At 35.5% G+C, this 144,179-nt stretch overlaps 2 protein-coding genes and 1 long non-coding RNA gene across 3 annotated transcripts; 2 read left to right on the forward strand and 1 right to left on the reverse strand.

Moving 5' to 3' along the window:
• The first annotated feature begins 26,694 nt into the window (after positions 1-26,694).
• Positions 26,695-28,642, forward strand: LOC126670714 (uncharacterized). Its single transcript, XR_007638780.2, has 2 exons — positions 26,695-27,518; positions 28,286-28,642. It is a non-coding gene; the product is annotated as an uncharacterized LOC126670714 (long non-coding RNA).
• Positions 28,643-29,572: 930 nt separating this feature from the next.
• On the reverse strand, positions 29,573-32,968 carry LOC126668453 (uncharacterized). Its single transcript, XM_056104655.1, has one exon. The coding sequence runs from the start codon at positions 32,966-32,968 to the stop codon at positions 29,573-29,575; it is 3,396 nt and encodes a 1,131-aa protein (XP_055960630.1).
• Positions 32,969-44,179: 11,211 nt separating this feature from the next.
• LOC130015107 (uncharacterized) lies at positions 44,180-85,292 on the forward strand (the record flags this gene model as incomplete). Its single annotated transcript, XM_056104656.1, has 7 exons — positions 44,180-44,261; positions 45,705-45,756; positions 81,938-82,487; positions 82,689-82,989; positions 83,242-83,528; positions 83,601-83,984; positions 84,186-85,292. Coding segments are annotated over exons 1-7 (2,763 nt in total), but the record flags the coding sequence as incomplete, so codon positions are not given.
• Between the last annotated feature and the right edge of the window lie 58,887 nt (positions 85,293-144,179).

Here is a 144,179-nt window from a genome sequence, read left to right on the forward strand (position 1 = left end):
AAACGTTTATGAACGTTTTGAAATAATTCCAAGCGTTTCACCTTTTTAGCAAATTAAGCAAAATGTTCACAAACATTCCGAAATAAATCCAAGCGTTTCACCGTTTTAGTAATTTAAGCCAAACGTTTACAAATGTTACAAAACAAATCGAAGCAATTCACCTTTTTAGTAACTTAAGCCAAACTTTTACAAACGTTACGAAACAAATCCAAACGTTTCACCTTTTTGGCGATTTAAGCAAAACCTTTACAAACGTTACGAAACAAATCTAAACGTTTCGCCTTTTTGACAATTTAACCAAACATTTACAAAAGTTACAAAACAAATCCAAGCATTTCACCTTGTAAACGTTACGAAACAAATCCAAACATTTCACCTTGTTTTCGATTTAAGCCAAACGGTTACAAACGGTACGAAACTAATCCAAATGTTTCACCTTTTTAGCAAATTAAGCCAAACGTTTATAAACGCTACGAAACAAATCCAAACATTTCGCCTTTTTAGCAAATTAAGCCAAATGTTTACAAACATTACGAAACAAATCCAAGCATTTCTTCTTTTTAGCAATTTAAGCCAAACGTTTACGAAGGTTACGAAACAAATAAAAGCATTTCGCCTTTTTAGTAATTTAAGCCAAACGTTTACGAAGGTTACAAAACAAATCCAAACGTTTCACCTTTTTAGCAAATTAAGCCAAACAATTACAAACGTACGAAACAAATCCAAACGTTTCCCCTTTTTAGCGATTTAAGACAAACGTTACAAACGTTACGAAAAAAATCAAAGCATTTCACCTTTTTAGCGATTTAAGGCAAACGTTTACATACGTTACAAAACAAATCCAAATTTTCCGCATTTTTAGCAATTTCAGCCAAACGTTTACAAACGTTACGAAACAAATTCAAATGTTTCATCTTTTTAGCAATATAAGCTAAACGTTTACAAACGTTACGAAACAAAACTTAACGTTTAAAACGTCACGAAACAAATCCAAACATTTCACATTTTTAGCGATTTAAGCCAAACCTTTACAAAGTTACGAAACAAAACCAAGCGTTTCACCTTTTTAGCAATTTAAGCCAAACGTTTTCAAAAGTTACGAACAAATGCAGGCCTTGAACCTTCTTAGTAATTTAAGGCAAACGTTTACAAACGTTCCGAAACAAATCCAAGTGTTTCACCTTTTTAGTAATTTAAGCAAAACATTTACAAACGTTACGAAAAAAATCCAAGCATTTCACCCTTTTAGCAATTTAAGTCAAACATTTACAAACGTTACGAAACAAATCCAAACGTTTCACCTTTTTAGCAATTTAAGTCGAACGTTTACAAACGTTACGAAACGAAACCAAACATTTCACGTTTTTAGCAATTTAAACCAAACGTTTACAAACGTTACGAAACAAATCCAAACGTTTCCCCATTTTAGCTATTTAAGCCAAACGTTTAAAATGTTACGAAACAAATCCAAACATTTCACCTTTTTAGCGATATATGCAAAAACGTTTACAAACGTTATGAAACAAATCCAAACGTTTCACATTTTTATCGATTACAAATATTACGAAACAAATCCAAACATTTCACCTTTTTAGCGATATAAGCCAAAAGTTTACAAACATTTCGAAATAAATCCAAATGTTTCACCTTTTTAGCGATTTAAGCCAAACGTTTACAAAGGTTATGAAACAAATCCAAACGTTTCACCTTTTTAGCGATTTAAGCCAAACGTTTAGAAACGTTACGAAAAAAATCCAAACGTTTCACTTTTTTAGCGATATAAGCCAAATATTTACAAACTTTGCGAAACAAATCCTAACATTTTCCCTTGTTAACAATTTAAGCAAAACGTTTTATAACCTTATGAAACAAATTCAATTGTTTCCTCTTTTTAGCGATATAAGCAAAACGTTTAAAAACGTTACGAAACAAAACCAAACGTTTAAAACATTACAGAAAAAATCCAAACGTTTCACATTTTTAGTGATTTAAGCAAAACCTTTACAAACGTTCCGAAATAAAACCAAGTGTTTCACCTTTTTTGCAATTTAAGATAAACGTTTACAAACGTTACGAAATAAATCTAAGCGTTACACCTTTTTAGCAATTTAAGCCAAACGTTGACAAACGTACCAAAACAAATCCAAGTGTTTCACCGTATTAGTAATTTAATCCAAACATTTACAAACGTTACAAAACAAATCAAAGCGCTTCACCTTTTTAGCAACTTAAGCCAAACGTTTACAAAAATTACGAAACAAATGCAAACGTTTGACCTTTTCAGCGATTTAAGCCAAACGTTTACAAACATTATGAAACAAAACCAAATGTTTCCCTTTTTTAGCAATATAAGCCAAACATTTACTAACTTTACGAAACAAATCCAAATGTTTCCCTATTTTAGCGATTGAAGCTAAAAGTTCAAAACGTTATGAAACAAATCCAAACTTTTCACCTTTTTAGCGATTTATGCCAAACGTTTACAAACGTTGCTAAACAAAATCCAACGTTTCATATTTTCATCGATCGAAACGTTTACAAAAGTTACGAAACAAATCCAAACGTTTCACCTTTTTGTCGATTTAAGCCAAAAGTTTACAAAGGTTTGAAAACAAATCCAAAAGTTTCACCGTTTTAGCGATTTAAGCCAAACGTTTACAAACGATACGAAACAAATCCAAACATTTCATCTTTTTAGCGATTTAAGCGGAAAGTTTACAAACGTTACGAAACGAATCCAAACATTTCACCTTTTTAGCGATATTAGCCAAACGTTACGAAACAAGTTCAAACGTTTACCCATTTTAGCGATTTCAGCCAAACATTTAAAACATTACGGAACAAATCCAAACGTTTCACCTTTTTAGCGATTTATGCCAAACGTTTACAAACGTTACAAAACAAATCCAAACGTTTTCACCTTTTTATCGATTAAAGCCAAATGTTTAAAACGTTACGAAACAAATCCAAACGTTTCACCTTTTTAGCGATATAAGCAAAACATTTATAAATGCTACGAAACAAATCCAAACGTTTTACCTTTCTAGCAATTTAAGCCAAACGTTTACAAACGTTGCAAAACAAATCCAAGTGTTTCTCCTTTTTAGCAATATAAGCCAAACGTTTACAAACGTTACGAAACAAATCAAAGCATTTCACCTTTTTAGCAGTTTAAGCTAAACGTTTAAAAAGGTTACAAAACAAATCCAAACGTTTCACCATTTTAGCAATTTAAGCCAAAAAATTACAAACGATACAAAACAAATCAAAACGTTTTCCCGTTTTAGCGATTTAAGCCAAACGTTTACAAACGTTACGAAATAAATCCAAGTGTTTCACCTTTTTAGCGATTGAAGCAAAACATTTACAAACGTTCCGAAACAAATCAAAATATTTTGCCTTTTTAGCGATTTAAGCCAAACGTTTACAAACGTTACGAAACAAATCCAAACGTTTCACCCTTTTAACGATATAAGCCAAACATTTACAAATGTTACGAAATAAAACTTAACGTTTAAGTCGTCACGAAACAAATCCAAAAATTTCATATTTTGTAGCGATTTAAGCCAAACCATTACAAACGTTCCGAAATAAAACCAAGCGTTTCACCTTTTAGCAATTTAAGCCAAACGTTTACAAACGTTACGAACAAATCCAAGCATTTCACATTTTTAGAAATTTAAGCCAAACACATACAAACGTTCCTAAACAAATCCAAGCGTTTCACCTTTTTAGTAATTTACGCGAAACGTTTAAAAATGTTACGGAAAAAATCCAAGCATTTCACCTTTTTAGCAATTTAAATAAAACATTTACAAACGTTACGAAACAAATCCAAATGTTTCACCATTTTAGCAATTTAAGCCGAACGCTTACAAACGTTACGAAACAAAACCAAACATTTCACGTTTTTAGCAATTTAAACCAAACGTTTACAAACGTTACGAAACAAATCCAAACGTTTCCCCATTTTAGCGATTTAAGCCAAACGTTTTGTTACGAAACAAATCCAAACATTTCACCTTTTTAGCGATTTATGCCAAACGTTTACAAACGTTACGAAACAAATCCAAATGATTAACCTTTTTAGCGATTGAAGCCAACCGTTTACAAACATTACGAAACAAATCCAAACGTTACACCTTTTTAGCGAAATAAGCCAAACGTTTAGAAACGTTTCGAAATAAATCCAAACGTTTCACCGTTTTAGCTATTTCAGCCAAACATTTACAAAGTTTATGAAACAAATCCAAACATTTCTCCTTTTTAGCGATTTAAGCCAAATGTTTAGAAACGTTACGAAACAAATCGAAACTTTTCACCTTTTAAGCGATATAAGCCAAACGTTTACAAACGTTGCAAAACAAATCCTAACATTTTGCCTTTTTTGCAATTTAAGACAAACGTTTTAAAACCTTACGAAACAAATTCAAACATTTCGCCTTTTTAGCGATTTAAGCCAAACGTTTACAGACGTTATGAAACAAAACCAAACGTTTAAAACATTACAAAACAAATCCAAACGCTACGAAATAAAACCAAGTGTTTCACCTTTTTAGCAATTTAAGACAAACGTTTACGAACGTTACGAAACAAATCCAAGCGTTTCATCTTTTTTATCAATTTAAGCAAAACGTTCACGAACGTTACGAAATAAATCCAAGCGTTTCACCTTTTTAGCAATTTAAGCAAAACGTTCACAAACATTCCGAAACAAATCCAAGCGTTTCACCGTTTTAGTAATTTAAGCCAAACGTTTACAAATGTTACAAAACAAATCAAAGCAATTCACCTTTTTAGCAACTTAAGCCAAACTTTTACAAACGTTACGAAACAAATCCAAACGTTTCACCTTTTTGGCGATTTAAGCCAAACGTTTACAAACGTTACGAAACAAATCCAAACGTTTCGCCTTTTTAGCGATATAAGCCAAACGTTTACAAACGTTACAAAACAAATCTAAACGTTTCGCCTTTTGAACGATTTAAGCCAAACGTTTACAAACGTTACGAAACAAATCCACACGTTTCTCCTTTTTAGCAATTTAAGCCAAACGTTTACAAACAACAAAACCAAACGTTTAAAACGTAAAGAAACAAATCAAAACGTTTCACATTTTTAGCGATTCCAGTTAAACCTTTACAAACGTTTCGAAACAAAACAAAACGTTTCACGTTTTTAGCAATTTAAGCCAAACGTTTACTAACGTTACGAAACAAATCCAAGCGTTTAACCTTTTTAGCAATTTAAGCCAAACGTTTACAAACGTTCCGAAACAAATCCAAGCGTTTCACCTTTTTAGTAATTTAAGCCAAACGTTTACAAACATTACGAAACAAATCCAAGAGTTTCACCTTTTTAGCAATTTAAGCGAAACGTTTACAAACGATACGAAACAAATCTAAACGTTTCACCTTATTGGCGATTTAAGCTGAATTACTAATGTTACGAATCAAAACCAAACATTTCCCGTTTTTAGCGATTTATGCAAAACGTTTACAAACGCTACGAAACAAATCCAAATATTTCACATTTTTAGCGATCGAAGCCAAACGTTTACAAACGTTACGAGACAAATCCAAATGTTTCATGTTTTTAACATTTTAAGCGAAATGTTCACAAACGTTTCAAAACAAATCCAAACGTTTCACCTTTTTAACGATTTAGGCCAAACGTTTATAAAGGTTATGAAACAAATCCACACGTTTCACCTTTTTAGCGATTTAAGCCAAACGTCTACAAAAGGTACAAAAAAAATCCAAATGTTTAACCTTTTTCGCGATTTAAGCGGAACATTTACAAACGTTATGAAACAATACAAAATGTTTCACCTTTTAAGCGATTTTAGCCAAACGTTATGAAACAAAACCAAACGTTTCGCCTTTTTAGCGATTTTAGCCAAGCATTTAAAACGTTCGGAAACAAATCCAAACATTTCACCTTTTTAGCGATTTAAGCCCAACGTTTACAAACGTCTCGAAACAAATCCAAACATTTCGCATTTTTAGCAATTTAAGCGAAACGTTTACAAACGTTTAGAAACAAAACCAAGTGTTTCACCTTTTTAGCAATTTAAGCCAAACATTTACCAACGCAACGAAACAAATCCAGGTGTTTCACATTTTTAGCAATATAAGCCAAACGTTTACAAGCATTACAAAACTAATCCAAGCGTTTCACCTTGTAAACGTTACGAAACAAATCCAAACGTTTCACTTTATTAGCGATTTAAGCCAAACGTTTATAAACGCCACGAAACAAATCCATATTTTTTACCTTTTTAGCAATATAAGACAAACGTATACAAACGCTACGAAACAAATCAAAGCGTTTTACCTTTCTATCAAGTTAAGCCAAACGTTTACAGACGTTCTGAAACAAATCCAAGTGTTTCACCGTATTTGTAATTTATGCCAAATGTTTACAAACGTTTGACAACAAATCCAAGCGTTTCACCTTTTTAGCGACTTAAGCCAAACGTCAGCAAACGTTACGAAACAAAGCCAAATGTTTCGCCTTTTTAGCGATTTAAGTCAAACGTTTAGAAACGATACGAAACAAATCCAAACGTTTCACCTTTTTAGCGATTTAAGCCAAACGTTTACAAACGTTGCGAAACAAATCCAAACATTTCACCTTTTAGCGAATTAAGCCAAATTTTTAAAAACGTTACGAAACAAATCCAAACGTTTCGCCTTTTTAGCGATATAAGCCAAACGTTTACAAAAGTTAAGAAACAAATCCAAACATTTTGCCTTTTGAGCGATTTAAGCCAAACATTTGCGAACGTTACGAAACAAATCCAAACGTTTCATCGTTTTAGTGATTTAAGCCGAACGTCTACTAACGTTACGAAACAAAACCAAACGTTTAAAACGTTACGAAACAAATCCAAATATTTCACATTTTTAGCAAATTAAGCCAAACCTTTACAAACGTTTCGAGACAAAACCAAGTGTTTCCACTTTATAGCAATTTAAGCCAAATGTTTACAAACGTTACGAAACAAATCCAAGGGTTTCACCTTTTTATCAATTTAAGACAAACATTTATAAACGCCATGAAACAAATCCAACGTTTTCACCTTTTTTACCAATTTAAACAAAACGTTTACAAACGTTACGAAACAAATCAAAGTGTTTCACTTTTTTTACAATTTAAGCCAAATGTTTACAAAGGATACGAAACAAATTCAAATGTTTCACCTTTTTAGAGATTTAAGGCAAACGTTTACAAACGATAGGAAACAAATCCAAACGTTTCACCTTTTTGGCGATTTAAGCCAAACGTTTACAAACGATACAAAACAAATACAAACGTTTCACCTTTTTAGCTATTTAAGCCAAACGTTTACAAACGCTACGAAACAAATCCAAACGTTTCGCATTTTTAGCGATATAAGCCAAACGTTTTGCCTTTTGAGCGATTTAAAAGATAGTAAAAGATGTATCGGACTCAACTACGTTAAGAAACAGCAAATATGATAGACAAGGTACAAGTTGAAAAAGATTGATTAATAAGGAACGAAGAGAGAAGTAAGAAACGACGATAAGCAGTTAAGGAATAAAGGAGACAACGTCAGATGATAACAAAGATTAAAAGCCGTAGATTGTGATTACAAAGGAAAATACTCATAGAAGTATGAATAAAGTAAGTACGTCATTAAGGGTTGAGTCGACACGTCATGACTAATCACGTATAAGAGAGACGAGTAGCGACCCGATGACGACTAAGAATGGAATAGTGGATTTGGAGAGTATTAAGTAAGGATTAATGACAACCAATAAAGGAAATCCTGATCAGGATAATGACGCAAGGACTTCAATATCGGAAATACATCTGAAGCCACGCTATTCTGAAAATGACAACCAAAAAGACAAAAGTAACAGTAAGAGGATTCTCAATGACATAATAGTAATCAGCAACAAGTATGAAGTTATAGCTGTGTATGGAAAGCTAAGAGTTTAAATAAAAGAAAAAGCTGCGACCAAAACGTATTAATGGGCGTCAAGAAAAGCATAAGGACCATTTTAAAATCCCAACAAATTTTATGAAAATTCGAGGACGAATTTTTATAAGGGGGGAAGAATGTAATTATCTAATTGGACCACGTTTCCAGTTTGGACTCGTCAGAGTGGCGAAATCGGAAAGATTTCTGATAAAAGTAAAGTAAATAAATTTTAAGTAGGTCGGTTTCGGGAAATTAATTATGCGGAAATTACGGTTACATTGCAATTCTAAAGTTAGAATTGGAATTAAAAGGAAAAGTGTATAGAATAGCCCAAAAATAAAGTGCATGGACTAAAGTGGTAATTTAGCCACTTTGTATCGAAAATGGAAATTTCAGATTTTGACGGGAAAGTATTAATATCGAGTTGCGTATTATTTATTGGATATAAATAATACGTATAAGTTATAATTAAAGTGTTAATTGATTTAGTTATGGACTAAATCGTACAAATGAAAAGTTTAAAAGATAAATGATAACAAGCAAAAAGAACAAGGAACAAAGTGAGCTTTTAATCTTAATATATATAGTTTTGAAATTGAATTAGAAGAGAAGAGAAGAAGAATCGAGAGAAATTGAGAAACCTTCGAGCGATACCGTTGTTTCGCCGCCGTTTCGCCGTTCGACGTCCGATTCGAGCGATTTTCGCGGCGATCTCTTCGGAATTGAAAGCTCTATCCTCTCCGGGCATCAAATCGAGGTAAGAGGTCGATATATGGTGCGAAAACAGTATGTTTTGGGGCTTTTTTGAGTTAGGATTTCGTTTGGATTGAATTTGACGTTTTTGAAGTTATTTTCGCGTTTTAATGAAAACGGAGGAACGGGTTTTGGGTAGGGAAGTGTTTAGCACGTCAGGAAGGTGGCGAAACCCCGGAAATCGACTTCCGGGAGGCTGTGTACGTGGTGCACGAACGTGCACCTTACATGGTGCACGAATGTGCACCAGAGGTGCACGACCGTGCACGAGGTGAGGTGCACGAACGTGCACTTGGTTGCACGATCGTGAACCCACAAAAATGCACGCCCGTGCACCCCGACTCACCCCTATGTGTATGCAAAACGTATTTGACCTAGGTATTTGACGTTTTGAGTAATTTGACTCTAAAAGACGGATTACAGACTTTGAGAATCAAAAGTCTCGAGCTAAGCTCGGCGTTTTTGATAGACAACGATAACGTAAAATGCTAAGAACGTTATACGATTCTCAAGTATGAGAAGCGGTATTCTCTAAGGCATCGACGGATTACAGACTTTGAGAATCAAAAGTCTCGAGCTAAGCTCGGCGTTTTTGATAGACAACGATAACGTAAAATGCTAAGAACGTTATACGATTCTCAAGTATGAGAAGCGGTATTCTCTAAGGCGTCGATATGACTAAAGTTATCGAATACGTAAATAAGAATAAAAACGAAACTAAACCCTAAAACGTAGAAGTATTATACGTGTAAAGGTACGAGTTTCACGTCTAACTATTAAATGATTTATCAGACGTGTCTGCGAGTAGTGGGGTCAGTAGACGTGGACAAGCGAGGGCATACTATCAGATCGACCACATCATTACTTGGATAGCGGTCACTGTGAGTTGCACTTTACTTTCGTGTATTATACATATTAAAGTTATTTTTATATAGATATGTATATTGTTTATACGCATCGCATGATATATGATTTGATTAAAAGTTATATGTTTCTATTAAGTTTATATACGAGAGTTAGTATGCGATCCGAAGAAACTAGCTACATATTGGGTGTCAATAGGCTGTGTGATCACCAGTATTGAGTCAGTCTAGTGTGTTTGCATTTGAGAAATGATTTGATATACACACGTATGATATGATACGACATGATATGAACATGAATTTCGAAGTCGGATAATGAATTCGATACAAGCAAGAACTAGGTTACGGTGTAACCTGAGCCCCGTATCTAGTGAGTTGAACTCACACTTTTGGATTAGGAGATGAGTTGCGATCGACGAGGTAGAGTGTGAACACTCCCGGGTCGGACTATCTGTATCAGTATGATTTGACTATTCGAAAGTTGTGTCGCATGCTAGAATATTAGTTTCGTACGGATCAAATACCTGTTTATATGTTTTACTTTTATAGTATTGTTTCCTTGAAATGTGATGCTATATTTTTATAATAATATCGTTAGTAAATGCAAACTCACTCAGTATTTTCCCAAATACTGACCCCTCACCTTTGATATTTTCAGGTGCTTAGTGTGTGGACTTAGCTAGAAGCCAATTTTGAAGTCCAGAAGTCAGCTGTTATAGTTTCTGACTTCTGTGAATGTTGCAGTAGTGGTCCCGCGTTGACAGAGTCGTAGCCTAGACAACAGTACATTTTGATTCTACATATTAGTTGATGTCTTGTTTATACGTTTTAATAGGCTATGTGTTTTATGTTTTATTCACGACCCCAGATGCCGGTTATATGTTGTGTTTCACTAACTGATGTATATAGTACCGCAAGGCCAGTTCGTACAGGGTACGGTAACTAGAGCCCGCGAGGTTAATATAACAGTTAGTGTAAATATTTGTGTATATATGTTATGTATATTTGCTTCTGTTGTGTTGTGTTATTTGTTTATTATTTGCGAAAAATTAATAGTGAATTGAGGCTTGCTACGGGTTCCGGAGCTATTACTCCCGTTCCCTAGCGCCGGTCACGGCCCTGAGATTGGATCGTGACAATGTTGGTATCGGAGTAGTTGGTCCAGTTACCAGTACAAGTTTATTTTAATGTCGTTTGAGAGCAGTTGGTCCAGTTACTAATGCCAGTGAATATCTGTTTGAGGTTGAATACTTTGTCAGTAAGTAAACCTAGGAACTACGACATCAAATGAGTCGGACCTTAGTTGTCTGCATTTGTTTGATATGTGTATTAGTAATACGTGGTACAACGCGCGTGAATTAGGGCTATTAAGTTAGTAAGTAAGTGATTAGTATCTACGTATACGAACTACTGAGACAACTAAGTGCTTACTACTTGCGCTTGAATTGTTAAATGGTTATCTGCTTGCGAACTCCGTGCGGCTGGATTAAATGCTAAATGTATACAGCACCTTATAAGTTGATATTGGAATTGCGTGTGGAAATGGGCTCAGATGGTCGCTTATGTTTGAAATTGTTTCTGTTCAACATGTCTGGGCAGAACGGAGCTCAATCACATGCTGCTGAAACACAGGAGGAAGCGCATCCTATATTTCAAAACAGGTTTCATAACAAAATAGGCGAACCATCTGGGGTCCATCAGAATGGATTCCACACAAATCTTAGGAGATCGCCAGAAACTTATCAGAATGGTTATATGTCTGTGTCAGAGGTTGGCAGTTCTTCTAGAAATAGAGGTAGAGTACACTCGCCAGAAATAGAATATAGCGAAGAAGATGAGGAGGAACCGGAGGAAGATCCGGAAGAAGATCCTGAAGCAGATCCGGAAGAAGATCCGCAGGAGGATCCTGAGAAGGATCCAGAGGAGGACCTAGCAGAGAACCCAGAAGAGGAATTAGAAGAAGAGTTAGAAGAAGAGGATCCTCAAGAGGAAGAGTACGAAGAAGAGGAACTGTTAGAAGAATCAGACGTTGAAGAATACAGAAGTGAGCATTTCTGGTCTAGGGTGCAGAGATACCGCGATTTGAGAGAAGACGCAGAAATAGCAAATGGTCAAACACAGATAGCTTTAAACAAAGTTAGGAGACAGATGCGCTCCTTCTCTCGAGGAATGTTAACAGTAGGGTTGTATTCTGCTGATTTTCTGCGAATGGTTGAGGGAGTCCCTGATCTGAATGAGGGTAATAGATCCAAGCGTTTCACCTTTTTAGCACTTTAAGCCAAATGTTTACAAACGTTTTAAAACAAATCCAAGTGTTTCACCTTTCTAGCAATTTAAGCCAAACGTTTACAAACGTTCTGAAACAAATCGAAGCGTTTCACCTTTTAAGCACTTTAAGCCAAACTTTTACAAACGTCACAGAACAAATCCAAGCGTTTCACCTTTTATGCAATTTAAGCTAAACGTTTACAAACGTTACTAAACAAATCCAAGTGTTTCACCTTTTTAGCAATTTAAGCCAAACATTTACAAATGTTACGAAAAAATTCCATGGGTTTCACCTTTTTAGTAATTTAAGCCAAACGTTTACAAACGTTACGAAACAAATCCAAACGTTTCACCTTTTTAGCGATTGAAACCAAACGTTTACATACGTTACGAAACAAATCAAAACGTTTAATCTTTTTCGCTATTTAAGCCAAATGTTTACAAACGTTACTAAACAAATCCAAATGTTTCACCTTTTTAGCGAATTAAGCCAAATGTTTACAAACATACAAAACAAATCCAAACGTTTCACCTTTTTAGTGATTTAAGCCAAACATTTACAAACGTTATGAAAAAAATCCAAACGTTTCGCCTTTTTAGCGATTTAAGCCAAACGTTTACAAAGGTTATGAAACAAATCCAAATGTTTCACCTTTTTAGCAATTTAAGACAAACGTTTAGAAACGCTATGAAAAATATCCAAATGTTTCCCCTTTTTAGTAATTTACGCCAAACGTTTACAAACGTTACGAAACAAATCCAAGAGTTTTACCATTTTAACAATTTAAGCCAAACGTTTACAAACATTACGAAACAAATCAAAGAGTTTCCCCTTTTTAATAATTTAAGCCAAACGTTTACAAACATTACAAAACAAATCCAAGCGTTTCACCTTTTTAGAAATTTAAGCCAAACATTTACAAACATCACGAAACAAATCTGAACGTTTCACCTTTTTAGCTATTTAAGCCAAACATGTACAAACGTTACGAAACAAATCCAAACGTTTCACCTTTTTAGCGATTTAAACCAAATGTTTACAAATGTTACAAAATAAATCGAAATGTTTCACCTTTTTAGCGATTTAACCCAAACGTTTACAAATCTAAACGTTTCGCCTTTTTAGCAATTTAAGCCAAACGTTACGAAACAGATCCAAATGTTATCCTTTTTACGATTTAAGCCAAGCGTTTACAAACGTTACAAAACAAAACCAAACGTTTACAACGTTACAAAACAAATCCTAAGGGTTCACATTATTAGCGATTTAAGCCAAACGTTTACAAACATTACAAAACAAAACCAAACGTTTAAAACGTTACAAAATAAATCCAAACGTTTCACATTTTTAGCGATTTAAGCAAAACCTATACAAACGTTACGAAACAAAACCAAGCGTTTCTTCTTTTTAGCAATCTAAGCCAAACATTTATAAACGTTCTGAAACAAATTCAAGTGTTTCAACTTTTTACCAATTTAAGCCAAACGTTTAAAACATTCCGAAACAAATCCAAGCGTTTCACCTTTTTAGCAATTTAAGCCAAACGTTTACAAACGTTACGAAAACAAATCTAAGCGTTTCCCCATTTTAGCGATTTAAGCCAATCGTTTAAAACATTACGAAACAAATCCAAACGTTTCACATTTTTAGCGAGTTATGCCAAACGTCTACAAACTTTACTAAAAGAATCCAAAAATTTCCCCCTTTTAGCGATTTAAGCCAAAAGTTTATAAACGTTACGAAACAAATCCAAATGTTTCAACTTTTTAGCAATTTAAGCCAAACATTTACAAAAGTTACAAAACAAATCCAAATATTTCCCCTTTTTAAGATTTAAGCCAAACGTTTACAAATGTTACGAAACAAAACCAAACGTTTAAAACGTTACGAAACAAATCCAAATGTTTCACCTTTTTAGCGATTAAAGCCAAACGTGTACAAAACGTTACGAAATAAAACCAAACGTATAAAACGTTAGGAAACAAATCCAAACGTTTCACATTTTTAGCGATTTAAACCAAACCTTTACAAATGTTATGAAACAAAACCAACCGTTTAACCTTATTATCAATTTAAGCAAAACGTTTGCAAACGTTACGGAATAAATCCAAGCGTTTCACCTTTTTAGCAATTTAAGCCAAACGTTTACAAACTTTCCGAAATAAATCCAAGTGTTTCACCTTTTTAGTAATTTAGGCCAAACGTTTACAAACGTTACGAAACAAATCTAAGCGTTTCACCTTTTTAGCAATTTAAGCAAAAAGTTTACAAACGTTAGGAAACAAATCCAAACGTTTTACGTTTTTAGCGATTTAAGCCGAACATTTTCAAACGTTACGAAACAAATCCAAACGTTTCACCTTTTTACCGATTTAAGCCGAACATTTAAAAACGTTACGAAACAAAAACAAATGTTTCCCCTTTTTAGCAATTTAAGCCAAACGTTTAAAACGTTACGAAACAAATTCAATTGTTTCCCCATTTTAGTGATTTAAAACAAACGTTTAAAACGTTACGAAACAAATCCAAACATTTCCCCTTTTAAGCGACTTAAGCCAAACATTTACAAACATTACGAAACAAATCCAAACTTTTCACCTTTTTAGTGATTGAAGTCGAACATTTACGAAGGTTACGAAACAAATCCAAACGTTTCACCTTTTTAGCGATTGAAGCCAAACGGTTAAAAACGTTACGAAACAAATCCAAGCGTTTAACATTCTTAGCAATTTATGCCAAACGTTTACAAACGTTACGAATCAAAAACCAAGCGTTTCACCTTTTAAGCAATTTAGGCCAAACGTTTACAAACTTATCGAAACAAATCCAAGAGTTTCACCTTTTTAGTAGTTTAAGCAAAACGTTTACAAACGTTACGAAACAAATCCAAGCGTTCCACCATTATAGCAATTTAAGCCAAACGTTTACAAACGTTGTGCAACAATTCCAAACGTTTCACCTTTAAAGCGATTTAAGCCAAACGTTTACTAACGGTACGAAACAAATCCAAACATTTCACCTTTTTAGCAATTGAAGTCAAACGTTTACAAACGTTACAAAAATTATCCAAACGTTTTACCTTTTTAGCCATTTAAGCCAAACGTTTACAAACGTTACGAAACAAATCCAAACGTTTCCCCTTATTGGAAATTTAAGCCAAACGTTTACAAACGATATGAAACCAATCCAAACGTTTCACCTTTTTGGCGATTTAAGCCAAACGTTTACAAACGTTACGAAACAAATCCAAATATTTCACCTTTTTAGCGATTTAAGCCAAACATTTACAAACGTTACGAAACAAATCCAAATGCTTCACATTTTTAGAGATTTAAGGCAAACATTTACAAAAGTTACGAAACAAATCCAAGCGTTTCACCTTTTTAGCAATTTAAGCCAAACTTTCACAAACATTGCGAAACAAATCAAAGCGTTTCACCTTTTTAGAAATTTAAGCCAAAAGTTTAAAAACGTTACGAAACAAATCCAAACGATTCACCTTTTTAGTTATTTAAGCCAAACATTTGCAAATGTTACGAAACAAAACAAAACGTTTCACCTTTTTAGCGATTTTGGCCAAACGTTTACAAACGTTACGAAAAAAATTCAATCGTTTCCCAAGTTTAGCGATTTAAGCCAAACGTTTATAACGTTACGAAACAAAACCAAAAGTTTCACCTTTTTAGCGATTGAAGCCAAACGTTTAGAAACGTTACGAAACAAATCCAAACGTTCCACCTTTTTAGCGATTGAAGCCAAACGTTTACAAATGTTACGAAACAACTCCAAACGTTTACAAATGTTATGAAACAAAACCAAGCGTTTCACCTTATAGAAATTTAAGCGAAACTTTTACAAACGTACCAAGCAAATCCAAGCGTTTCCACCTTTTTAGCAATTTAAGACAAACGTTTACAAACGTTACGAATCAAATCCAAACGTTTCACATTTTTAGCGATTTAATCCACACGTTTACAAATGTTACGAAACAAATCCAAGTGTTTCACCTTTTTAGCCATTTAAACCAAACGTTTACAAACGCTAGGAAACAAATCCAAGCGTTTCACCTTTTTAGTAATTTAAGCCAAACGTTTACAAAAGTTACGAAACAAATCAAACGTTTCACCTTTTTAGCGATTTAAGCCAAACGTTTACAGACAGTACGAAACAAATCGAAACGTTTCACTCTTTTAGCGATTTATGCCAAACATTTAGAAACGCTACAAAACAAATTCAAATGTTTCACCTTTTTAGCAATTTAAGCCTAACGTTTACAAATGTTACGAACAAATCCAAGTGTTTCACCTTTTTAGCAATTTAAGACAAACATATACAAACGTTACGAAATGAATGAAAGCGTTTCACCTTTTTAGCAATTTAAGCAAAACGTTACGAAACAAATCCAAACGTTTCGCCTTTTTAGCGACTTAAGCCAAACGTTTACAAACGTTGTGAAACAATTCCAAACGTTTCCCCTTTTTAGCTATTTAAGCCAAACGTGTAAAAACGTTACGAAACAAATCCAAACGTTTCCCGTTTTTTGCAATTTAAGCCAAACGTTTACAAACGTTACGAAACAAAACCAAACGTTTAAAACATTACCAAAGAAATCCAAATGTTTCACATTTTTAGCGATTTAAGCCAAACGTTTACAATTATAACAAAACAAAACCAAACGGTTCACCTTTTTAGCAATTTAATCCAAACGTTTACAAATGTTACAAAACAAATCCAAGCATTTCAAATTTTTAGCAATTTAAGACAAACATTTACAAACGTTACAAATCAAAAACCAAGTGTTTCACCTTTTAAGCAATTTAAGCCAAACATTTACAAATGTATCGAAACAATTCCAAGAGTTTCACCTTTTTAGTAATTTAAGCCAAACGTTTACAAACGTTACGAAACAAATCCAAGCGTTTCACCTATATAGCAATTTAAGCCAAACGTTTACAAACATTACGAAACAATTCCAAACATTTCACCTATTAAGCGATATAAGCGAAACGTTTACAAACGGTACGAAACAAATCCAAACGATTCACCTTTATAGCGATTGAAACCAAACGTTTACAAACGTTGGGAAACAAATCCAAACGTTTCACCTTTTTTAGTGATTTTAGCTAAACGTTTACAAACGTTATGACAAAAATTCAATCGTTTCACCATTTAGCGATGTAAGCCAAATGTTTAGAAAGGTTGCGAAACAAATCCAAACGTTTCCCCTTTTTAGCGATTGAAGCCAAACGTTTAGAAACGTTACGAAACAAATCCAAACGTTTCGCCTTTTTAGCGATTGAAGCCAAACGTTTAGAAACGTTACGAAACAAATTGAAACGTTTCACCTTTTTTGCGATTGAAGCCCAACGCTTACAAATGTTACGAAACACATCCAAACGTTTCACATTTTTAGCAATTTAAGCTAAACGTTTACAAATGTTATGAAACAAAACCAAGCATTCCACCTTTTTAGCAATTTAAGCGAAACGCTCACAAACGTTACGAAACAAATCCAAGCGTTCCCACTTTTTTAGCAATTTAAGACAAACGTTTACAAACGTTACAAAACAAATCTAAACGTTTCACATTTTTAGCGATTTAATCCAAATGTTTACAAATGTTACGAAACAAATCCAAGTGTTTCACCTTTTTAGCAATTTAAGCCAAAAGTTTACAAACGCTACGAAACAAATAAAACGTTTCCCCTTTTTAGTGATTCAAGCCAAACGTTTATAGACGGTACGAAACAAATCCAAATGTTTCACCTTTTTAGCGATTTATTCCAAACATTTAGAAATGCTACGAAATAAATCCAAATGTTTCACCTTTTTATTAATTTAAGACTAACGTTTACAAATGTTACGAAACAAATCCAAGCGTTTCTCCTTTTTATCAATTTAAGCCAAACGTATACAAAGGTTACAAAATAAACGAAAGAGTTTCTCCTTTTTAGGAATTTAACCAAACATTTACAAACGTTACGAAACAAATCCACATATTTCACCTTTTTAGCGATTTAAGCCAAACGTTTACAAACGTATGAAACAAATCCAAACGTTTCCCCTTTTTAGCGATTTAAGCCAAACGTTTACAAAGGCTACGAAACAAATCCAAATTTTTCTCCTTTTTGGCAATTTAAGTCAAATGTTTACAGACGTTGCAAAACAAATCCAAGCTTTTCACCTTTTTATCAATTTAAGCCAAATGTTTACAAACGTTACAAAACAAATCCAAGTGTTTCTCCTTTTTAACAATTTAGGGCAAATGTATACAAACTTTACGAAACAAATCCAAATGTTTCACCTTTTTAGCAATTTAAGCTAAAAGTTTAAAAACATTACGAAACATATCCAACCGGTTCACCTTTTTAGCGATTTAAGCTAAATATTTACAAACGTTATAAAACAAATCCAAATGTTTCACCTTTTTAGCAATATAAGCCAAACGTTTACAAACATTACGAAACAAATCCAAACGTTTCCCCTTTTTACCATTTTAAGCCAAACGTTTACAAACGTTACGAAACAAAACGAAACGTTTAAAACGTTACGAAACAAATCCAAACGTTTCACATTTTTAGCGATTTAATCCAAACGTTTACAAATGTTACGAAACAAATCCAAGCGTTTCACCTTTTTAACAATTTAAGCCAAACAATTACAAACAATACGAAGCAAATCCAGGCGTTTCACGTTTTTTGCAATTAAAGCCAAGCGTTTACAAACGTTACAAAACAAATTCAAATGTTTCACCTTTTTAGCGATTTTAGCCAAACATTTACAAACGGTACGAAACAAATCCAAACATTTGACTTGTTTTAGCAATTTAAGCCAAACGTTTAGAAACGCTACGAAACAAATCCAAACGTTTCATCTTTTAGCAATTTAGGCTTAACATTTACAAACGTTACGAAATAAATCCAAGCGTTTCTCCTTTTTAGCAATTTATGCAAAACGTATACAAACGTTACGAAATAAATGAAAGCGTTTAACCTTTTTAGCAATTTAAGCCAAACGTTTACAAACGCTACGAAAAAAATCCAAACGATTCACCTTTTTAGTTATTGAAGCCAGATGTTTACAAACGTTACGAAACAAATCCAAACGTTTCGGAAAAAATCCAAACGTCTAGAATGTTACGAAGAAAATTTAAACGTTTCTCCTTTTTAAAGAATTAAGCCAAACACTTACAAACGTTACGAAACAAAGCCAAACGTCTACAAACGTTATGAAACAAATACAAGCATTTCACCTTTATAGGAATTTAAGCCAAATGTTTACAAACATTACGAAACAAAACCAAACGTTTGACCTTTTTAGCCATTTATGCCAAATGTTAACAAAGGTTACGAAATAAATCAAAGAGTTTCACCTTTTTAGTAATTTAAGCCAAACGTTTACAAACATTATGGAAAAAACAAAACTTTTCACATTTTTAGCGATTTAAGCCAAACGTTTACAAACGTTACGAAACAAATCCAAACGTTTCACCTTTTTAGCGATTGAATCCAAATATTTACAAACGTTACGAAACAAATCCAAACGTTTAGCCTTTATAGCGATTTAAGCCACACGTAAAGGTTACGAAACAAATTTAAACGTTTCACCTATTTAGCGATTTAAGCCAAACGTTTACAAACGTTACGAAATAAATACAAACGGTTCACATTTTTAGCGATTTAAGCCGAACGTTTACAAACGTTACGAAACAAAACCAAACGTTTAAAACGTTACGAAACAAATCCAAACGTTTCCCCATTTTAGCGATTTAAGCCAAACATTTAAAATGTTACAAAAAAAATCCAAACGCTTCACCTTTTTAGCGATTTATGCCAAACTTTTACAAACGTTACGAAACAAATCTAAACGTTTCACCTTTTTAGCGATTGAAGCCAAACGTTTACAAACGTTTCGAAAGAAATCCAAACGTTTTAGCAATTTAAGAAAAATGTTTACAAACGTTACAAAACAAATCCAAACGTTTCCCCTTTTTTGCGATATAAGCCAAACGTTTACAAAGGTTACGAAACAAATCAAAATGTGTAACCTTTTTTGGCAATTTAAGCCAAACGTTTACAAACGATACGAAACAAGTCCAAACGTTTCCCCTTTTTTGCGATGTAAACCAAACATTTACAAACGTTGCGAAACAAATCAAAATGTGTAACCTTTTTTGGCAATTTAAGCCAAACGTTTACAAACGATACGAAACAAGTCCAAACATTTCCCCTTTTTTGCGATGTAAACCAAACATTTACAAACGTTGCGAAACAAATACAAACTTTTTACATTTTTGGCGATTTAAGCCGACTGTTTACAAACATTACGAAACAAAACCAAACGTTTAAAACGTTACGAAACAAATCCAAACATTTCACCTTTTTAGCAATTTCAACCAAACATTTACAAACATTAAGAAACAAATCCAATTGTTTCACTTTTTCAGCAATATAAGCCAAAACGTTTAAGTACGAAATGAAATTTCAAACGTTTCACCTTTATTAGCGATTTAAGCCAAACGTTTATAAACGTTATTAAATAAATCTAAACGTTTCACCTTTTTAGCGATTTAAGCCAAACATTTACAAACGCTACGAAACAAATCCCAACGTTTTGCCTTTTTAGCAATTTAAGCAAAACGTTTACAAACGTTACAAAACAAATCTACACGTTTCACCTTTTTTGCGATTTAAGCCAAACATTTACGAACATTACGAAACAAAATCAAACGTTTAAAACGTTACGAAACAAATCCAAACGTTTCACATTTTTAGCGATTTAAGCCAAACCCATACAAGCGTTACAAAACAAAATCAAGTGTTTCACCTTTTTAGCAATTTAAGCCAATCGTTTACAAATGTTACGAAACAAATTCCAGCGTTTCACCTTTTTAGTAATTTAAGACAAACGTTTACAAACGTTCTGACACAAATTCAAGCGTTTGAACTTTTTAGTAATTTAAGCCAATCATTGACAAACGTTACGAAACATATCCAAGCGTTTCACCTTTTTAGCAATTTAAGCCAAACGTTTACAAACGTTACGAAACAAATCGAAACGTATAACCTTTTTAGCTATTTAAGTCGAACGTTTACAAACGTTACAAAACACAACCAAACATTTCACCTTTTTAGCAATATAAGCCAAACGTTTACAAACGTTACAAAAAAAATCCAAACGTTTCCCCATTTTAGCGATTTAAGCCAAACATTTAAAGCGTTACGAAACAAATCCAAACTTTTCACCTTTTTAACCATATATGCCAAAGTCTTACAAACGTTACGAAACAAATCCAAATGCTTCACCTTTTTAGCGATTGAAGCCAAACATTTACTAACGTTACGAAACAAATCCAAACATTTCACCTTTTTAGCGATTGATGCCAAACTTTTACCAAAGTTACAAAACAAGTTCAAACGTTTCCCCTTATTAGCAATTTAAGCCAAACGTTTACAAACGTTACGAAAGAAATCCAAACGTTTCACCTTTTTAGCGATTTAAGCCAAACGTTTACAAAGGTTATGAAATAAATCCAAATGTTTAACATATTAAGCCATTTTAGCCAAATGTTAACAAACGCTACGAAACAAATCAAAGAGTTTTTCACCTTTTTACAAATGATACGAAACAAATCCAAGCATTTCACCTTTTTAGCAATTTAATGCAAACGTTTATAAACGTTACGAAACAAATCCAAGCGTTTCACATTTTTTGCGATTGCAGCCAAACGTTTACAAACGTAATGAAACAAATCCAAACGTTTCTCCTTTTTAGAAATATAAGCCAAATGTTTACAAATGTTACGAAACAAATCCAAATGTTTCACCTTTTTAGCAATGTAAGCCAGACGTTTACAAACGTTGCAAAACAAATCCAAACGTTTCACCTTTTTAGCAATTTAAGCCAAACATTTACAAACGTTACGAAACAAATCCAAACGTTTCACCTTTTTAGCGATTTAAGTCAAACATTTACAAACGTTACGAAACGTCTTTTTTTGCAATTTAAGCCAAATGTTTACAAACGTTACAAAACAAATCCAAACGTTTCGCCTTTTTAGCAATATAAGCCAAACGTTTACAAACGATACGAAACAAGTCCAAACGTTTCCCCTTTTAAGCGATTTAAACCAAACTTTTACAAACGATTTGAAACAAGTCCAAACGTTTCACCTTTTTAGCGATCTAACCCAAAAGTTTACAAACGTTACGAATCAAATACAAACGTTTATCATTTTTAGCGATTTAAGCCGAACGCTTACAAACGCTACGAAACAAAACCAAACGTTTAAAACGTTACGAAACAAATCCAAACGTTTCACCTTTTTAGCAATTTAAGCCAAACATTTACAAACGTTAAGAAACATATCCAAGCGTTTCACCTTTTCAGTAATTTAAGCCAAACGTTTACAAACGTTACGAAATTTCAAACGTTTCGCGTTTTTAGCAATTTAAGCCAAACATTTACAAACGTTTCTAAACAAATCCAAACGTTTCACCTTTTGAGCGATTTAAGCCAAACGTTTACAAATTTTACGAAACAATTGAAAACGTTTAAAACGATACGAAACAAATCCAAACGTTTCACATTTTTAGCGGTTTAAATCAAAACTTTACAAGTATTACGAAACAAAACCAAGCGTTTTACCTTTTTAATTATTTAAGACAAATGTTTAATAATGTTCCGATACAAATTCAATCGTTTCAACTTTTTAGTAATTTAAACCAAACGTTTACAAACGTTACGAAACAAATTCAAGCGTTTCACCTTTTTAGCAATTTATGCCAAACGTTTACAAACATTAAGAAATAAATCCAAACGTTTTACCTTTTTAGCGATTTAAGCCGAACGTTTACAAACATTACGAAACCAAACCAAACATTTCACCTTTTTTTGTAATATAAGCCAAATATTTACAAACTTTACGAAACAAATCCAAACGTTTCGCCATTTTAGCCATTTAAGCCTAACCTTTAAAACGTTCTGAAACAAATCTAAAAATTTCACCTTTTTAGCAATTTATGCCATATGTTTACAAACTTACGAAACAAATCCAAACGTTTCCCCTTTTTAGCGATTGAAGCCAAACGTTTACAAACGTTATGAAACAATTCAAATGTTTCACCTTTTTAGCGATTGAAGCCAAACTTTTACAAACGTTACAAAAAAATCCAAACGTTTCACCTTTTTAGCGATTTAAGCAAAACGTTTACAAACGATACGAAACAAATCCAAACGTTTCAACTTTTTAGCGATTTAAGCCAAACGTTTACAAAGGTTATGAAATAAATCCAAATGTTTCACCTTTTAAGAAATTTTAGCCAGATGTTAACAAACGCTACGAAACAAGTCCAAGAGTTTCACCTTTTTAGCAATTTAAGCCAAATGTTTGCAAATGATATGGAACAAATCCAAGCGTTTCACCTTTTTAGCAATTTAAGCCAAATGTTTACAAATGATATGGAACAAATCCAAGCGTTTCACCTTTTTAGCAGCCAAACATTTATAAACGTTACAAACAAATCTAAGCGTTTCACCTTTTTAGCGATTTAAGTTAAATGTTTACAAACGTGATGAAACAAATCCAAACGTTTCACCTTTTTAGCAAAATTAAGCGAAACGTTTACAAACGTTACGAAACAAATCCAAACGTTTTCCCTTTTTAGCGATTTAAGCTAAAAATTTACAAACGTTACAAAATAAATCCAAACGTTTCACCTTTATAGCGATTTAAGCCAAACATTTACAAACGTTTCGAAACAAATCCAATTGTTTCATCTTTTTAGCGATTTAAGCAAAATGTTAACAAAATATTACGAAACAAATCCAGACGTTTCGTCTTTTTAGCAATTTAAGCCAAACATTTACAAACGCTACCAACAAATCTAAACGTTTCCCCTTTTTAGCAATTTAAGCCAAACGTTTACAAATGATACGAAACAAGTCCAAACGTTTCACGTTTTTAGAGATTTAAGCCAAACTTTTACAAACGTTACGAAACAAATACAAACGTATTACATTTTTAGCGATTTAAGCCGAACGTTTACAAACGTTACCAAAACAAAACCAAACGTTTAAAACGTTACGAAACAAATCCAAACATTTCACCTTTTCAGCAATTTAAGCCAAACGTTTAAATACGAAACGAAATTTCAAACGTTTCACCTTTTTAGCGATTTAAGCCAAACGTTTATAAACATTATGAAATAAATCTAAACGTTTCACCTTTTTAGCGATTTAAGCCAAACGTTTACAAACGTTACGAAACAAATCATAACGTTTCGCCTTTTTAGCAATTTAAGCAAAACGTTTACAAACATTTCACCTTTTTTGCTATTTAAGCCAAACATTTACAAACGTTACAAAACAAAACGTTTAAAACGTTACGAAACAAATCCAAACATTTCATCTTTTTAGCGATTTGAGCCAAATGTTTACAAAATATTACGAAACAAATCCAAACGTTTCGCTTTTTTAGCAATTTAAGCCAAACGTTTACAAACGATGCGAAACAAGTCCAAACGTTTCCCCATTTTAGCGATTTAAACCAAACATTTACAAACGTTATGAAACAAATACAAATGTTTCACATTTTTAGCGATTTAAGCCGAACGTTTACAAATGTTACAAAACAAAACCAAGCGTTTAAATATTACGAAACAAATCCAAATATTTCACCTTTTTAGCAAGTTAAGCCAAACATTTACAAACGTTAAGAAACAAATCCAAGTGTTTCACCTTTTCAGCAATTTAAGCCAAACGTTTACAAACATTACGAAATTTCAAACATTTCACTTTTTTAGCGATATGAGCCAAACGTTTACAAACATTACGAAATAAATCTAAACTTTTCACCTTTTTAGCGATTTAAGACAAACATTTACAAACGTTACGAAACAAACCCAAACGTTTCGCCTTTTTAGCAATTTAAGCCAAACGTTTACAAACGTTTTGAAACAAATCCAAACGTTTCACCTTTTTAGCGAATTAAGCCAAACGTTTACTAGTGTTACGAAACAAAAGAAAACTATAAAAATGTTACGAAACAAATCCAAACGTTGAAGATTTTTTAGCGATTAAAGCCAAACCCTTACAAGCGTTTCGATACAAAACCAAGCGTTTCACCTTTTTAGCAATTTAAGCCAGACGTTTACCAAAGTTACGAAACAAATTCAAGAGTTTCATCTTTTTAGCAGTTTAAGCCAAACCTTTACAAACGTTCCGAAACAAATTCAAACATTTCAACTTTTTAGTAATTTAAGCCAAACGTTTACAAACGTTACGAAACAAATCCAAGCGTTTCCCCCTTTTAGCAATTTATGCCTAACGTTTACAAACGTTAAGAAACAAATCCAAACGTTTCACCTTTTTTAGCGATTTAAACCGAACGTTTACAAACATTACGAAACAAAACAAAACATTTCACCTTTTTAGCAGCATAGGCCAAACGTTTATAAACGTTACGAAACGAATCCAAATGTTTCCCCATTTTAGCAATTTAAGCCAACCATTTAAAACGTAACGAAACAAATCCAAACGTTTCACCTTTTTTGCGATTTATGCTAAACGTTTACAAACGTTACGAAACAAATCCAAACGTTTCACCTTTTAAGCGATTGAAGCCAAACGTTTACAAACGTTACGAAACAAATCCAAACGTTTCACCTTTTTAGCAATTGAAGCCAAACTTTTAAAAACGTTACGAAACTGTTACTGGCGTTTTGCGTTTGTAACAACAAGCGTGTGAAATGCGGGCGTGCCAGGAAGCGGATTCCAAAATGTAACTTAACTTCTTAAACGAGCGATTGGGGTTTGGTTAACCTTATAACAAGTACTCCAATCAAGTAATGCTAAAACAAAGAATCCAATTGTAAATGTGTTTACTAATTGAATGAAATGAAAATACAAGTGTTTGAGTAGAAATTGCAAAAGTTCAATCGTAAAGTTCTTTACTGATTGAAGAAAACTGAGAATGCTAAGTGTTGAGTGTTTTTGCCTTTGGGCTGGTTTTTGTTGGATTTGATCGGGGGCTGCAAATTGGCTGCTCTTCTCTTATTTATAGCTTTTTCCTTTGAAAACTACTGCTTCATGTTTCAACTGCACACGTTCTTCCCCACTTTCAAAAACTGTCAATCGTGTTTTGTTTCTGCTGCACGTGCTTTTTAACTTCTTTTCTTCTGGAATGGACTTCTTGGGCTTATGGGCCATTTAAATTAATATTTAATGGCCATCTCAAATTTGGGCTTAATCTTCTGCAACTGGGCTTGGACTTTTTGAATTAGCTTCTGAGTAGTCAACCTCTAGAAATCGACCTTTAGAAATCAACTTCTGAAGTCAACCTCTAGAAATTAACCTTTAGAAACCAACCTTTAGAAATCAACTTCTGTCAACATTAGTCAACCTCTAGAAATCAACCTTTAGAAACCAACCTTTAGAAATCAACTTCTGAAGTCAACCTCTAGAAATTAACCTTTAGAAACCAACCTTTAGAAATCAACATCTGAAGTCAAAATTAGTCAACTTCTAGAGACCAACCTTTGGAAATCAACATCTGAAGTCACAACTATTCACAGTACTCTTTTTATCTTTTGAAAAAGAATATGGGCTTTTATGGCCTTTTGGCCATATTTTTAATTTTGGTGCAAACAATGCCCCCTATATAATTGGCTTTTGAGAAATAAAGCCATTTATATATATTCTTTTAGCCAAAATTAATTTAATATTCCATTATGATGAGTCTAAAATTTAAAAAATTTGAAAATTCACAGCATGTATTTTTAGCCGTTAAAATTTCAAAAATTCAAATCTCTCTGAGAACTCCAAGGAATAGTAAATTTTACATGACATAAGTTTTTTTATTTTAGGCCTCCAAAAAGCCCAAGTGCTTTAGTCTTTTTCTCCTCTAACCACACAAACTCTTAGCACCAAACCCTATAACCCCAACAGCTAAAATTAATTTACCTCCATTGACAAACAAAAAGCTATACTCAAAATAAGCAAAGGAGGCGACCAAAATCCGGCCACCACTACGGCGGCAGCCTCCAGCTCGCCGGCGTCAGCAGCTCCTGCGGATTCCACGCTCAGCAGCAATTTCATTTTCTGCTCATAAACAGCTGCTTGCTCCACCAACCGACAGATCCGGCCAGTTCAGCCGCTGCCGTCGTACCCGGCGACCCAGCACCGCGTCTCCTCCAGCAGCTCACCATCGCCCAGCTCCTTTTCTCCTCCGCTGGTCACTGGCTGTTTCTCCGTGCCCAGCTGCTTTGTTCCTCCGTGGGTTGCTCCTCAAGTTCGCTCAGCCCCGCGAACGTCGCCTGCAGCTCGCTAACATCCGGCCAGCAGATTCTGTCGCTGCTTATTCAGCCAGTAGATCCTCCGTCTAGCTCGTCACCAGCGTCTCCCTCAGCAACAGTGCCGTCTGCTTTTACCTCGTCAGCAGCAGCGGCTTTCAGAGACAATTGCAGCAGCTGGTATTCTTTTCTCCTCGCCGGCGGTGGCAGCAACAGCTCTTCCCATCTCTTTAACGGCAGCAACAGCTCCTACCCCTCAGAAACACCACGGCGGCAGCTCCATATGTGGAAGCGGCTAGAAATTTGAATTCTCATAATTTTCAGCAACTACAAGTTCAACGATGCACTTCCATGCATTCAAGACAATTTCTTCGAACAAATCGTGTTCTGCAGGTATATCTCTGTTTCGTTTGATGTTTTTCAATATTAAATATGATTCAGAAATATCATGTTTAATTCTCAAGAAATCTTAGCTTGTGTCTCATTGTGAATAGAAGTGCTAAAACTCCATGTTTTATTTGCCAATGTCTTATTTGTTTGAAACTGAAATCATGAACTGCCGAAATTAAATACCAGTCTCAGTGTCTTTGAAAATATTGAATAGACGGTTCTTCTGTATCGGCAATACCAAAATTAAAATTTTTAATTTTCTTTCTTTGCGGCTTTCAGTCTTAGCCGCAAAACCACAATCCGACTCCACAAATTATAATAACAGAAAGTAAAATTTTATTTTTACTTGTTTCTATTATCATGTGTTATGTACTTGAGTGGTTTGGGTATGGAATATTTGGTGCACTGGCAAATTTCATTTTAGCGAATCATTATGTGCAATTTTGCTCAAATGGTTGAAATTTAAGAGATTATGTAAGATTTTTTGGATCATGTATCTCTATCAAATCGGCAAATTTTCTAAAGCCGTTTTAAAGTTAAACTTTCCAAATGATTTAATAATGGAATAGCTTATTTAGGCCATATTTGTGTTTTAGGCCTAAAGTTATTATTTCCATTTGAGCAAATAAAAAATATAAATTGGCTACGTAGTTGGATTATACGTTTTCATGTATCACCATTAAAAATTCCAACTGCACTATTTTTCTTAGCCAATCTAAATTTTAAAATTATGCACATAATTAACTAATGAAATAAATTTGGACTTACAGGATGAAGTAAATGGCATTGTTGACTCTAGAGATCATGTCTCTTCAAATTTCAGCCTTTACATGTCGCCATTCGAGAGAAACATCAGGACATGAATTTATAAGCCGTTTGTTCAGAGTTTGTGAAAGTGAAGTCCGTTTGCCGATAATAATGAGATAAGCTGAAGTGTAGCATCTCTTTTCAAATTTTCCTCCATCTCACTTGTCGCACACTGCTCAGAACTCCTCCACCAACTTTGATACTATTTAGCAGTATTTGTATATCGAACTAGTCAAGTAGTTGATAGTTGTAATAATTTAGTAACTTCAAAAGTTGTTGGATGATGTTCCTTCTATTTATCTCAGAGGATATTTTTCTCACACGGCCTTTTGGCCATTACTTGCTTATTGTGACACGTACACTTTCACATAATCACTTGTACATGCATTGCATTACAGAGACGCCATTCAGGTACTTTCTAAACTTCAAATGTCTTGGTGTGAAGATGGCTCTCCAGCCATTTATTTGCTTGTTGTGTTCCACACCAAGATTCACTTACAGGTACAGCCATGCATTGCATTTTCACTATGTGTTTATGTTCCTGGTATGAAGATGGCTTTTGCCATATACTTGTGTAGTGATGTGATGTCCATACCAGGACTTGTTTCACAAACAAATCACATATGTCACTTACAGCCATGCATTTGCATTACAGGGCCGTTTTTGTTTATTTTTGAATTTTGTTGAATTTTCTTTTTATCCCTTTAGCTTAGTTAGCCAAAGTTTAAGAAGTCTTAGCAGAATAGAGACCTTATAAACTGTTTATAGTAGGAGTTACCTTTGACAGTCAACTCTTGACATCAACTTCTAGAGGATCAACTGACCAGTCAACTTGAACTTCTAGGAATCAACTTTTAGAAGTCAACTCCTAGAACAAACTTCTGGAATTAATTTTTAGGAGTCCACTTTTAGAAGTCAGCTTCTAGAACTTCTAGGAATCAACTTTTAGGAGTCGACTTCTAGAACCAACTTCTGGAATTAATTTTCTATAGTCGATTAATTATAGCCTCACCAATTTAGCTAAAGTAGCCAAATTTAGAATTTTAATTATCAAAAATGGCTAAAAGCCATTACATTACATCTTGTGCCAAAATCCATAAGTTAATGAAAAAGTACAGATTTAGCCAAAATAGCCAAACTACTAAAAATCTGATAATACACTCGGCTAAAAAGCCACAATGTTCCGACTCATGTACTGATATTGCTACAACAAGTTACATAGTCTGCAGTACATGTATGGCTAAAAGCCATTAAGTCATTTCTAAGTTGTATTTCTCCCAGATGGTGGGAGTGTATTTCTTCAAGTACTTTCCATTAATAAATTTTCTATGAGGCTCACCCTCTAGACTTGATAGCCAGTACGCATTCCCCTTCATCACCTTGTGGACTAAGAATGGCCCTTCCCAATTAGTAGACCATTTCCCATATTCTCTATCTTTAGTACCAGGGGGTAAGATCAACTTCCATACTAGCTCATCTTCTTGAAATGTCTTAGGTCTAACTTTCTTGTTGTAGCTTCTGGAGACTTTCTTCTTCTGTATTATCATATTGTTTAAAGCCTGAAGTCTCCCTTCTTCTAGATTTTCTAACTCCATCATCATGGTTTCATTGTAATCTTCTGGAGTCAAATGATTCTGCTTAGCTACTCTCAATGACCTCACCACCACCTCCATGGGTAACACTGCATCATGACCATAGGTTAGCATAAATGGACTTACTCCAGTAGCATTTCGCCTAGAGGTGCGATATGCCCAGAGTGCTTCTGATAAAATCCGATGCCAATCCTTTGGATTTTCTTCCAACATTTTTTGAACTATGTTGATGATAATTTTATTAGAAGATTCAGCTTGGCCATTGGCCTGAGCATAATAAGGTGTAGAGGTCAATAATTTTATTCCATAATCAGTGGCAAATTCTTGCATCTCCTTACCAGTGAACATTGTGCCCTGGTCAGTAGTTACTGATTGTGGAATTCCAAATTGATGAATAATTTCCTCTTTAATAAATTTAATAACATCTTTTTGCTCTGTCTTTACCAATGGCTTAGCGACTACCCATTTGGTAAAGTAATCAGTAGCTACAATTATGAAACTGTGATTTTTAGAAGATGGAGGATATATTTTACCTATCAAATCTATGGCCCAACCTCTGAATGGCCATGGTTTGATGACAGACTTCAACTCAGCAGCTGGAAGTCTTTGTATGTTTCCATACCTTTGGCACGATTGACAACCCTTTGCAAAAGTCATGCAATCTTTTAGGATAGATGGCCAGAAGTAACCATGTCTTCGGATCAGCCATCTCATTTTCACTCCAGATTGATGTGCTCCACAAACTCCCTCATGAGTTTGTTTCATGACCTCTAGTGCCTCTGTAGTTCCAAGGCATCTTAGCAATAGGTTGTCGAATCCTCTTCTGTATAAAACATCTTCTATGAGCACGTAGTTAACAGCTCTCACTCTTACTTTATACATCATCTTCTTGCTAGGATTCTCCAGGTACTTTTTAATGTCTCTCCTCCAATCCATTACTAGTCGGTGAGTTAACTCCTCCGACAGACGTAGGCCAGATGCTAGCTGTGATAATTCATCGGCCTCCCAATTTTCCTCTCTAGGAACATGTACTAATTCAACCTCTTCAAAACTCTCTATTAACTGTATAGCAATAGCATAATAAGAAGTTAAAGAGTAACTCATACATTTATATTCGCCAGACACTTGTCTAATAACCAATTGAGAATCTCCAATTATTTTGACCTTTTTAGCACCTAGATCTAGGAGGATTTCTAATCCAATAATCAAAGCCTCATACTCAGATTGATTGTTTGTACATTCAAAGTCAAGATTAAAAGACAAGGAGGTCTTAGCTCCAGAAGGTGATACTATTATGATTCCAGCACCCGCAGACCTATCTGTACTAGACCCATCAAATTTAAGCATCCAAGGTCTATGTTCATTCATAAAAACCGGTAAGTCAAATTTACTTTCATCTCCTAGGTTTATACATGGATGGTCGGCTAGGAAATCTGCTAGAGCCTGACCTTTGACCGACTTCTGGGGATGATAAATCAAATGAAAGTCTGCCAAACTTAATAACCACTTTCCAATATTTCCTGATAAAACAGGTTTGTTTAGCATATATTTCATCAAGTCGGTTTGAGACACCACATAGACTCTATTATTAAGCAGATAGTGTCTTAACTTAGTGCAGGCAAAAAACAAAGCCAGACACAATTTCATGATAGGAGTGTATCTAACCTCTGTAGATGTCATCGAACGGCTCAAATAATAAATAGCCTGTTCATGTCCATCTTGGTTGCTCTGGGCTAGCAGACACCCAATTGAACCTTCCGCTGCTGAAATGTACAACCTCAGAGGTATACCCTTTTTGGGAGGCATCAATACAGGAGGCTTCATTAGATAATCTTTAATTTCATCAAAAGCCTCTTGATGGATGGTTTCCCATCTGAAGACATCCTCCTTTTTTAATTTCAACAGTTCTGAGAACACTTTTGTTTTTCCTGCAAGATTAGATATAAATCTCCTTAAGTAATTAACCTGCCCAAGAAACCTCTGAAGTTCTGTTTTATTTCTAGGCGGTTTAGCTTCTCGAATAGCTTTGGTTTTGTTTTGGTCCACTTCAATGCCTCTTTCATGGACCAAAAACCCCAAAAAATTTCCAGCTTTTACACCAAAGGCGCATTTCAGAGGATTGAGTTTTAAACAGTGAACTCTCATCCTCCTAAATGCTTCCTCTAGATTTTTCAAATGATCTTTCATTAGTTTTGATTTTACAACAACATCATCAATATAAACCTCCATAGTTTTACCTAAGAGGTCGTGGAAGATGGCATTCATAGCCCTCTGATATGTTGCACCAGCATTACGTAAACCAAACGGCATGACCACCCATTCAAATGTCCCAATAGATCCTGGACATCTAAATGCCGTTTTGGAGATGTCTTCTTTAGCCACCATAATCTGGTTATATCCAGCAAAACAATCCATAAAAGACAAAAGAGAATGATTAGCTGTAGCATCAATAAGGGTGTCAGCAATTGGCATGGCATAAATATCTTTAGGAGTTGCTTCATTTAAGTCCCTAAAGTCTATGCATATTCTAAGTTTTCCATTCTTTTTAACCACTGGAACAACATTTGCTAACCAATTACTATATTTAGCAGGCCTAATAAAGCCTGCTTTACACAATTTTTCAATTTCCTCTTTTACCTTTAATTCAACTTCTTTTGACACTCTTCTTGGAGGTTGGCGGTATGGCTGAAACTCGGGCTTAATAGGAAGCCGATGTTCTACCAATGTCCTGCTTAACCCCGGCATATCAGAATATTGCCATGCAAAGCAATCTTTGTATTCCTGCAAAAGTACAGTTAATTTTGTTTTTAAACCAACCTCTAGGTTTTTACTAACAAAAGTTACCTGAGGTTCCTCAGAGGTTCCAAGATTCACTTCTTCTAACTCCTCTCTAACATGGATGGCTTCATCATCTATCCAAGGAGGTGCTTGTTCTAGCTCCTCCAAGCCAATCTCATGATCTTCAGAAACTTCTTCTTCTTCATAAACCACTTCAGCATCTAGAACCTCTGCCAAATTGTTTTCCTCCATAATTCCTTCCATAATGTACTGCATACGTTCTTTTAAGATAGCAGATGCAGCTGCTGCAAACTCACTAGAGGTGAGCTTAATCATTAATTTCTTCAATGGTGATGGAGGAACACGGCTTGTTGTATGGAATAATAGCCGTTGATCCAAGTATCTCAGTTGCTTTTCTTTTGACCTCTTCATGCACATTCAGAGGTTTGTCTGATTTCTCTTTCTTCTGCCCTTTTTTACTTTTCCCAGTAAATTGGATGGGGCCAACACATGAGTCATAATAACGGGCTTCTACCATGTTGGTGGCAGTGGTAAATGGCTTTGTGTCTGCCCATACCACCTCCACCTCATTTCCCTTCCAAAAGAGCAGAAACTGGTGTAAGGATGAAGGAACGCACCAATTGGCATGAATCCAATCTCGTCCCAAAAGAGCTTGGTAGCTGGCTGATGAATTTACAACAAAGAACGCCGATAGGGAAGTTTTGCTCCCTACAGTTACCTCTACTGGGAGAACACCAATAGTTTTTGTGAGCTCTCCAGTAAAGGCAGACACACTAACCTCTGTAGAGATGAGATCTTCTGTAGTTTTTCCTAGAGGTTGTAGCATGTTGAATGGCATAATATTCACAGCAGAACCATTATCAATCAAGACTCTGGAGGTTGGTCTGCCATTGAAGTGAGCCTTTATGTACAAAGGCTTAATATGCTTGGTCATTGCCTCTGCAGGTTTGTCAAAAATCACCCTCTTTGGTCCACCATTTGCAGCTTCTTGTATGGTGACCTGGCTGCGACACTCATCTTTTGGAGGTTTGGATACCTCCTCTCTCTGAATTTCTTCTACTTCCTCAGAGTTGTCAGGACCTTTGAAATCACTTGGAAGAATCAAGGAGAAAGCATTACAAGTGAGGGGAATCTCAATTTCACCCACTCTGATGGATCTCTTCTTATCACCTTCTGTGTCTGATTCTGAGTCGCCTTTCTCTAGAGACCTCCTCTGAAATTTGCCGCTTTCCTTAACGGGTGGAGTATCATCAGTATCCTCTTTCAAGAGGTCGTTTAGTCTCATGCCCTCCTTTAGGATTTCCTCATCTACGAGATCATCCAACTCCATGTCGTCTTCTAGGAGATCATCTAAGTTCATGCCATCTCCTGCAAATTCTCCTTCAAGAAAAGCTTCCAACTCCATATCCGAAATTTCCTTCTTCGAAGGCACGTGGGAAGTTTTATTTTTCACTTCCACTGCCTCTGAAGATTTTTGGCTTCCAGATTGCTCTCTCTCAATTAAGATCTTCTTTGACCCCTTTTCCTCTACAACTTTTCTAGGATCTTCCAAGTGCCTGGACTGCCACTCGTTTCTTGCAGCAGCCCTCAACCTCTGGCGCCTCCTTTTCTGAGTTCTTGTTAGTGGAGGCGGAAACTTCTTGTGATAATTGGTATGCCACCTTGGACTAGGTGAGACCAATGGTGGCACCACGAATCTTTGTTCTTTTCTTCGGTTTTCAAAGGTAGAAGGAACCTCTGACTGTTTTTCTTTAAGTGCCAAATGAGCTTTTGGCTGTTCCTCCCTAGGTGCCAAAGGAGCTTTTGGCTGTTCCTCCCTCTTCCACACGAAAGATCGCCTCTCCGGGAAGGCATGCCTTTCTGGCCTCCTTTGATAGTAAGAGGCCCTGTTTTGTTTTTTCAAAAGAGGGCGGTTAGTAGAAACAAAATTATTAGAGTTTCTAGATACCTGCCTTCTTTCTCCTCTGTAATCCCGCTTTACCTCTGCTCTCCTTTCCCGTTCGAATTGCTCTCCCCTGACTCTTTGGTCATTTTGCTCCCTGATTCTGAGCTTTCTTTTTATATCTAATAACAACCTCAAGTCAAGTTCCGAGAGATCACTGGCATTCACAGACGCCACAGCCGGAAAAGGATCTTCATCTATTACCAGTGCCTCCTTTTTTTCTGGGAATTTTAAAACTCCCTTGGCAATCCTATCCTGTATAATATTTTTGAACCCCCAACATGAATTGGTTGAGTGGTTCCAGGAGTTGTGGAACTTACAATACTCTCTGCCTTTCAACTCATCTTTTGAAGGCATTTTATGATCCGGAGGCAAAGTAATGAACTTCTCCTTTAACAGAAAATCAAAAATTTCTTCTGTTTTTGAAACCTCAAAAGTATACAGAGGTTGGGCATTGGAATTCTGTTTCTTCCACCCATCAGGTGCTTTTTTGATCAACATAGGGCAGGTACATGAACCGGTGGCCGTGAGGTCGGCTACCGCGGTTTCATATGCTCCCACCTCCTGATAGTAAGTGCCCATTGCCACCTTCTTCTTGTGGCTTTCTTCTCTTAGGAGTTCTTCATATTCAGAGACTTTAGCAGCTAACTCATAGAAGTCCCTGAATTCCATCCCCTGGAACTTTTTCCGGAGCTCAATGTCCAAGCCCCTCTGAGCCATTTTTACATACTCAGTTTCTGGTAGAACAATTTTACACCTGCTCCTCATTCTTTTGAAGCGGTGTATATACATGTCGGCATCCTCTCCCGACCTTTGAGAAACTCTTGACAATTCTGCTATGCAAACCTCTGGCTCTGCACGGTAAAATTGAGTATGGAAAAGCCTCTCCATCTCCTGCCATGTGAGCACTGAGTTCCTGGGCAAAGTAGCATACCAAGTAAAGGCAGTACCTGTTAAAGAATTTGGAAATAATCTCAGCTTGAAATTTGCAATGTTATCTAGGTTGGCCAAGACCCCACATTGAATTGTGAATTTTGCCACATGTTCAATGGTGGAGTGGCCATCCTCTCCAGAGAATAAAGAGAAGTTAGGAATCTTATAGCCTCTAGGGTAAGGATTCTCCCTGTCAATGACATCTGGATAAGGCTTGTGAAATTGCGGTCGGTCAATCTGCCTTAGACCTGGACCATACAACTCCTGAATTGCTTCTCTTACAGCCTCCATGTCTAGTTGCCTTCCCAAAGGTTGGGGTGGCACCTGAGGCTGATTTCTCTCTTGGGGCATGTAATTGCCCCCCGTGCCCAGAGGTTGAGGAAAATTTTGATTAACCTCTAGGTCGTCCGAAGTCGGACAATTAGCACCTGCATTAAACGGCCTGGAATTCCGGCCAGTTTGATTATTAGTTTTAAAAGAATTAAAATACACAGGTTCATCTCTTTTGTGAGGAAGAACGTACCTTTCTTCAGAGGGCGGGTTTAAGATTGGCACATGACTAGTGCTCCCAATCTCCTGGATTCCTCCAGATGGCTGCCCCCCGTGTCCCTTAGGATCTTGTTTGGCCGTGTTAACAGCCTCTGGTACATCACCACCATGAGATGACACTTTGACAGCAACTATCAATTCTGCCAAATAGCGTTCCATTTCGAACAACTTCTTATCCATCACCTCATGTTTCTTGGTCAACTCGGCTTTTGCTTGGTTAAAGCTAGCCTGAGTCTGTTTCATGTCTAACATGGCTTTTGACAGCATGTCTAAAGCCTCTACCAATCTTGGCTCAGAATTTCGCCGAGTTGGTGTCTGTTGCTCTCCAAAGCCAGGAGGCACATCATCACTCGCCTCCCCTAAAGGCAAATTTTCTTTTTCAATGCTTCTGACCATGTGAGCCACATAGTCTCCATGTCCTACATTTGTAGTAGTAGGATCATCCACTGTATCCTGGGATACAATAACATCTTTTCCTTTTTCACTTCGAGTTCTAGCCATAACTCTTAGTGTCCCACTGGGCGTGCCAAAAATTGTTACTGGCGTTTTGCGTTTGTAACAACAAGCGTGTGAAATGCGGGCGTGCCAGGAAGCGGATTCCAAAATGTAACTTAACTTCTTAAACGAGCGATTGGGGTTTGGTTAACCTTATAACAAGTACTCCAATCAAGTAATGCTAAAACAAAGAATCCAATTGTAAATGTGTTTACTAATTGAATGAAATGAAAATACAAGTGTTTGAGTAGAAATTGCAAAAGTTCAATCGTAAAGTTCTTTACTGATTGAAGAAAACTGAGAATGCTAAGTGTTGAGTGTTTTTGCCTTTGGGCTGGTTTTTGTTGGATTTGATCGGGGGCTGCAAATTGGCTGCTCTTCTCTTATTTATAGCTTTTTCCTTTGAAAACTACTGCTTCATGTTTCAACTGCACACGTTCTTCCCCACTTTCAAAAACTGTCAATCGTGTTTTGTTTCTGCTGCACGTGCTTTTTAACTTCTTTTCTTCTGGAATGGACTTCTTGGGCTTATGGGCCATTTAAATTAATATTTAATGGCCATCTCAAATTTGGGCTTAATCTTCTGCAACTGGGCTTGGACTTTTTGAATTAGCTTCTGAGTAGTCAACCTCTAGAAATCGACCTTTAGAAATCAACTTCTGAAGTCAACCTCTAGAAATTAACCTTTAGAAACCAACCTTTAGAAATCAACTTCTGTCAACATTAGTCAACCTCTAGAAATCAACCTTTAGAAACCAACCTTTAGAAATCAACTTCTGAAGTCAACCTCTAGAAATTAACCTTTAGAAACCAACCTTTAGAAATCAACATCTGAAGTCAAAATTAGTCAACTTCTAGAGACCAACCTTTGGAAATCAACATCTGAAGTCACAACTATTCACAGTACTCTTTTTATCTTTTGAAAAAGAATATGGGCTTTTATGGCCTTTTGGCCATATTTTTAATTTTGGTGCAAACAGAAACAAATGCAAACGTTTTACCTTTTGAGCCATTTACGCCGAACGTTTAAAAATGCTACGAAACAAATCCAAACATTTCACCTTTTTAGCCATTTACTCCAAACGTTTAGAAAGGTTACGAAATAAATCCAAATGTTTCACCTTTTAAGCAATTTAAGCCAAACGTTTACAAATGTTACAAAACAAATCCAAGCGTTTCACCTTTTTTGCAATTTGAGCCAAACGTTTATAAACGTTACGAAACAAATAAAAGTGTTTCACCTTTTTAGCGATTTAAGCCAAACGTTTACAAACGTGATGAAAATGTAACACCCCGTATTTTTTCGGCTTGTTACGATGAGTTTTTCAATGTGTTTTGGGTTAATGTTTGGTGGTTTAGTTCCTTGGAACTTTGGTTTAGGTTGCACAATAGTTATTTCGATGTTTGGGCTTGTTTTGAGTGTGGTTCGGGCCGTGTGGATCGACCTTGGGCTTAAGGCCCAGAAAATCAATAATTTTGGAAGCAGGGGGTGTATCACGGGCGTGACAGGAGCATCACGGTCGTGATACACCATCACGGGCGCGATTCAGTCATCTCGGGCGCGACGCGGCACTGTAGGGTTCGCTGTTTTGTTATAAATAGCTCCTTAACTCGATTCTTTCAGCCCTTTTTCATCCTATCAGACCTAATGCGACCCTACACTCAGATAAACCCTATTTTTATCATTCCTTTATGATCCTTGATGGTTTTTAACAATTGATTGGTGATTGTTTATCCGTTTTGCGATTTCTACGCGTTTTGCTTGTGGTGTTCTTCGTTGGTGTGATTGTGACTCTTGTTGCTTCTGGTCCAGACCCTTACCTAGGTTTTAATACTTATATAATCTTGTTATTCTCCATTCTAAGGTAATTATTTCCATCTCTTATGTATTGGTGAATCGTTGTCTTGTGTTTTGCGTAGAATTGCATGATTTAGGGTGTTTTGGAGTTTGGAACTTTATGATTAATGGTCTGAGATTTATGATTTGAATATTATGTTTTAAATGGAGTTTAATATGATTATAATATGATGTATCATGATTGGAATTGGATTTGCATGATTTAAACAACGAATTGGCTAATTCTAGGTTTGTATGAAATTGATTCGTTTAGTGATTTGTTAAAGTGTTGAATCTGAGTTATTTGGGATATTATGTGGTTATACTACAATAGCTAATGATCTTATGAGTTAGGATCTTGAAGTGAGATTTGGGTTTGATCTATGTTGTAAAAATCTCTACGATTTGCGAAATTGACAATTTTACGAAAGTTAAACGCTACGATTGCAAATTGGTTTTCAAATGCTATACCTACTGATCTAATATTTTCTATATGATGTTTTGATGTTTTTAAATCAGTAGTAACATACTTTGGTTCATCGATTGTTGGTTTTGAATCGTTTGGTTAGTTTAGGCAATTTTCGGCAAATTGCCAAATTTGATTATTTGAGTCCTTTGCCTTAATATTGGTTTTGATCAAATTGTTAATGGATGTAAATACGTTTTATAAACTATTTTGGACATTTATAAAATGTTAGTTTTATCTTATGTTGTTTGGTAATCGATGGTTGAAATGGTATATAAGTTATGGTCAATTTTACAAAGGTGTTATGTATAAGTTAATATTTCAGATTTAAGTTTAAACCTTTAAAAGGTGTTTAAATCCAATTGATTTCATTTAAGGTGACATTTTTAAGTGATGTATACTTTGGGTGAAACTTGCCAAGTGTTGGCAAGCTATGTGGCTTATTGCTTTTAAGGTTGGCATTGTTAAGCTAGGGATTGAGTTCTTACTTTCAAATGACTTTGGTTTTATTTAAGGATTGGTTTTAAACTCTGGTTTTCACTTTGGCTTATGGTTGGGTCGGGTTAGACTTGGGTCGCCCGACTTGTTGTGTTGAGCTATACTGCAGTTAAGGCTAACACACTACTGTGGAAAACTCTTTGGTTTAAAAGAACTATTTAAGTTATGGAAAGGACTTCTGTTTTGCTTTTAAGGATAAGAACTCATCTAAGCTAACTTGCCTAAATTGTTTAAAGTGAATGATATGAATTCTTTGGTTTGTTTGGTACATGTATGTTTACCTTACTTGGGTTGTACTTTAGTTGTGTTCAAGATGCTAGTCCTATGTGGAGTTTAGTATTCTTAGAGTTAGGGATTGTTCGGATTTTGACTTATATATGTTTTAGACCCGTCCACTGCTCGTGCTTCGGAGTCTACGCAGGGTTAGCTGTTTGCCAAGTTTCACGTGGACAAGCAAGCAGTGAGTTTGTGCTTACTATTTACCGCTTTATTAAGTAAATCGTTATTTTAGTATTGAATATATATATTGTACGTATATTTCGAACTGTTTTTATATTATGGCTTCTAGTTGGAACATGCTACCTAATGGGCATCATTAGGACTGCGTGCGCACCGGTAATGATCTGGGAAAGGTAATTATGGTAATGTGGTAACTCGGTGTGAGCATAGCTCTCGGGACCAAGTAGAGTAACTCGGTGTAGCTCAGCTCTCGGGACTCTGGTATAAGTGTGGTCAGTGGTAACTCGGTGTAGCTCAGCTCTCGGGACCAGACCTGTTGGATTATGTTTATTATTTAGAATTGTGGATTAGGGTTCCAACTATTATTCGTAATATCGTATTTAAACGTTTTAAACGGTTTCAAAGGTTTTCCACTTAATAAATGTAGATAGTGGTATAAACTCATCTCAGTATATCTGACCCCGTTGTTTTCCCAATTTTCCCCAGGGTTATGATCTGAGAGAGTCTGGTGATCTCCGCATTTACTTTTCCTCGGAGGTTTCTTTTATTTTTAATAAAACTATAAACTGTTTTATTCTTAGACCGCAGTAGTAACTAGACGTCTTTATTATTATTATATTTTTGTCGGATTGGTTCGACTGGTTTTATTGCTTTGGCATGTTATATTATTTACATTGGTTGATGATAAACCTATTTTAGGCTCGGGATTGAATAAGCATGTTATATAAACTGTTGAATATTATAACTGTTAGTTTTAGGCTGAAGTCTCGGTTGCCCCCGAGCATTGGTTTTCTGCAGGTTTATGTGTTTATGTGATATATGGAAGGCTAGCTACGGGTTTCGGTACTACATCACCCATACCCTAGCGCCGGTTGCGATTCATGAAAATGGGTCGTGACAAACTTGGTATCAGAGCTTTGGTTTCAAACCAAGGCCATTTTGCATGTTATGTGTTTACTGCTTAAAGGCATGTTAAGTGCTGTTGTTGTGTCATAGGATCTACTGCGGAATTAGGATTCAAGTCTTGTCTTTAAAACGTCATCTTTTGGTTTTCAAAACTTTCTACCTTCACCTATAGGAATGTTGAGTGTCGGTCTTATGTGTTACTGATGCTTTACTTTGGAATGTTTATTGCTTATACATTGGGTGATTTGTTGGCTGTTGTACCATATATGAGATATACTTTCGGTGATGTTTTGTTGGTGTTGTACCTTATATGGTGTTTACTTCGGGTGATGCTTTGTTGGCTGTTGTGCCCTATATGATGTTTACCTTGGGTGATTAGTTGTTGGCTTTTACGCCTTTGGATGATTTTGATTATAATTTGATTGATTTCACCTTGTTGGTGAGTACAGTTTGGTTTGGTTGTGTTATTGAGTGCTAAATACGTTGGCACGTACTATGATACGTTAGGCGTTGGCCTTGTGTGGTTTCTAAAAGATTTCGTGTCAAATCTTTATGCATGTTTTGTGGGTTTATGCTGTTTGACCGCACGATGGTTTTATAGTTTTATTAAGAAAATTATTTTGATTTGGTTTTTATTTTGACACGAGGGCCGGATGAGCGGTCTGGTCTTAGTACATTGAAAAATGTGATTTTTGGTTACTTTGCAAGTAAAATGAGTTTCTCGTATCTTAGAATCTTACGTTAGACTTGGTGTTGACAAACGGTTGTTTTTAAAATAATATTATTTATGAGCTTTTCCCACCGTATTGAGAATTTAATATTTTTGGCTGTTATTTTACCATGTTGTGGTATGTCGACGTTTGAAGCGTCGTTTGGTCATATATTTGGTAATTATGTTTGGCTTGCTTAGGTGTTTACAAAATGATTGTTTGAGATCAAAGATTTTCTCACTTAAGATTTTGAGTTGATTTCGATACTTGGGTTGCTTGAGCTCTTATTTTGAAAAGGTTGAGATTGTTTTTTTTTAATTTCATTTAAAAGACTTTTTCCGGATTTATAAATATTTTGAATAAGTTTTAAAAATGGTGGTTTTGGGATTGACTTAGGTCACCCAAATTTGGGAGTTGAGCTTGGTAGTTGTAATGACTCGGCTAACTAGATGGTTTTATGGATTGAGATACTTTGGAAATTTTAAAGCAATTGTTTAATTGAGGAGATATTTTCGGATATTGATTTTGCTTTTAACCGTGGGGCTCAACTAAAATTTGGAAGTCTTCTGGTTGACTTTAAACTTCAAAATGAATTTTGATACGTACTTTTAAAAGATGATATATTATAGGTTTATTTTGTTACGGAGATTCGAAATTTATTGTATCATGTCTTGATTCGTCCTTTAAGTATGTTTGGGTTATTGTGCTTAATGGCGTGCTTGGGAGGTTTATGGTTTGTATACCTCACATGTTTGGTTGAACTATGTTAATTGTTTTTGTTTTATCTCTTCGTGCGGAGTAGCACGTGAGATGAATTATTTCACGTGGTCATGGTTGGCTTACCTTGGTGTATGGTTTTATTTTATGAGTAGGACCTTCATTTAGACCATGTATTGCTTTAGTTTCGGTTTTGGATTATGCTGGGTTTGGTGTGTTATTTTGTGGATTTGAGATTTTGGGGTTTCGATATGAGTAAGATGAAGAAAGTGTTTCTTTGGTGGTTTTTGATTATCTTGGACAAAGATGTTGGAAATTCTTATTCGAAGAGATAGATCGGTGTATTAATACACTGGCGTTTTTCATCCAGATTGGATGATGCGATGCGGGAACTGGTGGTTTGTTTTGTAGAAACGTAGGTGATATATTGTTTTTCCTTGAGTTAAGTTTAAGCTTAGTGAAAGTTTTTTTGTCGCATAAGAGATTTTATAGTAGTTATCGGTTTGAATTGTTATGTTAGTATCACATGATTTGGTAGATTGCAAGTAAGGATTGAGAAATGTTTTTGAGGTTATCGAGTGCACATCTCACAGAGTGAAAAGTCTAGCAAATGTTTTATTAATAAACTGATTTCAAATGAAACTTATTGAAAGTATTTGAAATGTTTTTATCACGTAATTGTGCCCAGACATATCATGAACATGCATTTTTGTATGTCACGAATAGGGGATTTCATTGAGCACTAAGTATGTTCACTAAATAATAAGAAAATAAGTAATTCGTACATGCATAATAGTACATGCATCACGTGCATTGAAATGGTTAGAGTTGGATGCAACTATTTGGGGATGAAAGGTGTCATCACCCTGGCGCACAATTATGTAAAATGGATTTCGGCAATAAAGAATTTTTGAGAAAAATGTTTTGAAACGAACTCGCGAGTCACTTTGGGATAAATATATTTATAAGGTTGGATTTCAAATGATTTTGAAACTGTTACTGAAGGGTAGCTAGACAAAATACTCTGTGATGATGGTGGTGAATTGAGGATGATTATGTTATGAGTGATTGGTTTGTTGTATAACAAATTTTGTACTTGGTAGGGAGTAAGAATGAATATAACATTGCACTCGAGTTATTATTATAATAAGTATGATAGGATTTTGAGGTCGGTTTGGAAGGCCTTTGTGTTAGCTTACGATTTATGAATTGAGGTTATTAGATTAAGGGATTTGGTTATGCTCGACGTGTGTGTTTACGCCGTGATTTTAAAGGAAGTTTGTTTTTACATATTCGTTTTTGTATAATGTTTTGGTATACTCGTATAAAAATATTGTGTGAAAAAAAAAAGATTTTCTTTACAAATATTTTCTATTTTGACAAAAGGATAAATTTTTATCAAGCATTGATTTAAAGAGAATAAAAATTTTGTTAGTTGAACTATTTTATATATTTGCAAACTTATATTGAAACTAAGGTGTAACTCCGGAATTCAAAATACGGATATTTTGAAAATGTTGATGTGTTCACAAATTGGAGGTTTTTCCAATAGTAAAAGTATTTTGATTTTAAATATAAAAGGAGTTATAAGATATTAAAATCTTTTAAAGAGAAGTGAGAAGTTGTAATATTTTGTGATTTGAACTATTTCCCTATAAGTTTGGTTTTGAGCATAACCAATGACCCGATTACGGCGAATGTGATCTAGGTGATCTCTTCTTAGCAAGGTTACAGTTATTTTTGGTGAAACAATTTTGAGAATTTTAGTTTGGTTCGGATTTATGAGTTAGTTGATTTGAGAATCGCGATGAGTAGGTTTCGACAACAAAGGTTGGTTGGTCAATACTGATTGTGAATTTTTGTTGTAAAAAAATTTGATTTCGCTTCATCTAATTGTTGAACCTTTTGTGTGCGGCATAAAAATTTGGTTTGTGTAAAAAAAAAAATTGTATGTATGTTGGTGTTAGTTACTTTGGGTAACTTCGGGCTGTATGTTTTCTTATTGTATGAGTGGAAGGATCTTTCTGAATTAGTCGGTTTGTATGTAACTTGGAGATTCGTTATCATAGGTTAAAATGATTTATTCTTTGGAATATCAGTATGTGAGTATGTGTTTATTGATTTGTTAAGGTTGATGGTCTTGTCGAGCTTAGTCCTTGTCGTGTGTACAACTCGAATTTCATGATGTTTTAAAGTTGGCTGATTTATATTGGCGAGAACCTTATCTAGTTAATTTTGGACTAGACCGTTCATTTAATATAACGAGTTATTTATATCTTTGATATGGGATAATAGGCGTAGAGATGTTAAGTAGGTGGCGAGGATTGCATGATGTTATTAATGGGGATTTCGAGGTTTTCATTTGAAGTGTTAGATTTTGGTATTGTAAGAATTGCGATTTGAGTTTCGGGCTTGTCCTTGCACCTTGTCAAGGTTGTCTTGATTGCTGTTAGAACTCGAACGAGTTTAGTAACCTTCCTTGTGAGCATGTTTAATGTTTATAGTTGAATAATCTTGGAGGTTTATATTTTGTTTAATCAAGTAATAGTTGGAGTATTGAACTGTTGAATTTATAATTTTGCGCATACGTGGTGTGGAAATTTGAGTTGTTGTTTTATGTAAGTGGTGATTTGAGTTATCATTCGAGGTACAACGTGTCGAGTTGTGGTTATGCAAGTGCGTAGGTTGATGAGTGGAGGAATGCCTATGGTTTGAGTTTTATTCGGTTATATAGTTGGGGAGTATACGTAGGGGACGAAGTCCATTATGTGGAATCGTTATCTTTCATTCCTTGAGGTACGTGGGGTTTAGCGCTGCTTCGAATGTTCGATGCTATTTTAGTACTTTGGATTTGTGTTATATGTTCTACTTTGGTTGCTTTGTGCGCGTATATTGTGTTTTGTGCTTTGTGTTAAAATCGAGGACGATTTTGTTTTTAAGTTGGAGAGAATGTAACACCCCGTATTTTTTCGGCTTGTTACGATGAGTTTTTCAATGTGTTTTGGGTTAATGTTTGGTGGTTTAGTTCCTTGGAACTTTGGTTTAGGTTGCACAATAGTTATTTCGATGTTTGGGCTTGTTTTGAGTGTGGTTCGGGCCGTGTGGATCGACCTGGGGCTTAAGGCCCAGAAAATCAATAATTTTGGAAGCAGGGGGTGTATCACGGGTGTGACAGGAGCATCACGGTCGTGATACACCATCACGGGCGCGATTCAGTCATCTCGGGCGCGACGCGGCACTGTAGGGTTCGCTGTTTTGTTATAAATAGCTCCTTAACTCGATTCTTTCAGCCCTTTTTCATCCTATCAGACCTAATGCGACCCTACACTCAGATAAACCCTATTTTTATCATTCCTTTATGATCCTTGATGGTTTTTAACAATTGATTGGTGATTGTTTATCCGTTTTGCGATTTCTACGCGTTTTGCTTGTGGTGTTCTTCGTTGGTGTGATTGTGACTCTTGTTGCTTCTGGTCCAGACCCTTACCTAGGTTTTAATACTTATATAATCTTGTTATTCTCCATTCTAAGGTAATTATTTCCATCTCTTATGTATTGGTGAATCGTTGTCTTGTGTTTTGCGTAGAATTGCATGATTTAGGGTGTTTTGGAGTTTGGAACTTTATGATTAATGGTCTGAGATTTATGATTTGAATATTATGTTTTAAATGGAGTTTAATATGATTATAATATGATGTATCATGATTGGAATTGGATTTGCATGATTTAAGCAACGAATTGGCTAATTCTAGGTTTGTATGAAATTGATTCGTTTAGTGATTTGTTAAAGTGTTGAATCTGAGTTATTTGGGATATTATGTGGTTATACTACAATAGCTAATGATCTTATGAGTTAGGATCTTGAAGTGAGATTTGGGTTTGATCTATGTTGTAAAAATCTCTACGATTTGCGAAATTGACAATTTTACGAAAGTTAAACGCTACGATTGCAAATTGGTTTTCAAATGCTATACCTACTGATCTAATATTTTCTATATGATGTTTTGATGTTTTTAAATCAGTAGTAACATACTTTGGTTCATCGATTGTTGGTTTTGAATCGTTTGGTTAGTTTAGGCAATTTTCGGCAAATTGCCAAATTTGATTATTTGAGTCCTTTGCCTTAATATTGGTTTTGATCAAATTGTTAATGGATGTAAATACGTTTTATAAACTATTTTGGACATTTATAAAATGTTAGTTTTATCTTATGTTGTTTGGTAATCGATGGTTGAAATGGTATATAAGTTATGGTCAATTTTACAAAGGTGTTATGTATAAGTTAATATTTCAGATTTAAGTTTAAATCTTTAAAAGGTGTTTAAATCCAATTGATTTCATTTAAGGTGACATTTTTAAGTGATGTATACTTTGGGTGAAACTTGCCAAGTGTTGGCAAGCTATGTGGCTTATTGCTTTTAAGGTTGGCATTGTTAAGCTAGGGATTGAGTTCTTACTTTCAAATGACTTTGGTTTTATTTAAGGATTGGTTTTAAACTCTGGTTTTCACTTTGGCTTATGGTTGGGTCGGGTTAGACTTGGGTCGCCCGACTTGTTGTGTTGAGCTATACTGCAGTTAAGGCTAACACACTACTGTGGAAAACTCTTTGGTTTAAAAGAACTATTTAAGTTATGGAAAGGACTTCTGTTTTGCTTTTAAGGATAAGAACTCATCTAAGCTAACTTGCCTAAATTGTTTAAAGTGAATGATATGAATTCTTTGGTTTGTTTGGTACATGTATGTTTACCTTACTTGGGTTGTACTTTAGTTGTGTTCAAGATGCTAGTCCTATGTGGAGTTTAGTATTCTTAGAGTTAGGGATTGTTCGGATTTTGACTTATATATGTTTTAGACCCGTCCACTGCTCGTGCTTCGGAGTCTACGCAGGGTTAGCTGTTTGCCAAGTTTCACGTGGACAAGCAAGCAGTGAGTTTGTGCTTACTATTTACCGCTTTATTAAGTAAATCGTTATTTTAGTATTGAATATATATATTGTACGTATATTTCGAACTGTTTTTATATTATGGCTTCTAGTTGGAACATGCTACCTAGTGGGCATCATTAGGACTGCGTGCGCACCGGTAATGATCTGGGAAAGGTAATTATGGTAATGTGGTAACTCGGTGTGAGCATAGCTCTCGGGACCAAGTAGAGTAACTCGGTGTAGCTCAGCTCTCGGGACTCTGGTATAAGTGTGGTCAGTGGTAACTCGGTGTAGCTCAGCTCTCGGGACCAGACCTGTTGGATTATGTTTATTATTTAGAATTGTGGATTAGGGTTCCAACTATTATTCGTAATATCGTATTTAAACGTTTTAAACGGTTTCAAAGGTTTTCCACTTAATAAATGTAGATAGTGGTATAAACTCATCTCAGTATATCTGACCCCGTTGTTTTCCCAATTTTCCCCAGGGTTATGATCTGAGAGAGTCTGGTGATCTCCGCATTTACTTTTCCTCGGAGGTTTCTTTTATTTTTAATAAAACTATAAACTGTTTTATTCTTAGACCGCAGTAGTAACTAGACGTCTTTATTATTATTATATTTTTGTCGGATTGGTTCGACTGGTTTTATTGCTTTGGCATGTTATATTATTTACATTGGTTGATGATAAACCTATTTTAGGCTCGGGATTGAATAAGCATGTTATATAAACTGTTGAATATTATAACTGTTAGTTTTAGGCTGAAGTCTCGGTTGCCCCCGAGCATTGGTTTTCTGCAGGTTTATGTGTTTATGTGATATATGGAAGGCTAGCTACGGGTTTCGGTACTACATCACCCATACCCTAGCGCCGGTTGCGATTCATGAAAATGGGTCGTGACAAACTTGGTATCAGAGCTTTGGTTTCAAACCAAGGCCATTTTGCATGTTATGTGTTTACTGCTTAAAGGCATGTTAAGTGCTGTTGTTGTGTCATAGGATCTACTGCGGAATTAGGATTCAAGTCTTGTCTTTAAAACGTCATCTTTTGGTTTTCAAAACTTTCTACCTTCACCTATAGGAATGTTGAGTGTCGGTCTTATGTGTTACTGATGCTTTACTTTGGAATGTTTATTGCTTATACATTGGGTGATTTGTTGGCTGTTGTACCATATATGAGATATACTTTCGGTGATGTTTTGTTGGTGTTGTACCTTATATGGTGTTTACTTCGGGTGATGCTTTGTTGGCTGTTGTGCCCTATATGATGTTTACCTTGGGTGATTAGTTGTTGGCTTTTACGCCTTTGGATGATTTTGATTATAATTTGATTGATTTCACCTTGTTGGTGAGTACAGTTTGGTTTGGTTGTGTTATTGAGTGCTAAATACGTTGGCACGTACTATGATACGTTAGGCGTTGGCCTTGTGTGGTTTCTAAAAGATTTCGTGTCAAATCTTTATGCATGTTTTGTGGGTTTATGCTGTTTGACCGCACGATGGTTTTATAGTTTTATTAAGAAAATTATTTTGATTTGGTTTTTATTTTGACACGAGGGCCGGATGAGCGGTCTGGTCTTAGTACATTGAAAAATGTGATTTTTGGTTACTTTGCAAGTAAAATGAGTTTCTCGTATCTTAGAATCTCACGTTAGACTTGGTGTTGACAAACGGTTGTTTTTAAAATAATATTATTTATGAGCTTTTCCCACCGTATTGAGAATTTAATATTTTTGGCTGTTATTTTACCATGTTGTGGTATGTCGACGTTTGAAGCGTCGTTTGGTCATATATTTGGTAATTATGTTTGGCTTGCTTAGGTGTTTACAAAATGATTGTTTGAGATCAAAGATTTTCTCACTTAAGATTTTGAGTTGATTTCGATACTTGGGTTGCTTGAGCTCTTATTTTGAAAAGGTTGAGATTGTTTTTTTTTAATTTCATTTAAAAGACTTTTTCCGGATTTATAAATATTTTGAATAAGTTTTAAAAATGGTGGTTTTGGGATTGACTTAGGTCACCCAAATTTGGGAGTTGAGCTTGGTAGTTGTAATGACTCGGCTAACTAGATGGTTTTATGGATTGAGATACTTTGGAAATTTTAAAGCAATTGTTTAATTGAGGAGATATTTTCGGATATTGATTTTGCTTTTAACCGTGGGGCTCAACTAAAATTTGGAAGTCTTCTGGTTGACTTTAAACTTCAAAATGAATTTTGATACGTACTTTTAAAAGATGATATATTATAGGTTTATTTTGTTACGGAGATTCGAAATTTATTGTATCATGTCTTGATTCGTCCTTTAAGTATGTTTGGGTTATTGTGCTTAATGGCGTGCTTGGGAGGTTTATGGTTTGTATACCTCACATGTTTGGTTGAACTATGTTAATTGTTTTTGTTTTATCTCTTCGTGCGGAGTAGCACGTGAGATGAATTATTTCACGTGGTCATGGTTGGCTTACCTTGGTGTATGGTTTTATTTTATGAGTAGGACCTTCATTTAGACCATGTATTGCTTTAGTTTCGGTTTTGGATTATGCTGGGTTTGGTGTGTTATTTTGTGGATTTGAGATTTTGGGGTTTCGATATGAGTAAGATGAAGAAAGTGTTTCTTTGGTGGTTTTTGATTATCTTGGACAAAGATGTTGGAAATTCTTATTCGAAGAGATAGATCGGTGTATTAATACACTGGCGTTTTTCATCCAGATTGGATGATGCGATGCGGGAACTGGTGGTTTGTTTTGTAGAAACGTAGGTGATATATTGTTTTTCCTTGAGTTAAGTTTAAGCTTAGTGAAAGTTTTTTTGTCGCATAAGAGATTTTATAGTAGTTATCGGTTTGAATTGTTATGTTAGTATCACATGATTTGGTAGATTGCAAGTAAGGATTGAGAAATGTTTTTGAGGTTATCGAGTGCACATCTCACAGAGTGAAAAGTCTAGCAAATGTTTTATTAATAAACTGATTTCAAATGAAACTTATTGAAAGTATTTGAAATGTTTTTATCACGTAATTGTGCCCAGACATATCATGAACATGCATTTTTGTATGTCACGAATAGGGGATTTCATTGAGCACTAAGTATGTTCACTAAATAATAAGAAAATAAGTAATTCGTACATGCATAATAGTACATGCATCACGTGCATTGAAATGGTTAGAGTTGGATGCAACTATTTGGGGATGAAAGGTGTCATCACCCTGGCGCACAATTATGTAAAATGGATTTCGGCAATAAAGAATTTTTGAGAAAAATGTTTTGAAACGAACTCGCGAGTCACTTTGGGATAAATATATTTATAAGGTTGGAATTCAAATGATTTTGAAACTGTTACTGAAGGGTAGCTAGACAAAATACTCTGTGATGATGGTGGTGAATTGAGGATGATTATGTTATGAGTGATTGGTTTGTTGTATAACAAATTTTGTACTTGGTAGGGAGTAAGAATGAATATAACATTGCACTCGAGTTATTATTATAATAAGTATGATAGGATTTTGAGGTCGGTTTGGAAGGCCTTTGTGTTAGCTTACGATTTATGAATTGAGGTTATTAGATTAAGGGATTTGGTTATGCTCGACGTGTGTGTTTACGCCGTGATTTTAAAGGAAGTTTGTTTTTACATATTCGTTTTTGTATAATGTTTTGGTATACTCGTATAAAAATATTGTGTGAAAAAAAAAAGATTTTCTTTACAAATATTTTCTATTTTGACAAAAGGATAAATTTTTATCAAGCATTGATTTAAAGAGAATAAAAATTTTGTTAGTTGAACTATTTTATATATTTGCAAACTTATATTGAAACTAAGGTGTAACTCCGGAATTCAAAATACGGATATTTTGAAAATGTTGATGTGTTCACAAATTGGAGGTTTTTCCAATAGTAAAAGTATTTTGATTTTAAATATAAAAGGAGTTATAAGATATTAAAATCTTTTAAAGAGAAGTGGGAAGTTGTAATGTTTTGTGATTTGAACTATTTCCCTATAAGTTTGGTTTTGAGCATAACCAATGACCCGATTACGGCGAATGTGATCTAGGTGATCTCTTCTTAGCAAGGTTACAGTTATTTTTGGTGAAACAATTTTGAGAATTTTAGTTTGGTTCGGATTTATGAGTTAGTTGATTTGAGAATCGCGATGAGTAGGTTTCGACAACAAAGGTTGGTTGGTCAATACTGATTGTGAATTTTTGTTGTAAAAAAATTTGATTTCGCTTCATCTAATTGTTGAACCTTTTGTGTGCGGCATAAAAATTTGGTTTGTGTAAAAAAAAAAATTGTATGTATGTTGGTGTTAGTTACTTTGGGTAACTTCGGGCTGTATGTTTTCTTATTGTATGAGTGGAAGGATCTTTCTGAATTAGTCGGTTTGTATGTAACTTGGAGATTCGTTATCATAGGTTAAAATGATTTATTCTTTGGAATATCAGTATGTGAGTATGTGTTTATTGATTTGTTAAGGTTGATGGTCTTGTCGAGCTTAGTCCTTGTCGTGTGTACAACTCGAATTTCATGATGTTTTAAAGTTGGCTGATTTATATTGGCGAGAACCTTATCTAGTTAATTTTGGACTAGACCGTTCATTTGATATAACGAGTTATTTATATCTTTGATATGGGATAATAGGCGTAGAGATGTTAAGTAGGTGGCGAGGATTGCATGATGTTATTAATGGGGATTTCGAGGTTTTCATTTGAAGTGTTAGATTTTGGTATTGTAAGAATTGCGATTTGAGTTTCGGGCTTGTCCTTGCACCTTGTCAAGGTTGTCTTGATTGCTGTTAGAACTCGAACGAGTTTAGTAACCTTCCTTGTGAGCATGTTTAATGTTTATAGTTGAATAATCTTGGAGGTTTATATTTTGTTTAATCAAGTAATAGTTGGAGTATTGAACTGTTGAATTTATAATTTTGCGCATACGTGGTGTGGAAATTTGAGTTGTTGTTTTATGTAAGTGGTGATTTGAGTTATCATTCGAGGTACAACGTGTCGAGTTGTGGTTATGCAAGTGCGTAGGTTGATGAGTGGAGGAATGCCTATGGTTTGAGTTTTATTCGGTTATATAGTTGGGGAGTATACGTAGGGGACGAAGTCCATTATGTGGAATCGTTATCTTTCATTCCTTGAGGTACGTGGGGTTTAGCGCTGCTTCGAATGTTCGATGCTATTTTAGTACTTTGGATTTGTGTTATATGTTCTACTTTGGTTGCTTTGTGCGCGTATATTGTGTTTTGTGCTTTGTGTTAAAATCGAGGACGATTTTGTTTTTAAGTTGGAGAGAATGTAACACCCCGTATTTTTTCGGCTTGTTACGATGAGTTTTTCAATGTGTTTTGGGTTAATGTTTGGTGGTTTAGTTCCTTGGAACTTTGGTTTAGGTTGCACAATAGTTATTTCGATGTTTGGGCTTGTTTTGAGTGTGGTTCGGGCCGTGTGGATCGACCTGGGGCTTAAGGCCCAGAAAATCAATAATTTTGGAAGCAGGGGGTGTATCACGGGCGTGACAGGAGCATCACGGTCGTGATACACCATCACGGGCGCGATTCAGTCATCTCGGGCGCGACGCGGCACTGTAGGGTTCGCTGTTTTGTTATAAATAGCTCCTTAACTCGATTCTTTCAGCCCTTTTTCATCCTATCAGACCTAATGCGACCCTACACTCAGATAAACCCTATTTTTATCATTCCTTTATGATCCTTGATGGTTTTTAACAATTGATTGGTGATTGTTTATCCGTTTTGCGATTTCTACGCGTTTTGCTTGTGGTGTTCTTCGTTGGTGTGATTGTGACTCTTGTTGCTTCTGGTCCAGACCCTTACCTAGGTTTTAATACTTATATAATCTTGTTATTCTCCATTCTAAGGTAATTATTTCCATCTCTTATGTATTGGTGAATCGTTGTCTTGTGTTTTGCGTAGAATTGCATGATTTAGGGTGTTTTGGAGTTTGGAACTTTATGATTAATGGTCTGAGATTTATGATTTGAATATTATGTTTTAAATGGAGTTTAATATGATTATAATATGATGTATCATGATTGGAATTGGATTTGCATGATTTAAACAACGAATTGGCTAATTCTAGGTTTGTATGAAATTGATTCGTTTAGTGATTTGTTAAAGTGTTGAATCTGAGTTATTTGGGATATTATGTGGTTATACTACAATAGCTAATGATCTTATGAGTTAGGATCTTGAAGTGAGATTTGGGTTTGATCTATGTTGTAAAAATCTCTACGATTTGCGAAATTGACAATTTTACGAAAGTTAAACGCTACGATTGCAAATTGGTTTTCAAATGCTATACCTACTGATCTAATATTTTCTATATGATGTTTTGATGTTTTTAAATCAGTAGTAACATACTTTGGTTCATCGATTGTTGGTTTTGAATCGTTTGGTTAGTTTAGGCAATTTTCGGCAAATTGCCAAATTTGATTATTTGAGTCCTTTGCCTTAATATTGGTTTTGATCAAATTGTTAATGGATGTAAATACGTTTTATAAACTATTTTGGACATTTATAAAATGTTAGTTTTATCTTATGTTGTTTGGTAATCGATGGTTGAAATGGTATATAAGTTATGGTCAATTTTACAAAGGTGTTATGTATAAGTTAATATTTCAGATTTAAGTTTAAACCTTTAAAAGGTGTTTAAATCCAATTGATTTCATTTAAGGTGACATTTTTAAGTGATGTATACTTTGGGTGAAACTTGCCAAGTGTTGGCAAGCTATGTGGCTTATTGCTTTTAAGGTTGGCATTGTTAAGCTAGGGATTGAGTTCTTACTTTCAAATGACTTTGGTTTTATTTAAGGATTGGTTTTAAACTCTGGTTTTCACTTTGGCTTATGGTTGGGTCGGGTTAGACTTGGGTCGCCCGACTTGTTGTGTTGAGCTATACTGCAGTTAAGGCTAACACACTACTGTGGAAAACTCTTTGGTTTAAAAGAACTATTTAAGTTATGGAAAGGACTTCTGTTTTGCTTTTAAGGATAAGAACTCATCTAAGCTAACTTGCCTAAATTGTTTAAAGTGAATGATATGAATTCTTTGGTTTGCTTGGTACATGTATGTTTACCTTACTTGGGTTGTACTTTAGTTGTGTTCAAGATGCTAGTCCTATGTGGAGTTTAGTATTCTTAGAGTTAGGGATTGTTCGGATTTTGACTTATATATGTTTTAGACCCGTCCACTGCTCGTGCTTCGGAGTCTACGCAGGGTTAGCTGTTTGCCAAGTTTCACGTGGACAAGCAAGCAGTGAGTTTGTGCTTACTATTTACCGCTTTATTAAGTAAATTGTTATTTTAGTATTGAATATATATATTGTACGTATATTTCGAACTGTTTTTATATTATGACTTCTAGTTGGAACATGCTACCTAATGGGCATCATTAGGACTGCGTGCGCACCGGTAATGATCTGGGAAAGGTAATTATGGTAATGTGGTAACTCGGTGTGAGCATAGCTCTCGGGACCAAGTAGAGTAACTCGGTGTAGCTCAGCTCTCGGGACTCTGGTATAAGTGTGGTCAGTGGTAACTCGGTGTAGCTCAGCTCTCGGGACCAGACCTGTTGGATTATGTTTATTATTTAGAATTGTGGATTAGGGTTCCAACTATTATTCGTAATATCGTATTTAAACGTTTTAAACGGTTTCAAAGGTTTTCCACTTAATAAATGTAGATAGTGGTATAAACTCATCTCAGTATATCTGACCCCGTTGTTTTCCCAATTTTCCCCAGGGTTATGATCTGAGAGAGTCTGGTGATCTCCGCATTTACTTTTCCTCGGAGGTTTCTTTTATTTTTAATAAAACTATAAACTGTTTTATTCTTAGACCGCAGTAGTAACTAGACGTCTTTATTATTATTATATTTTTGTCGGATTGGTTCGACTGGTTTTATTGCTTTGGCATGTTATATTATTTACATTGGTTGATGATAAACCTATTTTAGGCTCGGGATTGAATAAGCATGTTATATAAACTGTTGAATATTATAACTGTTAGTTTTAGGCTGAAGTCTCGGTTGCCCCCGAGCATTGGTTTTCTGCAGGTTTATGTGTTTATGTGATATATGGAAGGCTAGCTACGAGTTTCGGTACTACATCACCCATACCCTAGCGCCGGTTGCGATTCATGAAAATGGGTCGTGACAGAAAAACAACCAACTGTTTCACCTTTTTAGCGATTTAAGCCAAACGTTTACAAACGTTACAAAACAAATCCAAACGTTTCACCTTTTTAGCGATATAAGCCAAACGTTTACAAATGTTACCAAACAAATCCAAACGTTTCCCCTTTTTAGCGATTTAAGCAAAATATTTACAAACGTTACGAAACAAATCCAAATGTTTCACCTTTTTAGCGATTTAAGCCAAATCTTTACAATATGTTACGAAGCAAATCCAAAAGTTTCGCCTTTTTAGCAATTTAAACCAAACGTTTACAAACTTTACGAAATAAATCCAAGCGTTTCACCTTTTTATCAATTTAAACCAAACGTTTACAAATGTTACGAAACAAATCCAAAAATTTGACCTTTTTAGCAATTTAAGCCAAACGTTTACAAACGTTCCGAAACAAATCCATATGTTTCACCTTTTTAGCGATTTATGCCAAACGTTTACAAACGTTACGAAACAAATCCAAACGTTTCCCCTTTTTAGGGATTGAAGCCAAACGTTTACAAATGTTATGAAACAAATCCAAACGTTTCACCTTTTTAGCGATTGAAGTCAAACTTCCAAAAACGTTACGAAAATTTCAAGCGTTTCCCCTTTTATAGCAATTTAAGCCAAACGTTTAGAAACATTACGAAACAAATCCAAACGTTACGAAACAAAACCAAACATCTCACCTTTTTAGCAATTTAAGCCAAACGTTTTCAAACGTTACGAAACAAATACAAACGTTTCCCTATTTTACCGATTTAAGCCAAATGTTTAGAACGTTACAAAACAAATCCAAACGTTTCACCTTTTTAGCGATTTATGCCAAACGTTTACAAACGTTACGAAACAAATCCAAACGTTTTGCCTTTTTAGCGATTGAAGACAAACGTTTACAAATATTATGAAACAAATCCAAATGTTTCATATATTTAGCAATTTAAACCAAACGTTACGAAACAAAAACCAAGCATTTCACCTTTTTAGCAATTTAAGCAAAACGTCTACAAACGTAATGAAACAAATCCTAGCGTTTCACCTTTTCAGCAATTTAAGACAAACGTTTAGAAACGCTTCGAAACAAATCCAAGCGTTTCTCCTTTATAGCCATTTAAGACAAATGTTTAGAAACGCTGCGAGACAAATCCAAGCATTTTGCTTTTTTAGAAATTTAAACCAAACGTTTACAAACGTTCCGAATAAAATTCAATCGCTTTAACTTTTTAGTAATTTAAGCCAAACGTTCACAAAAATTACGAAACAAATCCAAGCGTTTCACCTTTTTAGAAATTTAAGCCAAACATTTGCAAACGCTGCGAAACAAATCCTAACGTTTCACCTTTTTAACGATTTAAGCTGAACGTTTACAAACGTTACGACACAAAACAAAACGTTTCTCCTTTTTAGCAATATATGTCAAACGTTTACAAACGCTACGAAACAAATGCAAACGTTTCCCCCTTTTAGAGATTTAAGCCAAACCTTTAAAAGTTTACGAAACAAATCCAAACATTTCACCTTTTTAGCGATTTATGCCAAGCGTTTACAAACGTTACGAAACAAATCCAAACGTTTCACCTTTTTAGCGATTGAAGCCAAACGTTTACAAACATTATGAAATAAATCCAAACGTTTCACCTTTTTAGTAATTGAAGCCAAACTTTTACAAACGTTACGAAACAAATCAAAATATTTCACCTTTTTAGCGATTTAAGCCAAACGTTTACAACGGTTATGAAGTAAATCCAAATGTTTCACCTTTTAAGCAATATAAGCCAACTGTTAACAAACGTTACGAAACAAATCCAAGTGTTTCACCTTTTTAGCAATTTAAGCAAAACGTTTACAAATATTACGAAACAAATCCAAGCGTTTCACCTTTTTAGCAATATAAGCCAGACATTTAAAAACGTTACGAAACAAATCCAAGCGTTTCACCTTTTTAGCGATTTAAGCCAAAAGTTTACAAACATGATGAAAAAAATCTAAACGTTTCACCTTTTTAGCAATTTAAGCCAAACATTTACATACGTTACGAAAAAAATCCAAACCTTTCAACTTTTTAGCGATTTAAGCCAAACATTTACAAACGCTACGAAACAAATCCAAATGTTTCACCTTTTTAGCGATTTAAGCCAAATGTTTACAAAAAGTTACGAATCAAATCCATACGTTTCACCTTTTTAGCAATTTAAGCCAAACGTTTACAAAGGTTATGAAACAAATCCAAATGTTTTACCTTCTTAGCAATTTAAGCCAAACGTTTACATACGTTATGAAACAAAGCCAAGTGTTTCCCCTTTTTAGCAATTTAAGCCAAACGTTTGCATACGTTCCGAAACAAATTCAAGCATTTCAACTTTTTAGTAATTTAAGCCAAACGTTTACAAACATTACGAAACAAATCCAAGCGTTTCACCTTTTTAGCAATTTAAGCCAAACGTTTAAAAATGTTACAAAACAAATCCAAACGTTTCACCTTTTTAGCGATTTAAGCTAAACGTTTACAAACGTTTCGAAACAAAACCGAACATTTCACCTTTTTAGCAATATACGTCAAAAGTTTACAAACTTTTCGAAACAAATGCAAACGATTCCCATTTTAGCGATTTAAGCAAAACGTTTAAAACATTACGAAACAAATCCAAACATTTCACCTTTTTAGCGATTTATGCCAAGCGTTTACAAACGTTACGAAACAAATCCAAATGTTTCACCTATTTAGCGATTGAAGCCAAACGTTTACAAACGTTACGAAATAAATCCAAACATTTCACCTTTTTAGCTATTGAAGCCAAATTTTTACAAACGTTACGAAACAAATCAAAACGTTTTACCTTTTTAGCGATTTAACTTAAACGTTTACAAAGGTTATGAAATAAATCCAAATGTTTCGCCTTTTAAGCAATTTAAGCCAAATATTTAAAAACGTTACGAAACAAATCTAAGCGTTTCACCTTATTAGCAATTTAAGCCAAACGTTTACAAACGTGATGAAACAAATATAAATGTTTCCCCTTTTTGGCAATTTAAGACAAACATTTACAAATGTTACGGAACAAATCCAAACGTTTCACCTTTTTAGCGATTTAAGCCAAACGTTTACAAACCTTACGAAACAAATCCAAATGTTTCACCTTTTTAACGATTTAAACAAAATGTTTATAAAATGTTACTAATCAAATCGAAAGATTCCATCTTTTTAGTAATTTAAGCCAAATGTTTACTATCGTTACGAAAAGAATCCAAACGTTTCACTTTTTTGCGATTTAAGCCAAACGTTTACAATCATTACGAAATAAAACCAAACGTTTAAAACATTAAGAAACAAATCCAAACGTTTTATATTTCTAGTAATCTAAGCCAAACCTTTAAACACGTTACAAAATAAAACCAAGCGTTTCACCTTTTTCGTTATTAAAGCCAAACGTTTACAAATGTTACGAAACAAATCCAAACGTTTCCCTTTTTTAGCAATTTAAGCCAAACATTTACAAATGTTACGAAACAAATACAAACGTTTACAAACGTTATGAAATAAATACAAGCGTTTACAAACGTTACAAAACTAAACAAAACATTTCACCTTTTTAACAATTTAAGCCAAACGTTCACAAACGTTATGAAACAAATCCAAATGTTTCCCTATTTTAGCTATTTAAGCCAAACGTTTAAAACGCTACAAAACAAATCTAAACGTTTCACCCTTTTAGCAATTTATGCCAAACGTTTACAAACGTTACGAAACATATCCAAATGTTTCACTTTTTTAGCGATTGAAGCCAAACGTTTACAAACTTTACGAAACAAATCCAAACGTTTCATATTTTTTGCAATTTAAGCCAAACGTTTACAAACGTTACAAAACAAAAACCAAGTGTTTCACCTTTTTAGCAAATTAAGCCAAACCTTTACAAACGTAACGAAACAAATCCTAGCGTTTCACCTTTTTAGAAATTTAAGCCAAACGTTTAGAAACATTACGAAACAAATCCAAGCGTTTAACCTTTTTAGAAATCTAATCCAAACGTTTTTAGCAATTTAAGCCAAACGTTTACAAACATTTCGAAAAAAATCCAAACGTTTCGCCTTTTTAGTGATTTAAGCCAAACATTTAAAAATGTTACAAAACAAATCCAAATGTTTAACCTTTTTAGAAAGGGTTAATTCCTAAAAAAATCACGAACTTTACACAAAGTTTCATTTTAATCATGAACTTTAAAAGTTGTCATTTAAAGGCACGAACTTTCATTTTGTTTCAAATCTATCGTCAAAGTAAAATCCGGTGTATTTTATCGAACCAAAAATTCCTAATCCTATATACTCTAACTAAAAGATAATAAGATTTAATGTCGATTTATAATTTGGGTCTTTCATTAATGGTTTATTGAAGAATTTAGTCAACAAAAATACATTGAAATGATAGATTTGAAACAAAATGAAAGTTCATGCCTTTAAATGGCAACTTTTAAAGGTCATGATTAAAATGAAACTTCGTGTAAAGTTCGTGATTTTTTTAGGAATTAACCCTTTTAGAAATTTAAGCCAAACGTTTACAAACGGTACGAAGAAAATCCAAAAGTTTCACCTTTTTAGCGATTAAGCAAAACGTTTACAAACGCTACGAAACAAATCCGTATGTTTCACCTTTTTAGCAATGTAAGCCAAACGTTTACAAACGTCACGAAACAAAAACCAAGTGTTTCACCTTTTTAGCAATTTTATCCAAACGTTTACAAATGTAACAAAACAAATCCTATCATTTTACGTTTTTAGCAATTTAAGCCAAACATTTAGAAACGTTACGAAACAAATCCAAGCGTTTCACCTATTTAGCAATTTAAGCCAAACGTTTACAAACGTTATGAAAAAAATCCAAACGCTTCTCCTTTTTAGCGATTTAAGCCAAAAGTTTCCAAAGGTTAGGAAACAAATCCAAACGTTTCACATTTTTAGCAATTTAAGCGAAACATTTACATACGTTATGAAGCAAATCCAAGAATTTCACCTTTTTTTGCAATTTAAGCTAAACGTTTACAAACGTTCCGAAACAAATTCAAGTGTTTCAACTTTTTAAAAATTTAAGCCAAACGTTTAAAAACGTTACGAAACGAATCCAAGCATTTCACCTTTTTAGCAATTTAAACAAAACATTTACAAACGTTACAAAATAAATCCAAACGTTTCACCTTTTTTGTAATATCCCGTAAAATTTTGAATTTATTTTGTTAATTTCCGACGTGGTTCCGGATGTGTTTTGAGGGGTATTTGAATTTTCGTATTTTAATTGTGGTTCGATTCATTTTTGGTTCGGTTTTTTAAAAAAAAAATAATAAAATGAAACTTGAACCATTCCCGTTCGAGAATTGAGATTCTCGAACAGGAATCTCATTTTAGGCCTGGTCGCGTTCGAGATCAGGCATTCCCGAACGGGAATCATGGCCTGAAAGGCCATTCCCGTTCGGGAAGCATATCAGCCATTGGACCCCTTCGCCCAGCCCACTTCGATCTCATTTACGACCTACTTCCACTTATTATTTTAAATCGGTTTCTTCATATAAAACCTAGATCACGCTGCAAGGTAGCCCTAGCCACTTTTCTTTCGTTCTTTCGCTGAGAAACGAAGCCGTAATCTTCTTTCAAAGTCGCTGTTCCGGTAAGCTTCATAATTCCTTTGATTTCCAGATTTTGTTTTGAAACGGCATTACGTAATTTGAGTCGTTCTCATTCGTTTCTAGGTCGAAATCAAAACCGTTTGATCTCAGACGTTCTAGACTCAATTCCCTACGTTTCCCTATCTCAGTTTTGCTGAACGGTACGCCGTCGATCTCGTTCTATTCAATCCCGTCTCATCGTTTCTGTTTGCTATGTTTCTGTTCATGCTTTGAAGGATTATTGCCTTTGGTTTCTGCCGAAATTTTTATCTGATTTGATATTGTTCTTGCTCATTATAAACTTATTGTGATCATTGAATTGATTAGATGATGTTAATGTGCTGATTTGGTTTGATAATATTGTTGGGTTGTTAAGTTATCATATTGAACTGTTGATTCTTGAGCTACGATTTATGAACTGGGTGTACTGTTATGTTGGAATGTATTCTTTGGGATTTTGGTTATCTTATTTGACTATACTCTTTTGTTTAATTGTCCTTGATTATTGATCTTAAATTCTAGTTATGATTGTTAATGAATTGATGGCTTTCATGGAAGTTTTCATGTTACTGGAATTGTTTGAATAAGGGTTTGATGAATTGGAGAAGGAGATGAGGTGGCGGATGTGTGTTGGCTAACTTGACTTGTGTTTGGGCATAAGGCTCTTTTAAGTCCATATATTGTTTGGATTAAATCATATTGATTCCTTAAAGTTTCACTTTACCTAATAAAATTGGATTTCGTTTTGATTTAAAACTCTTATGTTGTAGCGATAGCTATTTATAAATTTAGCTAATATAATTACTCGGGTAATTATATTTAATTGAGAATATTAATTTGGCATGTAATTGGCTAAATTATAATTTAGCCCCTGAACTTATTTTACCTTATTAAATGGATTTTTGACTAGTAACTTTATATTTGTTTTTTTTTATTATTATAAGCAAAAACAATTAATTTGATTATGGATATCAATTTGGCTAAAGTACAATTTAGTCCCTAAACTTTTATTAACTTAAAATGATTAAGTTTTGATTTGTAACGTGGGTTACTTAGAATTGAAGTTATTGAGTTCCGCTTTTAAAATGGATTTTATTTTTGTTAAATTGTCTTATGTATATAAACTCGGGTTTATATTTGATAAACGTTTTGAGCCGGATTAGACTTGGGTCATCCGACAAGTGAAGTTAGCTTGGCAGTTAGTGATAACTCGGCTAACCCACTATTTGGAAATTATTTATTATTTAAAGTTATTAAATAATATTTACAAATTGGTTTTTAAGCGAGAACTCAATAAACTTATATTAAATGGGCTTTATTACCTAATGGGTATGTTTGTGTGTTCTGGTTTGTTGATTTCCGACGTGCTAATTGTGCTAGTCCTATGTTGTGTCTAGTACTCTTTAGAGTTAGGATCTGTTTTTAATAATTATTTTATTTGTCTAGACCCGTCTATTGTTCGTGCTCCAGAGGCGAACCAGGATTAGTTGCTTGCCGGTTTTCACGCGGATTAGCAAGCAGTGAGTTTATATTTACTATTTACCGCTTTATTAAGTAAATTTTTATTTTAATATTAAATATATATACTGTACGTATATTTCGAACTGTTTTTATATTATGGCTCTTAGTTGGAACATGCTACCTAATGGGCATCATTAGGACTGCGTGCGCACCGGTATTGATCTGGGTAAGGTATATATGGAAATGTGGTAACTCGGTGTGAGCATAGCTCTCGGGACCAGGTAGAGTAACTCGGTGTAGCTCAGCTCTCGGGACTCTGGTATAAGTGTGGTCAGTGGTAACTCGGTGTAGCTCAGCTCTCGGGACCAGACCTATTGGATTATGATTATTATTTAGAATTGTGGATTAGGGTTCCAACTATTATCTGTAATATCGTTATTAAATGTTTTAAACGTTTTAAAGGTTTTCCACTTAATAAATGTAAATAGTGGTATGAACTCATCTCAGTATATCTGACCCTGTTGTTTTCGCAATTTTTCCCAGGGTTATGATCAGAGAGAGTCTGGTGATCTCCGCATTTACTTTTCCTCGGAGGTTCCATTTATTTTGATAAACTGTCAAACTATTTTATTCTTAGACCGCAGTAGTTGACTAGACGTCTTTACTATTATTACAGTTGTTTGTCGGATTGGTCTGACTAGTTATATTGCTCTGGCATGTTATGTAATTATTTCGGATTATTTATGATATGCCTATTTTTAGACTCAGAATTGAATAAGCATGTTATATTATTGTTGTATATTATATCTGCTAGATTAGGCTGAAGTCTCGGTTGCCCCCGAGCATTGGTTTTCTGCAGGTTTATGTGTTTATGTGTTAAATGAAAGGCTAGCTACGAGTTTCGGTACTACATTACCCATACCCTAGCGCCGGTCGCGATTCATGAAAATGGGTCGTGACAAACTTGGTATCAGAGCTTTGGTTTCAAACCAAGGCCAATTGCTTGCTATGTGTTTACTCTGTTAAGTATGGTTGTGTCTTAGGAACTACTGCGGATATAGGATTCTGTCATGTCTTTAAAACCGTCATCTTTTGATTTTAAAACATTCTGCCTACACCAATAGGATTGCGTCGAGTCAGTCATTGTATGTTGATTTGATGTTGTTAAATGTTAATTTTATTTCACTTGGGTGAACATTTATTGCTGTTGATTTCTTGGGAAATCCTATTTGTTGCTTGTTTTGTTCATACTTGGGTATGAAATATCCGTTATTTAAATTGTTGTCGTTCAATCTTAGGATATGGACAACGTTATTCGTACTCGTGCTGCGGCAGAGCAAGAAGCTGTGGCTGATGATGCGATTTCCATGGAAGTCGATCAGAACGTACCACCAGTTCAGGCTAATGCTGGACGTGGTCGAGGTGGAGGTGCTGGCAGAGGTAGAGGTGCTGGCAGAGGCAGAGGAGCTGGTGCTGGTAGAGGTGGAGCTAGAGGACGCGGTGCAGCAGGTGTTCAGGCACCGAATGTGCAGCAGGCACCAGAGGTGCAACAAGCACCAAATATGCAAGCGTTCGACTTCACTACTTTCTTGGCTGGCGTTGTCGAGATGCAGAACAATCAGGCTCTACTGCAGAATCAGTGTAATATACTGGGTCAGTTAGCGCAGCAACAGCAACCTCAGGTTGGTGCTGTAGCTGGTATTGGTGGACTTGCTGGTGTCGGTCATATTCCAACAGACAGAGAGTTGGTGATGACCTACCTGAAGTTGAATCCGACTTCTTTTGATAGTACTGGGGATGCTCTTGACTTTTTGGAGGAATTTGAGTACAACAGTCAGAGGATTCAAGCTTCTGATCGTCAATCAGTGATGCTTGTGGAGATGTCGCTGAAGGGTCCAGCTAAGGACTGGTATCGCGATAACATCAGACCAGTTATGGATACCTTATCTTGGGCTGATTTTGTGATCAGGTTCAGAGGTTACTATCTACCCTTCTCTGTTACTGAGAGTTTCAGAGAAAAGCTGCTAAATTTGAAGAAGGGGGATAGATCAGTGACAGACTACACTACTGAGTTTGTACGTTTGGGGCGGTTTGCTACAGATCTACAGGGTGATCAAGAGCGAGTGAACGACCGTTATGTTAGGGGTTTAGGCTCAGAGTTTCTTCCTTTACTGATAGGGACAAACATGGAGTTTGCCCGGTTAGTGGATAGTGCGCGACGGATGGAGAATTCGATGGTTCAGTTTGGGACGATCTCTGACCCTTTCCAGAATCAGAAGGGAAAGAGTGACGTTCCTAGTGGGGGGCAACAGTCCCCAGTGCAGCATGGTAGTGGAAACTACTACAGTGGCTCCTCTCAGGCCAATAAGGGGAGTCGCCGTACTCACAACAAAGGGAGGCATAGCGCTAGGAGTGCTCCGTACAGTAGTAGCAGTGGGAGCAACCGTGGTTCAGGACGCGGGTACAGTGGTGGGTCGAACATTCCGTTCTGCCAGAATTGCAGACGTAGGCATTATGGTCAGTGCCAATTAGCTCCTGGAGGTTGTTTCACTTGTGGCCAGCCGGGTCATTTCTCCAGGGAGTGTCCGACATCTGGACAACAGACGTCTAACTCCAGTGTGGCGCAGTCATCTTATCAGCAGCAGAGACCTGCGTTTACACAGTCTGTAGGGTACTCTCAACCTGCAGCATCTTTTGGTGGCCAGCGGGGCCGTGGTTCTGGTAGCAGAGGTTTTGGTGGCCGTGGTAACGGCGGTAGAGGTTCCAACGGTTATGGTACTGGACAGAGTTCGCAGCAGCAGCCGCAGGGTCAGGCCAGAGTGTTCGCACTTACTCCTCAGGATGCGCGTGCATCAAATGCTGTGGTGCAAGGTACCATTCCAATTTCTTTTATAGATGCTTTAGTGTTATTTGATGCGGGTGCAACCCATTCGTTTGTATCTACATGTTTTGCTGGGAAATTGGGTATGGCACCATCTGTTTTGAGTGAACCTCTAGCTGTGTCTACACCTATGTCTGAAGGTGTAGTAGTGGACGTCGTTTATCCTTCTTGTCATGTGGTTATACAGGGTAGAGAATTATGTGCTGATTTGATTGTACTTGACGTTCTTTCTTTTGATGTTATCTTGGGGATGGACTGGTTGTCACGCCATTATGCTTCTATTGACTGTCGAGGGAAGTCAGTCGAGTTCAGGATTCCAGGTGATCTACCTTTTTCCTTTCAGGGAGAAAAGGCAGAGACACCTAAGAATCTGATTTCTGCCATCAAGGCGAAGCGGATGTTAGGCAAGGGTTGCCAGGGTTTTCTTGCTGTGGTTCGTGATTTGGAGACTAGTAGTGGTGATATGCATAGTGTTCCGATAGTGAATGAGTTCACTGATGCGTTTCCAGAGGAATTGCCTGGATTACCACCTGATCGTGATATTGAGTTTTGCATTGATGTGGTTTCTGGTACAGCTCCGATTTCGATACCGCCGTATCGGATGGCTCCTGCAGAGCTGAAGGAGTTGAAGGACCAGTTACAAGAGTTGTTGGATAACGGGTTCATCAGACCGAGTACTTCTCCATGGGGTGCTCCAGTTCTGTTTGTGAAGAAGAAAGACGGTTCCTTTCGACTCTATATCGACTACAGACAGTTGAACAAGGTTACTGTCAAGAACAGATATCCTCTTCCTCGCATCGATGATTTGTTTGACCAGTTGCAGGGTGCGAAGTGTTTTTCCAAGATTGATTTGAGGTCTGGGTATCATCAGCTACGGATCCGTGATGCAGATGTGCCTAAGACTGCTTTTCGGACTCGTTATGGACATTTTTAGTTTCTGGTTATGTCCTTTGGTCTGACGAACGCACCAGCAGCGTTTATGGATATGATGAACAGAGTGTTCAAGCCGTTTTTGGATCAGTTTGTTATCGTATTCATTGATGACATTTTGATCTATTCTCGGAGTGAGGAGGAGCATGCTTATCATTTGAGGACTATACTACAGACGTTGCGTGAGCATCAGTTGTACGCTAAGTTCTCAAAATGTGAGTTCTGGTTGGATCAGGTTACCTTTCTAGGACACATGGTGTCGAAAGATGGGATCAAGGTTGATCCGAAGAAGATTGAGGCGGTCATGGATTGGCAAAGACCAAGGTCAGTTACCGAGATCAGAAGTTTTCTGGGTTTAGCTGGTTACTATCGTCGATTCGTGCAAGATTTCTCCAGAATATCTGCACCGTTGACTAAACTGACACAGAAGGGTGTTAAGTTTGAGTGGACTGACAAGTGCGAGGCGAGCTTTGAGAAGCTCAAGGAGATTTTGACTACAGCTCCGGTTTTGGCATTGCCTTCTGGCATTGACGGTTTCACAGTGTATTGTGATGCGTCTCGGATTGGTTTGGGTTGCGTTCTGATGCAACATGGACAGGTGATTGCCTATGCTTCCAGACAGTTGAAGAAGCATGAGGTGAATTACCCTACTCATGATTTAGAGTTGGCAGCTGTGGTTTTTGCGCTGAAAATCTGGAGGCATTATTTGTATGGTGCTACTTGTGAGATTTTCACTGATCATAAGAGTCTGAAGTATATCTTTGATCAGAGAGAATTGAACTTGAGACAGAGGAGGTGGTTAGAGTTGCTGAAAGACTACGACTGCACTATTCAGTACCATCCTGGTAAGGCTAATGTGGTAGCCGATGCGTTGAGTCGCAAGTCTTCAGGCAGTTTGGCTCATATTTCGGAGATTGGGCGTAGACCCATGGTGAGAGAGTGGCACAATTTGATAGCTTCGGGCTATGGTTTGCAGATTTCTCAGGCTGGATGTTTGTTAGCACAGCTACAAGTGCAACCTGTTTTGATTGATCGGATTAAAGCTTTACAAGCTGAGGATTCACAGTTGAAACGGATTATTGAGGAGGTTCAGCAGGATAGAAATCCTGAGTTTACATTTGTGGATGGTGTTCTGAGACATGGTTCGAGATTGTGTGTTCCGGATTCAGATGGTTTGAGGGACCAGATTCTGGAAGAAGCGCACAAGTCTGCTTATAGTGTTCATCCGGGTGCTACTAAGATGTACCATGATCTTAAGGGTACCTACTGGTGGAGTGGGATGAAGAAGGATGTCGCTGAGTATGTTTCTAAGTGCCTGACTTGCCAGCAGGTGAAGCTGGAACATCAGAGACCTTTTGGCTATCTGTAACCACTACCTATTCCAGAGTGGAAGTGGGAGCGGATTGCTATGGATTTTGTGGTTGGGTTACCACGTACTCGACAGGGATACGATTCCATCTGGGTGATAGTTGACCGTATGACCAAGTCAGCTCATTTCCTTCCGATAAAGGTTTCGTATACTGCTTCGAGGTTGGCTCAGTTGTACATCGACAGGATTGTCAGTTTGCATGGTGTACCGGTTTCTATTGTTTCAGACAGAGGTTCTGTGTTTACTTCGAGGTTCTGGAAAGCGTTACAGGAATCCTTGGGTTCTCGGTTGGATTTCAGTACAGCTTTTCATCCTCAGACTGACGGTCAGTCTGAGAGGACTATTCAGACGTTGGAGGATATGCTCAGGATGTGTGTTCTCGATTTTCAGGGTAGCTGGGATACTCATTTGCCGTTGATTGAGTTTTCTTATAACAACAGTTACCACGCGAGTATCGAGATGGCGCCATATGAGGCTTTGTACGGGCGCAAGTGTAGATCTCCTATCTGTTGGGAGGAGGTCGGAGAGCGTAAACTCTCGGGAGCGGAGATTATTCAGATTACCTCAGAGAAGGTACCGTTGATTAAGCGGAGGTTAGAGACTGCTTTTAGTCGGCATAAGAGTTATGCTGATCCGAAGAGGAAAGACATTGAGTTCCAGGTTGGTGATTTCGTATTTCTTCGGGTTTCGCCTATGAAAGGCGTGGTTCGTTTTGGTGTCAAGGGAAAGTTGGCACCGAGGTATATTGGTCCTTATGAGATTTCGGAGAGGATTGGAGCTGTGGCTTATCGTCTGGTTCTACCGCCAGACATGTCGTTAGTACATCCGGTGTTTCACGTTTCTATGTTGAGAAAGTGCGTTTCTGATCCTTCGCACGTGATTGTGCCTCAGAGTGTTGAGATTGACCAGGAGCTGTCCTATGAGGAACAGCCAGTTGAGATTGTTGATACGCAGGTGCGTAAATTGCGGAACAAGGAGATTCCGATGGTTAAGGTTCTCTGGCGCAATCATTCTGTAGAGGAGTGTACTTGGGAGACCGAGTCGGATATGCGAAATCGCTATCTTTTTCTTTTTCCGTGAGGTACGATATCTTGATTTCTGTGACTTTTTATAATTTTTACTGTGTTACGTGTTGTTCTGATGTGATTTACTTGTCGTGATAAATTCGAGGACGAATTTTTAATTAGTTGGGGAGAATGTAATATCCCGTAAAATTTTGAATTTATTTTGTTAATTTCCGACGTGGTTCCGGATGTGTTTTGAGGGGTATTTGAAGTTTCGTATTTTAATTGTGGTTCGATTCATTTTTGGTTCGGTTTTTTAAAAAAAAATAATAAAATGAAACTTGAACCATTCCCGTTCGAGAATTGAGATTCTCGAACGGGAATCTCATTTTAGGCCTGGTCTCGTTCGAGACCAGGCATTCCCGAACGGGAATCATGGCCTGAAAGGCCATTCCCGTTCGGGAAGCATATCAGCCATTGGACCCCTTCGCCCAGCCCACTTCGATCTCATTTACGACCTACTTCCACTCATTATTTTAAATCGGTTTCTTCATATAAAACCTAGATCACGCTGCAAGGTAGCCCTAGCCACTTTTCTTTCGTTCTTTCGCTGAGAAACGAAGCCGTAATCTTCTTTCAGAGTCGTTGTTCCGGTAAGCTTCATAATTCCTTTGATTTCCAGATTTTGTTTTGAAACGGCATTAAGTAATTTGAGTCGTTCTCATTCGTTTCTAGGTCGAAATCAAAACCGTTTGATCTCAGACGTTCTAGACTCAATTCCCTACGTTTCCCTATCTCAGTTTCGCTGAACGGTACGCCGTCGATCTCGTTCTATTCAATCCCGTCTCATCGTTTCTGTTTGCTATGTTTCTGTTCATGCTTTGAAGGATTATTGCCTTTGGTTTCTGCCGAAATTTTTATCTGATTTGATATTGTTCTTGCTCATTATAAACTTACTGTGATCATTGAATTGATTAGATGATGTTAATGTGTTGATTTGGTTTGATAATATTGTTGGGTTGTTAAGTTATCATATTGAACTGTTGATTCTTGAGCTACGATTTATGAACTGGGTGTACTGTTATGTTGGAATGTATTCTTTGGGATTTTGGTTATCTTATTTGACTATACTCTTTTGTTTAATTGTCCTTGATTATTGATCTTAAATTCTAGTTATGATTGTTAATGAATTGATGGCTTTCATGGAAGTTTTCATGTTACTGGAATTGTTTGAATAAGGGTTTGATGAATTGGAGAAGGAGATGAGGTGGCGGATGTGTGTTGGCTAACTTGACTTGTGTTTGGGCATAAGGCTCTTTTAAGTCCATATATTGTTTGGATTAAATCATATTGATTCCTTAAAGTTTCACTTTACCTAATAAAATTGGATTTCGTTTTGATTTAAAACTCTTATGTTGTAGCGATAGCTATTTATAAATTTAGCTAATATAATTACTCGGGTAATTATATTTAATTGAGAATATTAATTTGGCATGTAATTGGCTAAATTATAATTTAGCCCCTGAACTTATTTTACCTTATTAAATGGATTTTTGACTAGTAACTTTATATTTGTTTTTTTTATTATTATAAGCAAAAACAATTAATTTGATTATGGATATCAATTTGGCTAAAGTACAATTTAGTCCCTAAACTTTTATTAACTTAAAATGATTAAGTTTTGATTTGTAACTTGGGTTACTTAGAATTGAAGTTATTGAGTTCCGCTTTTAAAATGGATTTTATTTTTGTTAAATTGTCTTATGTATATAAACTCGGGTTTATATTTGATAAACGTTTTGAGCCGGATTAGACTTGGGTCATCCGACAAGTGAAGTTAGCTTGGCAGTTAGTGATAACTCGGCTAACCCACTATTTGGAAATTATTTATTATTTAAAGTTATTAAATAATATTTACAAATTGGTTTTTAAGCGAGAACTCAATAAACTTATATTAAATGGGCTTTATTACCTAATGGGTATGTTTGTGTGTTCTGGTTTGTTGATTTCCGACGTGCTAATTGTGCTAGTCCTATGTGGTGTCTAGTACTCTTTAGAGTTAGGATCTGTTTTTAATAATTATTTTATTTGTCTAGACCCGTCTATTGTTCGTGCTCCAGAGGCGAACCAGGATTAGTTGCTTGCCGGTTTTCACGCGGATTAGCAAGCAGTGAGTTTATATTTACTATTTACCGCTTTATTAAGTAAATTGTTATTTTAATATTAAATATATATACTGTACGTATATTTCGAACTGTTTTTATACTATGGCTCTTAGTTGGAACATGCTACCTAATGGGCATCATTAGGACTACGTGCGCACCGGTATTGATCTGGGTAAGGTATATATGGAAATGTGGTAACTCGGTGTGAGCATAGCTCTCGGGACCAGGTAGAGTAACTCGGTGTAGCTCAGCTCTCGGGACTCTGGTATAAGTGTGGTCAGTGGTAACTCGGCGTAGCTCAGCTCTCGGGACCAGACCTATTGGATTATGATTATTATTTAGAATTGTGGATTAGGGTTCCAACTATTATCTGTAATATCGTTATTAAATGTTTTAAACGTTTTAAAGGTTTTCCACTTAATAAATGTAAATAGTGGTATGAACTCATCTCAGTATATCTGACCCTGTTGTTTTCCCAATTTTTCCCAGGGTTATGATCAGAGAGAGTCTGGTGATCTCCGCATTTACTTTTCCTCGGAGGTTCCATTTATTTTGATAAACTGTCAAACTATTTTATTCTTAGACCGCAGTAGTTGACTAGACGTCTTTACTATTATTACAGTTGTTTGTCGGATTGGTCTGACTAGTTATATTGCTCTGGCATGTTATGTAATTATTTCGGATTATTTATGATATGCCTATTTTTAGACTCAGAATTGAATAAGCATGTTATATTATTGTTGTATATTATATCTGCTAGATTAGGCTGAAGTCTCGGTTGCCCCCGAGCATTGGTTTTCTGCAGGTTTATGTGTTTATGTGTTAAATGAAAGGCTAGCTACGGGTTTCGGTACTACATTACCCATACCCTAGCGCCGGTCGCGATTCATGAAAATGGGTCGTGACAAACTTGGTATCAGAGCTTTGGTTTCAAACCAAGGCCAATTGCTTGCTATGTGTTTACTCTGTTAAGTATGGTTGTGTCTTAGGAACTACTGCGGATATAGGATTCTGTCATGTCTTTAAAACCGTCATCTTTTGATTTTAAAACATTCTGCCTACACCAATAGGATTGCGTCGAGTCAGTCATTGTATGTTGATTTGATGTTGTTAAATGTTAATTTTATTTCACTTGGGTGAACATTTATTGCTGTTGATTTCTTGGGAAATCCTATTTGTTGCTTGTTTTGTTCATACTTGGGTATGAAATATCCGTTATTTAAATTTTTGTCGTTCAATCTTAGGATATGGACAACGTTATTCGTACTCGTGCTCGTGCTGCGGCAGAGCAAGAAGCTGTGGCTGATGATGCGATTTCTATGGAAGTCGATCAGAACGTACCACCAGTTCAGGCTAATGCTGGACGTGGTCGAGGTGGAGGTGCTGGCAGAGGTAGAGGTGCTGGTAGAGGCAGAGGAGTTGGTGCTGGTAGAGGTGGAGCTAGAGGACGCGGTGCAGCAGGTGTTCAGGCACCGAATGTGCAGCAGGCACCAGAGGTGCAACAAGCACCAAATATGCAAGCGTTCGACTTCACTACTTTCTTGGCTGGCGTTGTCGAGATGCAGAACAATCAGGCTCAACTGCAGAATCAGTGTAATATACTGGGTCAGTTAGCGCAGCAACAGCAACCTCAGGTTGGTGCTGTAGCTGGTATTGGTGGATTTGCTGGTGTCGGTCATATTCCAACAGATAGAGAGTTGGTGATGACCTACCTGAAGTTGAATCCGACTTCTTTTGATAGTACTGGGGATGCTCTTGACTTTTTGGAGGAATTTGAGTACAACAGTCAGAGGATTCAAGCTTCTGATCGTCAATCAGTGATGCTTGTGGAGATGTCGCTGAAGGGTCCAGCTAAGGACTGGTATCGCGATAACATCAGACCAGTTATGGATACCTTTTCTTGGGCTGATTTTGTGATCAGGTTCAGAGGTTACTATCTACCCTTCTCTGTTACTGAGAGTTTCAGAGAAAAGCTGCTAAATTTGAAGAAGGGGGATAGATCAGTGACAGACTACACTACTGAGTTTGTACGTTTGGGGCGGTTTGCTACAGATCTACAGGGTGATCAAGAGCGAGTGAACGACCGTTATGTTAGGGGTTTAGGCTCGGAGTTTCTTCCTTTGCTGATAGGGACAAACATGGAGTTTGCCCGGTTAGTGGATAGTGCGCGGCGGATGGAGAATTCGATGGTTCAGTTTGGGACGATCTCTGACCCTTTCCAGAATCAGAAGGGAAAGAGTGACGTTCCTAGTGGGGGGCAATAGGCCCCAGTGCAGCATGGTAGTGGAAACTACTACAGTGGCTCCTCTCAGGCCAATAAGGGGAGTCGCCGTACTCACAACAAAGGGAGGCATAGCGCTAGGAGTGCTCCGTACAGTAGTAGCAGTGGGAGCAACCGTGGTTCAGGACGCGGGTACAGTGGTGGGTCGAACATTCCGTTCTGCCAGAATTGCAGACGTAGGCATTATGGTCAGTGCCAGTTAGCTCCTGGAGGTTGTTTCACTTGTGGCCAGCCGGGTCATTTCTCCAGGGAGTGTCCGACATCTGGACAACAGACGTCTAACTCCAGTGTGGCGCAGTCATCTTATCAGCAGCAGAGACCTGCGTTTACACAGTCTGTAGGGTACTCTCAACCTGCAGCATCTTTTGGTGGCCAGCGGGGCCGTGGTTCTGGTAGCAGAGGTTTTGGTGGCCGTGGTAACGGCGGTAGAGGTTCCAACGGTTATGGTACTGGACAGAGTTCGCAGCAGCAGCTGCAGGGTCAGGCCAGAGTGTTCGCACTTACTCCTCAGGATGCGCGTGCATCAAATGCTGTGGTGCAAGGTACCATTCCGATTTCTTTTATAGATGCTTTAGTGTTATTTGATGCGGGTGCAACCCATTCGTTTGTATCTACATGTTTTGCTGGGAAATTGGGTATGGCACCATCTATTTTGAGTGAACCTCTAGCTGTGTCTACACCTATGTCTGAAGGTGTAGTAGTGGACGTCGTTTATCCTTCTTGTCCTGTGGTTATACATGGTAGAGAATTATGTGCTGATTTGATTGTACTTGACGTTCTTTCTTTTGATGTTATCTTGGGGATGGACTGGTTGTCACGCCATTATGCTTCTATTGACTGTCGAGGGAAGTCAGTCGAGTTCAGGATTCCAGGTGATCTACCTTTTTCCTTTCACGGAGAAAAGGCAGAGACACCTAAGAATCTGATTTCTGCCATCAAGGCGAAGCGGATGTTAGGCAAGGGTTGCCAGGGTTTTCTTGCTGTGGTTCGTGATTTGGAGACTAGTAGTGGTGATATGCATAGTGTTCAGATAGTGAATGAGTTCACTGATGTGTTTCCAGAGGAATTGCCTGGATTACCACCTGATCGTGATATTGAGTTTTGCATTGATGTGGTTTCTGGTACAGCTCCGATTTCGATACTGCCGTATCGGATGGCTCCTGCAGAGCTGAAGGAGTTGAAGGACCAGTTACAAGAGTTGTTGGATAACGGGTTCATCAGACCGAGTACTTCTCCATGGGGTGCTCCAGTTCTGTTTGTGAAGAAGAAAGACGGTTCCTTTCGACTCTGTATCGACTACAGACAGTTGAACAAGGTTACTGTCAAGAACAGATATCCTCTTCCTCGCATCGATGATTTGTTTGACCAGTTGCAGGGTGCGAAGTGTTTTTCCAAGATTGATTTGAGGTCTGGGTATCATCAGCTACGGATCCGTGATGCAGATGTGCCTAAGACTGCTTTTCGGACTCGTTATGGACATTTTGAGTTTCTGGTTATGTCCTTTGGTCTGACGAACGCACCAGCAGCGTTTATGGATATGATGAACAGAGTGTTCAAGCCGTTTTTGGATCAGTTTGTTATCGTATTCATTGATGACATTTTGATCTATTCTCGGAGTGAGGAGGAGCATGCTTATCATTTGAGGACTATACTACAGACGTTGCGTGAGCATCAGTTGTACGCTAAGTTCTCAAAATGTGAGTTCTGGTTGGATCAGGTTACCTTTCTAGGACACGTGGTGTCGAAAGATGGGATCAAGGTTGATCCGAAGAAGATTGAGGCGGTCATGGATTGGCAAAGGCCAAGGTCAGTTACCGAGATCAGAAGTTTTTCTGGGTTTAGCTGGTTACTATCGTCGATTCGTGCAAGATTTCTCCAGAATATCTGCACCGTTGACTAAACTGACACAGAAGGGTGTTAAGTTTGAGTGGACTGACAAGTGCGAGGCGAGCTTTGAGAAGCTCAAGGAGATTTTGACTACAGCTCCGGTTTTGGCATTACCTTCTGGCATTGACGGTTTCACAGTGTATTGTGATGCGTCTCGGATTGGTTTGGGTTGCGTTCTGATGCAACATGGACAGGTGATTGCCTATGCTTCCAGACAGTTGAAGAAGCATGAGGTGAATTACCCTACTCATGATTTAGAGTTGGCAGCTATGGTTTTTGCGCTGAAAATCTGGAGGCATTATTTGTATGGTGCTACTTGTGAGATTTTCACTGATCATAAGAGTCTGAAGTATATCTTTGATCAGAGAGAATTGAACTTGAGACAGAGGAGGTGGTTAGAGTTGCTGAAAGACTACGACTGCACTATTCAGTACCATCCTGGTAAGGCTAATGTGGTAGCCGATGCGTTGAGTCGCAAGTCTTCAGGCAGTTTGGCTCATATTTCGGAGATTGGGCGTAGACCCATGGTGAGAGAGTGGCACAGTTTGATAGCTTCGGGCTATGGTTTGCAGATTTCTCAGGCTGGATGTTTGTTAGCACAGCTACAAGTGCAACCTGTTTTGATTGATCGGATTAAAGCTTTACAAGCTGAGGATTCACAGTTGAAACGGATTATTGAGGAGGTTCAGCAGGATAGAAATCCTGAGTTTACATTTGTGGATGGTGTTCTGAGACATGGTTCGAGATTGTGTGTTCCGGATTCAGATGGTTTGAGGGACCAGATTCTGGAAGAAGCGCACAAGTCTGCTTATAGTGTTCATCCGGGTGCTACTAAGATGTACCATGATCTTAAGGGTACCTACTGGTGGAATGGGATGAAGAAGGATGTCGCTGAGTATGTTTCTAAGTGCCTGACTTGCCAGCAGGTGAAGCTGGAACATCAGAGACCTTTTGGCTATCTGCAACCACTACCTATTCCAGAGTGGAAGTGGGAGCGGATTGCTATGGATTTTGTGGTTGGGTTACCACGTACTCAACAGGGATACGATTCCATCTGGGTGATAGTTGACCGTATGACCAAGTCAGCTCATTTCCTTCCGATAAAGGTTTCGTATACTGCTTCGAGGTTGGCTCAGTTGTACATCGACAGGATTGTCAGTTTGCATGGTGTACCGGTTTCTATTGTTTCAGACAGAGGTTCTGTGTTTACTTCGAGGTTCTGGAAAGCGTTACAGGAATCCTTGGGTTCTCGGTTGGATTTCAGTACAGCTTTTCATCCTCAGACTGACGGTAAGTCTGAGAGGACTATTCAGACGTTGGAGGATATGCTCAGGATGTGTGTTCTCGATTTTCAGGGTAGCTGGGATACTCATTTGCCGTTGATTGAGTTTTCTTATAACAACAGTTACCACGCGAGTATCGAGATGGCGCCATATGAGGCTTTGTACAGGCGCAAGTGTAGATCTCCTATCTGTTGGGAGGAGGTCGGAGAGCGTAAACTCTCGGGAGCGGAGATTATTCAGATTACCTCAGAGAAGGTACCGTTGATTAAGCGGAGGTTAGAGACTGCTTTTAGTCGGCATAAGAGTTATGCTGATCCGAAGAGGAAAGACATTGAGTTCCAGGTTGGTGATTTCGTATTTCTTCGGGTTTCGCCTATGAAAGGCGTGGTTCGTTTTGGTGTCAAGGGAAAGTTGGCACCGAGGTATATTGGTCCTTATGAGATTTCGGAGAGGATTGGAGCTGTGGCTTATCGTCTGGTTCTACCGCCAGACATGTCGTTAGTACATCCGGTGTTTCACGTTTCTATGTTGAGAAAGTGCGTTTCTGATCCTTCGCACGTGATTGTGCCTCAGAGTGTTGAGATTGACCAGGAGCTGTCCTATGAGGAACAGCCAGTTGAGATTGTTGATACGCAGGTGCGTAAATTGCGGAACAAGGAGATTCCGATGGTTAAGGTTCTCTGGCGCAATCATTCTGTAGAGGAGTGTACTTGGGAGACCGAGTCGGATATGCGGAATCGCTATCCTTTTCTTTTTCCGTGAGGTACGATATCTTGATTTCTGTGACTTTTTATAATTTTTACTGTGTTACGTGTTGTTCTGATGTGATTTACTTGTCGTGATAAATTCGAGGACGAATTTTTAATTAGTTGGGGAGAATGTAATATCCCGTAAAATTTTGAATTTATTTTGTTAATTTCCGACGTGGATCCGGATGTGTTTTGAGGGGTATTTGACGTTTCGTATTTTAATTGTGGTTCGATTCATTTTTGGTTCGGTTTTTTAAAAAAAAAATAATAAAATGAAACTTGAACCATTCCCGTTCGAGAATTGAGATTCTCGAACGGGAATCTCATTTTAGGCCTGGTCTCGTTCGAGACCAGGCATTCCCGAACGGGAATCATGGCCTGAAAGGCCATTCCCGTTCGGGAAGCATATCAGCCATTGGACCCCTTCGCCCAGCCCACTTCGATCTCATTTACGACCTACTTCCACTCATTATTTTAAATCGGTTTCTTCATATAAAACCTAGATCACACTGCAAGGTAGCCCTAGCCACTTTTCTTTCGTTCTTTCGCTGAGAAACGAAGCCGTAATCTTCTTTCAAAGTCGCTGTTCCGGTAAGCTTCATAATTCCTTTGATTTCCAGATTTTGTTTTGAAACGGCATTACGTAATTTGAGTCGTTCTCATTCGTTTCTAGGTCGAAATCAAAACCGTTTGATCTCAGACGTTCTAGACTCAATTCCCTACGTTTCCCTATCTCAGTTTCGCTGAACGGTACGCCGTCGATCTCGTTCTATTCAATCCCGTCTCATCGTTTCTGTTTGCAATGTTTCTGTTCATGCTTTGAAGGATTATTGCCTTTGGTTTCTGCCGAAATTTTTATCTGATTTGATATTGTTCTTGCTCATTATAAACTTACTGTGATCATTGAATTGATTAGATGATGTTAATGTGTTGATTTGGTTTGATAATATTGTTGGGTTGTTAAGTTATCATATTGAACTGTTGATTCTTGAGCTACGATTTATGAACTGGGTGTACTGTTATGTTGAAATGTATTCTTTGGGATTTTGGTTATCTTATTTGACTATACTCTTTTGTTTAATTGTCCTTGATTATTGATCTTAAATTCTTGTTATGATTGTTAATGAATTGATGGCTTTCATGGAAGTTTTCATGTTACTGGAATTGTTTGAATAAGGGTTTGATGAATTGGAGAAGGAGATGAGGTGGCGGATGTGTGTTGGCTAACTTGACTTGTGTTTGGGCATAAGGCTCTTTTAAGTCCATATATTGTTTGGATTAAATCATATTGATTCCTTAAAGTTTCACTTTACCTAATAAAATTGGATTTCGTTTTGATTTAAAACTCTTATGTTGTAGCGATAGCTATTTATAAATTTAGCTAATATAATTACTCGGGTAATTATATTTAATTGAGAATATTAATTTGGCATGCAATTGGCTAAATTATAATTTAGCCCCTGAACTTATTTTACCTTATTAAATGGATTTTTGACTAGTAACTTTATATTTGGTTTTTTTTTATTATTATAAGCAAAAACAATTAATTTGATTATGGATATCAATTTGGCTAAAGTACAATTTAGTCCCTAAACTTTTATTAACTTAAAATGATTAAGTTTTGATTTGTAACTTGGGTTACTTAGAATTGAAGTTATTGAGTTCCGCTTTTAAAATGGATTTTATTTTTGTTAAATTGTCTTATGTATATAAACTCGGGTTTATATTTGATAAACGTTTTGAGCCGGATTAGACTTGGGTCATCCGACAAGTGAAGTTAGCTTGGCAGTTAGTGATAACTCGGCTAACCCACTATTTGGAAATTATTTATTATTTAAAGTTATTAAATAATATTTACAAATTGGTTTTTAAGCGAGAACTCAATAAACTTATATTAAATGGGCTTTATTACCTAATGGGTATGTTTGTGTGTTCTGGTTTGTTGATTTCCGACGTGCTAATTGTGCTAGTCCTATGTGGTGTATAGTACTCTTTAGAGTTAGGATCTGTTTTTAATAATTATTTTATTTGTCTAGACCCGTCTATTGTTCGTGCTCCAGAGGCGAACCAGGATTAGTTGCTTGCCGGTTTTCACGCGGATTAGCAAGCAGTGAGTTTATATTTACTATTTACCGCTTTATTAAGTAAATTGTTATTTTAATATTAAATATATATACTGTACGTATATTTCGAACTGTTTTTATATTATGGCTCTTAGTTGGAACATGCTACCTAATGGGCATCATTAGGACTGCGTGCGCACCGGTATTGATCTGGGTAAGGTATATATGGAAATATGGTAACTCGGTGTGAGCATAGCTCTCGAGACCAGGTAGAGTAACTCGGTGTAGCTCAGCTCTCGGGACTCTGGTATAAGTGTGGTCAGTGGTAACTCGGTGTAGCTCAGCTCTCGGGACCAGACCTATTGGATTATGATTATTATTTAGAATTGTGGATTAGGGTTCCAACTATTATCTGTAATATCGTTATTAAATGTTTTAAACGTTTTAAAGGTTTTCCACTTAATAAATGTAAATAGTGGTATGAACTCATCTCAGTATATCTGACCCCGTTGTTTTCCCAATTTTTCCCAGGGTTATGATCAGAGAGAGTCTGGTGATCTCCGCATTTACTTTTCCTCGGAGGTTCCATTTATTTTGATAAACTGTCAAACTATTTTATTCTTAGACCGCAGTAGTTGACTAGACGTCTTTACTATTATTACAGTTGTTTGTCGGATTGGTCTGACTAGTTATATTGCTCTGGCATGTTATGTAATTATTTCGGATTATTTATGATATGCCTATTTTTAGACTCAGAATTGAATAAGCATGTTATATTATTGTTGTATATTATATCTGCTAGATTAGGCTGAAGTCTCGGTTGCCCCCGAGCATTGGTTTTCTGCAGGTTTATGTGTTTATGTGTTAAATGAAAGGCTAGCTACGGGTTTCGGTACTACATTACCCATACCCTAGCGCCGGTCGCGATTCATGAAAATGGGTCGTGACAAACTTGGTATCAGAGCTTTGGTTTCAAACAAAGGCCAATTGCTTGCTATGTGTTTACTCTGTTAAGTATGGTTGTGTCTTAGGAACTACTGCGGATATAGGATTCTGTCATGTCTTTAAAACCGTCATCTTTTGATTTTAAAACATTCTGCCTACACCAATAGGATTGCGTCGAGTCAGTCATTGTATGTTGATTTGACGTTGTTAAATGTTAATTTTATTTCACTTGGGTGAACATTTATTGCTGTTGATTTCTTGGGAAATCCTATTTGTTGCTTGTTTTGTTCATACTTGGGTATGAAATATCCGTTATTTAAATTGTTGTCGTTCAATCTTAGGATATGGACAACGTTATTCGTACTCGTTCTCGTGCTGCGGCAGAGCAAGAAGCTGTGGCTAATGATGCGATTTCCATGGAAGTCGATCAGAACGTACCACCAGTTCAGGCTAATGCTGGACGTGGTCGAGGTGGAGGTGCTGGCAGAGGTAGAGGTGCTGGTAGAGGCAGAGGAGCTGGTGCTGGTAGAGGTGGAGCTAGAGGACGCGGTGCAGCAGGTGTTCAGGCACCGAATGTGCAGCAGGCACCAGAGGTGCAACAAGCACCAAATATGCAAGCGTTCGACTTCACTACTTTCTTGGCTGGCGTTGTCGAGATGCAGAACAATCAGGCTCTACTGCAGAATCAGTGTAATATACTGGGTCAGTTAGCGCAGCAACAGCAACCTCAGGTTGGTGCTGTAGCTGGTATTGGTGGACTTGCTGGTGTCGGTCATATTCCAACAGACAGAGAGTTGGTGATGACCTACCTGAAGTTGAATCCGACTTCTTTTGATAGTACTGGGGATGCTCTTGACTTTTTGGAGGAATTTGAGTACAACAGTCAGAGGATTCAAGCTTCTGATCGTCAATCAGTGATGCTTGTGGAGATGTCGCTGAAGGGTCCAGCTAAGGACTGGTATCGCGATAACATCAGACCAGTTATGGATACCTTGTCTTGGGCTGATTTTGTGATCAGGTTCAGAGGTTACTATCTACCCTTCTCTGTTACTGAGAGTTTCAGAGAAAAGCTGCTAAATTTGAAGAAGGGGGATAGATCAGTGACAGACTACACTACTGAGTTTGTACGTTTGGGGCGGTTTGCTACAGATCTACAGGGTGATCAAGAGCGAGTGAACGACCGTTATGTTAGGGGTTTAGGCTCGGAGTTTCTTCCTTTGCTGATAGGGACAAACATGGAGTTTGCCCGGTTAGTGGATAGTACGCGACGGATGGAGAATTCGATGGTTCAGTTTGGGACGATCTCTGACCCTTTCCAGAATCAGAAGGGAAAGAGTGACGTTCCTAGTGGGGGGCAACAGGCCCCAGTGCAGCATGGTAGTGGAAACTACTACAGTGGCTCCTCTCAGGCCAATAAGGGGAGTCGCCGTACTCACAACAAAGGGAGGCATAGCGCTAGGAGTGCTCCGTACAGTAGTAGCAGTGGGAGCAACCGTGGTTCAGGACGCGGGTACAGTGGTGGGTCGAACATTCCGTTCTGCCAGAATTGCAGACGTAGGCATTATGGTCAGTGCCAGTTAGCTCCTGGAGGTTGTTTCACTTGTGGCCAGCCGGATCATTTCTCCAGGGAGTGTCCGACATCTGGACAACAGACGTCTAACTCCAGTGTGGCGCAGTCATCTTATCAGCAGCAGAGACCTGCGTTTACACAGTCTGTAGGGTACTCTCAACCTGCAGCATCTTTTGGTGGCCAGCGGGGCCGTGGTTCTGGTAGCAGAGGTTTTGGTGGCCGTGGTAACGGCGGTAGAGGTTCCAACGGTTATGGTACTGGACAGAGTTCGCAGCAGCAGCCGCAGGGTCAAGCCAGAGTGTTCGCACTTACTCCTCAGGATGCGCGTGCATCAAATGCTGTGGTGCAAGGTACCATTCCGATTTCTTTTATAGATGCTTTAGTGTTATTTGATGCGGGTGCAACCCATTCGTTTGTATCTACATGTTTTGCTGGGAAATTGGGTATGGCACCATCTGTTTTGAGTGAACCTCTAGCTGTGTCTACACCTATGTCTGAAGGTGTAGTAGTGGACGTCGTTTATCCTTCTTGTCCTGTGGTTATACAGGGTAGAGAATTATGTGCTGATTTGATTGTACTTGACGTTCTTTCTTTTGATGTTATCTTGGGGATGGACTGGTTGTCACGCCATTATGCTTCTATTGACTGTCGAGGGAAGTCAGTCGAGTTCAGGATTCCAGGTGATCTACCTTTTTCCTTTCAGGGAGAAAAGGCAGAGACACCTAAGAATCTGATTTCTGCCATCAAGGCGACGCGGATGTTAGGCAAGGGTTGCCAGGGTTTTCTTGCTGTGGTTCGTGATTTGGAGACTAGTAGTGGTGATATGCATAGTGTTCCGATAGTGAATGAGTTCACTGATGTGTTTCCAGAGGAATTGCCTGGATTACCACCTGATCGTGATATTGAGTTTTGCATTGATGTGGTTTCTGGTACAGCTCCGATTTCGATACCGCCGTATCGGATGGCTCCTGCAGAGCTGAAGGAGTTGAAGGACCAGTTACAAGAGTTGTTGGATAACGGGTTCATCAGACCGAGTACTTCTCCATGGGGTGCTCCAGTTCTGTTTGTGAAGAAGAAAGACGGTTCCTTTCGACTCTGTATCGACTACAGACAGTTGAACAAGGTTATTGTCAAGAACAAATATCCTCTTCCTCGCATCGATGATTTGTTTGACCAGTTGCAGGGTGCGAAGTGTTTTTCCAAGATTGATTTGAGGTCTGGGTATCATCAGCTACGGATCCGTGATGCAGATGTGCCTAAGACTGCTTTTCGGACTCGTTATGGACATTTTGAGTTTCTGGTTATGTCCTTTGGTCTGACGAACGCACCAGTAGCGTTTATAGATATGATGAACAGAGTGTTCAAGCCTTTTTTGGATCAGTTTGTTATCGTATTCATTGATGACATTTTGATCTATTCTCGGAGTGAGGAGGAGCATGCTTATCATTTGAGGACTATACTACAGACGTTGCGTGAGCATCAGTTGTACGCTAAGTTCTCAAAATGTGAGTTCTGGTTGGATCAGGTTACCTTTCTAGGACACGTGGTGTCGAAAGATGGGATCAAGGTTGATCCGAATAAGATTGAGGCGGTCATGGATTGGCAAAGGCCAAGGTCAGTTACCGAGATCAGAAGTTTTCTGGGTTTAGCTGGTTACTATCGTCGATTCGTGCAAGATTTCTCCAGAATATCTGCACCGTTGACTAAACTGACACAGAAGGGTGTTAAGTTTGAGTGGACTGACAAGTGCGAGGCGAGCTTTGAGAAGCTCAAGGAGATTTTGACTACAGCTCCGGTTTTGGCATTGCCTTCTGGCATTGACGGTTTCACAGTGTATTGTGATGCGTCTCGGATTGGTTTGGGTTGCGTTCTGATGCAACATGGACAGGTGATTGCCTATGCTTCCAGACAGTTGAAGAAGCATGAGGTGAATTACCCTACTCATGATTTAGAGTTGGCAGCTGTGGTTTTTGCGCTGAAAATCTGGAGGCATTATTTGTATGGTGCTACTTGTGAGATTTTCACTGATCATAAGAGTCTGAAGTATATCTTTGATCAGAGAGAATTGAACTTGAGACAGAGGAGGTGGTTAGAGTTGCTGAAAGACTACGACTGCACTATTCAGTACCATCCTGGTAAGGCTAATGTGGTAGCCGATGCGTTGAGTCGCAAGTCTTCAGGCAGTTTGGCTCATATTTCGGAGATTGGGCGTAGACCCATGGTGAGAGAGTGGCACAGTTTGATAGCTTCGGGCTATGGTTTGCAGATTTCTCAGGCTGGATGTTTGTTAGCACAGCTACAAGTGCAACATGTTTTGATTGATCGGATTAAAGCTTTACAAGCTGAGGATTCACAGTTGAAACGGATTATTGAGGAGGTTCAGCAGGATAGAAATCCTGAGTTTACATTTGTGGATGGTGTTCTGAGACATGGTTCGAGATTGTGTGTTCCGGATTCAGATGGTTTGAGGGACCAGATTCTGGAAGAAGCGCACAAGTCTGCTTATAGTGTTCATCCGGGTGCTACTAAGATGTACCATGATCTTAAGGGTACCTACTGGCGGAGTGGGATGAAGAAGGATGTCGCTGAGTATGTTTCTAAGTGCCTGACTTGCCAGCAGGTGAAGCTGGAACATCAGAGACCTTTTGGCTATCTGCAACCACTACCTATTCCAGAGTGGAAGTGGGAGCGGATTGCTATGGATTTTGTGGTTGGGTTACCACGTACTCGACAGGGATACGATTCCATCTGGGTGATAGTTGACCGTATGACCAAGTCAGCTCATTTCCTTCCGATAAAGGTTTCGTATACTGCTTCGAGGTTGGCTCAGTTGTACATCGACAGGATTGTCAGTTTGCATGGTGTACCGGTTTCTATTGTTTCAGACAGAGGTTCTGTGTTTACTTCGAGGTTCTGGAAAGCGTTACAGGAATCCTTGGGTTCTCGGTTGGATTTCAGTACAGCTTTTCATCCTCAGACTGACGGTCAGTCTGAGAGGACTATTCAGACGTTGGAGGATATGCTCAGGATGTGTGTTCTCGATTTTCAGGATAGCTGGGATACTCATTTGCCGTTGATTGAGTTTTCTTATAACAACAGTTACCACGCGAGTATCGAGATGGCGCCATATGAGGCTTTGTACGGGCGCAAGTGTAGATCTCCTATCTGTTGGGAGGAGGTCGGAGAGCGTAAACTCTCGGGATCAGAGATTATTCAGATTACCTCAGAGAAGGTACCGTTGATTAAGCGGAGGTTAGAGACTGCTTTTAGTCGGCATAAGAGTTATGCTGATCCGAAGAGGAAAGACATTGAGTTCCAGGTTGGTGATTTCGTATTTCTTCGGGTTTCGCCTATGAAAGGCGTGGTTCGTTTTGGTGTCAAGGGAAAGTTGGCACCGAGGTATATTGGTCCTTATGAGATTTCGGAGAGGATTGGAGCTGTGGCTTATCGTCTGGTTCTACCGCCAGACATGTCGTTAGTACATCCGGTGTTTCACGTTTCTATGTTGAGAAAGTGCGTTTCTGATCCTTCGCACGTGATTGTGCCTCAGAGTGTTGAGATTGACCAGGAGCTGTCCTATGAGGAACAGCCAGTTGAGATTGTTGATACGCAGGTGCGTAAATTGCGGAACAAGGAGATTCCGATGGTTAAGGTTCTCTGGCGCAATCATTCTGTAGAGGAGTGTACTTGGGAGACCGAGTCGGATATGCGGAATCGCTATCCTTTTCTTTTTCCGTGAGGTACGATATCTTGATTTCTGTGAGTTTTTATAATTTTTACTGTGTTACGTGTTGTTCTGATGTGATTTACTTGTCGTGATAAATTCGAGGACGAATTTTTAATTAGTTGGGGAGAATGTAATATCCCGTAAAATTTTGAATTTATTTTGTTAATTTCCGACGTGGTTCCGGATGTGTTTTGAGGGGTATTTGAAGTTTCGTATTTTAATTGTGGTTCGATTCATTTTTGGTTCGGTTTTTTAAAAAAAAAATAATAAAATGAAACTTGAACCATTCCCGTTCGAGAATTGAGATTCTCGAACGGGAATCTCATTTTAGGCCTGGTCTCGTTCGAGACAAGGCATTCCCGAACGGGAATCATGGCCTGAAAGGCCATTCCCGTTCGGGAAGCATATCAGCCATTGGACCCCTTCGCCCAGCCCACTTCGATCTCATTTACGACCTACTTCCACTCATTATTTTAAATCGGTTTCTTCATATAAAACCTAGATCACGCTGCAAGGTAGCCCTAGCCACTTTTCTTTCGTTCTTTCGCTGAGAAACGAAGCCGTAATCTTCTTTCAAAGTCGTTGTTCCGGTAAGCTTCATAATTCCTTTGATTTCCAGATTTTGTTTTGAAACGGCATTACGTAATTTGAGTCGTTCTCATTCGTTTCTAGGTCGAAATCAAAACCGTTTGATCTCAGACGTTCTAGACTCAATTCCCTACGTTTCCCTATCTCAGTTTCGCTGAACGGTACGCCGTCGATCTCGTTCTATTCAATCCCGTCTCATCGTTTCTGTTTGCTATGTTTCTGTTCATGCTTTGAAGGATTATTGCCTTTGGTTTCTGCCGAAATTTTTATCTGATTTGATATTGTTCTTGCTCGTTATAAACTTACTGTGATCATTGAATTGATTAGATGATGTTAATGTGTTGATTTGGTTTGATAATATTGTTGGGTTGTTAAGTTATCATAATGAACTGTTGATTCTTGAGCTACGATTTATGAACTGGGTGTACTGTTATGTTGGAATGTATTCTTTGGGATTTTGGTTATCTTATTTGACTATACTCTTTTGTTTAATTGTCCTTGATTATTGATCTTAAATTCTAGTTATGATTGTTAATGAATTGATGGCTTTCATGGAAGTTTTCATGTTACTGGAATTGTTTGAATAAGGGTTTGATGAATTGGAGAAGGAGATGAGGTGGCGGATGTGTGTTGGCTAACTTGACTTGTGTTTGGGCATAAGGCTCTTTTAAGTCCTTATATTGTTTGGATTAAATCATATTGATTCCTTAAAGTTTCACTTTACCTAATAAAATTGGATTTCGTTTTGATTTAAAACTCTTATGTTGTAGCGATAGCTATTTATAAATTTAGCTAATATAATTACTCGGGTAATTATATTTAATTGAGAATATTAATTTGGCATGTAATTGGCTAAATTACAATTTAGCCCCTGAACTTATTTTACCTTATTAAATGGATTTTTGACTAGTAACTTTATATTTGTTTTTTTTTATTATTATAAGCAAAAACAATTAATTTGATTATGGATATCAATTTGGCTAAAGTACAATTTAGTCCCTAAACTTTTATTAACTTAAAATGATTAAGTTTTGATTTGTAACTTGGGTTACTTAGAATTGAAGTTATTGAGTTCCGCTTTTAAAATGGATTTTATTTTTGTTAAATTGTCTTATGTATATAAACTCGGGTTTATATTTGATAAACGTTTTGAGCCGGATTAGACTTGGGTCATCCGACAAGTGAAGTTAGCTTGGCAGTTTGTGATAACTCGGCTAACCCACTATTTGGAAATTATTTATTATTTAAAGTTATTAAATAATATTTACAAATTGGTTTTTAAGCGAGAACTCAATAAACTTATATTAAATGGGCTTTATTACCTAATGGGTATGTTTGTGTGTTCTGGTTTGTTGATTTCCGACGTGCTAATTGTGCTAGTCCTATGTGGTGTCTAGTACTCTTTAGAGTTAGGATCTGTTTTTAATAATTATTTTATTTGTCTAGACCCGTCTATTGTTCGTGCTCCAGAGGCGAACCAGGATTAATTGCTTGCCGGTTTTCACGCGGATTAGCAAGCAGTGAGTTTATATTTACTATTTACCGCTTTATTAAGTAAATTGTTATTTTAATATTAAATATATATACTGTACGTATATTTCGAACTGTTTTTATATTATGGCTCTTAGTTGGAACATGCTACCTAATGGGCATCATTAGGACTGCGTGCGCACCGGTATTGATCTGGGTAAGGTATATATGGAAATGTGGTAACTCGGTGTGAGCATAGCTCTCGGGACCAGGTAGAGTAACTCGGTGTAGCTCAGCTCTCGGGACTCTGGTATAAGTGTGGTCAGTGGTAACTCGGTGTAGCTCAGCTCTCGGGACCAGACCTATTGGATTATGATTATTATTTAGAATTGTGGATTAGGGTTCCAACTATTATCTGTAATATCGTTATTAAATGTTTTAAACGTTTTAAAGGTTTTCCACTTAATAAATGTAAATAGTGGTATGAACTCATCTCAGTATATCTGACCCCGTTGTTTTCCCAATTTTTCCCAGGGTTATGATCAGAGAGAGTCTGGTGATCTCCGCATTTACTTTTCCTCGGAGGTTCCATTTATTTTGATAAACTGTCAAACTATTTTATTCTTAGACCGCAGTAGTTGACTAGACGTCTTTACTATTATTACAGTTGTTTGTCGGATTGGTCTGACTAGTTATATTGCTCTGGCATGTTATGTAATTATTTCGGATTATTTATGATATGCCTATTTTTAGACTCAGAATTGAATAAGCATGTTATATTATTGTTGTATATTATATCTGCTAGATTAGGCTGAAGTCTCGGTTGCCCCCGAGCATTGGTTTTCTGCAGGTTTATGTGTTTATGTGTTAAATGAAAGGCTAGCTACGGGTTTCGGTACTACATTACCCATACCCTAGCGCCGGTCGCGATTCATGAAAATGGGTTGTGACATTTTTAGCGATTTAAGCCGAACGTTTACAAACATTACGAAACAAAATCAAACATTTCACCTTTTTAGCAATTTAAGCCGAACGTTTACAAACGTTATGAAACAAAACCAAATATTTCACCTTTTTAGCAATATAAGCCGAACGTTTACAAACGTTACGAAACAATTCCAAATGCTTCCCCATTTTAGCGATTTAAGCCAAACGTATAAAACGTTACGAAACAAATCCAAATGTTTCACCTTTTAAGCGATTTAAGCCAAACGTTTACAAACGTTACGAAACAAATCCAAACGTTTCACCTTTTTAGCGATTGAAGCCAAAATTTTACAAACGTTACGAAACAAATCCAAGCGTTTCACCTTTTTTTAGCAATTTAAGCTAAACGTTTACAAACGTTCTGAAACAAATTCAAGCGTTTCAACTTTTTATAAATTTAAGCCAAACGTTTAAAAACGTTACGACACAAATCCAAGCATTTCACCTTTTTAGCAATTTAAACCAAACATTCCAAACGTTTCACCTTTTTAGCAATTTAAGCCAAACGTTTACAAACGTTACGAAACAAATCCACACGTTTCCCCTTTTTAGCGATTTAATCCAACGTTTACAAACGTTACGAATCAAATCCAAACATTTCACCTTTTTGACTATTTAAGCCAAACGTTTACAAAGGTTATGAAATAAATCCAAATATTTCACCTTTTAAGCAATTTAAGCCAAATGTTGACAAACGTTATGAAACAAATCCAAGCGTTTCACCTTTTTGGCAAATTCAGCCAAATGTTTACAAATGCTACGAAAAAAATCCAAGCGTTTCACCTTTTTAGCAATTAAAGACAAATATTTAAAACCGATACGAAACAAATCCAAGCGTTTCACTTTTTTAGCGATTTAAGCCAAACATTTACAAACGTTACGAAACAAATCCTAACGTTTCCCCTATTCAGCGATTTAAGCCGAACGTTTACAAACGTTTCAAAACAAATCCAAATGTTTCACCTTTTTAGCGATTTAAGCCAAACATTTACAAACGTTATGAAACAAATCCAAATGTTTCACCTTTTTAGCGATTTAAGCCAAAATGTTATGAAACAAATCAAAACGTTTCGCCTTTTTTAGCAATTTAAGCAAAACGTTTACAAACGTTACGAAACAAATCCAAATGTTTCCCCTTTTTTGAGATTTAAGCCAAACATTTACAAACGTTACGAAACAAAACCAAACGTTTAAAACATTACGAAACAAATCCAAACATTTCACATTTTTAGAAATTTGAGTCAAACCTTTACAAACGTTACAAAATAAAAAAAAAACGTTTCATCTTTTTAGCAATAAAAGCCAAACTTTTACAAATGTTACGAAACAAATCCAAGCGTTTCACCTTTTTAGCAATATAAGCCAAACGTTTACAAACGTTCCGAAACAAATCCAAGCGTTTCACCTTTTCAGTAATTTAAGTCAAACGTTTACAAACGTTACGAAACAAATCCAAGCGTTTCACCTTTTTAGCAATTTAAGCCAAATGTTTACAAACGTTACGAAACAAATCCAAACGTTTACAAAAATTACAAATGAAACCAAACGTTTCACCTTTTTTGCAATTTAAGCCAAACGTTACGAAACAAATCCAAACGTTTCCCCATTTTAGCGATTTAAGCCAAACGTTTAAAACATTACAAAATAAATCCAAATGTTTCACCTTTTTAGCGATTTATGCCAAATGTTTACAAACATTACGAAAAAAATCGAAACGTTTCACCTTTTTAACGATTATAGCCAAACGTTTACAAACGTTACGAAACAAATCCAAACATTTCACCTTTCTAGCAATTGAAGCCAAAGTTTTACAAACATTACGAAACAAAACCAAATGTTTCACCTTTATTGCAAATTATGCCAAAGTTTTACAAACATTACGAAACAAATCCAAACGTTTCACCTTTTTAGCAATTTAAGCCAAACGTTTACAAACGTTATGAAAAAAATCCAAGCGTTTCACCTTTTTGGCAAATTAAGTCAAACGTTTACAAATGTTACAAAAAAAATCCAAGCGTTTCACCTTTTTAGCAATTAAAGACAAACATTTAAAAACGTTACGAAACAAATACAAGCTTTTCACTTTTTTAGCGATTTAAGCCAAACGTTTACAAACGTGACGAAACAAATCCAAACGTTTCGCCTTTTTAGCTATTTAAGCAAAACATTTAGAAACGTTACGAAACAAATCCAAACGTTTCCCTTTTTTTGCAATTTATGCCAAACATATACAAACGTTACAAAACAAATCCAAACATTTCACCTTTTTAGCGATTTAAGCAAAACATTTACAAACGTTATAAAACAAATCCAAATGTTTTACCTTTTTAGCGATTTAAGCCAAATGTTTACAAAATGTTATGAAACAAATCAAAACGTTTAGCCTTTTTTAGCAATTTAAGCAAAACGTTTACAAAAGTTATGAAACAAATCCAAATGTTTCACCTTTTTAGAGATTTAAGCCAAACGTTACAAATGTTAACAAACAAAACCAAACATTTAAAACATTACGAAACAAATCCAAACGTTTCACATTTTTAGCAATTTAAGCCAAACCTTTACAAACGTTACAAAATAAAGACAAGCGTTTCATCTTTTTAGCAATATAAGCCAAAATTTTACAAATGTTACGAAACAAATCCAAGCGTTTCACCTTTTTAGCAATTTAAGCCAAACGTTTACAAATGTTCCGAAATAAATCCAAGCGTTTCACCTTTTTAGTAATTTAAGTCAAACGTTACGAAACAAATCCAAGCGTTTCACCTTTTTAGCAATTTAAGCCAAACGTTTACAAACGTTACTAAACAAATCCAAACGTTTACAAAAGTTACTAAATGAAACCAAACGTTTCACCTTTTTTGCAATTTAAGCCAAACGTTACGAAACAAATCCAAAAGTTTCCTCATTTTAGCGATTTAAGCCAAACGTTTAAAACGTTACAAAACAAAGCCAAATGTTTCACCTTTTTAGCGATTTATGCCAAATGTTTTCAAACGTTACGAAACAATTCGAAACGTTTCACCTTTTTAGCGATTAAAGCCAAACGTTTACAAACGTTACGAAACAAATCCACACGTTTCACCTTTTTAGCGATTTAAGCCAAACGTTTACAAACGTTACCAAACAAATCCAAACATTTCACCTTTCTAGCAATTGAAGCCAAAGTTTTACAAACATTACGAAACAAAACCAAATGTTTCATCTTTATTGCAAATTATGCCAAACGTTTACAAACGTTACGAATTAAATCGAAACGTTTCAACTTTTTTGCGATTTAAGCCAAACGTTTACAAACGTTATGAAACAAATCCAAGCGTTTCACCTTTTTAGCAAATTAAGTCAAACATTTACAAATGTTACGAAAAAAATCCAAGCGTATCACCTTTTAAGCAATTAAAGACAAACATTTAAAAACGTTACGAAACATATACAAGCTTTTCACCTTTTTAGCGATTTAAGCCAAACGTTTACAAACGTGACGAAACATATCCAAACGTTTCATATTTTTAGCGATTTAAGCCAAACATTTACAAACATTACGAAACAAATCCAAATGTTTCCCCTTTTTAGTCATTTAAGCCAAACATTTACAACCGTTACAAAACAAATCCAAACATATCACCTTTTTCGCGATTTAAGCCAAACATTTACAAACTTTATGAAACAAATCCAAATGTTTCACCTTTTTAGAGATTTAAGCCAAACGTTACGAAACAAAGCCAAACGTTTAAAATGTTACGAAACAAATCCAAACGTTTCATATTTTTAGCAATTTAAGCCAAACCTTTACAAACGTTACAAAATAAAAACAAGTGTTTCATCTTTTTAGCAATTTAAGCCAAACGTTTACAAAGTTTCGAAACAAATCCAAGAGTTTCACCTTTTTAGCAATTTAAGCCAAATGTTTACAAACGTTCCGAAACAAATCCAAGTGTTTCACCTTTTCAATAATTTAAGTCAAACGTTTACAAACGTTACGAAACATATCCAAGCGTTTCACCTTTTTAGCAATTTAAGCCAAACGTTTACAAACGTTACGAAATAAATCCAAACGTTTACAAAAGTTACGAAATGAAACCAAACGTTTCACCTTTATAGCAATTTAAGCCAAACGTTACGAAACAAATCCAAACGTTTCCCCATTTTAGCGATTTAAGCCAAACGTTTAAAAGTTTACAAAACAAATTCAAATGTTTCACCTTTTTAGCAATTTATGCCAAACGTGTTCAAACGTTACGAAACAAATCCAAAACGTTTCATATTTTTAGCAATTTAAGCCAAACGTTTGCAAACGTTAGGAAACAAAAACCAAGAGTTTCACCTTTTTAGCAATTTAAGCCAAAGTTTTACAAACGTTAGGAAACAAATCCTAGTGTTTCACCTTTTTAGGATTTTAAGACCAAGATTAGAAACGTTACGAATCAAATCCTAGCGTTTCACCTTTTTAGCAATTTCAGGCAAACGTTTACAAATGCTACGAAATAAATCTAAATGTTTCACCGTTTTAGCAGTGTAAGCCAAACCTTTACAAAGGTTACGAAACAAATCAAAGCTTTTCACCTTTGTAGCAATCTAAGCTAAACGTTTACAAACGTTACGAAACAAATTTAAGCATTTCACCTTTTTAACAATTTAAGCCAAACATTTACAAACGTTACGAAAAAAATCCAAAAGTTTCGCCTTTTTAGCAATTTAAGCCAAACGTTTAAAAAGGTTATAAAACAAATCCAAATGTTTCCCCTTTTTAGAAATTTAAGCAAAGCGTTTACAAACATTACAATACAAATCCAAGCGTTTCACTTTTTTAGAAATTGAAGCCAAACATTTACAAATGTTACGAAACAAATCCAAGCGTTTCAACTTTTTAGCAATTTAAGCCAAACGGTTGCAAACATTACGAAACAAATCCAAGCGTTTCACTAATTTATTTATTTAAGCCAAATGTTTACAAACGTTACGAAACAAATCCAAGCGTTTCACCTTTTTAGCGATTTATGCCAAACGTTTACAAACGTTACGAAAGAAATCCAAACATTACGAAACAAATCCAAACGTTTTATATTTTTAGCAATTTAAGCCAAACGTTTACAAACGTTACGAAATAAAAACCAAGCATTTCACCTTTTTAGAAATCTAAGCCAAACATTTACAACCGTTAGGAAACAAATCCTAGTGTTTCACCGTTTTAGCAATTTAAGCCAAAGATTAGAAAGGTTACAAAACAAATCAAACCGTTTCACCTTTTTAGCAATTTCAGCTAAACGTTTACAAATGTTACGAAACAAATCCAAGCGTTTCACCTTTTTAGCAATTTAAGCCAAACGTTTACAAATGTTATGAAACAAATCCAAATGTTTCGCCGTTTTAGGGATTTAAGCCAAACGTTTAAAAAGGTAGCAATTTAACCAAAACCTTTACAAGGTTTACGAAACAAATCCAAGCGTTTCACCTTTTTAGGAATTTAAGCCAAACGGCTACAAACGTTATGAAAGAAATCCAAGCGTTTTCCTTTTTTAGCAATTTAAGCCAAACGGTTACAAACGTTGCGAAAGAAGTCCAAGCGTTTCCCCTTTTTATTTATCAAAGCCAAATGTTTACAAACGTTACGAAACAAATCCAAGCGTTTCACCTTTTTAGCGATTTATGCCAAACGTTTACAAACGTTACGAAACAAATCCAACCGTTTCACCTTTTTAGCGATTGACGCCAAACGTTTACAAACGTTACGAAACAAATCCAAACGTTTCACTTTTTTAGTGATTTACGCCAAACGTTTACAAACGTTACGAAACAAATCAAAGCGTTTCACCTTTTTAGCGATATAAGCCATACGTTTACAAACGTTACGAAACAAATCCAACCGTTTCATATTTTTAGCAATTTAAGCCAAACGTTTACAAATGTTACGAAACAAAAACCAAGCGTTTCACCTTTTTAGCAATTTAAGCCAAATATTTACAAACGTTAGGAAATTTATCCTAGCGTTTCACCTTTTTAGCAATTTAAGACAAAGATTAGAAACGTTACGAAAGAAATCTTTGCGTTTCACCTTTTTAGCAATTTCAGCCAAATGTTTACAAACGGTACGAAACAAATCCAAAGGTTTCACCTTTTTAGCTATTTAAGTCAAACGTTTACAAATGCTACTAAACAAATCCAAACGTTTCACCGTTTTAGCAATGTAAGCCAAACCTTTACAAAGAATACGAAACAAATCAAAGTGTTTCACCTTTTTAGCAATCTAAGCCAAACATTTACAAATGTTAGGAAACAAATCCTAGCGTTTCACCTTTTTAGCAATTTCAGCCAAACGTTTGCAAAAGGTACGAAACAAATCCAAACGTTTCCCCTTTTTAGCTATTTAAGCCAAACATTTACAAACGCTACGAAACAAATCCAAACGTTTCACCGTTTTAGCAATGTAAGCCAAACCTTTACAAAGAATATGAAACAAATCAAAGCGTTTCACCTTTTTAGCAATCTAATCTAAGCGTTTACAAACGTTACGAAACAAATCCAAGCGTTTCAACATAACCTTGGATTTGTTTCGTAACGTTTGTAAACGTTTGGATTAAATTGCCTAAAAGGTGAATCGCTATGATTGGTTTCGTTACGTTTGTTAACGTTTGGCTTAAATTGCTAAAAAAGGTGAAACATTTGGATTTTTTCATAACCTTTGTAAACGTTTGGCTTAGATTGCTTAAAAGGCAAAACATTTGGATTTTTTTCGTAACGTTTGTAAAAGTTTGGCTTAAATTACTATAAGGTGAACGCTTTGATTTGTTTCGTAATGTTTGTAAACGTTTGGCTTAAATTGCTAAAAAGGTGAAACACTTGGATTTGTTTCGTAACATTTGTAAATGTTTGGTATACATTGCGAAGAAGGTGAAACGTTCGGATTTCTTTCGTAAAGTTGTAAACATTTGGCTAATATTGCTAAAAAGGGGAAACGTTTGGATTTGTTTCATACTGTTTGTAAACGTTTGGCTTAAATCGCTAATAAGGTGAAATGTTTGGATTGTTTCGTAAGGTTTGTAAACGTTTATCTTAAATTTCTATAAAGGTGAAACACTTGGAATTCTTTCGTAATGTTTGTAAACGTTTGGCTTTAATTGCAAAAAGGTGAAACGTTTGGATTTGTTTTGTTACATTTGTAAACGTTTGGCTTAAATTGCTAAAAAGGTGAAACACTTCGTTTTTTATTTGTAACGTTTGTAAACGTTTGGCTTAGATAGCTAAAAATGTAAAATGTTTGGATTTCTTTCGTAACGTTTGTAGACGTTTGGCTTTAATCGCGAAAAGGGGAAACTATTGGATTTGTTTCGTAACATTTGTAAATGTTAGGCAGCAATCGCTAAAAAGGTGAAACGTTTGGATTTGTTTCGTAATATTTTAAATGTTTGGCTTAAATCGCTAAAATAGGAAAATGTTTTGATCTGTTTCGTAACGTTTGTAAACATTTGGCTTAAATTGCTAAAAAGGTAAAACGTTTGGTTTTGTTTCGTAACATTTGTAAACGTTTGGATTTGTTTCGTAACGTTTGTAAACGTTTGGCTTAAACTGCTAAAAAGGTGAAAAGCTTGGATTCGTTTCGTAACATTTGTAAACGTTTGGCTTAAATTACTAAAAATATGAAACTCTTGGATTTGTTTCGAAACATTTGTAAACGTTCGGCCTAAATTTCTAAGAAGGTGAAACGCTTAGATTTGTTTCGTAACGTTTGTTAACGTTTTACTTAAATTATTAAAAAGGCAAAACACTTGGTTTTGTTTCGTAACGTTTGTAAAGGTTTGGCTTAAATCGCTAAAATGTGAAATGTTTGGATTTGTTTTGTAACATTTTAAACGTTTGGTTTTGTTTCATAACGTTTTAAGCGTTTCGCTTAAATCGCTAAAACGGGAAACGTTTGGATTTGTTTCGTAGTGTTTGTAAATGTCTGGCTTAAATCGCTAAAAAGGTGAAACGTTTAAATTTGTTTTGACAAGTTTTTAAATGTTTGGCTTAAATCGCTAAAAAGGTGAAACGTTTGGATTTGTCGCGTAACGTTCGTAAATGTTTGGCTTAAATCGCCAAAAAGGTGAAACTTTTAGATTTGTTTCGTAACGTTTGTAAATGTTTGGCTTAAATCGCTAAAAAGGTGAAACGTTTGGATTTGTTTTGTAACGTTTGTAAACTTTTGGCTTAAATCGCTAAAAAGGTGAAACGTTTGGATTTGTTTCTTAACCTTTGTAAACGTTTGGATTTGTTTCGTAACCTTTGTAAACGTTTATAAACGTTACAAAACAAATCCTATCGTTTCACCTTTTAAGCGATTTAAGCCAAACGTTTACAAATGTGATGAAACAAATCCAAACATTTCACCTTTTTAGCAATTTAGGTCAAAAATTTACAAACGTTACGAAACAAATCCAAACATTTCACATTTTTAGCGATTTAAGCCAAAGATTTACAAACGTTACAAAAAACGCTTCACCTTTTTAGCGATTTAAGCAAACCATTTACAAATGTTACGAAATAAACCCAAATGTTTCACCTTTTTAGCGATTTAAGCCAAATATTTACAAAATGTTACAAAACAAATCCAAACGTTTCACCTTTTTAGCAATTTAAGCCAAACATTTACAAACGTTACGAAACAAATCCAAACGTTTCAGCTTTTTAGCAATTTAAGCCAAACGTTTACAAACGATACGAAACAAGTCCAAACATTTCACCTTTTTAGCGATTTAAGCCAAACGTTTACAAACGTTACGAAACAAATACAAATGTTTCACATTTTTAGCGATTTAAGCCGAACGTTCACAAATGTTACGAAACAAAACCAAACGTTTAAAACGTTATGAAACAAATCCAAACATTTCACCCTTTTAGCAATTTAAGCCAAACATTTACAAACATTTTTATCCTTTTTAGTAATTTAAGCCAAACGTTTACAAACGTTACGAAATTTCAAACGTTTCCCCTTTTTAGCGATTTAAGCCAAACGTTTACAAACATTACGAAATAAATCTAAAGTTTTCACCTTTTTAGCGATTTAAGCCAAACGTTTACAAACGTTACGAAACAAATCCAAACGTTTCGCCTTTTTAGCAATTTAAGCCAAACGTTTACAAACGTTTCGAAACAAATCCAAACGTTTCACCTTTTTAGCGACTTAAGCCAAACGTTTACAAACTTTACAAAACAAAAGAAAACGTTTAAAACGTTACGAAACAAATCCAAACGTTTAACATTTTTAACGATTTAAGCCAAACCCTTACAATCATTTCTACACAAAACCAAGCGTTTCGCCTTTTTAGCAATTTAAGCCAAACGTTTACAAACGTTACGAAACAAATCCAAGAGTTTCACCTTTTAGCAGTTTAAGCCAAACATTTACAAACGTTCCTAACCAAATTCAAGCGTTTCAAATTTTTAGTAATTTAAGCCAAACGGTTACAAACGTTACGAAAGAAATCCAAGCGTTTCCCTTTTTTAGCAATTTAAGCCAAACAGTTACAAACGTTGCGAAAGAAGTCCAAGCGTTTCCCCTTTTTATTTATCAAAGCTAAATGTTTACAAACGTTACGAAACAAATCCAAGCGTTTCACCTTTTTAGCGATTTATGCCAAACATTTACAAACGTTACGAAACAAATCCAAACGTTTCACCTTTTTAGCGATTTACGCCAAACGTTTACAAACATTACGAAACAAATCCTAGCGTTTCACCTTTTTAGCGATATAAGTCATACGTTTACAAACGTTACGAAACAAATCCAACCGTTTCATATTTTTAGCAATTTAAGCCAAACGTTTACAAACGTTACGAAACAAAAACCAAGTGTTTCACCTTTTTAGCAATTTAAGCCAAATATTTACAAACGTTAGGAAATAAATCCTAGTGTTTCACCTTTTTAGCAATTTAATACAAAGATTAGAAACGTTACGAAATAAATCTTTACGTTTCACCTTTTTAGCAATTTCAGCCAAATGTTTACAAACGATACGAAACAAATCCAAAGGTTTCACCTTTTTAGCTATTTAAGTCAAACGTTTACAAATGCTACTAAACAAATCCAAACGTTTCACCGTTTTAGCAATGTAAGCCAAACCTTTACAAAGAATACGAAACAAATCAAAGCGTTTAACCTTTTTAGTAATTTAAGCCAAACATTTACAAATGTTAGGAAACAAATCCTAGCGTTTCACCTTTATAGCAATTTCAGCCAAACGTTTGCAAACGGTACGAAACAAATCCAAACGTTTCACCTTTTTAGCTATTTAAGCCAAACATTTACAAACGCTACGAAACAAGTCCAAACGTTTCACCGTTTTAGCAATGTAAGCCAAACCTTTACAAAGAATATGAAACAAATCAAAGCGTTTCACCTTGTTAGCAATCTAATCTAAACGTTTACAAATGTTAGGAAACAAATCCAAGCGTTTCAACATAACCTTGGATTTGTTTCGTAACGTTTGTAAACATTTGGATTAAATTGCCAAAAAGGTAAATCGCTATGATTGGTTTCGTTACGTTTGTAAACGTTTGGCTTAAATTGCTAAAAAAGGTGAAACATTTGGATTTTTTCATAACCTTTGTAAACGTTTGGCTTAGATTGCTTAAAAGGCAAAACATTTGGATTGTTTTCGTAACATTTGTAAAAGTTTGGCTTAAATTGCTATAAAGGTGAACGCTTGGATTTGTTTCGTAACGTTTGTAAACGCTTGGCTTAAATTGCTAAAAAGGTGAAACGCTTGGATTTATTTCGTAACGTTTGTAAATGTTTGGTATACATTGCGAAAAAGGTGAAACGTATGGATTTCTTTCGTAACGTTGTAAACGTTTGGCTAATATCGCTAAAAAGGTGAAACGTTTGGATTTGTTTCATACTGTTTGTAAACGTTTGGCTTAAATCGCTAACAAGGTGAAATGTTTGGATTTGTTTCGTAAGGTTTGTAAACGTTTATCTTAAATTGCTATAAAGGTGAAACACTTGGAATTCTTTCGTAATGTTTGTAAACGTTTGGCTTTAATTGCAAAAAGGTGAAACGCTTGGATTTGTTTCGTTGCATTTGTAAACGTTTGGCTTAAATTGCTAAAAAGTTGAAACACTTCGTTTTTTATTTATAACGTTTGTAAACGTTTGGCTTAAATAGCTAAAAATGTGAAATGTTTAGATTTCTTTCGTAACGTTTGTAGACGTTTGGCTTTAATCGCGAAAAAGGGGAAACTATTGGATTTGTTTCGTAACATTTGTAAATGTTAGGTAGCAATCGCTAAAAAGGTGAAACGTTTGGATTTGTTTCGTAATATTTTAAATGTTTGGCTTAAATCGCTAAAATAGGGAAACGTTTTGATCTGTTTCATAACGTTTGTAAACATTTGGCTTAAATTGCTAAAAAGGTAAAACGTTTGGTTTTTTTTCGTAAAATTTGTAAGCGTTTGGATTTGTTTCGTAACGTTTGTAAACGTTTGGCTTAAACTGCTAAAAAGGTGAAAAACTTGGATTCGTTTCGTAACATTAGTAAACGTTTTGCTTAAATTACTAAAAATGTGAAACTCTTGGATTTGTTTCGAAACATTTGTAAACGTTCGGCCTAAATTTCTAAGAAGGTGAAACGCTTAGATTTGTTTCGTAACGTTTGTTAACGTTTTACTTAAATTATTAAAAAGACGAAACACTTGGTTTTGTTTCGTAATGTTGGTAAAGGTTTGGCTTAAATCGCTAAAATGTGAAATGTTTGGATTTGTTTTGTAACATTTTTAACGTTTGGTTTTGTTTCATAACGTTTTAAGCGTTTCGCTTAAATCGCTAAAACGGGAAACGTTAGGATTTGTTTCGTACCGTTTGTAAATGTTTGGCTTAAATCGCTAAAAAGGTGAAACGTTTAAATTTGTTTTGACAAGTTTTTAAACGTTTGGCTTAAATCGCTAAAAAGGTGAAACATTTGGATTTGTTTTAACATTTTTAGCAATTTAAGCCAAACGTTTACAAATGTTACGAAACAAATCTAAGCGTTTCACCTTTTTAGCAATTTAAGCCAAACATTAAAAAATGTTACGAAACAAATCCAAGCGTTTCACCTTTTTAGCTATTTAACCCAAACGTTTACAAATGTGATGAAACAAATCTAAACGTTTCCCCTTTTTAGCAATTTTAAGCCAAACATTTACAAACATTACGAAACAAATCCAAATGTTTCACCTTTTTAGCGATTTAAGGCAAATGTTTACAATATGTTACAAATCAAATCCAAACGTTTCATCTTTTTAGCAATTTAAGCCAAACGTTTACAAACGTTACGAAACAAATCCAAACGTTTCCCCTTTTTTGCGATTTAAGCCAAACATTTACAATCGCTACGAAACAAAACCAAACCTTTATAAACGTTACGAAACAAATCCAAACGTTTCACATTGTTAGTAATTTAAGCCAAACCTTTAAAAACGTTACAAAATAAAACCAAGCGTGTCACCTTTTCAGCAATTTAAGACAAACGTTTACAAACATTACGAAACAAATCCAAGCGTTTCACCTTTTTAGCAATTTCAGCCAAACGTTTACAAATGTTACGAAACAAATCCAAGCATTTCAGCTTTTTAGTTATTAAAGCCAAACGTTTACAAATGTTATGAAACAAATCCAAGCTCTTCACCTTTTAGAAATTTAAGCCAAACGTTTACAAACGTTACGAAACTAAACCAAACGTTTCACCTTTTAAGCAATTTAAGCCAAACGTTTACAAACGTTACGAAACAAATCCAAGTGTTTCCCTCTTTTAGCGATTTAAGCCAAACGTTTAAAACGCTACAAAGCAAATCCAAACGTTTCCCCTTTTGGAAATTTATGCCAAATGTTTACAAACGTTACGAAAAATATCCAAACGTTCCACCTTTTTAGCGATTGAAGCCAAACGTTTACAAACGTTACGAAACAAATTTAAATGTTTCATATATTTAGCGATTTAAGCCAGTCGTTTACAAACGTTACGGAACAAAAACCAAGCGTTTTACCTTTTTAGAAATTTAAGCCAAATGTTTACAAACGTAACGAAATAAATCCTAGCGTTTCACCTTTTTGGAAATTTAAGCCAAACGTTTAGAAACGTTACGAAACAAATCCAACCGTTTCACCTTTTTAGTTATTTAAGTCAAATATTTACAAACGGTACGAAACAAATACAAATGTTTCACCTTTTTGGCGATTTAAGCCAAAAATTTACAAACGCTACGACACAAATCCAAACGTTTCACCTATTTTGCAATGTAAGACAAACATTTACAAACGTTATGAAACAAATCCAAGCGTTTCACCTTTTTAGCAATCTAAGTCAAACATTTACAAACGTTACGAAACAAATCCAAGCGTTTTCCCTTTTTAGCAATTTAAACCAAACGTTTCGCCTTTTTAGTGATTTAAGCCAAACATTTAAAAACGTTACGAAACAAATCCAAACGTTTATCCATTTTAGCAACTTAAGCCAGACGTTTACAACGGTACGAAGCAAATCCAAACGTTTCATCTTTTTAGCTATTAAGAAAAAAGTTTACAAACGCTATAAAATAAATCTGTACGTTTCACCTTTTTAGCAATGTAAGCCAAACGTTTACAAACGTCACGAATAAAAACCAAGCGTTTCACCTTTTTTAGCAATTTTAGCCAAGCGTTTACAAATGTAACAAAACAAATCCTAGAGTTTTACCATTTTAGCAATTTAAACCAAATGTTTAAAAACGTTACAAAACAAATCCAAGCGTTTAACCTTTTCAGCATTTTAAACCAAACGTTTACAAACGTTACGAAACAAATCCAAACATTCCACCTTTTAAGCGATTTAAGCAAAACGTTTACAAAAGTTTCGAAACAAATCCAAATGTTCCACCTGTTTAGCGATTTAAGGCAAGTGTTTACAAAATGTTACAAATCAAATCGAAACGTTTCATCTTTTTAGGAATTTAAGCCAAACGTTAACAAACGTTAAGAAATAAATCCAAACGTTTCACCTTTTTTGCGATTTAAGCAAACGTTTACAATCGCTACGCAACAAAACCAAACGTTTAAAACACTGCGAAATAAATCCAAACGTTTCCCATTTTTAGTAATATAAGCCAAACCTTTAAAAACGTTACAAAATAAAACCAAGCGTTTCACCGTTTTAGCAATTTAAGCCAAACGTTTACAAACGTTACGAAACAAATCCAAGCGTGTCACCTTTTTAGCAATTTAAACCAAACGTTTACAAACGTTACAAAACAAATTCAAGCATTTCACCTTTTTAGGTATTAAAGCCAAACGTTTACAAATGTTACGAAACAAATCCAAGCGTTTCACCTTTTTAGCAATTTAAGCCAAATGTTTACAAACGTTACGAAACAAATACAATCGTTTACAAACGTTACAAAACTAAACCAAACGCTTCACCTTTTTAGCAATTTAAGCCAATCGTTTACAAACGTTACGAAACAAAACCAAATGTTTCCCTATTTTAGCGATTTAGGCCAAACGTTTAAAACGCTACAAAGCAAATCCAAACATTTCACCTTTTTAGAAATTTATGCCAAACGTTTACAAACGTTACGAAACATATTCAAATGTTTCACCTTTTTAGCGATTCAAGCCAAACGTTTAAAAACGTTACGAAACAAATCCAAACGTTTCATATTTTTAGCAATTTAAGCCAAACGTTTACAAACGTTAGGAAACAAAAACCAAGCGTTTCACCTTTTTAGCAATTTAAGCCAAATGTTTATAAACGTAAGGAAATGAATCCTAGCGATTCACCTTTTTGGAAATTTAAGCCAAAACGTTACGAAACAAATCCAACCGTTTCACCTTTTTAGTTATTTAAGTCAAACATTTACAAACGGTACGAAACAAATACAAACGTTTCACCTTTTTAGCGATTTAAGCCAAACATTTACAAACACAACGAAACAAATCCAAACGTTTCACCTATTTAGCAATGTAAGACAAACATTTACAAACATTAGGAAACAAATCCAAGCGTTTTACCTTTTTAGCAATCTAAGTCAAACATTTACAAACGCTACGAAACAAATCCAAGCGTTTCACCTTTTTAGCAATTTAAACCAAACGTTACGAAACAAATTCAAGCATTTCACCTTTTTAGGTATTAAAGCGAAACGTTTACAAATGTTACGAAACAAATCCAAGCGTTTCACCTTTTTAGCAATTTAAGCCAAATGTTTACAAACGTTACGAAACAAATACAATTGTTTACAAATGTTACAAAACTAAACCAAACGCTTCACCTTTTTAGAAATTTAAGCTAAACGTTTACAAACGTTACGAAACAAATCCAAATGTTTCCCTATTTTAGCGATTTAGGCCAAACGTTTAAAACGCTACAAAGCAAATCCAAACATTTCACCTTTTTAGAAATATATGCCAAACGTTTACAAACGTTACGAAACATATTCAAATGTTTCACCTTTTTAGCGATTCAAGCCAAACGTTTAAAAACGTTACGAAACAAATCCAAACGTTTCATATTTTTAGCAATTTAAGCCAAACGTTTACAAACGTTACGAAACAAAAACCAAGTGTTTCACCTTTTTAGCAATTTAAGCCAAATGTTTATAAACGTAAGGAAATGAATCCTAGCGATTCACCTTTTTTGAAATTTAAGCCAAACGTTTAGAAACGTTACGAAACAAATCCAACCGTTTCACCTTTTTAGTTATTTAAGTCAAACATTTACAAACGGTACGAAACAAATACAAACGTTTCACCTTTTTAGCGATTTAAGCCAAACATTTACAAACGCAACGAAACAAATCCAAACGTTTCACCTATTTAGCAATGTAAGACAAACATTTACAAACATTAGGAAACAAATCCAAGCGTTTTACCTTTTTTGCAATCTAAGTCAAACATTTACAAACGTTACGAAACAAATCCAAGCGTTTCACCTTTTTAGCAATTTAAACTAAACGTTTTGCCTTTTTAGTGATTTAAGCCAAACATTTAAAAACGTTACAAAACAAATCCAAACGTTTAACCTTTTTAGCAACTTAAGCCAGACGTTTACAAACGGTACGAAGCAAATCCAAACGTTTCACCTTTTTAGCGATTAAGAAAAACGTTTACAAACGCTACGAAATAAATCCGTACGTTTCACCTTTTTAGCAATGTAAGCCAAACGTTTACAAACGTCACGAAAAAAACCAAGTTTTTCACCTTTTTAGCAATTTTAGCCAAGCGTTTACAAATGTAACAAAACAAATCCTAGCGTTTTACCATTTTAGCAATTTAAGACAAAAGCTTAGAAAAGTTACAAAACAAATCCAAGCGTTTTACCTTTTTAGCATTTTAAACCAAACGTTTACAAAAGTTACGAAACAAATCCAAATGTTTCACCTTTTTAGCGATTTAAGGCATATGTTTACAAAATCTTACAAATCAAATCGAAACGTTTCATCTTTTTAGGAATTTCAGCCAAACGTTTACAAACGTTACGAAACAAATCCAAACGTTTCACCTTTTTTGCGATTTAAGCAAAACGTTTACAATCGCTACGCAACAAAACCAAACGTTTAAAACATTACGAAACAAATCCAAACGTTTCACATTTTTAGTAATTTAAGCCAAACCTTTAAAAACGTTTCAAAATAAAACCAAGTGTTTCACCGTTTTAGCAATTTAAGCCGAACGTTTATAAACGTTATAAAACAAATCCAAGCATTTCACCTTTTTAGCAATTTAAACCAAACGTTTACAAACGTTACGAAACAAATTCAAGCATTTCACCTTTTTAGCTATAAAGCCAAATGTTTACAAATGTTACGAAACAAATCCAAGCGTTTCACCTTTCTAGCAATTTAAGTCAAACGTTTACAAACGTTACGAAACAAATACAATCGTTTACAAACGTTACAAAACTAAACCAAATGCTTCACCTTTTTAGCAAGTTAAGCCAAATGTTTACAAACGTTGCGAAACAAATCCAAATGTTTCCCTATTTTAGCGATTTAGGCCAAACGTTTAAAACGCTACAAAGCAAATCCAAACATTTCACCTTTTTAGAAATTTATGCCAAATGTTTACAAATGTTACGAAACATATTCAAATGTTTTACCTTTTTAGCGATTTAAGCCAAACGTTTAAAAACGTCACGAAACAAATCCAAACGTTTCATATTTTTAGCAATTTAAGCCAAACGTTTACAAACGTTACGAAACAAAAACCAAGCGTTTCACCTTTTTAGCAATTTAAGCCAAATGTTTACAAACGTAAGGAAATAAATCCTAGCGTTTCACCTTTTTGGAAATTTAGGCCAAACGTTGAAAAATGTTACGAAACAAATCCAAGCGTTTCCCGTTTTTAGCAATATAAGCCAAACGTTTACAAACGGTACGAAACAAATACAAACATTTCCCCTTTTTAGGGATTTAAGCCAAACATTTACAAACGCTACGAAACAAATCCAAACGTTTCACCTATTTAGCGATGTAAGACAAACATTTACAAGGTGCACGACGTGCACCCAAGGTGCACGTCGTGGACTAGGGGGTGCACGACATGCACCAGCCTTCTTTTGAAGGGGAATGATCCTAAAAACCTAATTTGATGATTCCCCATCCCGATATCGACTCCCGGCCACCGAAAATGCGAGATTCGGACGTCAAGCGAGTAAAATATGACTAGTTGTTTGGAATGAGTTAGTTTATGGATATCAATTGGTTTTGTTAAGAAAACCTATATTCTATATTGAGAATTGAATCGAGAAGTATTAAGAAAAAAAGAAAGAACTATGATTCGTTTATCGGAAAGAATACGTTTGAAGCACGGCGGTTAATGAGCGCAGCATATCGTGTCTCGAGTCTAGAGTCAATCTTATAATAGGATTCTGATACCAGTCAAATGTTTTAAAATTTGTTTTAGATCCGGCGAGGCAAGAAGAAGCTGGACCAGTAGTTCGGGAAGCTTGACGAACCTAAGCCCCCACGTATTTTTGGATAAGCGTTTTCAGTGATTTTATACGATTTGCTTTTAAAGTATTTATTTAAACAATTATTTTATATTGTTTTATGTTTGAATTGCATGCTTTATATGCAAAATTTTTATATGAATTGCGCATACGCTTGATTTGAAACTAGTATTGATCCGATGGAATGTGCTACCTATTGAGCGGAAATAGGACTGCGTGATCACAAGTTTTGATTTGATACAGCTGTGAGTTGATTATGATTATGAAATTCGAGATTGGATGTATGATTTCGATACGAGTGAGCACTCGGTTACGGTGTAACCTGGAGTCCCCGTATCTAGTGGGTTGGAGCCACCAGTGAGTTGGACTCACAACTTGATATTAATGATTGGGTTGCATGATAGCTGATTAGTATGTTTGAGGATTAGGGTTTCAATCGGATCTTGTACTTGGCGGCATATGATCGAATACTGTTTTATGTTTTATTTGAATACTTATTAGTAAATGTATGAACTCACTCAGTATATCCCCATATACTGACCCCTCACAGATTTCCTTTCAGGATAAAGACGCTTTGAAGCAACGGACTTCTATCCTACTTCCAGAAGTCTGTATTTTTGATAGTATGTAAAGAAACAGTACTTTACTCTTAGAGCTGCAGTAGACAAGTGTTTTGCAAGTCAGCTTGTAATATATGGTTCTCTGTAAATATAACTTTAATGTTTTAAAGCTTTAAATGTTTTATACTTGCTGCGTTCAGCATGACATAGTTTATGGATATGTATGCCTGGCATGTGTGTTCAGCATGACATATGTTATTGTATGTCATGCATGACGTTTATATTAGCAAAAATTATTTTACGTTTTTAGGCTTGCTACGGGTTTCGTAGCAACCACAACCATTCCCTAGCGCCGGCCTTGGCCCATGAGATTGGGTCGTGACTGAAACAAATCCAAACATTTCACCTTTTTAGCGATTTAAGCAAAACGTTTACAAACGGTACGAAACATATCCAAAAATTTCACCTTTTTAGCGATTAAGCCAAACGTTTACAAACGCTACGAAACAAATCCAAACGTTTCAACTTTTTAGCAATGTAAGCCAAATTTATACAAACGTTATGAAACAAATCTAAGTGTTTCACCTTTTTAGCAATCTAAGCAAAACGTTTACAAACGTTACGAAACAAATCCAAGCGCTTCAACTTTTTAGCAATTTAAGCCAAACATTTACAAACGTTATGTAAAAACTCCAAACGTTTCGCCTTTTTAGCGATTTAAGCCAAACGTTTCAAAAGGTTATGAAACAAATACAAATGTTTCACATTTTTAGCAATTTAAGCCAAACGTTTACATACGTTACAAAACAAATCCAAGCATTTCACCTTTATTAGCAATTTAAGCCAAACGTTTACAAACGTTCCGAAATAAATTCAAACGTATCAACTTTTTAGTAATTTAAGCCAAACGTTTAAAAACGTTACGAAACAAATCCAATTGTTTCACCTTTTTAGCAATTTAAGCCAAACGTTACGAAACAAATCCAAACGTTTCACATTTTTAGCGATTTAAGCTTAACGTTTATAAACGTTACGAAACAAAACCAAACATTTCACATTTTTAGTGATTTAAGCCGAACGTTTACAAACGTTACGAAACAAAACCAAACATTTCACCTTTTTAGAAATATAAGCCAAATGTTTACAAACGTTACGAAACAATTGCAAATGTTTCCCCATTTTAGCGATTTACGCCAAACGTTTAAAATGTTAGGAAACGAATCGAAACGTTTCCCTTTTTAGCAATTTAAGCAAAACGTTTACAAACATTACGAAACAAATCCAAACATTTAAAACGTTATCAAACAAATCCAAACGTTTCACCTTTTTAGCGATATAAGCCAAACGTTACGAAACAAATCCAAACGTTTCACCTTTTTAGCGATTTAAGCCAAACGTTGACAAACGTTACGAAACAAATCCAAACGTTTCACCTTTTTAGCGATTGAAGCCAAAGTTTTATAAACATTACGAAACAAATTCAAACGTTTCCCCTTTTTAGCAATTTAAGCCAAACGTTACGAAACAAATCCAAACGTTTCACCTTTTTAGCGATTTATGCCACACATTTACAAAGGTTATGAAATAAATCCAAATATTTCCCCTTTTAAGCAATTTAAGCCAAATATTAACAAACGTTATGAAACAAATCCAAGCGTTTCACCTTTTTGGCAATTTAAGCTAAACGTTTTAAATGTTACGAAACAAATCCAAGAGTTTCACGTTTTTAGCAATTTAAGCAAAACATTTAAAAAGGTACGAAACTAATCAAAAAAATTCACCTTTTTAGTGATAAAGCCAAACGTTTACAAACGCTACGAAACAAATCCAAATGTTTCATCTTTTTAGCAATGTAAGCCAAATGTTTACAAACGTTATGAAACAAATCCAAGTGTTTCACCTTTTTAGCAATCTACGCCAAACGTTTACAAATGTTACGAAACAAATCCAAGCGTTTCACCTTTTTAGCAATTTAGGCCAAACATTTACAAACGTTATGAAAAAAATCCAAACGTTTCGCTTTTTTAGCGATTTAAGCCAAACGTTTACAAACGTTACGAAACAAATCCAAGCATTTCACCTTTATTAACAATTTAAGCGAAATGTTTAAAAACGTTACGAAATAAATCCAAGCGTTTCACCTTTTTATCGATTTAAGCCGAACGTTTATAAACGTTATGAAACAAAACCAAACTTCACATTTTTAGTGATTTAAGCCGAACGTTTACAAACGTTACGTAACAAAACCAAACATTTCATCTTTTTAGCAATATAAGCCAAATGTTTACAAACGTTATGAAACAATTCCAAATGTTTCCCCATTTGAGCGATTTAACCCAAACGTTTAAAACGTTAGGAAACGAATCCAAACGTTTCACCTTTTTAGCAATTTAAGCCAAACGTTTACAAACGTTATGAAACAAATCCAAACGTTTCACCTTTTTAGTGATTGAAGCCAAAGTTTTACAAACGTTACGAAACAAATCCAAATGTGTCCTTATTTTAGCGATTTAGGACAAACGTTTAAAACGCTACAAAGCAAATCCAAACATTTCACCTTTTTAGAAATTTATGCCAAACGTTTACAAACGTTACGAAACATATTCAAACGTTTGACCTTTTTAACGATTGAAGCGAAACGTTTACAAACGTTACGAAACAAATCCAAATGTTTCATATTTTAGCGATTTAAGCCAAACGTTTACAAACATTACGAAACAAAAACCAAGTGTTTCACCTTTTTAGCAATTTAAGCCAAATGTTTACAAACATAACGAAATAAATCCTAGTGTTTCACCTTTTTGGAAATTTAGGCCAAACGTTTAGAAATGTTACGAAAAAAATCCAAGCGTTTCACATTTTTAGCAATTTAAGTCAAACGTTTACAAACGGTACGAAACAAATACAAACGTTTCCCCTTTTTAGCGATTTAAGCAAAACATTTACACAGGCTACGAAACAAATCCAAACGTTTCACCTATTTAGCAATGTAAGACAAACATTTACAAACGTTATGAAAGAAATCCAAGCGTTTCACCTTTTTAGCAATCGAAGCCAAACATTTACAAACGTTACAAAACAAATCCAAGCGTTTCACCCTTTTAGCAATTTAAACCAAACGTTTCCCCTTTTTAGCGATTTAAGCAAAACATTTAAAAACGTTACGAAACAAATCCAAACGTTTAACCTTTTTAGCAATTTAAGCAAACGTTTACAAACGGTACGAAGAAAATCCAAACGTTTCACCTTTTTAGCGATTAAGCAAAATGTTTACAAACGCTACGAAACAAATCCGTATGTTTCACCTTTTTAGCAATGTAAGCCAAACGTTTACAAACGTCACGAAACAAAAACTAAGTGTTTCACCTTTTTAGCAATTTTAGCCAAGCGTTTACAAATGTAACAAACAAATCCTAGCGTTTTACCTTTTTGGCAATTTAAGCCAAAAGTTTAGAAACGTTACAAAACAAATCCAAGCCTTTAACCTTTTTAGCATTTTAAACCAAACGTTTACAAACGTTACGAAACAAATCCAAACATTTCACCTTTTTAGCGATTTAAGCAAAACGTTTACAAACGGTATGAAACATATCCAAAAATTTCACCTTTTTAGCGATTAAGCCAAACGTTTACAAACGCTACGAAACAAATCCAAACGTTTCATCTTTTTAGCAATGTAAGCCAAATGTTTACAAACGTTATGAAACAAATCCAAGTGTTTAATCTTTTTAGCAATATAAGCCAAAAGTTTACAAACGTTACGAAACAAATCCAAGTATTTCACCTTTTTAGCAATCTAACCCAAACGTTTACAAACGTTACGAAACAAATCCAAGCGTTTCACCTTTTTAGCAATTTAAGCCAAACATTTACAACCGTTATGTAAAAAATCCAAACTCGCCTTTTTAGCGATTTAAGCCAAACGTTTAAAAAGGTTATGAAACAAATACAAATGTTTCACATTTTTAGCAATTTAAGCCAAACATTTACATACGTTACGAAACAAATCCAAGCATTTCACCTTTATTACCAATTTAAGCCAAACGTTTACAAACATTCCGAAATAAATTCAAGCGTTTCAACTTTTTAGTAATTTAAGCCAAACGTTTAATAATGTTACGAAACAAATCCAAGCGTTTCACCTTTTTAGCAATTTAAGTCAAACATTTACAAACGTTACGTAACAAATCCAAACGTTTCACCTTTTTAGCTATTCAAGCTAAACGTTTATAAATGTTACGAAACAAAACCAAACATTTCACCTTTTTAGTGATTTCAGCCGAACGTTTACAAACTTTACAAAACAAAACCAAACATTTCACCTTTTTAGCAATATAAGCCAAATGTTTACAAACGTTACGAAACAATTCCAAATGTTTCCCTATTTTAGCGATTTAAGCCAAACGTTTAAAACGTTAGGAAACGAATCCAAACGTTTCACCTTTTTAGCAATATAAGCCAAACGTTTACAAACGTTACGAAACAAATCCAAACGTTTCCCCTTTTTAGCGATTGAAGCCAAAGTTTTACAAACGTTATGAAACAAATCCAAACATTTAAAACGTTATGAAACAAATCCAAACGTTTCACCTTTTTAGCGATTTAAGCAAAACGTTACGAAACAAATCCAAACGTTTCACCTTTTTAGCGATTTAAGCCAAACGTTGACAAATGTTACGAAACAAATCCAAACGTTTTACCTTTTTAGCGATTGAAGCAAAAGTTTTATAAACATTACGAAAGAAATCCAAACGTTAACCCTTTTTAGCAATTTAAGCCAAACGTTTACAAACGTTACGAAACAAATTCAAACGTTTCACCGTTTTAGCGATTTAAGCCACACGTTTACAAAGGTTATGAAATAAATCCAAATATTTCACCTTTTAAACAATTTAAGCCAAATATTAACAAACATTATGAAACAAATCCAAGCGTTTCACCTTTTTGGAAATTTAAGCCAAACGTTTAAAAATGTTACGAAACAAATCCAAACGTTTCACCTTTTTAGCAATTTAAGCCAAACATTTAAAAACGTTACAAAATTAATCCACGCGTTTCACCTTTTTAGCGATTTAAGCCAAACGTTTACAAATGGTACGAAACAAATCCAAAAATTTCACCTTTTTAGCGATTAAGTCAAACGTTTACAAACGCTATGAAACAAATCTAAAGTTTCATCTTTTTAGCTATGTAAGCCAAATGTTTACAAACGTTATGAAACAAATCCAAGAATTTCACCTTTTTAGCAATCTAAGCCAAACGTTTACAAACGTTACGAAACAAATCCAAGCGTTTCACCTTTTTAGCAATTTAAGCCAAACATTTACAAACGTTATGAAAAAAATCAAAACTCTTCGCCTTTTTAGCGATTTAAGCCAAACGTTTACAAAGGTTATGAAACAAATACAAATGTTTCACATTTTTATTAATTTAAGCCAAACGTTTACATGCGTTACGAAACAAATCCAAGCATTTCACCTTTATTAGCAATTTAAGCGAAACATTTACAAACGTTCCGAAATAAATTCAAGCGTTTCAACTTTTTAGTAATTTAAGCCAAACGTTTAAAAACGTTACGAAACAAATCCAAGCGTTTCACCTTTTTAGCAATTTAAGACAAACGTTTACAAACGTTACGAAACAAATCAAAATGTTTCACCTTTTTAGCGATTTAAGCCGAACGTTTATAAATGTTACGAAACAAAACCAAACATTTCATCTTTTAGCAATATAAGCCAAATGTTTACAAACGTTATGAAACAATTCCAAATGTTTCCACATTTTAGCGATTTAAGCCAAACGTTTGAAACGTTAGGAAACGAATCCAAACGTTTCCCCTTTTTAGCGATTGAAGCCAATGTTTTACAAATATTACGGAACAAATCCAAACGTTAAATCGTTATGAAACAAATCCAAACGTTTCACCTTTTTAGAGATTTAAGCCAAACGTTGACAAACGTTACGAAACAAAACCAAACGTTTCACCTTTTTAGCGATTGAAGATAAAGTTTTATAAACATTACGAAACAAATCCAAATGTTTCCGCTTTTTAGCAATTTAAGCCAAACGTTTACAAACGTTACGAAACAAATCCAAACGTTTCACCTTTTTAGCGATTTAAGCCACACGTTTACAAAGGTTATGAAATAAATCCAAATATTTCACCTTTTAGAAATTTAAGCCAAATATTAACAAACGTTATGAAACAAATCCAAGCGTTTAACCTTTTTCGAAATTTAAGCCAAACGTTTAAAAATGTTACGAAACAAATCCAAGAGTTTCACCTTTTTAGAAAGGCTTAATTACTTAAAAAAACCCTCACCTTTAATTTTGTTTTCGTTTATACCCTGACCTAGAAAAATTGTCACAAATACTCATGACCTTGTCTTTATGTTTCACCTCTATCCCAAATTTCAAAAAAAAGATGATTTATTGAAAATAACTAAATATAAGGGTTATTTTATACCTTTTTTTAATAAAAAAATTACAAACAAATACTTCATCTATAAAAACGCTCAAATAAGTCCTAAAATTAATTAATTTTTTAATTTAAATAAAATAAAATAAATAAAATATTTTTTATTAATTACAACTACAATTATACTCCAATTTAAAAAACCGCTAATATTATTATTTTCAAAAAAAAAATCAATTTTTGTATAATTAATAACATTGACGTGTCATTAGAATATATACTAAAAATGAAGGACTATTTTAAACTTATTTTCAAATGAAAAGAGGTAAATTGAATACCTCGAGGGTAGAGGTGAAACATAAAGACAAGGTCATGAGTATATGTGACAATTTTCCTAGGTCAGGGTATAAACGAAAAAGAAGTTAAAGGTGAGGGTTTTTTTAAGTAATTAAGCCTTTTAGAAATTTAAGCCAAACATTTAAAAACGTTACGAAACTAATCCAAGAGTTTCACCTTTTTAGCGATACAAGCCAAACGTTTACAAACGGAATGAAACAAATCCAAAAATTTCACCTTTTTAGCGATTAAGCCAAATGTTTACAAACGCTACGAAACAAATCCAAACGTTTCATCTTTTTAGCAATGTAAGCCAAATGTTTACCAACGTTAAGAAACAAATCCAAGTGTTTCACCTTTTTAGCAATCTGAGCCAAACGTTTACAAACGATACTAAACAAATCCGAGTGTTTCACCTTTTTAGCAATTTAGGTCAAACATTTACAAACGTTATGAAAAAAAACCAAACGTTTCGCCTTTTTAGCGATTTAAGCCAAACGTTTACAAAGGTTATGAAACAAATACAAATGTTTCACATTTTTATCAATTTAAGCCAAACTTTTACATACGTTACGAAACAAATCCAAGCATTTCACCTTTATTAGAAATTTAAGCGAAACGTTTACAAACGTTCCAAAATAAAGTCAAGCGTTTCAACTTTTTAGTAATTTAAGCCAAACGTTTAAAAACGTTACGAAACAAATCCAAGCGTTTCACCTTTTTAGAGATTGAAGCCAAAGTTTTACAAACGTTACGAAACAAATCCAAATGTGTCCCTATTTTAGCGATTTAGGCCAAACGTTTAAAACGCTACAAAGCAAATCCAAACAATTCACCGTTTTAGTAATTTATGCCAAACGTTTACAAACGTTACGAAACATATTCAAACGTTTCACCTTTTTAGCGATTGAAGACAAACGTTTACAAACGTTACGAAACAAATCTAAACGTTTCATATTTTTAGCGATTTAAGCCAAACGTTTACAAACGTTACGAAACAAAAACCAAGCGTTTCACCTTTTGAACAATTTAAGCCAAATGTTTACAAACGTAACAAAACAAATACAAACGTTTCCCCTTTTTAGCGAATTAAGCCAAACATTTACAAACGCTACGAAACAAATCCAAACGTTTCACCTATTTAGCAATGTACGACAAACATTTACAAACGTTATGAAACAAATCCAAGCGTTCCACCTTTTTAGCAATCTAAGCCAAACATTTACAAACGTTACGAAACAAATCCAAGTGTTTCACCTTTTTAACAATTTAAGCCAAACGTTTCCCCTTTTTAGCGATTTAAGACAAACATTTAAAAAGGTTACGAAACAAATCCAAACGTTTAACCTTTTTAGCAATATAAGCAAATGTTTACAAACGGTACGAAGCAAATCAAAACGTTTCACCTTTTTAGTGATTAAGCAAAACGTTTACAAACCCTACGAAACAAATCCGTACGTTTCACCTTTTTAGCAATGTAAGCCAAACGTTTACAAACGTCACGAAACAAAAACCAAGCGTTTCACCTTTTTAGCAATTTTAGCCAAGCGTTTACAAATGTAACAAAACAAATCCTAGCGTTTTACCTTTTTAGCAATTTAAGCCAAACGTTTAGAAACGTTACAAAACAAATCCAAGCGTTTAACCTTTTTAGCATTTTAAACCAAACGTTTACAAACGTTACGAAACAAATCCAAACATTTCACCTTTTTAGCGATATAAACAAAACGTTTACAAACGGTACGCAACATATCCAAAAATTTCACCTTTTTAGCGATTAAGCCAAACGTTTACAAACGCTACGAAACAAATCCAAACGTTTCATCTTTTTAGCAATGTAAACCAAATGTTTACAAACGTTATGAAACAAATCCAAGTATTTCACCTTTTTAGCAATCTAACCCAAACGTTTACAAACGTTACGAAACAAATCCAAGCGTTTCATCTTTTTAGCAATTTAAGCCAAACATTTACAACCGTTATGTAAAAAATCCAAACATTTCGCCTTTTTAGTGATTTAAGCCAAACGTTTAAAAAGGTTATGAAACAAATACAAATGTTTCACATTTTTAGCAATTTAAGCCAAACATTTACATACGTTACGAAACAAATCCAAGCATTTCACCTTTATTAGCAGTTTAAGCCAAATGTTTACAAACGTTCCAAAATAAATTCAAGCATTTCAAATTTTTAGTAATTTAAGCCAAACGTTTAAAAATGTTACGAAACAAATCCAAGCGTTTTATCTTTTTAGCAATTTAAGCCAAACGTTTACAAACGTTACGTAACAAATCCAAACGTTTCACCTTTTTAGCTATTCAAGCTGAACGTTTATAAACGTTACAAAACAAAACCAAACATTTCACCTTTTTAGTGATTTTAGCCGAACGTTTACAAACTTTACAAAACAAAACCAAACATTTCACCTTTTTAGCAATATAAGCCAAATGTTTACAAACGTTATGAAACAATTCCAAATATTTCCCCATTTTAGCGATTTAAGCCAAACGTCTAAAACGATAGGAAACGAATCGAAACGTTTCACCTTTTATGCAATTTAAGCCAAACGTTTACAAACGCTACGAAACAAATCCAAACGTTTCTCCTTTTTAGCGATTGAAGCCAATGTATTACAAACGTTACGGAACAAATCCAAATGTTTAAATCGTTATGAAACAAATCCAAACGTTTCCCCTTTTTAGCGATATAAGCCAAACGTTGACAAACGTTACGAAACAAATACAAACGTTTCACCTTTTTAGCGAATAAAGCGAAAGTTTTATAAACATTACAAAACAAATCCAAATGTTTCATCTTTTTAGCAATTTAAGCCAAATGTTTACAAACGTTACGAAACAAATCCAAACGTTTCGCCTTTTTTGCGATTTAAGCCACACGTTTACAAAGGTTATGAAATAAATCCAAATATTTTTCCTTTTAAGCAATTTAAGCAAAATATTAACGAACGTTATGAAGCAAATCCAAGTGTTTCACCTTTTTGGCAATTTAAGCCAAACGTTTAAAAATGTTACAAAACAAATCCAAGAGTTTCACCTTTTTAGCGATACAAGCCAAACGTTTACAAACGGAATGAAACAAATCCAAAAATTTCACCTTTTTAGCGATTAAGCCAAATGTTTACAAACGCTACGAAACAAATCCAAACGTTTCATCTTTTTAGCAATGTAAGCCAAATGTTTACCAACGTTAAGAAACAAATCCAAGTGTTTCACCTTTTTAGCAATCTGAGCCAAACGTTTACAAACGATACGAAACAAATCCAAGTGTTTCACCTTTTTAGCAATTTAGGCCAAACATTTACAATCGTTATGAAAAAAAACCAAACGTTTCGCCTTTTTAGCGATTTAAGCCAAACGTTTACAAAGGTTATGAAACAAATACAAATGTTTCACATTTTTATCAATTTAAGCCAAACGTTTACATACGTTACGAAACAAATCCAAGCATTTCACCTTTATTAGAAATTTAAGCGAAACGTTTACAAACGTTCCAAAATAAAGTCAAGTGTTTCAACTTTTTAGTAATTTAAGCCAAATGTTAAAAAACGTTACGAAACAAATCCAAGCGTTTCACCTTTTTAGCGATTGAAGCCAAAGTTTTACAAACGTTACGAAACAAATCCAAATGTGTCCCTATTTTAGCGATTTAGGCCAAACGTTTAAAACTCTACAAAGCAAATCCAAACAATTCACCGTTTTAGTAATTTATGCCAAACGTTTACAAACGTTACGAAACATATTCAAACGTTTCACCTTTTTAGCGATTGAAGACAAACGTTTACAAACGTTACGAAACAAATCTAAACGTTTCATATTTTTAGCGATTTAAGCCAAACGTTTACAAACGTTACGAAACAAAAACCAAGCGTTTCACCTTTTGAACAATTTAAGCCAAATGTTTATAAACGTAACGAAACAAATACAAACGTTTCCCCTTTTTAGCGAATTAAGCCAAACATTTACAAACGCTACGAAACAAATCCAAACGTTTCACCTATTTAGCAATGTACGACAAACATTTACAAAAGTTATGAAACAAATCCAAGCGTTCCACCTTTTTAGCAATCTAAGCCAAACATTTACAAACGTTACGAAACAAATCCAAGCGTTTCACCTTTTTAGCAATTTAAGCCAAACGTTTCCCCTTTTTAGCGATTTAAGACAAACATTTAAAAAGGTTACGAAATAAATCCAAACGTTTAACCTTTTTAGCAATTTAAGCAAATGTTTACAAACGGTACGAAGCAAATCCAAACGTTTCACCTTTTTAGTGATTAAGCAAAACGTTTACAAACCCTACGAAACAAATCCGTACGTTTCACCTTTTTAGCAATGTAAGCCAAACGTTTACAAACGTCACGAAACAAAAACCAAGCGTTTCACCTTTTTAGCAATTTTAGCCAAGCGTTTACAAATGTAACAAAACAAATCCTAGCGTTTTACCTTTTTAGCAATTTAAGCCAAACGTTTAGAAACGTTACAAAACAAATCCAAGCGTTTAACCTTTTTAGCATTTTAAACCAAACGTTTATAAACGTTACGAAACAAATCCAAACATTTAACCTTTTTAGCGATATAAGCAAAACGTTTACAAACGGTACGCAACATATCCAAAAATTTCACCTTTTTAGCGATTAAGCCAATCGTTTACAAATGCTACAAAACAAATCCAAACGTTTCATCTTTTTAGCAATGTAAACCAAATGTTTACAAACGTTAAGAAACAAATCCAAATATTTCACCTTTTTAGCAATCTAACCCAAACGTTTACAAACGTTACGAAACAAATCCAAGCGTTTCACCTTTTTAGCAATTTAAGCCAAACATTTACAACCGTTATGTAAAAAATCCAAACGTTTCGCCTTTTTAGCGATTTAAGCCAAACGTTTAAAAAGGTTATGAAACAAATACAAATGTTTCACATTTTTAGCAATTTAAGCCAAACATTTACATACGTTACGAAACAAATCCAAGCATTTCACCTTTATTAGCAGTTTAAGCCAAATGTTTACAAACATTCCGAAATAAATTCAAGCGTTTCAAATTTTTAGTAATTTAAGCCAAACGTTTAAAAATGTTACGAAACAAATCCAAGCGTTTTATCTTTTTAGCAATTTAAGCCAAACGTTTACAAACGTTACGTAACAAATCCAAACGTTTCACCTTTTTAGCTATTCAAGCTGAACGTTTATAAACGTTACGAAACAAAACCAAACATTTCACCTTTTTAGTGATTTCAGCCGAACGTTTACAAACTTTACAAAACAAAACCAAACATTTCACCTTTTTAGCAATATAAGCCAAATGTTTACAAACGTTATGAAACAATTCCAAATATTTCCCAATTTTAGCGATTTAAGCCAAACGTCTAAAACGATAGGAAACGAATCGAAACGTTTCACCTTTTTAGCAATTTAAGCCAAACGTTTGCAAACGCTACGAAACAAATCCAAACGTTTCACCTTTTTAGAGATTGAAGCCAATGTTTTACAAACGTTACGGAACAAATCCAAATGTTTAAATCGTTATGAAACAAATCCAAACGTTTCCCCTTTTTAGCGATATAAGCCAAACGTTGACAAACGTTACGAAACAAATACAAACGTTTCACCTTTTTAGCGATTAAAGCGAAAGTTTTATAAACATTACAAAACAAATCCAAATGTTTCATCTTTTTAGCAATTTAAGCCAAATGTTTACAAACGTTACGAAACAAATCCAAACGTTTCGCCTTTTTAGCGATTTAAGCCACACGTTTACAAAGGTTATGAAATAAATCCTAATATTTTTCCTTTTAAGCAATTTAAGCCAAATATTAACAAACGTTATGAAGCAAATCCAAGTGTTTCACCTTTTTGGCAATTTAAGCCAAACGTTTAAAAATGTTACGAAACAAATCCAAGAGTTTCACCTTTTTAGCAATTTCAGCCAAACATTTAAAAACGTTACGAAACTAATCCAAGCATTTCACCTTTTTAGCGATATAAGCCAAACGTTTACAAACGGTACGAAACAAATCCAAAAATTTCACCTTTTTAGCGATTAAGCCAAATGTTTACAAACGCTGCGAAACAAATCCAAACGTTTCATCTTTTTAGCAATGTAAGCCAAATGTTTACCAACGTTATGAAACAAATCCAAGCGTTTCACCTTTTTAATAATCTAAGCCAAAAGTTTACAGACGTTACGAAACAAATCCAAGCGCTTCACCTTTTTAGCAATTTAAGCCAAACATTTACAACCGTTATGTAAAAAATCCAAACGTTTCGCCTTTTTAGCGATTTAAGCCAAACGTTTAAAAAGGTTATGAAACAAATACAAATGTTTCACATTTTTAGCAATTTAAGCCAAACATTTACATACGTTACGAAACAAATCCAAGCATTTCACCTTTATTACCAATTTAAGCCAAACGTTTACCAACGTTATGAAACAAATCCAAGCGTTTCACCATTTTAGCAATCTAAGCCAAAAGTTTACAAACGTTACGAAACAAATCCAAGCGCTTCACCTTTTTAGTAATTTAAGCCAAACATTTACAAACGTTATGAAAAAAATCCAAATGTTTCGCCTTTTTAGTGATTTAAGCCAAACGTTTACAAAGGTTATGAAACAAATACAAATGTTTCACATTTTTATCAATTTAAGCCAAACGTTTACATACGTTACGAAAAAAATCCAAGCATTTCACCTTTATTAGCAATTTAAGAGAAACGTTTATAAACATTCCGAAATAAAGTCAAGCGTTTCAACTTTTTAGTAATTTAAGCCAAACGTTTAAAAACATTACGAAACTAATCCAAGCGTTTCACCTTTTTAGCAATTTTAGCCAAACGTTTACAAAAGGTACGAAACAAATCAAAAAATTTCACCTTTTTAGCGATAAAGCCAAACGTTTACAAAAGCTACGAAACAAATCCAAATGTTTCATCTTTTTAGCAATGTAAGCCAAATGTTTAAAAACGTTATGAAACAAATCCCAGGGTTTCACCTTTTTAGCAATCTACGCCAAACGTTTACAAACGTTACGAAACAAATCCAAGCGTTTCACCTTTTTAGCAATTTAGGCCAAACATTTACAAACGTTATGAAAAAAATCCAAACGTTTCGCCTTTTTAGCAATTTAAGCCAAACGTTTACAAAGGTTATGAAACAAATACAAATGTTTCACATTTTTATTAATTTAAGCCAAATGTTTACATACGTTACGAAACAAATCCAAGCATTTCATCTTTATTAGCAATTTAAGTGAAATGTTCACAAACGTTCCGAAATAAATTCAAGCGTTTCAACTTTTTAGTAATTTAAGCCAAACGTTTAAAAACGTTACGAAATAAATCCAAGTGTTTCACCTTTTTATCGATTTAAGCCGAACGTTTATAAACGTTACAAAACAAAACCAAACATTTCACATTTTTAGTGATTAAAACCGAACGTTTACAAACGTTACGTAACAAAACCAAACATTTCATCTTTTTAGCAATAGAAGCCAAATGTTTACAAACGTTATGAAACAATTCCAAATGTTTCCCCATTTGAGCGATTTAACCCAAACGTTTAAAACGTTAGGAAACGAATCCAAACGTTTCACCTTTTTAGCAATTTAAGCCAAACGTTTACAAACGTTATGAAACAAATCAGAACCTTTCACCTTTTTAGCGATTGAAGCCAAAGTTTTACAAACGTTATGAAACAAATCCAAATGTGTCCTTATTTTAGCGATTTAGGACAAACGTTTAAAACGCTACAAAGCAAATCCAAACATTTCACCTTTTTAGAAATTTATGCCAAACGTTTACAAACGTTACGAAACATATTCAAACGTTTGACCTTTTTAACGATTGAAGCCAAACGTTTACAAACGTTACGAAACAAATCCAAACGTTTCATATTTTAGCGATTTAAGCCAAACGTTTACAAACATTACGAAACAAAAACCAAGTGTTTCACCTTTTTAGCAATTTAAGCCAAATGTTTACAAACATAACGAAATAAATCCTAGTGTTTCACCTTTTTGGAAATTTAGGCCAAACGTTTAGAAATGTTACGAAAAAAATCCAAGCGTTTCACATTTTTAGCAATTTTAGCCAAACGTTTACAAACGGTACGAAACAAATACAAACATTTCCCCTTTTTAGCGATTTAAGCAAAACATTTACACAGGCTACGAAACAAATCCAAACGTTTCACCTATTTAGCAATGTAAGACAAACATTTACAAACGTTATGAAAGAAATCCATGCGTTTCACCTTTTTAGCAATCGAAGCCAAACATTTACAAACGTTACGAAACAAATCCAAGCGTTTCACCCTTTTAGCAATTTAAGCCAAACGTTTCCCCTTTTTAGCGATTTAAGCCAAACATTTAAAAACGTTACGAAACAAATCCAAACGTTTAACCTTTTTAGAAATTTAAGCAAACGTTTACAAACTGTACGAAGCAAATCCAAATGTTTCAGCTTTTTAGCGATTAAGCAAAATGTTTACAAACGCTACGAAACAAATCCGCATGTTTCACCTTTTTAGCAATGTAAGCCAAACGTTTACAAACGTCACGAAACAAAAACTAAGTGTTTCACCTTTTTAGCAATTTTAGCCAAGCGTTTACAAATGTAACAAACAAATCCTAGCGTTTTACCTTTTTGGCAATTTAAGCCAAAAGTTTAGAAACGTTACAAAACAAATCCAAGCCTTTAACCTTTTTAGCATTTTAAACCAAACGTTTACAAACGTTACGAAACAAATCCAAACATTTAACCTTTTTAGCGATTTAAGCAAAACGTTTACAAACGGTATGAAAAATATCCAAAAATTTCACCTTTTTAGCGATTAAGCCAAACGTTTACAAACGCTACGAAACAAATCCAAACGTTTCATCTTTTTAGCAATGTAAGCCAAATGTTTACAAACGTTATGAAACAAATCCAAGTGTTTAATCTTTTTAGCAATATAAGCCAAAAGTTTACAAACGTTACGAAACAAATCCAAGCGCTTCACCTTTTTAGCAATTTAAGCCAAACATTTACAACCGTTATGTAAAAAATCCAAACGTTTCGCCTTTTTAGCGATTTAAGCCAAACGTTTAAAAAGGTTATGAAACAAATACAAATGTTTCACATTTTTAGCAATTTAAGCCAAACATTTACATACGTTACGAAACAAATCCAAGCATTTGACCTGTATTACCAATTTAAGCCAAACGTTTACAAACGTTCCGAAATAAATTCAAGCGTTTCAAATTTTTAGTAATTTAAGCCAAACGTTTAAAAATGTTACGAAATAAATCCAAGCGTTTCACCTTTTTAGCAATTTAAGCCAAACATTTACAAACGTTACGTAACAAATCCAAACGTTTCACCTTTTTAGCTATTCAAGCTGAACGTTTATAAATGTTACGAAACAAAACCAAACATTTCACCTTTTTAGTGATTTCAGCCGAACGTTTACAAACTTTACAAAACAAAACGAAACATTTCACCTTTTTAGCAATATAAGCCAAATGTTTACAAACGTTACGAAACAATTCCAAATGTTTCCCTATTTTAGCGATTTAAGCCAAACGTTTAAAACGTTAGGAAATGAATCCAAACGTTTCACCTTTTTAGCAATATAAGCCAAACGTTTACAAACGTTACGAAACAAATCCAAACGTTTCCCCTTTTTAGCGATTGAAGCCAAAGTTTTACAAACGTTATGAAACAAATCCAAACATTTAAAACGTTATGAAACAAATCCAAACGTTTCACCTTTTTAGCGATTTAAGCAAAACGTTACGAAACAAATCCAAACATTTCACCTTTTTAGCGATTTAAGCCAAACGTTGACAAATGTTACGAAACAAATCCAAACGTTTTACCTTTCTAGCGATTGAAGCAAAAGTTTTATAAACATTACGAAAGAAATCCAAACGTTAACCCTTTTTAGCAATTTAAGCCAAACGTTTACAAACGTTACGAAACAAATCCAAACGTTTCACCGTTTTAGCGATTTAAGCCACACGTTTACAATGGTTATGAAATAAATCCAAATATTTCACCTTTTAAGCAATTTAAGCCAAATATTAACAAATGTTATGAAACAAATCCAAGCGTTTCACCTTTTTGGAAATTTAAGCCAAACGTTTAAAAATATTACGAAACAAATCCAAACGTTTCACCTTTTTAGCAATTTAAGCCAAACATTTAAAAACGTTACGAAATTAATCCACGCGTTTCCCCTTTTTTGCGATTTAAGCCAAACGTTTACAAACGGTACGAAACAAATCCAAAAATTTCACCTTTTTAGCGATTAAGTCAAACGTTTACAAACGCTATGAAAAAAATCTAAAGTTTCATCTTTTTAGCAATGTAAGCCAAATGTTTACAAACGTTATGAAACAAATCCAAGAGTTTCACCTTTTTAGCAATCTAAGCCAAACGTTTACAAACGTTACGAAACAAATCCAAGCGTTTCACCTTTTTAGCAATTTAAGCCAAACATTTACAAACGTTATGAAAAAAATCAAAACTTTTCGCCTTTTTAGCGATTTAAGCCAAACGTTTACAAAGGTTATGAAACAAATACAAATGTTTCACATTTTTATTAATTTAAGCCAAACATTTACATACGTTACGAAAGAAATCCAAGCATTTCACTTTTATTAGCAATTTAAGCGAAACATTTACAAACGTTCCGAAATAAATTCAAGCGTTTCAACTTTTTAGTAATTTAAGCCAAACGTTTAAAAACGTTACGAAACAAGTCCAAGCGTTTCTCCTTTTTAGCAATTTAAGACAAACGTTTACAAACGTTACAAAACAAATCAAAATGTTTCACCTTTTTAGCGATTTAAGCCGAACGTTTATAAACGTTACGAAACAAAACCAAACATTTCATCTTTTAGCAATATAAGCCAAATGTTTACAAACGTTATGAAACAATTCCAAATGTTTCCACATTTTAGCGATTTAAGCCAAACGTTTGAAACGTTAGGAAACGAATCCAAACGTTTTCCCTTTTTAGCGATTGAAGCCAATGTTTTACAAATATTACGGAACAAATCCGAACGTTAAATCGTTATGAAACAAATCCAAATGTTTCACTTTTTAGCGATTTAAGCCAAACGTTGACAAACGTTACGAAACAAAGCCAAACGTTTTACCTTTTTAGCGATTGAAGCCAAAGTTTTATAAACATTACGAAAAAAATCCAAATGTTTCCCCTTTTTAGCAATTTAAGCCAAACGTTTACAAACGTTACGAAACAAATCGAAACGTTTCACCTTTTTAGCGATTTAAGCCACACGTTTACAAAGGTTATGAAATAAATCCAAATATTTCACCTTTTAGAAATTTAAGCCAAATATTAACAAACGTTATGAAACAAATCCAAGCGTTTAACCTTTTTGGCAATTTAAGCCAAACGTTTAAAAATGTTACGAAACAAATCCAAGAGTTTCACCTTTTTAGCAATTTAAGCCAAACATTTAAAAACGTTACGAAACTAATCCAAGAGTTTCACCTTTTTAGCGATACAAGCCAAACATTTACAAACGGAATGGAACAAATCCAAAAATTTCACCTTTTTAGCGATTAAGCCAAATCTTTACAAACTCTACGAAACAAATCCAAACGTTTCATCTTTTTAGCAATGTAAGCCAAATGTTTACCAACGTTAAGAAACAAGTCCAAGTGTTTCACCTTTTTAGCAATTTAAGCCAAACGTTTACAAACGATACGAAACAAATCCAAGTGTTTCCCCTTTTTAGCAATTTAGGCCAAACATTTACAAACGTTATGAAAAAAAACCAAACGTTTCGCCTTTTTAGCGATTTAAGCCAAACGTTTACAAAGGTTATGAAACAAATACAAATGTTTCACATTTTTATCAATTTAAGCCAAACGTTTACATACGTTATGAAACAAATCCAAGCATTTCACCTTTATTAGAAATTTAAGCGAAACGTTTACAAACGTTCCAAAATAAAGTCAAGCGTTTCAACTTTTTAGTAATTTAAGCCAAACGTTTAAAAACGTTACGAAACAAATCCAAGCGTTTCACCTTTTTAGCAATTTAAGCCAAATATTTACAAACGTTACGAAACAAATCCAAGCGTTTCACCTTTTTAGCGATTGAAGCCAAAGTTTTACAAACGTTACAAAACAAATCCAAATGTGTCCCTATTTTAGCTATTTAGGCCAAACGTTTAAAACGCTACAAAGCAAATCCAAACATTTCACCGTTTTAGTAATTTATGCCAAACGTTTACAAACGTTACGAAACATATTCAAACGTTTCACCTTTTTAGCGATTGAAGACAATTATTTACAAACGTTACGAAACAAATCTAAACGTTTCATATTTTTAGCGATTTAAGCCAAACGTTTACAAACGTTACGAAACAAAAACCAAGCATTTCACCTTTTGAACAATTTAAGCCAAATGTTTACAAACGTAACGAAACAAATACAAACGTTTCCCCTTTTTAGCAAATTAAGCCAAACATTTACAAACACTACGAAACAAATCCAAACGTTTCACCTATTTAGCAATGTACGACAAACATTTACAAACGTTATGAAACAAATCCAAGCGTTCCACCTTTTTAGCAATCTAAGCCAAACATTTACAAACGTTACGAAACAAATCCAAGTGTTTCACCTTTTTAGCAATTTAAGCCAAACGTTTCCCCTTTTTAGCGATTTAAGACAAACATTTAAAAAGGTTACGAAACAAATCCAAACGTTTAACCTTTTTAGCAATTTAAGCAAATGTTTACAAACGGTACGAAGCAAATCCAAACGTTTCACCTTTTTAGTGATTAAGCAAAACGTTTACAAACCCTACGAATCAAATCCGTACGTTTCACCTTTTTAGCAATGTAAGCCAAACGTTTACAAACGTCACAAAACAAAAACCAAGCGTTTCACCTTTTTAGCAATTTTAGCCAAGCGTTTACAAATGTAACAAAACAAATCCTAGCGTTTTACCTTTTTAGCAATTTAAGCCAAACGTTTAGAAACGTTACAAAACAAATCCAAGTGTTTAACCTTTTTAGCATTTTAAACCAAACGTTTACAAACGTTACGAAACAAATCCAAACATTTCACCTTTTTAGCGATATAAGCAAAACGTTTACAAATGGTACGCAACATATCCAAAAATTTCACCTTTTCAGCGATTAAGCCAAACGTTTACAAACGCTACGAAACAAATCCAAACGTTTCATCTTTTTAGCAATGTAAGCCAAATGTTTACAAATGTTATGAAACAAATCCAAGTATTTCACCTTTTAGCAATCTCACCCAAACGTTTACAAACGTTACGAAACAAATCCAAGCGTTTCACCTTTTTAGCAATTTAAGCCAAACATTTACAACCGTTATGTAAAAAATCCAAACGTTTCGCCTTTTTAGCGATTTAAGCCAAACGTTTAAAAAGGTTATGAAACAAATACAAATGTTTCACATTATTAGCAATTTAAGCCAAACATTTACATACGTTACGAAACAAATCCAAGCATTTCACCTTTATTAGCAATTTAAGCCAAACGTTTACAAACGTTCCGAAATAAATTCAAGCGTTTCAACTTTTTAGTAATTAAGCCAAACGTTTAAAAATATTACGAAACAAATCCAAGCGTTTCACCTTTTTAGCAATTTAAGCCAAACGTTTACAAACGTTACGTAACAAATCTAAACGTTTCACCTTTTTAGCTATTCAAGCTGAACGTTTATAAACGTTATGAAACAAAACCAAACATTTCACCTTTTTAGTGATTTCAGCCGAACGTTTACAAACATTACAAAACAAAACCAAACATTTCACCTTTTTAGCAATATAAGCCAAATGTTTACAAACATTACGAAACAATTCCAAATATTTCCCCATTTTAGCGATTTAAGCCAAACGTCTAAAACGTTAGGAAACGAATCGAAACGTTTCACCTTTTTAGCAATTTAAGCCAAACGTTTACAAACGCTACGAAACAAATCCAAACGTTTCACCTTTTTAGCGATTGAAGCCAATGTTTTACAAACGTTACGGAACAAATCCAAATGTTTAAATCGTTATGAAACAAATCCAAACGTTTCCCCTTTTTAGCGATGTAAGCCAAACATTGACAAACGTTACGAAACAAATACAAACGTTTCACCTTTTTAGCGATTGAAGCGAAAGTCTTATAAACATTACAAAACAAATCCAAATGTTTCATCTTTTTAGCAATTTAAGCCAAACGTTACGAAACAAATCCAAACGTTTCGCCTTTTTAGCGATTTAAGCCACACGTTTACAAAGGTTATGAAATAAATCCAAATATTTTACCTTTTAAGCAATTTAATCCAAATATTAACGAACGTTATGAAGCAAATCCAAGTGTTTCAACTTTTTGGCAATTTAAGCCAAACGTTTAAAAATGTTACGAAACAAATCCAAGAGTTTCACCTTTTTAGCAATTTCATCCAAACATTTAAAAACGTTACGAAACTAATCCAAGCGTTTCACCTTTTTAGAGATTTAAGCCAAACGTTTACAAACGTGATGAAACAAATCCAAACGTTTCACCTTTTTAGCGATTTAAGCCAGTCAGTTACAAACGTTACAAAACAAATCCAAACGTTTCACATTTTTAGCGATTTAAGCCAAACATTTACAAACGTTATGAAACAAATCCAATTGTTTCACCTTTTTAGCGATTTAAGCCAAATGTTTACAAAATGTTATGAAACAAATCAAAACGTTTCCCCTTTTCTAGCAATTTAAGCCAAACGTTACGAAACAAATCCAAATGTTTCACCTTTTTAAAGATTTAAGCCAAACGTTTACAAACGTTACGAAACAAAACCAACGTTTAATACATTACGAAACAAATCCAAACATTTCACATTTTTAGCAATTTAAGCCAAACCTTTACAAACGTAACAAAATAAAAACAAGTGTTTCATCTTTTTAGAAATTTAAGCCAAACATTAACAAATGTTACGAAACAAATCCAAGCGTTTAACCTTTTTAACAATTTAAGCCAAACGTTCAGAAACAAATCTAAGTGTTTCACCTTTTCAGTAATTTAAGTCAAACGTTTACAAACCTTACGAAACAAATCCAAGCGTTTCACCTTTTTAGCAATTTAAGTCAAACGTTTACAAACGTTGCGAAACAAATCCAAACGTTTACAAAAGTTACGAAACGTAAGATGTTTCACCTTTTTAGCAATTTAAGTCAAACGTTTACAAACGTTACGAAACAAATCGAAACGTTTCACCATTTTAGCGATTTAAGCCAAACGTTTAAAACGTTACAAAAAAAATCCAAATGTTTCACCTTTTCAGCGATTTATGCCAAAGGTTTACAAACGTTACGAAACAAATCCAAACGTTTCATATTTTTAGCAATTTAAGCCAAACGTTTACAAACGTTACGAAACAAAAACAAAGTATTTCACCATTTTAGCAATTTAAGCCAAACATTTACAAACGAAACGAAACAAATCCTAGCGTTTCACCTTTTTAGCAATTTAAGACAAACGTTTAGAAACGTTACGAAACAAATTCTAGCGTTTCACCTTTTTAGCAATTTCAGCCAAACGTTTACAAACGGTACGAAACAAATCCAAATGTTTCCCCTTTTTAGCTATATAACTTATTTAAGTAAGTTTTTGGTTAGTAACTTTATATTTTGTTTTAACTATAAACAAAAGTAATTAATTTGACTTCGAATATCAAATTGGCTAAAGTACAATTTAGTCCTTAAATTGGATAAAGTACAGTTTAGTCCCTAAACTTTTATAAACTTAAAATGGTTAAGTTTTAGTTGTAACTCGGGTTACTTGGAAATGAAGTTATTGAGTTCTGCTGTTAAAATGGTTTATTATTTTATCAAATTATTTTATAAATATAAACTCGGGTTTATATTTGATAAACGTTTTGAGTCGGGTTAGACTTGGGTCACCCGACAAGTGAGGTTAGTTTGGTAGTTATTGGTAACTCGGCTAACCCACTATTTGGAAATTAATTATTATTTAAATATGTTTAAATAATATTTGTAAATTGGATTTTAAAGTTAGAACTCCATAGACTTGTGTTAATTGAGCGTTTCTACCTATTGGGTAATTTTGTGTTGTTCTAGATTGTTTTATTCCGACGTGTTATTTGTGCTAGTCCTATGTGGTGTCTAGTACTCTATAGAGTTAGGGTCTGTTTTTAATAATTATTTTATATTATCTAGACCCGACTACTGTTCGTGCTTCAGAGGCGAACCAGGATTAGTTGCTTGCCAGGTTATCACGTGGATTAGCAAGCAGTGAGTTTGTACTTACTATTTACCGCTTTATTAAGTAAATTGTTATTTTAATATTAAATATATATACTGTACGTATATTTCGAACTGTTTTTATATTATGGCTTCTAGTTGGAACATGCTACCTAATGGGCATCATTAGGACTGCGTGCGCACCGGTAATGATCTGGGAAAGGTAATTATGGTAATGTGGTAACTCGGTGTGAGCATAGCTCTCGGGACCAAGTAGAGTAACTCGGTGTAGCTCAGCTCTCGGGACTCTGGTATAAGTGTGGTCAATGGTAACTCGGTGTAGCTCAGCTCTCGGGACCAGACCTGTTGGATTATGTCTATTATTTAGAATTGTGGATTAGGGTTCCAACTATTATTCGTAATATCGTATTTAAACGTTTTAAACGGTTTTAAAGGTTTTCCGCTTAATAAATGTAGATAGTGGTATAAACTCATCTCAGTATATCTGACCCCGTTGTTTTTTCCAATTTTCCCAGGGTTATGATCTGAGAGAGTCTGGTGATCTCCGCATTTACTTTTCTTCGGAGGTTCCATTTATTTTTGATAAACTATAAAACTGTTTTATTCTTAGACCGCAGTAGTAACTAGACGTCTTCATTATTATTATATTTTTTTGTCGGGTTGGTTCGACTGGTTTTATTGCTTTGGCATGTTATATCATTTAATTTGGTTTATGATAAATCTATTTCAGACTCGGAATTGGATAAGCATGTTATATTAACTGTTGATTATTATAACTGCTAGATTTAGGCTGAAGTCTCGGTTGCCCCCGAGCATTGGTTTTCTGCAGGTTATTGTGTTTATTTGTTAATTGAAAGGCTAGCTACGGGTTTTGGTACTACATTACCCATACCCTAGCGCCGGTCGCGATTCATGAAAATGGGTCGTGACAAACTTGGTATCAGAGCTTTGGTTTCAAACCAAGGCCAATTGCTTGCTATGTGTTTACTCTGTTAAGTATGGTTGTGTCTTAGGAACTACTGCAGATATAGGATTCTGTCATGTCTTTAAAACCGTCATCTTTTGATTTTAAAACATTCTGCCTACACCAATAGGATTGCGTCGAGTCAGTAATTGTATGTTGATTTGATGCTGTTAAATGTTAATTTTATTTCACTTGGGTGAACATTTTACTGCTGTTGATTTCTTGGGGAATCTTATATGTTGCTTGTTTTGTTCATACTTGGGTATGAAATATATGTTATTTAAATTGTTGTTGTTCAATCTTAGGATATGGACAACGTTGTTCGTACTCGTGCTCGTGCTGCGGCAGAGCAAGAAGCTGTGGCTGATGATGCGATTTCCATGGAAGTCGATCAGAACTCGCCACTAGTTCAGGCTAATGCTGGACGTGGTCGAGGTGGAGGTGCTGGCAGAGGTAGAGGTGCTGGTAGAGGCAGAGGAGCTGGTGCTGGTAGAGGTGGAGCTAGAGGACGTGGTGCAGCAGGTGTTCAGGCACCGAATGTGCAGCAGGCACCAGAGGTGCAACAAGCACCAAACATGCAAGCGTTCGACTTCACTACCTTCTTAGCTGGGATTGTCGAGATGCAGAACAACCAGGCTCTTCTGCAGAATCAGTGTACTGTACTGGGTCAGCTAGCGCAGCAACAGCAACCTCAGGCTAGTGTTGTAGGCTGTATTGGTGGACTTGCTGGTGTCAGTCACATTCCAACAGACAGAGAGTTGGTGATGACCTACTTGAAGTTGAATCCGACTTCTTTTGATAGTACTGGGGATGCTCTTGACTTTTTGGAGGAATTTGAGTACAACAGTCAGAGGATTCAAGCTTCTGATCGTCAATCAGTGATGCTTGTGGAGATGTCGCTGAAGGGTCCAGCTAAGGACTGGTATCGCGATAACATCAGGCCAGTTATAGATACTTTGTCTTGGGCTGATTTTGTGATCAGGTTCAGAGGTTACTATCTACCCTTCTCTGTTACTGAGAGTTTCAGAGAGAAGCTGCTAAATTTGAAGAAGGGGGATAGATCAGTGACAGACTACACTACTGAGTTTGTACGTTTGGGGCGGTTTGCTACAGATCTACAGGGTGATCAAGAGGGAGTGAACGACCGTTATATTAGGGGTTTAGGCTCGGAGTTTCTCCCTTTGCTGATAGGGACAAACATGGAGTTTGCCCGGTTAGTGGATAGTGCGCGACGGATGGAGAATTCGATGGTTCAGTTTGGGACGATCTCTGACCCTTTCCAGAATCAAAAGGGAAAGAGTGATCTTCCTAGTGGGGGGCAGCAGGCCCCAGTGCAGCATAGTAGTGGGAATTTCTACAGTGGCTCTTCTCAGGCCAACAGGGGGAGTCGACGGACTCACAACAAAGGGAGGCATAGTGCCAGGAGTGCTCCGTACAGTTCCAGTAGCAGTGGGAGCAACCGTGGTTCAGGACGCGGGTACAGTGGTGGATCAAACATTCCGTTCTGCCAGAATTGCAGACGTAGGCATTATGGTCAGTGCCAGTTAGCTCCTGGAGGTTGTTTCACTTGTGGCCAGCCGGGTCATTTCTCCAGGGAGTGTCCGACATCTGGACAGCAGACGTCTAACTCTAGTGTGGCGCAGTCATCTTATCAGCAGCAGAGACCTGCGTTTACACAGTCTGTAGGGTACTCTCAACCTGCAGCATCTTTTGGTGGCCAGCGGGGCCGTGGTTCTGGTGGCAGAGGTTTTGGTGGCCGTGGTAACGGCGGTAGAGGTTCCAACGGTTATGGTACTGGTCAGAGTTTGCAGCAGCAGCCGCAGGGTCAGGCCAGAGTGTTCGCACTTACTCCTCAAGATGCGCGTGCATCAAATGTTGTGGTGCAAGGTACCATTCCAATTTCTTTTATAGATGCTTTGGTGTTATTTGATGCGGGTGCAACCCATTCGTTTGTATCTACATGTTTTGCTGGGAAATTGGGTATGACACCATCTGTTTTGAGTGAACCTCTAGCTGTGTCTACACCTATGTCTGAAGGTGTAGTAGTGGACGTTGTTTATCCTTCGTGTCCAGTGGTTATTCAGGGTAGAGAATTATGTGCTGATTTGATTGTGCTTGACGTTCTTTCTTTTGATGTCATCTTGGGGATGGATTGGCTGTCGCACCATTATGCTTCTATTGACTGTCGAGGGAAGTCAGTCGAGTTTCGGATTCCGGGTGATCTACATTTTTCCTTTCGGGGGGAGAAGGCAGAGACACCTAAGAATCTGATTTCCGCCATCAAGGCGAAGCGGATGTTAGGCAAGGGTTGCCAGGGTTTTCTTGCTGTGGTTCGAGATTTGGAGGCAGAGAGTGGCGATATGCGTAGTGTTCCGATAGTGAATGAGTTCACTGATGTGTTTCTAGAGGAATTGCCCGGATTACCGCCTGATCGGGATATCGAGTTCTGCATTGATGTTGTTCCTGGAACAAATCCTATTTCGATACCGCCGTATCGTATGGCTCCTGCAGAGCTGAAGGAGTTGAAGGATCAGTTACAAGAATTGTTGGATAGTGGGTTCATCAGACCGAGTACTTCTCCGTGGGGTGCTCCTGTTCTGTTTGTGAAGAAGAAGGATGGTTCCTTTCGACTGTGTATTAACTACAGACAGTTGAATAAGGAAACCGTCAAGAACAGATATCCTCTCCCTCGCATTGATGACTTGTTCGATCAGTTGCAAGGTGCGAAATGCTTCTCTAAGATCGATTTGAGGTCTGGGTATCATCAGCTTCGGATTCGTGATGTAGATGTGCCCAAGACTGCTTTTCGGACATGCTATGGACATTTTGAGTTTCTGGTTATGTCCTTTGGTCTGACTAACGCGCCAGCAGCGTTCATGGATATGATGAACAGAGTGTTCAAGCCGTTTTTGGATCAATTCGTTATCGTTTTCATTGATGACATTTTGATCTATTCTCGGAGTGAGGAGCAGCATGCTTATCACTTGAGGACCATATTAGAGACCTTGCGAGAGCATCAGTTGTATGCTAAGTTTTCAAAGTGTGAGTTTTGGCTGGAGCAGGTTACCTTCTTAGGACACGTGGTGTCGAAGGATGGGATCAAGGTTGATCCGAAGAAGATTGAGGCGGTTATGGATTGGCAGAGGCCGAGGTCAGTTACCGAGATCAGGAGCTTTCTTGGGTTAGCTGGCTACTACCGTCGGTTCGTGCAGGATTTCTCTCGAATATCTGCACCTTTGACTAAGCTGACACAGAAGGGTGTGAAGTTTGTGTGGACCGACAAATGTGAGGAGAATTTCGAGAAGCTGAAGGAGATTCTGACTACAGCTCCTGTTTTGGCGTTGCCTTTTGGCATCGATGGTTTCACAGTGTATTGTGATGCGTCTCAGATTGGTTTGGGTTGCGTTCTGATGCAACATGGACAGGTGATTGCCTACGCTTCCAGACAGTTGAAGAAGCATGAGGTGAATTACCCTACTCATGATTTAGAGCTAGCGGCTGTAGTCTTTGCTCTGAAAATTTGGAGGCATTATCTGTATGGTGCTACTTGTGAGATTTTCACCGATCATAAGAGTTTGAAGTATATCTTTGATCAACGAGAGTTGAATCTGAGACAGAGGAGGTGGTTAGAGCTACTGAAGGACTATGACTGTACTATTCAGTACCATCCGGGTAAGGCTAACGTGGTAGCCGATGCGTTGAGTCGCAAGTCCTTAGGCAGTTTGGCTCATATCACTGAGGTTGGGCGTAGACCCATGATTAGAGAGTGGCACGGTTTGATAGCTTCGGGCTATTGTTTTCAGGTTTCTCAGAACGGTAGTCTGTTGGCACAGTTACAGGTACAACCTGTTTTGATTGATCGGATCAAAGCTTTACAAGCTGAGGATCTACAACTGAAACGGATTATCGAGGAGGTTCAGCAGGATAGTAATTATGAGTTTACTTTTGTGGATGGTGTTCTGAGACATGGTTCGAGACTGTGTGTTTCGGATTCGGATGGTTTGAGGGACCAGATTCTGGAGGAAGCGCATAAGTCTGCTTATAGTGTTCATCCGGGTTCTACTAAGATGTACCATGATCATAAGGGTACCTATTGGTGGAGCGGGATGAAGAAGGATGTCGCCGAGTATGTTTCTAAGTGTCTGACTTGTCAGCAGGTGAAGCTGGAGCATCAGAGACCTTTTGGCTATCTACAACCACTACCTATTCCAGAGTGGAAGTGGGAGCGGATTGCTATGGATTTTGTGGTTGGTTTACCACGTACTTGACAGGGGTACGATTCCATCTGGGTGATAGTTGACCGTATGACCAAGTCAGCTCATTTCCTTCCGATCAAGGTTTCGTATACTGCTTCGAGGTTGGCTCAGTTGTACATCGACAGGATTGTCAGTTTGCATGGTGTACCGGTTTCTATTGTTTCAGACAGAGGTTCCGTGTTTACTTCGAGGTTCTGGAAAGCGTTACAGGAATCCTTGGGTTCTCGATTGGATTTCAGTACAGCTTTTCATCCTCAGACTGACGGTCAGTCTGAGAGGACTATTCAGACGTTGGAGGATATGCTCAGGATGTGTGTTCTCGATTTTCAGGGTAGCTGGGATACTCATTTGCCGTTGATTGAGTTTTCTTATAACAACAGTTACCACGCGAGTATCGAGATGGCGCCGTATGAGGCTTTGTACGGGCGCAAGTGTAGATCTCCTATCTGTTGGGAGGAGGTCGGAGAGCGAAAACTCTCGGGAGCTGAGATTATTCAGATTACCTCAGAGAAGGTACCGTTGATCAAACGGAGGTTAGAGACTGCTTTTAGTCGGCATAAGAGTTATGCTGATCCGAAGAGGAAGGACATTGAGTTTCATGTTGGTGATTTCGTGTTTCTTCGGTTTTCGCCTATGAAAGGCGTGGTTCGTTTTGGTGTCAAGGGAAAGTTGGCGCCAAGGTATATTGGTCCTTATGAGATTTCAGAGAGAATTGGAGCTGTGGCTTATCGTCTGGTTTTGCCGCCAGACATGTCGTTAGTACATCTTGTGTTTCATGTTTCTATGTTGAGAAAGTGCATTTCTGATCCTTCGCACGTGATTGTGCCTCAGAGTGTTGAGATTGACCAGGAGCTGTCCTATGAGGAGCAGCCAGTTGAGATTGTTGATACGCAGGTGCGTAAATTGCGGAACAAGGAGATTCCGATGGTCAAAGTTCTCTGGCGCAATCATTCAGTAGAGGAGTGTACTTGGGAGACCGAGTCGGATATGCGGAATCGCTATCCTTTTCTTTTTCCGTCAGGTGCGATATCTTGAGTTTCTGTAACTTTTATGAATTTTACTTGTGTTAAGTGTTGTTCTGGTGGTTTTTGCTTTTCGTGTTAAATTCGAGGACGAATTTTTAATTAGTTGGGAAGAATGTAATACCCTGTATTTTCTTTTTTCTTTTTGTTGTACTTTCCGCCATTGGGTTGATTGTTCTTGTGATTTGGTTGTCTCGTTTGACTCGTTGAATAAATTTTGGGTTGGGTCCGTTATCACTTGTGGGCCTTATATAAAATTTTAACATTAATAATAATAACAATAATATTAATATGAATATGAATATGAATAATAATAAGGATAAGGATAGGTTGAAATTTTATCTATTTATAAAACCCCTAAAATATTAATAGGTTATAAATACTCAAACCCTAGCCTCTTAAAGTAACACAAATATACTGAAACTTTGATAGAAGAAAAAAAAACGCAGCGCAGCCAATTTTAATTTCTAGGCCAGATTTGTAAGGTATGATTTTCTTCTTTCGTCTCAATTGTTTGACGTGTTCCACATATTCCTTTATTGATTGGTCTTATATTTGGGTTACGATATAATGCACATTACCAACATCAGTTATAATTAAATTGCCAAAGTTTGTTTTGCAAAGAATAAAGTCTTATCGCCTTAACCAATTATTGCCTGAACATGGTGGGTCTGTATGTATGATACTTGGTATAGAGAAAGTATAATCTCTTGTTTGGACATGTATGTATGGACCAAGGATTATAAGCATGGAATATCAATTGGATTTGTCATGCATAAATTTTGTTCCGCATAAAAAGTTGCAGACTACTTTGAATACGTTGTTATCTTTTTGCACTTTAAAATAATACAATTTAGTCCATAGAAATATAGTGATAATTATTCTTAAATTCGATTGGTATTATTTTAAAACTTAAAATTAATATTTGATTTGATTTTAAATTAAATTGATTTGTTTTGATATTATTATATTACATCAATATTTGTTTATATACTTTTAATTGGGTTATTGTCGTTTTGAGATATTAGGCTTAATGTACTACTCGGGTAATAATATTTAATTTCGAATATCTAAATGGCGTGAAAATTAGCTAAATTACAATTTAGCCCTTGAACATATTTTTAACTTATTAAGTTGTTGGTTATAACTTTATATTTCATTTTGATTAATAATGACTATATATATAATTTCGAATATCAATTTGGCATGAAATTGGCTAAATTACAATTTAGACCTTGGACGTTTTTAAAACTTATTTAAGTAAGTTTTTGGTTAGTAACTTTATATTTTGTTTTAACTATAAACAAAAGTAATTAATTTGAATTCGAATATCAAATTGGCTAAAGTACAATTTAGTCCTTAAATTGGATAAAGTACAGTTTAGTCCCTAAACTTTTATAAACTTAAAATGGTTAAGTTTTAGTTGTAACTCGGGTTACTTGGAAATGAAGTTATTGAGTTCTGCTGTTAAAATGGTTTATTATTTTATCAAATTATTTTATAAATATAAACTCGGGTTTATATTTGATAAACGTTTTGAGTCGGGTTAGACTTGGGTCACCCGACAAGTGAGGTTAGTTTGGTAGTTATTGGTAACCCGGCTAACCCACTATTTGGAAATTAATTATTATTTAAATATGTTTAAATAATATTTGTGAATTGGATTTTAAAGTTAGAACTCCATAGACTTGTGTTAATTGAGCGTTTCTACCTATTGGGTAATTTTGTGTTGTTCTAGATTGTTTTATTCCGACGTGTTATTTGTGCTAGTCCTATGTGGTGTCTAGTACTCTACAGAGTTAGGGTCTGTTTTTAATAATTATTTTATATTATCTAGACCCGACTACTGTTCGTGCTTCAGAGGCGAACCAGGACTAGTTGCTTGCCAGGTTATCACGTGGATTAGCAAGCAGTGAGTTTGTACTTACTATTTACCGCTTTATTAAGTAAATTGTTATTTTAATATTAAATATATATACTGTACGTATATTTCGAACTGTTTTTATATTATGGCTTCTAGTTGGAACATGCTACCTAATGGGCATCATTAGGACTGCGTGCGCACCGGTAATGATCTGGGAAAGGTAATTATGGTAATGTGGTAACTCGGTGTGAGCATAGCTCTCGGGACCAAGTAGAGTAACTCGGTGTAGCTCAGCTCTCGGGACTCTGGTATAAGTGTGGTCAATGGTAACTCGGTGTAGCTCAGCTCTCGGGACCAGACCTGTTGGATTATGTTTATTATTTAGAATTGTGGATTAGGGTTCCAACTATTATTCGTAATATCGTATTTAAACGGTTTTAAAGGTTTTCCACTTAATAAATGTAGATAGTGGTATAAACTCATCTCAGTATATCTGACCCCGTTGTTTTTCCCAATTTTCCCAGGGTTATGATCTGAGAGAGTCTGGTGATCTCCGCATTTACTTTTCTTCGGAGGTTCCATTTATTTTTGATAAACTGTAAAACTGTTTTATTCTTAGACCGCAGTAGTAACTAGACGTCTTCATTATTATTATATTTTTTTGTCGGATTGGTTCGACTGGTTTTATTGCTTTGGCATGTTATATCATTTAATTTGGTTTATGATAAATCTATTTCAGACTCGGAATTGGATAAGCATGTTATATTAACTGTTGATTATTATAACTGCTAGATTTAGGCTGAAGTCTCGGTTGCCCCCGAGCATTGGTTTTCTGCAGGTTATTGTGTTTATTTGTTAATTGAAAGCTAGCTACGGGTTTCGGTACTACATTACCCATACCCTAGCGCCGGTCGCGATTCATGAAAATGGGTCGTGACAAAAACATAACCAAACGTTTCACCTTTTTAGCGATTTAAGCCAAACGTTTATAAACGTTACGAAACAAAACCAAACGTTTCACCTTTTTAGCGATTTGAACCAAACGTTTACAAACGTTACGAAACAAATCCAAACGTTTCACCTTTTTAGCGATTTAAACAAAACGTTTACAAACGTTATGAAAAAAATCCAAACGTCTCACCTTTTTAGCGATTTAATCCAAACGTTTACAAACTTTACGAAACAAATCTAATGTTTCACCTTTTTTGCAATTTAAGCAAAACGTTTGCAAATGTTACAAAACAAATCCAAATGTTTCACCTTTTTAGCGATTTAAGCCGAACGTTTACAAACATTACGAAACAAATCCAAATGTTTCACCTTTTTAGCGATTTAAGCCGAATGCTTACAAACGTTACCAAACAAATCCAAACGTTTCCCCTTTTTGGCGATTTAAGCCAAACGTTTTTAAACGTTACGAAACAAATTCAAACGTTTCACATTTTTAGCAATTTAAGCCAAACGTTTACAAACGTTACGAAACAAAACCAAACGTTTCACCTTTTTAGCGATTTAAGCCAAACGTTTCTAAATGTTAAGAAACAAAACCAAACGTTTCAATCCTTACGAAACAAATCCAAATTTTTCACATTTTTAGCGATTGAAGACAAATGTTTAAAACGTTAAGAAACAAATATAAACATTTCACCTTCTTAGCGATTTAAGCCAAACGTTTACAAATGTCAATAAACAAATCCAAACGTTTCACCTTTTATGCGATTTAAGCCAAACATTTACAAACGTTAAGAAACAAAATCAAACGTTACGAAACAAATCCAAACGTTTAAAACATTACGAAACAACGATGGGGAAAAATTTGTAAACGTTACAAAACAAATCCAAATATTTCACCTTTTTAGCGATTTAAGCCGAACGTTTACAAACGTTACGAAACAAAACCAAACGTTTCACCTTTTTAGCTATTTAATTCCAACCTTTACAAACGTTACAAATCAAATCCAAACGTTTCACCTTTTCTAGCGATTTAAGCGAAACGTTTCGCCTTTTTAGCGATTTAAGCCAAACATTTTACCTCTTTTAGCGATTTAAGCCAACGTTTACAAACGTTATGAAACAAAACGAAACGTTTACAAACGTTACGAAACAAAACTAAACATTTAAAACGCTACAAAACAAATCCAAACGTTTCACATTTTAGCTATTTAAGCCAAACGTTTACAAAAGTTGAGAAACAAATACAAACGTTTCACCTTTTTAGCAATTTTATCAAAATATTTACAAATGCTACGAAACAAATCCAAACGTTTCACCTTTTTAGCAATTTAAGCCAAACGTTTACAAACGTTACAAAACAAATCCAAACGTTTCACATTTTTAGCGATTTAAGCAAAACGTTTACGAACGTAACAAAACAAATCCAAACGATTCACCTTTTTACCGATTTAAGCCAAACGTTTATAAACGTTACCAAACAAATTCAAATGTTTCATCTTTTTAACGATTTAAGCTAAACGTTTATAAATGTTATGAAACAAATTTAAACGTTTTCCATTTTTAGCGATTTAAGCCAAACGTTTACAAACTTTACGAAACAAAACCAAGCGTTTCACCTTTTTAGCAATTTAAGCCTAACCTTTACAAACGTTACCAAACAAATCCAAGCGTTTCAGCTTTTTTGCAATTTATCCCAAACGTTGACAAACGTTACGAAACAAATCCATACGTTTACAAAGGTTAGGAAACAAATCCAAATGTTTCACCTTTTTAGCATTTTAATCCAAACGTTTACAAATGTTACAAATTAAATCCAAGCGTTTCACCTTTTTAGCGATTTAAGCCAAATGTTTACAAACGCTACAAAACAAATCGAAACGTTTCACCTTTTTAGCGATTGAAGCCAAACGTTTATAAACGTTACGAAACAATTCCAAACGTTTCACATATTTAGCAACTTAAGCAAAACGTTTACAAACGCTACGAAACAAAACTAAGGGTTTCACCTTTTTAGCTATTTAAGCAAAACGTTTACAAACTTAACAAAACAAATCCAAGCGTTTCACCTTTTTAGCAATTTAAGCCAAACGTTTACTAACGTTTCAAAACAAATCCAAACGTTTCCCCATTTTTGCGATTTAAGCCAAACGTTTAAAATGTTACTCCCTCCGTCCCACTCTAATTGACAAAATAACTAAATTACAATAACCAATACAAACTAATAAATGACATAGATAGTTATTTGTATACCCCTCTATTGATAATGGAGCTAATTAATGCTATTAGTATCTTAGTCAATTTTTCATTAATATTCGCCTTTTTCCCATAAAAAGTTTAAATTTAAATGAGGGTAAAGATGGAAAGTTAAAAGAAAAAATTATAGTTATGTTAGTTTTGTCAATTAGAATGGGACACCAAAAACTCCATATTTTGTCAATTAGAGTGGGACGGAGGGAGTATAAAACTAATCCAAACGTTTCCCCTTTTTTAGCGATTTAAGCCAAACGTTTACAAACGTTACGAAACAAATCTAAGTGTTTTATCTTTTTAGTGATTTAAGCCAAACGTTTACAAATGTTACAAAACAAATCCAAACGTTTCAACTTTTTAGCGATTTAAGCCAAACTTTTACAAACGTTACGAAACAAATCCAAACGTTTCACCTTTTTTGTGATGTAAGCCAAACGTTTACAAACGTTTAGGAAACTAATCCAAATGTTCCACCTTTTTAGCGATTTAAGCCAAACGTTTACAAACGTTACGAAACAAATCCAAACGTTTCACCTCTTTAGCGATTTAAACCAAACGTTACGAAACAAATCCAAACATTTCAACTTTTTAGCAATTTAAGCCAAACGTTTACAAACTTTACGAACCAAATCCAAGCATTCCACCTTTTTAATAATTTAAGAGAACTGTTTACAAACGTTACAAAAGAAATCAAAGCGTTTCACCTTTTTAGCAATTTAACCCAAAAGTTTAAAAACATTATGAAACAAATACAAACGTTTCACCTTTTTAGCGATTTAAGCCAAACTTTAGAAACGTTACAAAATAAAACCAAACATTTCACCTTTTTAGCAATTGAAATGAAATGTTTACAAATGTTATGAAACAAATCCAAACATTCGACCTTTTTATACATTTATGCCAAACGTTTACAAACGTTACGAAACAAATCCAAACGTTTCACATTTTTCGCGATTGAAGCCAAACGTTTATCAACGTTACGAAACAAATGCAAACGTTTCCCCTTTTTAGCGATTTAAGCCAAATCATTTTTGTGATATAAGCCAAACGTTTACAAACGTTTGAAATAAATCCAAACGTTTCACCTTTTTAGCGATTACGCCAAACGTTCACAAAGGTTATGAAACAAATCCAAAAGTTTTCCCTTTTTAGCGATTTAAGCCAAACGTTTAGAAACGTTATGCAACAAATCCGAACGTTTCACCTTTTTAGCTATTTAAGCCAAACTTTAATAATGTTACGAAACAAATCCAAACATCTTGCCTTTTTAGTAATTTAAGTCAAACGTTTACTAACGTTACAAAACAAATCCAAGCGTTTCCCGTTTTTAGCAACTTAAGAGAAACGTTTAAAACGTTACAAATCAAATACAAGCGTTTCACCTTTTTAGTAACTTAAGCTAAACGTTTACAAACGTTACGAAACAAATACAAGTGTTTCACCTTTTTAGCGATTTAAGCGAAACATTTACAAACATTACGAAACAAAACCAAAAGTTTCACCTTTTTAGCAATTTAAGCCAAACGTTCACTAACGTTACGAAACAAATCCAAACGTTTCTTCATTTTAGAGATTTAAGCCAAAAGATTAAAACGTTACGAAACAAATCCAAACGTTTCCGCATTTTAGCGATTTAAGCCAGAAGATTAAAACGTTACGAAACAAATCCAAACGTTTCACCTTTTTGGCGATATATGCCGAACGTTTGCAAACGTTACGAAATAAATCCAAACGTTTTACATTTTTAGCGATTGAAGCCAAACGTTTACAAATATTACGAAACAAATCCAAACGTTTCATCTTTTTAGCAATATAAGCCTAACGTATACAAAAGTTTCGAAACAAATCAAAATGTTTCACCTTTTTAGCGATTTATGCCAAACGTTTACAAAGGATAGGAAACAAATCCAAATGTTTAACCTTTTTAAGGATTTAAGCGAAACGTTTACAAACGTTACGAAACAAATCCAAACGTTTACCCTTTTTAGCGATTTAAGCGGAACGTCTACAAACGTTACGAAACAAAACCAAACGTTTCACCTATTTTATGATTTTAGCCAAACGTTACGAAACAATTTCAAACGTATCCCCATTCTAACGATTTCAGCCAAACATTTAAAACATTACGAAACAAATCCAAACGTTTCGCCTATTTAGCGATTTAAGCCAAACGTTTACAACGTTTCACCTATTTAGCGTTTTAAGCCAAACGTTTACAAACGTTACGAAACAGATTCAAACGTTTCCCCTTTTTAGAGATTTAAGCCAAACGTTTACAAATGTTACGAAACAAAACCAAACATTTTAAACTTTATAAAAAAAATCCAAACTATTCAAATTTTTAGCAATTTTAAAACACACGTTTACAAACGTTACGAAATAAATCCAAGCGTTTCACCTTTTTAGCAATTTAAGCCAAATGTTTACAAATGTTACAAAACAAATCAAAGTGTTTCACCTTTTTCGCAACTTAAGCCAAACTTTTACAAACGTTACGAAACAAATCCAAACTTTTCACCTTTTTAGCGATTTAAGCCAAACGTTTACAAACGTTATGAAACAAAACCAAATGTTTCACTTTTTTCGCAATTTAAGCCAAATGTTTACTAACGTTACGAAACAAATCAAAATGTTTCCCTATTTTTGTGATTTAAGCCAAAAGTTTAAATTGTTACGAAACAAATGCAAACGTTTCACCTTTTTAGCGATTTATGCCAAACGTTTACAAACGTTACTAAACAAATTCAAACTTTTCATATTTTCATCGGTTGAAACCAAACATTTACAAACGTTACGAAACAAATCCAGATGTTTCATCTTTTTAGCGATATAAGCCAAACGTTTACAAACGTTTCGAAACAAATCCAAATGTTTCACCTTTTTAGCGATTTAAGCCAAATTTTTACAAAAAATTGGAAACAAATCCAAAAGTTTCACCTTTTTAGCGATTAAAGCCAAACGTTTACAAACGTTACGAAACAAATCCAAACGTTTTACCTTTTTAGCGATTTAAGCGGAAA

This window comes from Mercurialis annua, linkage group LG2, assembly GCF_937616625.2.
Source record: "Mercurialis annua linkage group LG2, ddMerAnnu1.2, whole genome shotgun sequence".
In the NCBI taxonomy this organism is placed as follows: Eukaryota; Viridiplantae; Streptophyta; class Magnoliopsida; order Malpighiales; family Euphorbiaceae; genus Mercurialis; species Mercurialis annua.

What these genes read in the sequence shown, in the direction of transcription:
- LOC126668453 (XM_056104655.1), bottom strand. Translation starts at nt 32,968, where the DNA reads ATGCAGTACATTATGGAAGGAATTATGGAGGAAAACAATTTGGCAGAG.